General features: G+C 43.5%; 2 protein-coding genes and 1 long non-coding RNA gene across 5 annotated transcripts; 2 read left to right on the plus strand and 1 right to left on the minus strand.

Moving 5' to 3' along the window:
* Positions 1–61,764: 61,764 nt before the first annotated feature.
* Positions 61,765–101,539, plus strand: SESN3 (sestrin 3). Of its 3 annotated transcripts, none has more exons than XM_083854390.1 (10): positions 61,765–61,839; positions 85,031–85,096; positions 87,420–87,617; positions 88,161–88,343; positions 88,731–88,967; positions 90,510–90,657; positions 92,914–93,029; positions 95,351–95,541; positions 96,690–96,834; positions 97,770–101,539. In XM_083854390.1, exons 3-10 carry the CDS (start codon positions 87,423–87,425, stop codon positions 97,854–97,856), a joined length of 1,302 nt encoding a protein of 433 aa, XP_083710516.1. In that variant the 5' UTR covers positions 61,765–61,839; positions 85,031–85,096; positions 87,420–87,422; the 3' UTR covers positions 97,857–101,539. The 3 variants fall into 3 exon arrangements, with proteins under 3 accessions (XP_083710516.1, XP_083710517.1, XP_083710518.1); XM_083854391.1 differs by lacking the exon at positions 61,765–61,839 and adding an exon at positions 68,954–68,995; XM_083854392.1 differs by lacking the exons at positions 61,765–61,839; positions 88,161–88,343 and adding an exon at positions 68,954–68,995.
* Positions 101,540–101,576: 37 nt separating this feature from the next.
* On the plus strand, positions 101,577–106,396 carry LOC310905729. The gene is made up of 2 exons (XR_014589265.1): positions 101,577–105,241; positions 105,303–106,396. It is a non-coding gene; the product is annotated as an uncharacterized lncRNA (long non-coding RNA).
* A 4,710-nt stretch (positions 106,397–111,106) lies between these two features.
* ENDOD1 (endonuclease domain containing 1) lies at positions 111,107–121,471 on the minus strand. Its single transcript, XM_083855830.1, has 2 exons — positions 120,842–121,471; positions 111,107–115,162 (listed from the first exon to the last, which is right to left on the minus strand). Exons 1-2 carry the CDS (start codon positions 121,133–121,135, stop codon positions 113,996–113,998), a joined length of 1,461 nt encoding a protein of 486 aa, XP_083711956.1. The 5' UTR covers positions 121,136–121,471; the 3' UTR covers positions 111,107–113,995.
* Positions 121,472–124,712: the final 3,241 nt, after the last annotated feature.

Consider the following 124,712-nt stretch of genomic DNA (forward strand, 5'->3'; position numbering starts at 1 on the left):
GCTGCAGGTCACTCAAGAGGATTGCCTGGGTGCAGGATGCTGCCCCAGGACTGAGGCATGACTGGTAGTGGGAGGGAATAATCCTGCAAGCTTCTGGTGAGATGTGAGAGCAAAATTGAAGGGGAATCTTCCTCAAAGAGCTGAAATGCCCAGCACACAGGCTTCCCCACATCCTCAGGAGATATTTTTGCTTCTCTTTTGTTTGCACATGTCTATACTTGTCCATCCCCTATAAGTGTCAAATATTGTCCGTGGTACCTCACCAAGGCCAGCCATGTAATGTTGTACAAGCAATGACAGCAACAGATTAGGCTTTGAAATCCACACTTGGGGGATCACTGCATACTACACAGTTCTGCCACAAACACCCTACAGCTGTGTTTATAGAGGGGCTCTTAGATCATTCACAGAATCAGAGCTGCAAACAAACCTAGAAAAAGCCATGAGACTGGAGCACCTCCCTCTCTTCAGGGTATGCATGAGGTAGACAGGTCTGGAAGCTCTTACATTTGGTGGTAAAAACAATCCCATCATCTTTACGAAACACAGCATAACTGAAATGTGCAGACATTGGCCGTATCTGTCCAGTTCAAAGGTTCATCCCCGGCAACTAATCCTGACCACCGACCAGCTGGTGCATCTGGTTTGCATCTCTGCTCCCTGGACCACACTCTCCCATTCACAGACAAAGAGCTAGTTCAGTGTCCATGCAGCTTGGATGGGACCAGCAGCCAGGAAGGACTTTTATAATATGATCCACTGGAATGCCAATTCAAAGCCACCAAATCAGTCATAAGGCAATAGAAACCTTGGCCACTACAGGCCTGGGTAATATGAGTACTATTTATTACACTAAATTTAAGCCATCTAAAAACTAAGGCTAGACTAGTAATTCTGGATTCTTCTCTAGACAATTTGTAGTTACCTTCAGAGAGAAGTTTAAGTAGGCTCTGTGACATGTAGGCTGAAATGTCCTTTCAAAATGCCTTTCTCCTTTCCCCAGAATCAGACCCTAAAAGTCTTAGAAATTTTATGCCAAACTTCTAATTTCAAATAGTCAGAGGTAGACAAAATGAGTTCCAGTGACTTCCAGTGGAACCTAATAAAATGTAAAACATTCAACCATCCATTTATTGACAACATCATCATGCTGTCTGTCTGAGACAACCTCTTTGCAACTGACTTTCTCATTGAAATTGTCTCCCAATATCTTGAAAGTCTACTTCTGGGAGCTTTTTTATACTTTATTGTTGATTTTTAATTAATTATAAAGGAAAAAAAGAGATGGCTAGAAGCACCAAAATTGAAAAGGAGGGACATTACGATTGTTCCACCAAATTTACATGAAGCCATGACAGATTTTACTGAAGTGTCTTCTTGTACTTCTGTGCTGCTGAAAGGATTCATTGAGTGTTCTCTGACAAGTAATGACCTTCTCTCACCCACTCTGAGTTAGAGTCCTGGAGCCAGTTATAGGTTGTATTAGGGAGCTGTAGCACAAAGAGTAGCTGCTCTTTCAGCTACTAGAGGCAAAAAAAATGGATCTTATGACTTCCTGCTAATAGAAAGAAACATGTGTTTTCTATCTGCTGATAAAGAACACAGTGATACCAAGCCTTGCTGGAGGAACGTTTGTGGTTTTTAATGCACATTTAAAACCTTCTCTTCATGACCCAAGATTATTTCACATATTATATGTAATTCCACCAATCTGCAGAGAATTCTTCTATGGCCCACTAAATATTTGGTATGTATTTTTCAATTCCAAAAGACAGATCAAGAAATGAAAAATTTCTGCTCCCCAATCCACTCTTCAACTACCCATGAGTAGTTAGAGGAGCAGTGGATATGGAGGAGGAAAGAGGTGAGCTTCTGATCATCATGGAGACATGGAGCAGCAAATGGAGAATCCTCACAAAGATGAGCTGAAAAAGCATAAGTAAAAGGGAATGAAAGATTGGGGCCCTACCTGGGTTGAGAGAGAAGAAAATCTCCATCCTTAGTGATGGGGTAACTTGTCAAGTAGAGAAAAAGAACTGAGACCCCATCCTGTTCTTACACACATCCAGAACTATCCTGGTAAAGATAATTGGACATGGTTCCTGGAGAAGAGGACACTACATTTTGAAGTTCAATAAGTGTTTGGTCAACAGTCTCAAACATGTGGTGTAACTCTTGGGGTCATTCTCTGCAGGGCCAGAATTTGAAACTGGTGATCCTTATTGGGCCCCTTCCTATTCAGGATATTCTATGATTCCACAATATCTAGAAAAGAGTGGCTCAAAGGGATGTGAGTAGATATGTATGCTTGGCAGTAACTCAGGTTGGAGCCATGACTGGGGTAGAGTTTCTGGGATAAGAAATGTAAACTGATATGAGAAATCCTTTCTCCAAATGGGAGTGACTGACCAGAAGTAGTGATATGATGAGGAGATGACTAATAATATGAGATGGGCCCAAACCACAAGTATTAGGCCTGAATTCAGATCTGGATCTAAGTGCAGTGGCAAGAAGATCCAGCTCATACTAGGGCAGGACTGAACTGTGAAGGCTGGATATAAATGAAGTCTGCTACAGTTTCAACCCAGAGACTTGGGATTGGCTTCTCCTTCTCTTTACTAAAAGTGACATTTATTAAAATAAATGGTGGCTGAATCTCCAAAAGTTTGAGGCTGAAATCTGTTCCCACTACTGGTATGTTTACCTTCAACAAAACTGAATACCTGAACTTGAAGCACAGCTCAAGAATCCCACAGGAAAAGAAAACTTTTAGTAAGAAGCAGAAATATGCAGGAAGCACAGCTTCTTTGACAGAAACAGGCTCTTTCATGATGAATCCTATCCAAAACCCCAATATACAAAGGCGAGTGGGTAAGGGCAGAGACTCATTTAAAGTTCACCTCAGGGTCAGCACATAAAATGGTGAAAGGGTAGAAGAAGAGACACCCCATTTTAGCTAAAAATGTTATTCTTTAATATCTGCCTTATATTATATATTCTCAGTGTCAGATACAGGAAAAAACATCGCCTATGGCTGCTTCCATATATTGAGTTACAGCTCATTATGTGGAGGAGAGGAGCTGCTAACCTACAGCAGTTTCCAACTATCAATACTGCAGTGGTGAATGAATTAAGTGGTCTCTTTCTGTGACTCTTTAACCCTGAGAGGCATGTTGTCATGAAAGAACAGGAGACATTCCAGTTGACACAGTTTTAATTAAAGAGAGGTCCATACAGAGGAATCTCAATCAAGATCTGAGCCTTCTGGAAGCTCAAAGAAATTGGATAATCTGACTTTGAATTGGAATTGGACTTTGAAAGCAATTTCCGATATTTCATTGAGTATCTATAGGAAACATCTGCCTTCTGCATAACCAGGCAGATATTCGTTTCATCGTGCATTATTTTTATTGCCAACTTCATGGCTTTTGATTGCACAACGTAAAAGTGATAACAACACTGCAGGGCAGCAGGATGACTCATTAGGCATTACTGCTCGCTGTTAGCAAAGCCTTCTCTATTTACCTAGGTGCTTATGTGGCCTTCATCTCCATGGTGTTTGAGTGCTTCCCAAACAAATAAAACTCTGTCTCTGCCCCTGCTCCCTCTGCAGACCCAGCTGCAATTTTTGGCTGCCTCACAGCAGTGTGCAGAGATGTGGGGTGATCTGGGACCCATTGCTGTGTCCTAGGGTGCTGAGAATTGTACAGCATAATGCTTGTCCTGTCCCTACTAGACGATTGCCAGCTGTGAGATGGAGACTGGGAGTACAGTTGCCCAGCAGAGAAGTAAATAGAGAATTCACATGATGCCTGTTGGTGGCACTCACAAACATAAATAGCCTGTCTCCTTACATTTTTTTTAGGCTAATAAACCTGATGTGCTCAGAAAAATCTTCCCTTGGCACAGATTTTACGAAGGGGAAGAGCCAAACTTAGCTCCTGACTCACTGGACATTTAGTATGCCTCGCGCCTCACCCCAGGGCACCAGCAGAGAAAGCAGTGCATTTTGAGCTTTGTTCTGCATGGGGATGTTCCTGGAACGTAGGTCAGCAAGGAAAAATGAGAGTGGTAGCAAATGGGATTACCCCCACCTTGTCCCTTGGGAGCTGGCAGGAAACAGCTGCCTGCTGACTGCCAAAAATAGGGAGAAGTTCTCTGGGGACAACCTCTCACAAATGTGCATGTTTGCCACCACCCCCTTGGGATGCTGGAGGCCACCAACCTGCAGTCAAAGGAGAGGACAGTTCCTCTCCAAGCCAGGCCCACCTGAACCCTGGCAGCCCAAATGAAGATCAGGTCTTGATGCTTATCCTTTGGCCCTTAGCCTATAAAATCAACACTAAGCCTAAGCTGTAGTTTTCAGGCAGTTTGGAGCAGTGGCTTTAAATCCCCACGGGAGTCATGTCCAAGCACAGGCTGTTGCAGCTGGGCCTGAACCAGAAAATGCTGGCACAGAGGCCAATCTGTCTCGGTGTAGTTAAGGCAGGCCAGTGTTTAGGACTGACCCAGCCCTGAGCTGTCCTACAACCCCGTGCATTTGATGCAGGGCTGAGCTCAGGCACTTCAGGGACAATCTTAAATCTGCAATATATTCTTCCCAAAAGGCCAGATCATCCAGGTAACACCCACCTCTGATGAAATGACGGCCCAAAGCCCCTGATGAGACTGACATGGGCCCCTACGGCTGATTTGGACAGCATAGGACCTGCTTTGTCTCCTCAGTCTCCTTCAGATCTGTACACAGGAACTGTCACAGTGCCAGGATGTGGCCCATAGTGGTCCTTTGCCCTTTTCAATTTAAAGCCATTACCCCTTGTCCTATCACTACATGCCCTTGTCAAAAGTTGCCAAGATGTTCATAGCTATGAGGCAAGGATTAATAGCTTGATTAGTTTCTAACCAAATTTCATACCTCCCAAGTATCTGCCCTTGAATTGCACAGGGCAATTGTGTCTGGCCATGTCATATCTGGCTCTGCAATGGACTGGAGTCATCTCATGAGGCTGGTCTTAGCATAGGGTTCCATTTGAGTCCTTGCAGTGGGGAGTGGTCAGGGAGAGTCAGTAATGTCAGCTCTGCAGGACCCGATGGACCCAAACAAGGACTGATGTCACCCAATCCTGCTGCTGAGCCACAGATTAATTCCTTTCTACTGTAGACACCAAAGGAAAATACAGCTTCTTAATTTGCAGAAGGAAGAAGATACCGAGATATCCATGTCCTCTGCAGTGAGGCAGAAGTCTACACTAACTTACAAAGTTCAGGAAAGAACTGTTTTGGTTTGCTTATATGAGAAAATCAAGTTTGAGGTTATGGGAATTCCATAAGGGACAATATCTCACAGTAGTAAAAGATTATAAAAGAGAATTGCAGTTCAAACCAGTAAGTGTTACATTATGCACGGAGACACGTAGACTGTAAGGCTTAACAATACACCAAAGCCGCCAACACCAGAGCAAGGCAAAGGGCCTCCTTTTAAAATTCAGTTTAACAGTGCCTGACACAGAATGAGTAATAATGTTAAGCAATGCAGAATGGACCATAAAACACTGCTATATGCAATAGCTATTATCCTGTGCTAATCTTCATATCGCATTATTTCCTCAAATAATCATAATATTGTGCCAACAGTCCCCTTATTCTTGCTCATTATTTCTCAGGCCGGCTTCCTTCACAAGGAGTAGGGCTTGCACTAACAATGCCCTCGGGGTTCACAAGCGAAGCCGCACTCGGCATACCCAGAACAGAGGAAGTCTTTTCTTGGTCCATTTCTTCATGCAATTACAATGTAGTAGGAGAGATTTTCATGGAATAGAATAAAGAAATCCCTTATCATTGCAAGTCTTTCAGGCACTGACCATTCTTCTGGTTTGTCCCCATCACATGTTTATTCCCCCGTTCTCACTTCTCGTCAGTCGGGTTCTTATGTTTGCATCTCTCTTGTTGCAGTCTCTGCTCTAACATTGTACAGCATGTTCCTGCTGAGAACTATCAGCTTTGACTTTCTACAAATAAAAACCTCTCTTGTCATTATTTTGTCACACTTTCAGCTTCTTCTAAGTAACTAATTCACAACAATAAACCTCCTGGTTGCCATTACAGGCTGGCTGCCAAGCAGTTTAGATGCAATCTTGTGTTATGTTGTTTTTATAAAAGTTTCCCAAAATCCAATGTGAATAGACTTGGGGTCTGTGACTTAAAGTAAAATATTTGCTTAATTTTATATTCAAAATGTTACTATCCAGACCTGGAAATGTGAATGTAATGATTTGAGGATCCTAGGCCAGCACAAACAAACTTCTCATGGAGCTCATACACAAACTCAAATATCTTTTGTCTACATGAAGTAAGTTAAAATAAATAAGATCATCTAGTTCTCAGCATCTCTCCATTTACCCATGCATGTTCCTTACTCTCTGGCCTTACATTTCAGTTCCTGGCACAGGATATGGGGTGGGGGGGTTTGGGGTGATTTTTACAGCACCTAGGACCACAGGAGGGGAAAGTAAACGAGTGAAGTGGCCATATGAGAGCATGATGGGCATGTGCATCTTCCCTGTGGCCCGTGTCAGGGCAAATGCATAATTTCTGCCATGCAGAAAACAAAGCCCTGGATGTGGATCAGATGTGAGGGCCAGGCATAACACTGATAAAGCAGAGGGAGGAGAGCCCAGGGTGGGAGCTGAGAAGCCTCTGGCTGGGTTGAAGGAACTAAAATGGTTTTGAGCAATGCCAGCAGCAGAATGCAAGCTGTGCTTTGGAAAGCACTTGCTTGAAGTGGCCTCTGAAAGTAAAAAAAAACCTTACGTTTTCCTACACCCCTGTTTATGGCTTCCACCACAACACGGTCCCATCCATGAAGAAAGAATGTTTCTAGCAAGATTTTTCTTCCACTTGTGTACTAACCAATTTATTGTTCCATCTATCTAATGACAACTCCACAGGTCTTTGTGGATTCCATGCAATAAATGTGTCAGCCATTAACTTTCTCTCCTGTTGGGCTCTTGAGAAGATAGAAATTCCCACTTTCTGCAGTAAATTTCTGCTATAAATCCACAGATGTAATTGCACACAATCTAATTTCTGGCTCCTGGGCCTACATTCATCCTTGTCCAACTATTCCTCTTGACTGAGTTGATTAGATTACAGACAAGGGCAGGCAAGCTAAATGCAAGGTCATGTAGCTTAAATTAAACCTAAAGGAGCTGCAGTAACACACATATATTATAGAACTTCGACATCTTTACTATTAAAGAGATGGGGACAAGGAGTTCAGCTGGCTCCACTCTGGTACCATCTGGCCTTGAGAAGGGTAAGGTGTCTTGGTCCTCCTTTGGAAATCCTTAGAGATCTGGTTCATACTGTGGTTGCTCCCACAAGTCAGGTTTCTGGAGCCACTTGATGTTACCATAGGCACTGTGTAACCCATGGGTGACATGCTGTCCCCACCACTGCCACTGAACAGCCAAGTAGAAGGAAAGGGAGTGACTGAGAAACAGGCAATAGTGCTGCTCTCTGTAAGTCACACTGCTACTCATGGGACACCATGTCTGGGCTGCCAGGTACAGTATTATGTAGGGTATCACACTGGATGCAGAACAGGTAAACTTGGACCAAAATCCAGTGGTTTCCTTCATACACTGAGGTGCTTGTCTATGTAGAACGGGTTTAAACCTGTTATATTTTAAAAGGCTTGTTAGCCTGGTGTACCATGCAGTTATCTTATGCTACAGACAAAGCAGCTTGCAATTTTCTGGCTATTGTCTTTTTTTTTTTCCCTTAGAACAAATGGATGACGGAGTTACACAATATGTGACAAATGCTGCTTATTTATCAGGAACAAAAAAGGCTTCTATTTCCCAACACACAAAAGAAACTGAACAAGCTTCTGTTTCCAGCCTTGGTCTGGCCAGCCATCAGCCCAAAAGGGCTTTCTCACAAGTGCTTCTCTAGCTCCTCTTCACTGCCTTGCTTGTCCTCCTCACTGGTGTTTCTGCTTCTTCTCACACCTCTGCATCCAGCTTTATCCAACCAATGATTTTCACTTGAATCCAAAGAATATGGTCCCTGTTAACAAAAACTAGAAGCGGAAAACTGAGATTCATGGGAATTAGAATGAGAATGAAGTGATTTGGCAGAACTAGAACAGGGCTTCAGCTGAAAAGCCAACCTGACAAAGCCAGGGGAACAGGGCATGAATGGTATGGAAAGGGTAGCTAAGCTGCATTTTTCTAATCTGATCTAGACAAAGAGCCAGGAGAAACAGCTCCTCAAGCAGAACGAATTCTGAATGCTCAGGCATTTCTTCAATGTCCTGTCATCAGCTTACAGCTCAAAACCAGAACAGTTCTGAGTATTTAACTAGAAGCAACTAGAATTCTAGAGCTGGGTGTGAAATTCTGCTTCCAGGTAAGAACTCAGGCAGAATTCGAGCTGGCCTGCTCCACGAGGAGTAGAATAAGAGCTGTAACAGCTTTCTTGCTAAAATAAACTGAATTAATGCTGGAGCCCCGCAGCCTTGCCAGACACCCTGGCTCAGCCCTCACCCCAAAGCAGCCTGTTTTGGACAGCTATTGCCAACATTCAACTGCACAGAGTGACTTCACCACCAGGGTGGGGTGATTCAGCAAATGACCAAAAGCTACCTGACACTTAAGTCCTGGGAAGAAGCCAGGACCTTCTCTTTCTGAATCATGCTCTTCCTCCAAGAGAACAAGTGCGGAGAAAGCTGCATGACCTTTTACAGACTGGGAAAGTGGCGAGCAGTAGCAGACAGGCTGGAGTTAAAAACTGAGGCTCCTCTCTCAAGAATTTGATCTGAAGCAGAAAACATTGAAAGGTTTTCTGCTGTATCCCTGTATACCATGGGATACAGGATGATGCACAGGGCCCTATGGAGTTAGGGGCACCGGTCTCCCTTGGCAGAAGGATCAGGATCTTACTAGAGCTATTTGTGGGGAGGCAGAACAATACCAGGCACCAAGGCAGTGTCCTGGTGTTTCACCAGACACCTGGGCCTGTACAACTCCAGCAGGTACAAATGCACTGGTGCTGGAGTGATGCTCTTCAAAGCAGAAAGGAGGAGGATAAACAGGGAATATGAGGTCCGGAGGAAAATATCAAAGACAAGGGAAAGAAAAATTAAAAGGGAAAAAACTGAGGAAGAGTGAAGGGCTGACACACACAGAAACAAAGGAAACATGATATGAAAACTAACAAAAGAGACAGAAAAAACGTGCCTTACAAGTGCCTTTTCTTCCCTTTCACCTACATGTGTCTTTTGACTATCATTGTTTGTCAAGATCAAGATTATAAAGTCATAAAATTTGCAGAGGAACGTGTCTGGGTTTTTGTTCAAAGTCCACTCAGTCAGAGCAACAAAAATCCTAATCAATAGCCACAATTTCATTTGATCCAGGTGTAAAGGTCAGCCTGAATCAGAGCCCAGATCAATCAAAGCACACAGCACAACACACTGCCAAAAGGAACATAGTCATCCCAGGTGACTCATGCACAAGGTGGCTTTTGATTATGACTGTTATTATAATTATCGTTATCATTATCATTACTATTATTGTTATTATTATTATTACTTTTCATACCCTCTATGGGATAAGATACACATTCTGTCTTGGGAACAGCTGGTGGCTGCTGATTGCTTAATGTCATGTCCCCACTATATCATCATGCTAGCTTCAACCCAGTCAGCTCATCTCCCACCCTATGGATGCAGCTTCACCCAGGATCAAAGTTCTTTCCTCAGACACAGTCTTTATGCCTGTGGAGATAGGCCCTGAATGGTTCTATTCATTTTTCAGAATGCTGGATGTTCATCCAAAATATGCAGTTTATCACACACCAAACCCATCCGTGTGACTGCCGGGAGCATTTGTTTGCAGGAGTTTGACTGCTGGCATCCATGTGAACAGAGTATGGCAGAGATGCCTCTGCTTAGGACACTGCGCTGTGGAGAACCTTTATGCCCACATGACTCTCTGATGATGGCTCTGTTCATGGAGCAAACTCTCACAGGGATTGCAGGGTGAAAAGGGTGACTGTAAGGATCAGCAGAAGTCCATAGAGCTGGGCTGGACAAGGTCCTGGAGAACTCATGTGAAAGCCCAGCTGAGTCCCAGAAGCCAGGGGCCAAGGGAGAGATTGTGGCCCCCAGGAGAGGCACAGGGACTGGTTTTGCCAGAGCAGATATTGCTGGGGTCAGGATTTGGTGGCCACAGGAGGTGACTGTCAGCCTCCAGGAAGAGGTGATGGTTTGGATCTGAAGAAGAAGAGCAGAGATTGTATTCTGCAGAAAACAAACAAAAAAACCTAGATGTGAAGAGAGTCAATACAGCTGTAAATGCTCTGCCATGCAACAGATGCACGTGGAAAGTCTAAACTAGCTGGTGGGAAGGGGCTGGAGTCCCAGTCCTACACAGGGGGTACAGTTAGGGACTGTGCTCCTGAACCCTTGCTCACAGGATGGGAAAAGAAAGTTTGGCACCACCAGAGGAGAGGTAACCAGTAACAGCTTGGAACAAAACCTCTGTGCTTGAAGTACAGGGAGTAACTGGAAGTTTGACCACTTAAACTGAGGCAAAAAAGGCAGACCCAATGGAGGCCCATGGGGGGTCTGTTACCACTTGTTTTTTCCCCACAAAGAGCTCAGACATGCTTGCCACCCTCTACACACCTGAGAGCCAAGCACCAAAGGACAGAGCCCCTGCTGCTCTCTGCACACCACACAGGCTGTGTGTGCTCATGGGGCTCTGGGCCATCCCCAGCCACACCCAAACAGCCCCTGCCAGAGTCTGGCACAGGCAGCGAGAGTATGCAGCTCCTACAAGTTGCTAAAACACAGTTCTTCTCTAGACCCTTCCCTGCTGGGATTGTCCTGGTGAAAACAGCCTTGGAAGCATTTCTGTTTGCAGCTTGAAATCCTTGATCAACTGCAAAACAAGTTGAATTTGCTCTCTTGTGCAAAACCGTACCCCTCATGTGGCAGGTCCTCCTCCTTCTGTCGCCCCTCTGGCACTCACTCATCTTAATTCAGGTTAAGGCTGGTGGGAAATGACAAATCCTTTCCACATAAGTCTTAGCACTGGCTGGAGTTTGTTGAGAAACGGTGGTGATTTATGGGGGATTAGCAGATCAGAGTTGAGGAATGTAAAGAGGTTTAGGCTAACTAAGTGGAACACTTAGAGCTGGGTCAGGGAGAATTTGATGCAGGCTTAGGCCTCTTAAATGGTGTGCAATAAAAAGTAGAAGAGGGAAGCATGCATTTCCAATTCTCCTTATAGCATGGGATGTTGTTTTCCTGTGTTACAATCTGGAGAAAAAGTTTGGCAGCCTTCTGTGTATTGCAATATTGCAGGTTCCTGGTTCCTAAAGGCTAGCATAAACAAAACACTAAAGCTAAAGCTGGTTCTTTTTTTTAAATCTTTTTTTTTTGTTTGTTTGGTTGGTTTTTTGTTTGTGTATTTTATTGCTTGCAATCACTCTTCCAGCAAATGGGGGCCTAGTATGGTAGAAAAGGCAGTAAAATCAGAAGGCAGTCAGTCTCTGTGAGATTTTAAAGGCAATGTAGTCAAAAAAGGGTTAATAGGTCTTTTCTGTGGGATAAGAAATTGTGGGGGAAGAAAAGAACAAATAGGAAAAGTATCCTTTTCTTGAGTTAAGGTTGGGTAAAGCAAGCAACAACCACCTTGTGCCCTTGTGCCTTGCTTTGATTTTTTTTCTCTTTTGCTTTGTGGTTCTTGTAATTTTTACAGAGCACTGCATTGTAAGTAAGCACATGACACTTCCCGAAGCTTAGAGCTTAATTTCAAATCCCCAGACTCACAAACCAGCAGCTCCTTGCTGAGCTATCAACAGCTGCCTTTGGGCTTTTGGCTCAGCCCAAAACTTCCAGGCACATCACCGGCCCTGTCCATGGCCTGCACATCTCATCCTGCACAGAAGCAAAGTCCTGGCCTATCCCTGCACAGGACAGGAGAGAACAAGTGGTGAATATCAGACCTGCAATCAAATGCTGAGGTTCAGCAGGCCAGGTGAATAATTACAAATAGACCAGCTCGAGTAAAATTATTTGGAATGACGCAAGTTGGTGCAAAATAATATTCTTGCTAGAAGCCCTGACAAAGCCAGTGGTCTCGCTGCAATTACTCATGGGAATTACATTACACAAAACAAGACCCTACTTATTGCAAAACATTTATATATTTTGCTTCCCTGTATTAAAATAATCTATTTATCCAACTAGAGATGAATATTTCTTATGTGTTATGCAATAAAACTTCAGAGCACTCCCAGACGGTTCTCTTCCTGAATTACCCTCTTTATTTTTCCGTAAAGCCAAAATTTCCTTTAATTTCACCAACTGCAAGACAAGAAGAAGAGCAATTAAGTTTAACCGTATAAGCTTTTTCATGTGGTTTTAGGGGATTCTTTAATGTTCATATGTTAGCAGATAAGCCATGCATCCACCCATCCACTTAATTACAGGCCTAGTACCTCCAGTCACTGTGTTTTTTAATTTAATTTGCTGCCCAGTTAGAATCTGAGGAAACCTTTGCCATAACATGCCTATCACCTGCAACTTCTGCCATCTTCACTATAAAGTTCCAAAACGAGCAATCCTTTACTGCTGTGAAACATTTTGAGAAGGTTTATTTTACAGAACATCATCCTTTATCCTAACCTAGAGGGCAAGAAATAGCATTCCTGTATTCTGAACTCCAAGCAAAGATAGATACAGAGAGTTAAACAATTACCTTTCACCTCCACTAAATGCAGTCAGTTCTTTCAAAAGTGACCAGCCACTCTCATTTGACTTTGCTTCCAGGTGCACAACTCAATACAATTTGAGAGGACCTATTTCCTGAGAATGGGGTGGGAACAGGGAGCTCTGAACTTCTCCACCTGGACACCTTGCTGATTCACACTCATCTGAAAAAAAAAAAAAAATGTGAACCCAAGATAGACACAGAAGAGCCAAGCAATGAAACCCATCTTCCCAAAGGAAGCCCTTCCTGCCTAACCAGGCAGGACAGTACTTCTCATTCCAGCCCTTTGGATCATTAATTGCAAATAATTCAGTCAAACTTTACTGGCTACAATATTTCAAGCCATCCTTCAGTGACAGAGCACTGTGTCCTTGCATAATAATCTTTAAATTACTATGAACTTTGACTGAGCAAAGCTTTTAGAAACAGCCTGAGCTCGGTGTAATGGGGTGAGACATTCACCAGGTAGATGTGAAGGTGAGTGGCTGTAGCATAGCCAGAATACTAAAGAAGAAACAGATCTAATTAACTTGTGGCTCTTGTGCTCACTTATTGGGTCTCTGCTGGAAACGTCAGAGATCACTTATCTGGCTCCAAAGAGGGCAAACACAACTTGCTAAAATGTGTTTCACTTTGGGAAAAAAAAATATATTACCCCAACTCATTAAAAGCCGATGGGGCTCTAATGCAGTGCCTGAAAGAAGCTGATGAACACTCATCTGTGATACAGAAAACTGGGTGTCCACCACACAACAGGAATTTCTGCCATTTGACACCAGTGTCAGTAGAACCATGGCAAAGATGAGAAAATGGCCTCTGGCTCCTTGGCTGCTGAAGACCAGTCCCACACTGAAGCAGCTACTGAAAGCTTTTTTTTTCCCCCTCTGCATCATCAACTCCCAGGGCACAAATGCAAAACTGACTTAACACAAAATCCATCTGGGGAAATCCGTATGGCTTAGTGCTTCAGACCCAGAGTCTGCACTGCCAGTGACACCTGTATAAACCTCAAAGCAGGCGTCACTGAAGCTTTTGCTTGGCCTGTTGGGACAAAGCACCGTGCAGGAAGGATTAAGCACAGAACTGGATCAGGCAAGCAGTAATGTAAACCTCAGTTTGGCCATAGTGGATGGGGTGGGAAGTGCTGCACGTGGTATGATGCCTTTGTAACAAAACCGCAGCTGGTGTCACTGCTGGAACATGCAGAAGGGCTTGGAGGGTGGACACTCCTACCCTTGAGGTGCTATGCTCCAACCAGAAACCACCTTGCTCCTGGGATCTGGACTGGGGGAGAAGAAAGGCCTTCATAATATTCGGGCATGGCCCTCAGGGCACAGCAGCCCAGACTTAGTAAAAGAGGTGCTTTGCATTAGGAAAGGTGAATGATAATGATACAGTGAACAGAGGGAGAGCAGTCCCAGCCCTGGACCTGCTGCTAACACTGGAAATGATACCACCTGACAGGATGTGTTCCCTCCAAAAAGCCCATTTGGACATGTGGAATGAGGACAGAGCTGGCAGGAGACAAAGCCTGGTACCCTGTCACATGGGCTAAGTTTCCATGTGCTAGAAACACTTTTGCTTTTAGGCTTTCCCTACACTGTGCGTGTCAGGTAGTGGTATTTTCTCTTCTCATCCAGGCTGTGAAAGGTACAGTGTTAATACATTCCTACAGAGATAATTTTGAGTCACATCTAAGCCATGCTTCACGGGCATTCTGAAGCCCAACACATCTATGGACAACTTACACAAGGTCTCACAGGGAATATGTGGTGAGACACAGGTGGGGACTTTGACCAGTACCAGCCAAGCCCTAGCTTTGTAGTGATCAGCCAATTTACTGCCCTACATGCTGACTCTCGACTAACAGATACAACTGTTGCAAGTCTTAATTAATCAATATGTGTTAAGACTCTCGGGTGGAAGTTCCTCCAGATGTAGATAGTCTCAAATCAGTCCCATACTTACTGATCAGGGCAAGGACTATGTTAAGATGAATATGTTTGCACTGCACTTAATGACTAGAGCCTCAGCTTCGACTTGGGATCATGGTCCTATGGCAGTATGAACACAGAAGAGTAATGATTACCAGGAGAGGGGTTCTTGAAAGGCTCCATCTCTCACAGCACAGGTTTTTGACAGTCAGTGACTCAATGTTCTGTCTTTCATAACCATAATGACTCACAGCCCCAGGATGGAGAATGAGTGCAATACAGTGAGTGCTATTGTTCCACAGCCCATCAAAATAAGCAAGGTCATTTTCACCATTTAAAAGAAAATGACAAGCTGCTGGATTATTGTGTGGTGGGGAAAAATGCACAGAAAAAAATAAGAAGAGGGATGAGTAAATTTTCAGATATCAAAGTTCACAAGGATTTGCAAGCACAAATCTTATAACCACAAGCAAGACAGAAGCTTGACATTGATACCATTTGCTCTGCTATAAATCAAGATTACCCCACTTGGATTTATAATGGGGTAAGTCTGGCATACAACAAGAGAAGAATCAGGCTTTGAGTGCCAAGTGCATCTGGGTACCTTCTGCATTGCCTAACACTGTGAGAATGAGAGAGACTGTGCTGCTTTACAGCTTAGAGACACATCTTAGGATACGTAAATTATCTCTGAACATGTAGGAAGGATGACTTGGACACAGGAGATAGCTAGAAGCTGTAACAATCCCTGGGTTATGTCCCAAATTGTCTGCAGCCCCTCAAATCAGATGTCAGGGTTAGCAGTTGAGATGGCTGATGCAATGAAGTCTTGAATTAGTAAGGTGGAGCTTACACAGCTGAAGCACCATGCTGGTTTCTGAACAAAGGGGACTGTGAAGTTTTTGTGTGTTCCAAAAACAGAAACCCACTTGGCTAAGGGGTCTCGTTTCTCAGAATAGTTGAGTGTCTGCCAGGAGGTCACTGGGTACTCAGTACACCTGAAAATCAGACCATTCAAATGATACCATCAGGCAGAAGAGCCTCTTTAGTGGGACTGTTTGTGTAGTCTTACCTGGGGCACAAGATTTCTGAAGATAGCTCCCACAAGAATGAGTTTTATGCATGGATGTTACACACAAGTGAGTCTCATCCCTCTCTTTCACAGAGCTCCTGTACACCATTTGGCTTCTGTCTTTCACATGGTAAGTCACAGCAGAAGGGACAATCAATCTATCTCATCTGATTGACAACTGGACAACATTTCTATCCTTCCTAAGAGGACACATGATACTACTTCCCATCAGAAAAGCATTTTGCCCAGTAGCATGCCCAGATCAATTTCCTAGATCAGAGGAAAGCTGTTCCCTTATTTTGGTGTCATATGGCCTGATCCTGGCATCCCCTGCTCAGGCAAAATGCCACTGGTGGATGCTCCACAGTGCTGGGGCTCCTCATGGGAAAGGGTCTGCTTTGGAGTGTGGTGACAAGTGCTGAGGAGTGAATGCTGGCTAAAGCTTTCCAGCCTGCCTGGAAGAGCAGGCATAGCCAGCATGCCACAGAGGAATCTGTGATTTGGTGAGTGGCAGGTCCCATCCAGACCCCAGGCACTGGAGAAGGCTTGTTTGACCTCCAGCTTGCAGAGGAGGCACTTTGATATCTCAGAGAGAAGACCACAAAAAGTTATGAAATGCTGCCTGCACAGCCATTGATATGTGATGCCTTTTAGTGTCCCCTGGTGCCACTTGTAGAACCACAAGCCTTTTGAATCGCCCTTGGGAAGAGGAAATAGCACCTACAAACTTTAAGCCTGAAGAAGAATAAGGGACAATTTTGACATTTGACTCTTAGTGATAGGCACTACCTAGGTAAATATTTGTGAAAGATAGCTCTGGCTCTTTGAACAAGGAAGAGAAATGGAGGGGCAGGGACTTGCCCAAGGTCAGCCAAGCAATTTGCAGCAGATCCAGAGACCTTTGGGTCCCAACCCAACCCCCTCACTCCAGACCGGGCCACTTTTCACCAAGAACCAACAGCTTCACACCTCACTTTGCCTGTCTTATGTTTTCTTCCTCTTCTGTGCTTGGAAGAAGCTTGCTTTGAAATCCTGGATGTTATCCCGGTTTCTCTGATCATGTTTCTGTTGTCGTGAGCAGCACTTCTGGGTGCAGTTGCTTGGACCACTGATTCCAAAGAATCTGAGAGATGGGAATAACGTCATCCTTCAAAACATTTAATCAGCAAGTCATTCCCCTCACTATAAAAAACGCCACAAATCTTATACAGCTCTTTGTGACTAATTCACAGGCCACCAAGAACTGGCATACAAATAAGTATTTAATGGAAACCAGAAGTTACTTCTCCATAATATATGGAGTAGGTCACTGGGATTTCCAAGACATAATGTTCTACCTGGAATAAAAGGAGGGGCACACATTAATACCTGGTATATTGTGGACTGAATTTTCCCATACACCAGAAGAGAGAATGAAGCTAACTAAAGTCTAAATGGAGAAGAAAGTAAGCCATACTTTTCCCATGGATGGGTTCTGGTCATAGGTCTAATATGACTTAACACAGTGCTTGCCAACAGCCAATGATAATTGCCATTGTCTTCTCTGGTCTTAGGGCAGGCAAACAGTCTGGAAAGACTAAAATTGCCCCAGCCTGATACAGAAGCTTCAAGACCCCAAGGAGATTTTACTTCTGGTTTTCAATGTTTTCTTAGTGGGGAACCAGGTGTTAGAGTAACAGTAAAGAAAGCTCATAAAATCCCACATCAAGCCTTGCTTATCTAAATATGAAAACCACTCTTGCTATGTGATATTTTCTGATCTACATTTTACCTGAAGCCTGCAGATAATTTGCAATGATGTGCTCAGTCTGCACACCAGCCACCTACGCTCACCAGCCCACTCCCTTACACACAGGAGCAAATGATCAGCAGAGGGAGAGAGGAAGGAGAACTCCATTCTGCTGGGAGAAGCTCCCAGAAACCAGTCTTTTACTACTAAAATAATTGCTGCTAAGCACAAGCCTCCTTGTCCCTGCAAGAGTCCTCTTTTTTCCCAGATCTGAGGTGAAGAACATCAGCCCTGTTGAATCTGCTGATGCACCCACATCGCTTTTATAGAGCTTCACAACATCCTTGGGGTTTTACTGTATCCCTGGTGTGTTCACTTTGTCTCCTGTTTGGCCTGGGAGGCTCCTTGAGGCACAGAGTGTATCTGGCTGCTTGCTGGGCTCCTTCCTTTCCTACCAGCAAGGGAGGGCTGGGAGAAGTCCTCTGCATGCCATGTTTCTGTGGTCCAGAGCCTGGCCAAGAAGCCAGCCACAGCTCCTGCACCTGTGCTGATGCTGCCTGGGGCTGCCAGGGTGTTTCCCACAGGCCCTGGGCATGACCCATTCTGACAAACACAACAGTGAAAACAGCAGGGAAGAGTGAGTTTCTTCTCAAAATTTAGGTCAGATTTTGCCTCTCCATATTTGGAGCTTTAATCTGTGGACATCTGTGCCTTTTCTGACTGTATTTCACTCAAAAAAACAATCAACAATTCAATAAAAACAATCAACACACTTTATGCTTCCAGGGTGAAAAGTCAGCACTGGGAAGGGGTTTGGTTCTTTGAAGCAAGAAGGTTCAGTGTTGGGATGGAAAAGCTTTGGGGAACTAGAAAGTTTTGCACACCCCTTCTCAAAGGGCGTAAACCTCTGAATCAATGTGAAGAGGTTCATTAGTGAGATGGCTCTGCTGGTAACCTCAATGGCTTTATCCAGGTTTGCCAACAGCCAACAGATGCCACCAGGAAAGCAGGATGGATGTTCAGCTAGTGACCCAGTAGGGCCATCAGCTGTCTGGAATGAACCAGAAAGGCACTGCTGATATGGCATGTGGGTGGTCCAATAGAACCAGAATAGTAAATAATGAGAAAGCAATTAGGATCCATTCAAACAAAATATGCTTTACTAAGGCCTGATATGTATCTGCCAGTGTACCAAGAAAAGCTCAGATGATTCAGAGCATTTAGGGCCAGAAAAGAGAAGCATCTCTTCAAAGCATCTAGCAAGAGGGGTTAAATGACCTTTGGGTATCTAAACAAGAGAATGGTGATTACAACAAGGAAGGTGATTTTACCTCTTCATGTGGATTTGATAAGTGCCATAGAACTGCATTCGAGTTAGATGTCAGCATTTTTAAAGGGCTTTTGAAAAAAATTGTAGAGGTGGCAAAAAATACTAACATAAACAATGTGAGGGTAAGGAGAAATCCTTGCAAGAAGAATTATGTGAGTCTTGTGCTGTACAATTTATTAAGAAGAAAATTGAGAGGTAGCTCTGACTGGAATGGTTAGAGACTTTTGCCAAGAAAAATGGGGGGTCTCAGCTGGCTATTGTGCTCAGCAGGACATCAAAAGACATAAAAAACTGGAAACCTCTGCTTGGAAGAATTAAAAGGGAGTCAAAATGTGCGAGGTGTGCTTTATCCAGATGTCAGTAACTGGCCTCAACACAGAGGTACGGGGTGATTGCTCAGTGACCTGGCACTATTTGAAAAAACGCTAGACAAGGTTTAAGCTCAATTGCTTAAATGATGACCTGCACTCCAGAACCTGACATCAGGGATTGCTCCATGCTGACAGGTGCTGCCACAGTCTGCAGAAAAGGAGGAGAAAGGTGTGGAGCAGGGTCAGGTGGGCCCTCAAAAGAAGAGCTTCACATCTGAGACACACAGCATCAGTCCTCCCAGTCTTGCAAATGCAAATAGCAACACCTGGGAAGCAATTAGCAATGCTTTTTATTTTTGGTTTAATCCTTGAAAAAATAATAAATATATTTTATATTAAGTAGCTAAAGACGTTACTTACTCGGCAAGAGGATCCATAACTCACGCTCTGGTAGAGAGGGAAACTCAGTAGCAAGGGCAGAAGGGGAATTTGTCTTCTGCCAGCAATGGGAAGTAGAGGCATCTGTGGCTTCTCCAGTATACTCTGTACTTGTCTTCTGGACTACTTCTAGCATAGCCTCACAGTAGAAAACCTCTGAAGTAACTGCTAGATAGAAATCAGATCATGAATGTCAATGGAGTTGTTGGTGTGACCTGAGTAGTACAATAAGATTTTGGGGATCCTTCAGTGGAGAAAAACTTAGATACCTAAGCTGATTCTGAACCAGCACCCTACATCTCAGAATACTAGGAATTATAACCCAAGGGCAAAAGCAACACTGACAATAGCTTGGGGAGTTTTTCCACCAATTAAGCAAAAATTTTGCTGTATACTCTAGTGAACAATTTCATACACCCAATGTGGGAGATGCTCAAGCTGTTGAACAAGATTTTTTTGCTGTGTTTACTATGAAAAAAATCTCAGTGGTGAAAAATCCAGTGTAGGCCAGTAAAATATCTGAAACAGCTAAACTGAGGCATATTCTTCCTGCCTGCAAGGAAACTCCCTTTTGCCTGAACCTGATGGCAACAGGTGGGAGTTTAGGAGGACAACAGTTCAAAAAGTATCTAAGGGCTGATAGAACTCAGAGTTCACAAACTTGAAGCAGCACAAACAAAACCCTTTCTGCTTCTTCCAAGCAGTTGGTGAGGACAGCAACTACCTCCTCCCTCACACACAGCAGTTTTGAGGCTTCAGGTCCAGACTGCTGGCACACAAGTTAGGAACCAGGTCGTCTTGCTCCAGCTGAGTATGTCTCCTTCCATGTCCTGTTCCACCTCAGTGCCTCAGGAGCTAGGCAGAGCTCATAACTGATCCTCCAGCGCAGCTGGCTGAATTTTATCTTTAAAAGTGAGATGTTTAGGGTTCCTGCCTAGCCCTCACTGATTACAGCAGGCCATAAAGTCTGAATCCATGCAGGAGCGAGACAAATATTTGAAGGATAAGTTAGTCCTGTTTCTACAAGAAAACAATGGTTTCCTTCAAAGTTCATCACATATGCCTGCAGGTTTGCTCAAGAAGCAGTAACACTCATCAACTCTAATGTGACTATCTTGGATAGACATGGCCATCCTGCACCTTACCAAAATGCCTTTATGCTCTGTGCAGGAGAGTCTCTCAGTTTACACCTCTACCACCCTGTGATTGGGTCTACTCTAAGCAAACTGCCTGGTAAAATCAAACATTGGCTTCACACTACTTAAAAAAATCTGCCTCCATCACATGCCAATCCCCAGTGTGGCTGCTACTCCTTTCTCAGGCATTAAATGACCTTATTTACTTTGGTTCCCCTTTTCTCAGATGTTGGTTTTTGATTCCTTATGTCTGCTCCAAAATAGAATCACTCCCTCTTCACTGTGAACCCAGGTGGTATTCAGCTGGAAACATGATTTTTCCTGTGGTAGCTCTCAGGAAACTGAGTTCAGAGCAGGTCCCAGTCAATCACAGGCACAGGCAATATTGCAGTCTAGGATTGCTTGCATTATCCTCACAAGTGCCATCTGCAGATGGAGATTGGCTTCTTGCTCTCTAAGCCCTGAAATGCTGAATGACTGCAGAATAGGACTGCAGACTGATTTTTTTTCCTTCAGTCTAGAGGTACTTTAATCCAAATTTAGCTGGGGTCATCTGCACTGAAACCTTGTCTAAACCAGATGACATTGGCACTGGTGGTTTTTATTTGGTCCATTCCTTGAGATCTTTTCACAACTGCCATGGACATAAAGAAGTGACAGATTCAGTGAGTGGGCTTAGGAAGCTTCACCTTTCTTGACAGACCACATCAGTGATATGGTCCTATTCATATCTTCACTGTTTGCCTCAAGTTCCCCTACACTGTCAGCTAGACTTAAGCCACTTCTGTGGCTGATTTTTTCCCTCTTCACCACAAATCAATTAATGCAAAACCAGCACAAGATGGGAGCTGCTGTGAGCTACCAGGGAAACAGGAGATGGAAAACCATGGAGCAGTTTTGTGCCTTTCCCCAGACAAAGCTCCACTCTGCAGACTCTTCCTTGCCAAGTGACTCAGTGTGAGGAAGTTCCTGTTGCTCCAGGAGTTTGGAAACTCACCTCTTTCCTTCTTGCTAGGGCTGTCTCCACAGACTCACCTGTGCAGTTTACTCATGTTTAGGTCTCAGAGAATCAAGACCATTTCACCCTTCACCCTGTGTCTTCAACAAACCCAAACCAGGGATGAAACGAACTACAGGTAGGTACTAAAAAATGGCACATGTAGCCACAGCATGGTTATCTGCTAAAATATAAGTGCCTGGCTCTTTCATATTTCACATTCACCACTAAGCACCAGTATCCCCCAGAGCAGAACTGGTTAAGTGAATGTCCTTCCTGCATTGTCCTTGACCCATCTGCCACTCTATTATCCACTATTTATGACAAACAAACATCTGCCATTCTGTCTGAAGCAGATATAAAGACCACTCTGTGAGGAAAGAAGTAAGAGCAGGAGCCCACCTGCATGATGCCTTCTTTACTAGAAGGATTTGGGGCTTTGGAGGAGCACAAGGTGAAGTGCCTCTTGTTCAGGACAGTACACCAGCATAAGGCAACGAGCCAGTCTGTGTAATCCATATGTTTCCATGTCTGAATGGCTCCTGCCCTTGACCCACGGATACAGGCTCAATCCTTCATCTTAGTTTGTAGCTGTACCACAGAGCCTGGACTAGACACCCCAAAGCAGATGGACAAGATGGTAACACTCTTCAGGTGCCAACATGTCTCCATCACGTTAATTCATTAACCCTCTAGGCTTGGCATATCCCTTTGGCCAATCAGACAGTGGGTATAAACAAACTATTGTTTTAGAAAGTTTAGAAATAAACTTTTCTTACAGTCAATTTGTCGTAACAGGATTTCTTACACTTTCTTCTGAAGCAGTTTAAGTTGGTGTTTCACTGTTGTTCCCTCATCTGTGCCAAAACCCCAAAGAGAGAGAGACTAAGTATTCGTACAAATGGCAAGTGGAACCACCCAAAATGGGTGATGTTAATGACTTGCAGCCCCTTCTCACCTTTAAACTGCCTTGTCAGTGACTGCTGCCTCTTGACTGCTGTCACCTCACTGCTGTTCTGAGGTTTAGCAGAAGACCTAATGGAGGACCCAAGAGTATCATAATCACCTGAGTCAGTAGAATGAGGCACCCATCCAGACACTCTCAGATCAAAGAGGATCCAGGAAAGATCTCACAAGATCTTTCTTGTGTTTCCCCCCAAGGCTGCTGGACCACTGTGTTCATCCTGCAGGGTGGACGAGTGTGCCAACCTCAAATCTTATTCCAAACATTTCACCACTTAAATAGTCTTAAAAGCAAATAACAACAGCTAAGTACCAAGCACCAGATCCTCTGAGATGATTTAGTTGAAGGAATACTGGACATGTAACAGGATCTCTAACTGCAATCTGCAAAAACATTGGCACACTATGCTCAGATCCTCAGTTCCTGTTCTCAGATTGCCACAATATAATGCACCCTATTTTTTTCAGTAGTGGAGAGATAAACCCTGTTTCTAAGAGTTGTTATTCCCACTCAGCTTTGCACAATGGTGATGAAGCCAAGTGGGAGTGCACAGGGCTGCACTGCTGTCTTAATTTCTTGAGCCAAACTTGAACTCCCTAAAATCAAACTTGGACTGGCAGTGTTTATATAGGACAGCTTGTGGTCCTTCTGCTCTGGTGTGTGAGGTAAGCATCAATACTTCTCAGCTCTATAGAGAGGAAATAGGAAGCACTTTAATTGTATGCATCTTTACTTTCATTTCCTTTACTTTTTGGATTATTATCTGTGTCAAACCCACTACAAGCCAGAGAGTTTTACATTTGGTACAGCCTGCTACTTCTAGCAGAGATCTAGGCTTTCTACGTTCTCCAAAATTTTCTTGGAATATTTTGGTTTTTTAATGGGTTTCTCTTCCTGCAGGTGAAATTTAAGCACATACCTTCGACGGCTTCACAGGGGCTCAGTACTGCCTCTTGCTCTCTAGGTCTCATTCCACACTGCAGCTCTAAGGCTAGAGCAAGTACCCCAAGGTCAACACAGTTAATCACCTTTGGTGGAACAGGGATCAATATCTGTCCTTCATATGCACTTTCCACTTTCTGTTGAAAAGTTCTTTATGGACTGCCAGGTTCTCTTCGCTGGTGGGCTGGCTTTAAAATGTTTCTCTTCTGGGTAGTAAACTGCCTTTTCCACTGTTTCCTCTGGTAATATCTAGATTTTGTAGGCTACCTTCATAGGTGGTCTAATTTAGGCCAGATGTGCACAGTTGTTAACAAATCTGTGATGATGTATAAAAGCACTACATTTAGAAACACCTAATAGGGTATTTGAATAGTAAAAATCAAAAAGAAAAAAAAAAAAAAAGAAAAGTAAATGAAGCTCTGTTCTGTAAGTCTATGCAATGCCAGTAAAATAACTCAGGAAAAGGTGGCTTTTGCTGACTGCTGAAACCAGCATCAGGATTTAGGTACAACAAACAAGTGGGAAGTAATCCTGATAGTAAATCATCCCAAGCACAGATGCCCAGTTGAATGCTATACAAGCTCAGAGGTGCTTTGAGATCCTGGCTCAACAAATCACTCCAGATTCAGTTGTCATATTCATTGAGATAACACCTTAGAAAACCTAGGTGAACAGAGCAAGGCATTTTTTCAATCCCATTTGAAGCATTCCAGCTGTAATCCTAAAACTCATTTTCAGACAAGCATTTGCTGACCTCCAGAAAATACTTTCTGCAATTGCTGAAAATGCTCAATAGTCTTCCTGAGTCTGCATCCCCTGGGATGATGGACTAAATCTGGCCTCAACCTTAATAAGGAAAGAGTTTGTGAATGCTGACTAGCATGTTCACCTTTACATACCTGTTGAGGCTAGCTGTCTTAAGAGACTGTTCCTCATGGTGGCACAGGAGATGAAGGGCACAGCTGCCCAAGAAATGCACAAAATTAGTTAAGTAGCAAATACCTGAGCCCCCAACACACACACTTGCAAAGTGAAGGCTGACATTCTATGATACCAGAAATGAGACATTTCCCTAAATTGTCTTAGAATCTAGGAAAATTTGAGTTACCCTCCATAACATGAATGTACTTGAAAGAAGTCAGAAGAAGGGCAAAACTTGGGGTCACAGCCCACTTTAATATTTTAGAGTTTTTTCCTTAAATGACATAGAGATAATCCTTACGTAGGTAAGGCTATCCCAGGGTTTGCAATATTTGAAATTCCTGAAAACTTTGCCAATTAATTCTTTCCTTCCAAAGTCAGGAAATAAATCACCAGCCTTAGAATCACCCTTTCTTACATTACCCTACTTCAAATGGAGTAATTAAACTTTTATCTGGAAAAAGCACATAGGTGTTTCACAGGTAGGCTTCTTTTTCTTGCCACTGCTCCATCAGCACATGTAGAGAACTAGAAACAACCAGAATACAACCATGAACGTACTTCAGGTTTCTGAGCTAAACAAAGCAAAAGGATGAAAATACCACCTGGCTGGCTACTCAGCAGGGACTCTGAGATAACCTCTATGAGCTCTCAGCATATGCTTTTTCCTTAAACTGGTCTTGAACTGCCATAGATTGGAGCAGCACTATCTTAATTTACCCCAGATGGACATCTTCATTTCCACCCCTCTTCCTTTCTCTTTTCTCTGCACCACAAATTTTAACCAAGTCCAGACTCTGAGAGCCTCTGGCACCATTCCTGTAAGCCTGCAAAATTTACAATATTCAGAAGCTGCAGTAAACAGAAGCTGAAGATAGTGATGTTCACTGCTGATCCAGCGAGGATTCACAAAATAGCAGGAGCCTTATGACAAAAGCATGTGAGGACAAGCAGATGACTGTAACAGCACTGCATTCTGATACTATCTATGATTTGTTAAATACCCAGTTGGCCAGATGGCTCACAGAACCAAAAATACATTTTCAGGATTTTAAACCTAACTATGAATTTTATGCATGGCATGATCAATTACACTAATAATTTTTCAACTTTTGATTTTTCCCTTCCTCCTTACAGGTCCTAGTAATTTACTGTACATATGGTACACTACTGTTATTTTAACCAATGCTCTTTGTCAAATTAAGCTTGAAATCATTCCCTCAACTTAAGTGATTTTGCTGTCTGTGAGCTGAAATGGTGCAGGGAGGTAGTATAATAATGTGATATTTTGTAAGCTTTCAATCCCACACCTTCCATAATCCTGCAATTATTCAAACTGCATGACCAAAGTGCTACTATACCTCATGCCTCATGTCCTAGAGGCTGAACATACACCTGAAGTCCAGCAGCTCGTGATGGTTTTTTTCACACCTTTTAGCACAGAGCTGTAAATTTAAGCAGAGCTGTGGGCTAACACTGATTTAATGGTGATAACACTTCATGCCTTTACAATGCTCTGCATTTCCAAAGGTCTGCTTCAGCAGTAATTAACTCAGTGCAGCCTCAGAGTACAGCAGGTGGGTCGGTGTTTGCTGTGATTACCTGACAGAATGGGAAAGCACAGCACTGGGGCTGGCAGAGCTGTAGCAGTGCCCCTGGTCCAGCTCCCTTGGGCAGGGATGGCTCCACTGAGCTGCTGAGCTCAGCCGTGTTTCAGCAGCATTCCTTGGGAAGTAAGAAGAACAAGCATCTCCAGAAAAGCCCTGTGAGGATGAAGCTCTCCACTGCCACCCAACTCAACTTGCACATGACAAGGTGTTGGGCCACGGCTGTCTTCTGTGTGTCCTTCCTCCAGAAGACAAGGAGCGAGACTGCCCTTATTGAAGAGGAAAAGCCACTGGATAGAGAAGAGATTCCTGCTCTCAGGATACTGTTACATAAAATATTGTGACAAGATACAACTTGCTAACTTTTATTGATGGAATCACAGGTTGAGTTCATAGAGGCTGTAATGATCATCCAAGGGATTCCCAGAAAGCATCAGAATGGCCTTATACGTGGCACTTTGATTCACAGGCTCAAGAAATGGGAAAAATAGAAGAGCACATGTTTGGACAAGGGTTAAATGACAGCAATGACAAATTTCAGATCCAAGGATAACCAGGGAAACATCCTCAGACCAGATCCCATGAGGCTTTACTTGACTGTTATTTAACTTTTTTGACTATGACATGGAAAAAGAGTTATTTAATAAAGTTGGTAGCATAAATATATGCACAATAGCAACTAATGAGGACAATACATCACTGACAGAGTAAATATCTAACCACAAAGACTATTGATTTTATATAAAAGCAGGGAATGCTAAGGAAAACAATTATTAAGGCCACTTGTGGGTAAATAAAAACTTGCAGCCAAAAGCAAACGAAGCCAAAGTGGTTGAACAAACATAAAAATGCTGAGTGCCTCATTCAGGTATTGAAACAACAAAGTGTTGGCTACTCTCATGGGCAAACCTACAACATGACCCAATGGTCTTTGGCACACCTCGATGAGAAAGATTTAATAGTGAAAGGGTTAATCAACAGATTAGGTCACTAATTGCTCTGGAGTATTCTTTGTCAAAGGAAAGTTTAAACTCAGGGCTCATGCTTTTCCACAGGAGTCATGCCTTAGTTCTGGTTGATTCTTGGAAGTCACCGATTTAAATGTTCTGGCTTCAGTGAGTGACCAGAACTTGTAATACACCCTGTGTTATGCAAGAGATCAGGCACTAGATATAATCTCTAAACCTTGTACACTCTTAATTCAGAAAACCAGCAGATGAGTGTTCTCCACTTATGTGAGCACTGAGTTTGTAACCGTATCCTGAATTGCAGCTAACTCCCAAGGTAAGACCTAGCTGTTAACATTAATGGCTCTCTTGCTTCTCAAAGCCCTTAAAGGCATAAGAAGTTAGAAATTTGAGGGATTCTGTGAACTTATATGAGATCTTTAGGGTAAAGATCCATTTTAAAAGTGGAATAAGTTTCTTATTTTTCCATCTAAAAGTTAGAAGTGACAGATTTGCAGATTGAGACAGCTTTATGAGGATGTCTGCCACAGAAGGTGCACATGTGAGCTGTGTGTCAAAATTCCTCCATACCCATTGAGATCTAGATGTCTAGATCTTGATTCACATGATGAATTTGTTATGTCCCAGGGTATCCTGCCAGTTTTCCATCTTCTTCTCCAGAAGGTCTCGGGTCAAGCTCCAATCTACTCACCCTATTATGGGTATCTTGATACCCAAATCATCTCATATAGCACTATGTGTCACAAGTAGACAACAAGTCTTACCCCAGCCAATGGAGACTAGAGATTAGTTCATGACTCCTGTAAGTAGCTATCTGAATCTCTCTCTAGGCTCCATTGATTACAGGGATTAGGTCTTCCCTGATTACAGTAAGAGTTTAGACACCCAACTCATGTAGTCAATATCTAAAAGCAGGTGTCTGAATCAGCAGCTGCACCCCACCCTCAAGGCTGAGTTTCACTGCCCACCATAAATGTCTTGTCCGTGTGATGTGCCCCTGACTTTCCTGCCTGCCTTCCAGCCATCACTCATTGGGACACTCATATCCACCACCCTCATGCAGGTGTCTCACATGCCCTCAAGGGTCTCAAATGGCACCAAATACTGGTTTCAGGTAACCTAATGATGATTTAGTACTCAGTGTAAGGTCATTGGTCTTCTGGGCCACTGATGACAAACAAGAAAATCAGAATGTGATAAATCCCATCTGCTTTAGACATCTTTTTTGGCATTACTTGTCTTACAGTACACCATCCTCGCAATATGCCATCATTTTAATCTGATCTTGAACATTACATGCAAAACCTTTGTATTAATTCCTTTTTCCTCAATTCCTATCCATGTCTTCTTGTCCGAGAACCTGCCTCACATTGTCAGAACTATTCTGTATAGTCCAAAAATCAGCCAAATCAGTCAAATAGGAGTTGACATTTGAAACATTCTTCCTTTTCCTTTTCAGCTGGTGGGAGTTATTTGCTGACCACGTAGAAATGGATCCAAGCATCTTATAAAGGAGGTATGAAAAAGGGAAACTATTCAACAAAAGGCAAACATTTGGAGAAAGATCAACTTCTGTGGTTAAGCCAAAGTCCTCTCTTAAAAGCAACAAGATACAAGAAATAATCATTCATCAAAACAAAATGGAAAAGGAACCCTCTAGTAGATTCTTTCATCTCATGATAGGTCTTCATGCAGAGACTTCCCAGTGCTCCAGATGCCTCTGAGCCATGCCCAGTGTGACATGGGCAGAGGGAAGGGGGCAGCCCTGGCAATGCCATACTGGGCAAGGGGCCATCCATTAGCACAGCCAGTCATCATCCTGATCATCCAGACCCCCATTCAAGGCTGGGCTGGGCATGCTGAGCAGGCACACAGTTGAAGCCCTCACTAGCTAATTTTGGAGCACAGACATGCCCTATGCGTTCAGTCCTGGCCCTAGCACACAGAAATAATGCTGACAACACTTCCGTGGCCCTCAGCCAAGAGTTACATCATTCTATTCTTTTTAATAGGAAATATATGTCTTTCTTCATTTGCTTGCTGGCATCCAAGATTTTAGAGCTCCTCACTTTGATTGTAAGCTTCATCTTCAACTTTAAAAATCACACGTTCTCTTAAAAGGCAGTGGTTGATATTAATGCAAGATCACTTGTCTCCTGAACAAAAAGCTTTAATGCTTTAAAGCAGCAGATACTCAAGAATGACCAGCAGATTGAGCTCTGTCTGTTGAGCACCGACTGGTGTCAATGTAGAGGAAGGATGAAGAGAATTTGGTCCACAGTCCTAAACCCAGGCATGGGCTCCATGTAAACAGCATGTCCATCTGTAAACAGCAATTCTCCTGTCCTGTATTACCTCTGGAGCTAATGATAAGTTTAACCTATTTTGGCTTTAAACATTTCTAAAGATCTTACACAATAGCAGCTTCATGTTGGAAATGACAACATTTGTACTAGTTATTTTCTAAGCTACTGTGTGGTGTCTAAATACTTGAAACACATACACATATTAATGGAAAAGGAAAAATAAAATTTCCCTCCTGCCCTGTTGCTTGAGACTAGTTTTTCATGATTAGTAAAACAAGGTGTTGATGAACTACAAAATGCAACGATTTGGACTCTGATAATCTGTATGCTGAAAGTTGCACACAAAGCTATAAATACATAATGGGGAAAACCAGTGATCTCAGCAAGGCAACTGCCAGTAGGTGAGCTAATGAAGCAGACACAATATTAACATCACTTCTGCAGTCCAGTCTGAGTGCTGGCTGAAATAGGAAAGGCCATTATCACATTGACATCATCTCAGTCCTTGCAAGCACATTTCTGGAGAAAAATAAGCCAGAATGGTCTGCCAAGCTTAATAGATCTTTGTTCAGGAGTCTTTTTGGTCTTTAGATGGATTGCTTTCTAAATTATGGGAGTTAAAAGTGGGTAATTCTGCGAATACAACCCTGAGGAGCCTTTCAAACCTGTGCTCAGACACTCCTTGAAATCCACTCCACCTGCAGCATAAGGCACAGCATAAGGATTTTACTGCACAAATGCTTGATGCCATGTATCATACATGGCAGAGCAATGCTTGGATCCAAAGTCTCTAAAAATCTGTGTAAACACTTGGTAATACAATAACCAAGACCACTCCTATGAGAAGCAGCTGAGGGAGCTTAAGGTGTTTAACTTGGAGAAAAGAAGGCTCAGGGGGGACCTTATTGCTTTCTACAACTGCCTGAAAGGAGGTGTGAGTCAGTCTCTTCTCCCAGATAACAAGTGACAGGACAAGAGGAAATGGCCTCAAGTTGTGCCAGGGGAGGCTTAGATTAGATATTAGGAAAACTTCTTCAGTGAAAAGATGGTCAGACATTGAAATAGACTGCCCAGATAAGTGGTGGAACTGCCATGCCTGGAAGTATTCAAAAGGTGTGTGGATCTGGCATTTGGGGACATGGTTTAATAGTGAACATGGTGGTGCTGGATTAATGGTTGGACTTGATGAACTTAGTAGTATTTTCCAACATTAATGATTCTATGATAAACTAATTGTGGAAGGAAACCTAAAAGGGGCCAAATCACTTTATGTCACTCAACTCTTTACATGCATTTTGTGCATCTCCCTTCAAAAAGAAAATCCCTAGAGCAGTTGAAGAAGATAATATTAACAAAAGATCAAAAGATATTCCTTACAGGCCCTTTTTTCTTAAGTTAAATCTTTCTTTCTGTAAGTCCAACTGCCCAAGACTAAAACAGAGGAAGACATCCAGTTAATGAATTTTCAACCTCTCTAGCAATCATGTAAATTACATTTACTGGAACTAAAAACATCATGACTTTAAGGTCTGCTGTGTATCAATTTGACAGTCAAAGATGATGTCAGTGGTCCTTGAAGAAGGCTGAGAATTTACCTCTTCCTGTAATACAAAACTCCCTTTCTTTTGTTCTGCATGGTCAAACAAAAATTGGACCTCAACCTCACTTTTGGTCCAGAATTCATAAAATTGTCTAGTCTGTTTTTCTATGTGTAATTGTATGGGGTGGGTGGGAGAGGAATTTCTCAGTGTGGGGTAAAGAGTGAAGTAGTTTTGTGTCAGGTTAATCTTACTTCAATGACTGTCTCCTGCTGACAGCCTCATGGGAGGTTTAGGAGTGAGAGAAGCACTCTTAGGAGATGAAATTGTGTGGCTGAGCAGAGCAACGGTGATCAAAGGTACACAATGAATTTGTAAGGATCACTGCCTCTGATTTTGCATGTGTGTAGGTGTATTATTTATATCCATGCACAGTGTAATACATGAACATTGATGGTTAAAAGGATCATTGCCATGTAGCCAAATATTTTATAGTTTTTTATGGTCTGCTCAGCCTTGGATCGGCAGATACATCGAAACACACCAGTAAGTGCTGTCTAATAGATTGCAGACCTCTGTGAAAAACCACTATCAGTGTTTCAGCAGCGCATGGTACATGTGTCAGAGAAGTGCACTGTCAGCAGGACAGCGTCTGGGCATCTATCCACATTTTCCTTGGTTTTAAAAGAGCCAGAAACCTTTTAGAGGCCTTGATCAAAATAGGATGAATAAAAACTAGGTTAGGCATTGTAGTTCTCAGTGCAGCTTCTTTCATTGTGCATAAAATGGACTGTATGTCTATTTGTGGGCACAGAGACCAAGTCTGAGCACTTCTTGGGCACTTAGTGGGAATTCATCCCCACAGTCTCCTACCCTGCTGCCAAGAGCAAACTGTACCTCCAGTGACAAGCTTCAAGGAAAGGATCTGCAAAGCTGCAAAACAAACAAGTAAAAAAATAAAATACACCTCCAAAGCACAGTACTCTTCCCACATATCCAGATTGCTTTTCACTTCTGTTTCCTGTTCTCTTCACTCTCCTGCAGCCTTGTTGTGTAAAGGTATGGGCGGAATCTGCCTGCTGCTACATTTTGGGTGTGTTTAGAGCCAACATGCTTCCACAAGATATAAAAACCACTGGGTGCAGGAGAAGAGGCAGGAAGTTGAACAAGAAGGAGGCTGAGGAGATGCAAACTAAGGTTAGATGTACCCTAGTCACTTGGCATTGTGTGCTTCTTCCCAAACTGGGAATATGATTGGTTAACAGCTGCCAAAACCATGTTATCAGCATTACTGAGGCACATGATATGTTGGGGGCAGGGGGAGGGAGGACAGAAAATGGACTGTGAAACAATCCTTTTAGGTCTGAAGTTCTTCAGAACCAATGGAAATTCTGCCACTGGTTTCTCTGACCTTTGGATTGGGATTTCCATCCACTGAGGAGCACCAGCAGTGTCAAGGTTGAAACAAAGGCTGCAAGATTTCTCATTAAGCTCAGCTGGACAGGTTGCTGTACCAGAGTGGACCTCCCAGCTCCACTAGGACTAGCTTAGCTTCTCAAATTGGGTCACGTATTTGCCCAAGTTTTGCTCAAGTGGTAATGACTCAGAGATCACCAGGGACCAGAAAGGCTGATCAGAATTAAAAATCCTGCATCTTATCTGGGCGCAGAAACTGGTTCCAGCTACCCTTGGTGAGTGAGGAGCTATCAGAACTTAAACCTCTTGCTTCTTGGTCTCATACCTTGCATCTGGGATCTGTCTTGTGTTTGTTCTCACAGGGTCAGCAGCTCTCCCTCTATTCCAGCTTGGGAAGGTGGCTCAACCACCCCATCCTGCTACAGTAACTCTGTCTCTGACCTGCTGCTGTCAAATGTCTAGATAGTGACCCACCCTCCAGTGAAAATCCAAACAGGCCTAACTGCATCCTGCATTGTGCTCCCTTGAGGCTTCTGTGTGGCTTCTGTCCTGCCCTGGGACACGTGCCAGGCATGGACTGGATGTGGGACCCCTCTTGTGCCAGGGACAAGCAGGGAACATGTTCTCTTCCAGGGCATCGTGCTCGGAGGGATCCTCCACATCCTGGCATTGTGGCCTCCCCTCAGCGCCTGGTCTGGAGCAGCAATCCACACAGGGACCAGTGACAGGCTCCATGCAACACCAGACAGAACCATTCATATCCCCTTCAGTGGCTTTCTGAGGTGCACAGACTCCTTGGTGGTTGCAGGGAGGAACAGAAGCAGAGGGAAAGATCTGCAAATGGCTCAAAGTGATGTATTGCAGCCAAAACGGAAGAGATTTCTAGACTTTTTTAGGAGGCAGACCATGCTCAAAGAGCACATGGCATAAGGGGTTCTTTCCTTTGGAGAGGCTCATAGTATTGTTGAAATACAGGTGATAAAGGCAGTTTTCAGAGCTTTCTAATGAAGTTGGAAGCATGGGAACAGGCAGGGACCTTAGCACATTGCAGGGTTTAAATTATATTTTCACCAGTAAATACCAAGATTCCTCAGGATAATAACCCCCATTCACAGATAGGGAAATTGAGGCAGGGACAGGGACAGCTCACAGCCACTCTGCAGGGTGGTGAGCACAAGGAGGGGACACAGGGGACTGCCACACTCAAGCTTTCTGCTAGGATTTATGGTAGCAAAAACTGGCAATCCTAACTGTCCCATCCTAAAAGGGAAAGCACCCACTTGGATTTAAACACTAAGATTAAACAGTTCCTTCCTGCTTGCTGTATCCCAGCACAGAAAAGCAATAATCCTTTCCTAAAATCATTAGGTCCAGAGGCTGCATCAATAAAATGATAAAATGCCAGAGCTGCTGGCAGGTACCACACGAGCTGTCCTGGCTCCCTGAGGCATCAGGATTACCTGCAGTCCCCAAGGAAAAGCTCAAGGTGCTACTGAAATGAAATCACCTGACAGGGTATGATGACACACATGGCTGTAAGGAAGGGAAATTGAGAAACCATGGCTTAGGCTGCAGGTATTGTACCACCCAGCTTGTTTGGTGCCCTTTAAAGCACTCTCTCTAAGGATATGGCAAGAAGAAAATAAAGACTGAAAGGTCAGAGGTTCTTTCAGAGCAGAAGAGGATGAATTACAGGTAAGTAATGAGTGGTGCAGAGCACATTTTCCCGAGTGCTCTTTCCTGTGAATTGTCAGAGCCAATGATTCCTGTGCCCTGGCAGGCCAGGCAGCACTCCAAAATGGGTTATGTACTCCCAGAGGTATCAGCACTCCCTGCTGGGCTCCGCTGGGCTGGTTAGCTAATGGACCATCCTTGCAACTCCAGGAGCAAAGGAAGTTGGTTGAACTAAAGAAGATGGATGTTTTTCAAAGGAATTGATTTTTTACAATGGCTAAGCAGCCTGAAGAATTTAGAGAAACCATTCTGTCAATAAGCATAGCAGAATTAAAAATCACATAGCCACTGTATTGATAAGTGCTCCATCTGCAATTAGCAAAACTACTGCAATTACTAGCAGGCACAAACAGCCTTCACTCCAGGATACTGCAGCCAAGTTAAGGTAGACCTGGAAAGAACAGCATTTCTTTTGCTGCAGAAATGAATAAAATATTGTAAAACTATTTTGTTTTCAAAGATCAAAATCTCAAATATATTACATCTGAACAACTCATCCAGACTACCTCAATGGGAAAACTTGTGTCAAGGCACCTGGGAAAGTTATTTCTTTAATATTGATCATGATTATATTTATGTGCTGAAGATACCAGCATAAATACAGCTTCCCTCCAAATGCTGGGGAGATTTTTTAGGACTGTACTAAATAGTATGGAAGATATTCCATGGACTGGACTCAGCCAAAGAAAAAAAATTACTCCAGTATATACCTTGGCAAATCAACTTGGAAAAGGAGGTCCACACTCCCTGGTAAGACATCACTCACCACTGATGTCCATTAGTGCTCTGAGCTGTTGACCACTGTCCTGTAGATGCAACCATCCAACCAATTCCTCCACTGAACAGTCCACCAATCAAATCCCTCTCTCTCCAATTTAGAGGGAGGAAATTGTGGGGGACTGTGTCAAAGGCTATGCAGAAGCCCAGCTAGACAACACCTTTAACTCTTCCTTTGTCCACTGTTGTAATCACTCTATCATAGAAGGCCACTTGGTTGGTCAGGCAGGTCCTGATCTTGATGAAGCCATGAAGAAGATCTTGAAAGTCGAACAAAGTATTTCAAATTACATTTGGAATGTAAAATCCAACTTTCTGCTTCCAAACGTATCTCAATAACTATTTAAAAATATCTCATCACATCCTCATCAGGGGCTGCCATCACACAGCCTCTGGTGCTGTCTCACCTCTTCATTCTTCTATCCTTCTCTCAGTGTCTCTTGAATTCTCAGTCTCTGGGGTCACACAAGTGTCCCCATCCAGATTTAGCCATTACTTTGTCATACTCTCCCCATTCTGTCCCTCTTGGGTGTTACCCCTCCTGCTACCCAGCTCACTTCTTGGATCCAGCTAGCATTAGCTTCTCCCAGTGATGGGGTTCTGGGCACATTGGGAGTGCCCTCTGACTAACTGTGTCAGTGTGTACCTCTCCTGGGCACTGGGCCCTGCTACCCATCCCTTGCCAGGGATACCAATATGATACTTGAGAGCAAAACAGGACATTATAATGTGAAAACCACAAAGAAGAAATCAGGAGGTATTTTTGCCAATGCCTTCTTCAGGGTAGGGCTAGGCCTATCACATTTGAGTTGTTTAAACTCTATTTTCTTGGAATGCTGCTTTTCAGGCAATTCTATATTCTGGCTGTAAACCTATGGCAACAGACCTGGAAAGATGACTGGGGTACGTGCTCCTGCAGAGCTCAGCGATGCCAGGAATCCCTCCACCTTGCAGAGTTTATTTCAGTTTCTCTCTGACAGGCAGAGTGCCATTTGCTCTTTTTCAGTGAAAGAGGCTTAGAGGTAAGCTATCCTTTCCTGACAGCATGCTCTCCTTCCTCCTCCACACTCCCCCTTACCCCTGCCAAACTGGATGAACTGGATACCTTCTCAAGATACACCCCAACTTTTAAAGCACTGCACTGCTGACATGGTCTAATTCAGCTCCTCCGTGTGCAGTGACACAAACGCTCATTGACTCCCAGGAGGGTGGGCATCCTGGTTGGCCTGAGGTTTTGCACAGCCCAGAAGGCAGGCTGTGTCCCACCAGGAGCAGCTGGGCAGAGCCATGTAGATGTTTCTCTCTGGGGGATGAGCCAGCAGCAGAGCTGGAGGCAGCACTGCCCTGTCTGGAGGCTTGTGCATTCTCCATGGGAAGTTCATTCAGGCTATCAATCATGTTCCTCTTCTATATTTACAGCTTCCACCAGCATCATGAGAGGTTTATGACATATTGTCAGAGGAAGCTGGGGGCTGGAAATCACTGTAGCAGCAAGAGTGGCCCATATCCTTTCAGGATGGATTTGGTGCCCCTGACTGGGAGAAGATGGTTGTTTTACACGGGTGTGGGAGAAAATTGATTAAAACATAAATAGGGAAATCATGGGGACCAAAGACAAGCTGCTCCACAGCACCTGCCCCTCCTCCCATTGGGGTCTGCTGAGAGCCCTGCTTTGCTCTCATCCTTGGAAACCCTCATCCCCTGCACCCAAACCTCTCCAAGGACAGGACTACAGCACCTGGGGTTTTGAGGCCCTGCACAGGCTTTGGTGTCTGGACCAAAAGTACTAAAGCCATTTTTGTCACACAACCTCAGTATTAACTTACTCAACTGATGTGGAAAGAAGTTGGGCCGTATTTTGAGAATGTGTGTGCAAAAAACAGCTCTTAAAATCTCATTCTTTTAGCTTTTAACCTATTTGATCTGTGATATGCCAGTATCCAGTCTGAATTTTAAAACAAATGAGTAGGTGTACTTTTTCATCCAATACATAATTAAATTGTGGGACTTGGTGGCATGAATGTTGGAGGCCAGTAGTTCAGACAAGTTCATAAAGGACAGATCTACCAAGAGCTGCTGAAGGCAATGTTCTGGGTACAGCCTTCAGGCCAAGAAGATCCTGGCTTTGCCTTTATCTCTTTGATTTTATCTCTTTGCTTGAACTCCTGTTATGGACCAGACCATGTGTGGACTGAGCTATGTGGACTTTTGCTCTGGCTGCAAAAGATGGTTCTTCCTTGCACACACAGCATCTCTGCCATGAACAAAAAGGTCGTTTTTCTCCAGTGCACCTTACTCTGTAGAGCCACAATTTAAGTCAGACATTAGCTTGTTCTGGAGGGGTATTGTTTGCTTGGGTTTTGGTTGGTTTTGTTTTGAAGAGCGATGAGGTTAAATAAAAAGAAGTGCAGGCTGGACTCTTCCATTATTCATCAGAGTTAAGCAATCCCAAACAAAAGCCCGGTTGGCATTAGTGGGAGTTTCATGTGTTACTCGTTGCTCAAGGAGATCTGCTCCAACAGAGCTAATCTGTAGCCTCAACACCAGGAGCCCATCTCTCTGACTTTCCCAGGGTATGATGACATGGAAGTCACCCGTGGCTGCTTCAGCCACCATGCAGCATGCACTCACCTCTCCCATGGGCTCAAGATGAGGGATGCAGGAATACTAAGACAGCTAACCAGGCACAGCAAAAGAGGTCTGTCAGGCTACAAGAAAATGGAGAGGAAGGTCAGATGGAAGAGTGAAATCAGAATAGGAAATGGGTACATTAGGCTGGATTTTCTCTTCACGAAGAGTGGTACACAGCAAAATGTGCAGGGACACAGGGATGATGATAGCCCAGCAGAAAGCCCAATGAGCCAGTGGAGATGTGCTCAGCTGTGCCAGTGACATGCTGATGTGTGATGCACCCTGCAGCTGACTCATCCTCATGCTACTTTGGTGGATCGCCTTTGTTTTCAGGGGAGCAGCATCAGCACAAAACAAGGAATCACACGGCAGTGATTTTGGGAGCTGGGGAGCAGTGTTTCCACTAGAATTGACCTGTTTGCTATGGTCTTTGCTGTGAAGAATAAATAAGACTGTGGCATGAATTGAACTTTTAAACCCAGACTGTTCACGTGGGTTTGAAATTAGGGCTGTCTTGATTAAAAATGAAAGGCTATTTACAGCATTAAGCTACTCTTTGACACAGTTAAAAGTTACAAGAAGGGAGACAAACCAGAACCTGAGCTTAAGTTTGGAGGTGTAATTGTTTCACCTCAGTGGAACACAAGTTGCTTAAAAAATTGATGTGTACACTAGGAACAAAACACTCTCAGATAAAGGCAGAAAACCCTGTATACCTATGGAGAGAACCAGTAACAGGATGCTTGAGTTAAAATCCCTCATTCTGCAGGGCATACCAAAATGAGTTATTTTGTACTGCTTTCTGTTGATTTAAAACGAGATGACACAGAGACAGATTAGCTCAAACCACAGACATTATAAATTGCAATTTGGCCTCAAAAGCTGATGTGCTTTGATCTGTGATTTGGTTGGGGCCAAACTGAAGAGCATTTAAAGAGGGGGAAATGCATACAAGGGAAAAAGAGCTTGGACATAAACAACTTTTTCTCAAATTACAGGAGCTGACCTGAATAAGTCTTTGCCATTATTTTCATCGGATTTTAATCATGTCCACCAGGGAAATTGTATAGCAGCATCACCACAGGGAGATTCTAAGACAAAACATTTTCTAGTATGTTCATTAACTACAAGTCTAAAAAGAATTCCATCTTTGCTGCCCAGTTGGAATCTCATATTTGGTCTGGTCTTTCTGTAAGAAGTGTGGCAAGAGAGTGTGGCATTTTTTTTTTTTTTTAAATAGAGCAACAAGATCTAGGATTTGGCAGCTTGGAAAGGCCTTAAGAGTTAAGAATATGCTTAAAGTTAAGTAGGTGAGTTGATGAGTGCTGAAGCAAGAGAGAAACCCTCCTGATCTCTGAAGAAAGATTATCCATTTCTCCTTCACTCCTTTTGGAAAAGTTTCTGCTCCAGACAGCCATCCCCAGTCCATGCAGCAGACTGTGGGGTAAAAATCTGGCTCATTTTCTTAGTTATGTGAGCTCCTCTCACTGCTCTTCATGCAATCTTCTGATCTTATTAAGTCTTTTGCAACATCTATCTTCTAAAATAATGTTTTGTTTTCACCTTGTGAGCAGACCACTTTCATGCTCCCAATTGCCTCGACACGTTTCACAATTCCTACTTTTGCCAATGTGACGGGGCAAGTCACAGCAGGGGCAGTTTTCTAGTAAGGGACTGAGCCTGACCACACACATAGCCTGGGTTGAAGCAGGGAAGTGGCCCCTGAACAGCTGGGAGTCTCTTCAGGCAGCAGCCCAGGCACTGGGGCAGGAGCTATGCTGGAGGATGATCCACATCTTTCCCAAACATTTGTGCAAGCTGCCTCTAGGCCTCACTTCATCTCAACATCAGAGTACAGCCAGTGAAACCTCTCTGGAGCAGAGCAAAGATGTCAGATTTGTTCTGTTTGCCACAGGTGGCTTAAAGCCAGAGAGTTTTTCTACTTCCCCATGTGTAAACAAAGTGCACCAAAGCCCTTGTCCTGCTGGCCTCACTTCTGCCTAACAAGCATTAGCACAGCCATGAGAAGAACTTTCCAGATCCATCAGTGCTACTTTTTTCTTTATTGGAGGCAAGGTGATACCTGTATTTGTACTGCTTTTCAGAGGCTTACCAACACAGTGTTGCGTTGCCTTTCATCACAAGAGTGTCTTTTCAGATGAGAAAGGAGCCCTGGACTGGCTGGGATTACCCCAGGCTGGAGGCAGGAGGCTTTTGGCTGCAGTTTCTGGTGGTGGCATTTTGTGATACAACGGCCTAGTCCTGTGTCTGTCATGGAGCTGAGTCGACACACATCACAATTCACTTGGTTGCTTTGTTTCAGCTTCCCTTTGGCAGAAAACCAGCACTCATATATCCCAGGATAATTGCACTGTTTAATGAGACATGGCCCTTGTCTTCCTCCTCTTTCTTTAATTGCTCCTATTGAGGACAAACTCCCCTTAGAGTAGGATGAGCAGGATTTAATGCAGTATCTGCACGGACCTGTGGTATGAAATGCTGCTAGCAAAGTGTTTGGGTGGGAGAGTAAAGATGATCTACTTTGAAAAAGGCTCAGTTTGGAGAGATTGATAATTTAAATTTAGATGCCAATTCAACATATTGCTGAACTAAACACCATTCTTTTCTGTGCAATTCCACTCTTACCACTCATGTGCTTAAAATTAAGCATATGCTTAAATGCTTTGCCAGAGGAGGTCTTCAGAGCTCCATTAGCACTGTATGTTTTTGCTCTAAATTCACTGTAATTGTTCCTCATTGAATAGATGCTCACTGAGTAAGATATAAAAAGAGCATGGGAACAAAGGGGCCCTCAATCTGAGACTTTGATCCGCATATTATTCAAATACATAATGACTGCTTTGATTTATGGATTTATAATTCTATTGAGGCATTCTGGAGATTACCCAAAACATTCCAGCTCCAGTCTATGCTGGAGGGTGATACCAGAGCCCCTGCCTGGAATTAGATGGATAAAATTTAGTTGCTTGTTTGCTGCTGAGATTACATCACAGATTGCAGGATAAGAGCAAGCTGCATGGCCGAGCACTAACTTATAATTCCAAAGGTTTTTTCCCCTGTCACCCAAGAAAAGCATCTGAAAGTAGAGACTATTCTCCCCACAGTATATAGAGTTTTGGCAGTATAACAAGACAGCAGACTACATAGTGGGTGTTTTGAAAGAAGGAGCAGATGGTGGATTGCTAGCACAAAGATTTAGCAATGCATTTAGAAAACAGATTATTTTGGAAGATGAAAAATTATGAGCATGATTAGCCCCTTCCCTCCCCTTTACTCCCACTCCCCTCCCCAAACATATCCCCACAAGATGTTAGTTTGGCCATGCACTGTAGGAGTGACTCAGCTCTGACACTGAGTAAGACTTTTGCAAGAATTCAAATAGGTGACAGCTGTTAAAATAAAAAATAATAATCCCTGCTTTTCTTTTTGCATCAATACCAGTTTGGATTTTTGAATTTATTTCACCTTATGCAGCAGGCCCACCTTGGTGGTAACAGAGAGGATTACTAGTAAAAGGAAATGGACTGCAAGAGGGTCTCTTCCCAGACAGTGGGGAAGTACTACACAGCTCAGAATTTTGTCTTGCTGTTTGCTCCCAGTCTACCATCACTCTAGTGGGTAGACGAGTTTCTCAGTCAGTGGGAACTCAGATCTAGGATGAGGATTTACCTTCATACTCCCTGGTATAAAATTTCCTTTCTTCCAGTCATTACATATTGGTTATATTGAGAGATTCAGGTGTGGGATGGAGTGTGATGGTTCTGCTGTGTGAGCAAGAGGAAAGAATAAGACTTCATTAAGTGCTGAATACCTAATGCAATCGGTATAGTTTGGCTTCTGTGGGAGAAAGAATAGCATCAGAAAGGGGGGCAACTGGTACTCATATACTCTAGGGAGCCTCCTAGTTGCATAAGGAGTCCTCTCTTTCTTTAAATAAATAGGTTTTTTCATGGGGAGAGGAGAGATGAAGGGCTTGTACTGCAAATGGGTGAAACCCCTGGCAGTGTGAGACAAACCAGTTGTGACAACTTCCTCCCCATTCCTGGGAGTCTGGCAGCAGGACATAGGGGTTTGCCAAAGACCAGCCTAAGGAGTGACTGCATTCACATTTACTCTGTTTGGCCACAGTGACAAAAAGGGATTTAAGAAGGCCATAAGAGAGGCAGTTGTATAATGCCTGAACAGCCCTTCAGGGTGAGACGAGGAGCAGGAGCTGGGGAGAAAATGTGAGTTCTTTTCTGGTAGGGTGGTACAAGGTCACTGGTGCAATTACAGGGACTCAACATGAACAACAGCCATGGAGCCTTGTGTCCTCAGTCCCAGTCTCAGTACCTTGAAACAAGGTAAGGGAAACCACAGAGACAATGCATCCTGCACAAAGTTTAATTTTGGTTCTTTACAGTTTATCCTCTCAGATTCTTAAATCCTTGCAATACAAGGGTGGAATTCACCTGGAGACTTAGCAATCACTTTGGATTGTTTTAATCTTAAATAAGAATTTTAAAATAAAACAAGTAAATTGCATTCTGAAGGTGTCTGTTTCTTCCAACAGCCGTGAAAAGATTCCCAGAGAAGTCACCTCAGATATAGACTATTAGTGGAGACTTCGAGATGGAGTGAGATAAATGCAACCCAAAAATCCTTGTTAACTACAAGAAATGTTCTCTTGGTGGAAAAATCAGCAACCTGCAATCCAAAAAATAAAAGCAGTGTACTACCTATGCACAAGAATGATATTGAATATGCCTGTCATTCAGCAGTAGACCAGGATTTAAGACCCTTAGGGAGAAGAGGAGGCTGTACTGATCACTGAACGGAGATTGTCTTCAGAGATGAAAATGTCTACTTCACCATGAAATGACACTGGATTTAGTGTGTTGTTTCCCCAGGTGTTCCATCAGCTTAGTTCATGTCACTTCACAACTTAAATGAATTCTTTGGTGCAGTGACACTGGACATGATCACTTGGGGCAGTGTCCACCAGCCTGAAGATGACAGATCTGGGAAGGCAGTTCTTAAAAGGCAGTGTGCCCTTCTTGAAAGGCAGTGTGAATTTTCTGTTCATCAAAGCAGCTATGCATCAGTGATTACCAACACCTGAATGTTTGGATCTCATTTTCAAGTGGAGAGTGGAGTGTACTAAGTTAGATCTTACATTGTGCATCAACCACTACCTCAGCATTTCAGAGGGGAGGCCCATCCCTCCCAGAAACAACCTATTTTCCATTCACACTATGGCTTTGTCCTTTTCAATATCCAGAATTCTGACAGAGGTTTCTTATGGTCTTAGATAGACTGGTAAGTCTGGATGGTCTTGCTCTCACAGCAAAGCCAGGTTCTTATAATGAGGAAGGGAATTGTTGCTTTGTGGACAGCACTGATTTGGTGGTGGAACAAACTCACAAGGTAACACAGTACTCATTTTCTCCTGTAAAGTGTGAACAACAGGTACTCCTTAGGTACTGTAGATGTTGGAAAAAAAAAGAAAATATCTTGCATCTATATCATCTGTGGTAGATGAAAGCTGGTGGAGAACATCAGGACTTTGACTTAGAAATGGTCAGCATTGCTTTTGAGCAAGACAGGCTGATTTTGCTTTGAAGGAGTCAATAAGGTAGTTTTTGCTCAAGAAGTCATTGGTGAGTATTTGTAATCCTGGTCAAACTCAGCTAGAGTTTGGTTTTTTGGGCTTTTTTGGAATCAGATGGTGGAGAAGCAGGTCTCAGAGGACTGGAGTGCCTTTGCCCTCCTTCACCCTCCTCAGTCTCCCTCTGGCCCTGTGTAAAATGCAGAGCTGGCTTAGAAACTTCCTTTTGGAGACTTGTGAACACTAACAACATAGAACCATTGGGCTGATGGCTGGCTGAAAACTTTCCAACTTTTTTTTGTTGTTTTCCTTGGGGGGAGGAGGGGGATTGGTTTGGCTTTTTTTACCCTGAAAATGCTGACCTGACACAAAGAAAACATACTTTGAGAATGGGATGATTTTGACAATACTTTGACAGAAACCAGGCAATTTTCCAATACAATCTCACTTGCCAGGTGGGTTTCCAAACCCTCCCTCTTTCTTGTTAGCTCATGCACAGCACCCCTGGCAGGCTGCCCTGCTGAATCCCAAGCACAAGGATCATGGGTACACCAAGTTCCTGGAGCTTCCCTCTGTTGCATAGAAAGACTCTGGCAAAGGTGATTGATCTCAGGGCTACCATGCTAAGAAAGCCATCCTCCCCAATCCTTCTCTCTGAGAGTCTTGGGAATACTTGTAAATGGTTGACACTCAAAATACTGTCTAAAAGTTTTCTCAAATGATTTTTGGATTTTCACCATTGCACATGTTCATTTATTTTGGAGTAAACTCTTTTTTTGGTCTCATCTGTGGAGCCTAACGTGGAATAAAATCTAGATCCATCTGTTCAAATTACTGGTTACCTCTGACTCTATCAACAGCGAAGTGTTGCTGTACTGCCTGCAAATGCTGCTGGGAGTAGACACAACCTCTTCTCAGCAGCTTCTTTCTTTCTCCCAGGGAGATCTGCACAAACGGTCCCAATCCCTACACATCCTCCCAAAGGGCTCTTGACTGTGGGACATCACAAGGTGTTAATCCTGACAATCTCCCTTGTTCCCTGTGACCAAAAGGAAAGGCTGTTCAGCAGGATGCAACATTCTTTTCTTTTTATCAGTTCTACAAAGTCAAAGTGCTATATCCTCTGGTCTGGAGAACACAATGCAGCTTCTACATAGGACCCACTGGTGCACTGCCAAGAATAACCCAAAAGGAACCCAGTGGAGACAAGGTGAGGGTGATTATGGCAACATGGAGATGTGGTGAAAGCTGTGCCAGCTCTTTTGACTACTCAATTACACATTCTCATAATTCAGAGAAAACATGCAAATCAGAACTGATTTTAGACTCCCTGATTTTTCCTTGGTGGTTTGAATACAGCAGAGACACAGCCAGATTTGTAGTTAGGGTCTGCCCAGCAGGCTGTGAAAAGGGGCTGCCCATCTTTTCCATTCTTTTTTCACCTGTGATCAGGTGACTGCAATGCCCCACAGTGTTTGATGTATGCTGCAGTCAGAGCCCTGCAAGAGGTTGACTCTGCTGCACAGCAGCTTCTCTCTAACCAAGTGCGTGAAACACACTGGTTCCCAAGAAGAATTTGAGGGGAAAAGAGAAAAAAGAAAACACCTCAAAAACAATCAAATAAACAAACACACCCCTGCCCCCCGCCCTCCCCCCTTAAAAAAAATCTTAAGCCAGTCTGAGATTTTTGTATTGAGGGAAGGGGATCTTGGGGATTTCTCATGCTGCAATGCCAAGCCAGGGAGCAGCCAGGAGTCCCTCTAGCAGCTGATTGAAATCACTTAGTTCACTCTTTAAAGAAAAACTTGAAAGGCTCCACCACGGGGAAATAAAAACACAAAAGCAGTGGTATGAGGAGCTGGCTGAAGGGATAGAGACAGGCTGCAAGCTGGGGTTTAGCAGGTGAAGCTTCTTAAATGGGCAAATCAATCAATACCCCTTTTAATGGGATGGAAAGATCAATCTTTTCCTCTGCAAGAGGAATGAAGCTGTTGAAGTTTCTAGAGCACAGCTCTGATGAGGAGTCGCTGAGGGAACTGGGGTTGTTTAACCTGGAGAAAACATGGCTGAGTGGAGTCCTTATTGATCCATAAAAGGAGGGTGTAGTGAGGTAGGTGTCAGTCTCTTTTCTCAAGGAACAAGCAATAGGACTAGAGGAAATAGCCTCAAGATGCACCAGGGGAGGTTTAGTTTGGACACTAGGAAGGATTTCTTGACCAAAAAGGTTGCCAAGCACCAGATTGGGTGGTGGAGTCACCACCCCTGGGGGTATTTAAATGATGTGTAGATGTGGCACTAAGGACATATATTGTAACAGACTTGGCAGTGCAAAGCATTCTATGTTTCCACGATTCTGTGGCTTACTCCTACCCCTGCTCCCTTCTATTCGCTTCTTAGAACCAGGTAAGTCCAGAAGAGCCTCTATGGGAGGCAGAAAACTTGCACTGGAGCAGTGTCCTTCAGCGCTGTGCTGGCTGTGGTAGGGGTGCCCACTCCATCCCAGGGTATGTACCAGCCCCTGGCATAGAGCCTGTTAGACAAACAGGGTTATGTACAGCATCTGGTTTTCATCAAAATCAAGTGAAAGTGAGACATCCCTATGATTTATACCTGAATTTGAGGAGGCCACTCTCCTGGTTCCCACAAGAGTCAAGAACTTCTTTCAGTAAGCAGATGTGGTGTCTCCTAATTGGAGATGAGCTCCAGCCCTGCCATGTTGCTTCAGAAATGTTACTAATGGTGTTTTGTAAGGGTCCTTGTCCACAGGCAAGCAGAAAGCCCATAAGCCTGAATAGATTGGCTTTCAACAGTGGCTCATTCTCTACCTACTTAACTCGGAAAGCTCCCAGGCACAGGCCAGTGTGCCTGCCTGCTTGCACAGCCCCCACAGAAACGTGCAGTGCCCTAGACATGATTTTTATTCAGAGTCATGAAAATAGCCCATCCAGTCAGACAGGCACAGCTTTGTATTGTTAAGAGCTGGTTCCAGTGGGGAATTTTTGAATTCAGATTGCCCAACTCTAGCTCGGCAGGGCTGGATGCCAAGGTATTTGGGCACAAAATGGTCAAGTGAGGTTTCATTCTTTTTTTGTAGACAGACAATATTTTTATGCCCCGTCATGGCTGGGCAATCAAAACAGCAATTAGGTTGCATCAGCAGATGTGCTTGCTTTTAGTGACTGTCGGTCTCAGCAGCGCACAAGCTATATTCTGTTTGGTACAAAGATCTTTTCATTTCCAAATAAAACTTGGACCTTTACAGTGCTTTGTCAACCATCTGAAAAGCTGAGCAGGGGTGACATTTGCTTTTAGCACTCTCAGCCTGGAAAAGTGCAGATGTTTATCTTTAGAACTCCTGTAAGGTGAGCAGAAAATGGAGACCTTGAACCTGCTCGGCAAAGGCAGAGCACAGCGTGTGCCCTTGCTCACAGCCCTGGATAAGAACAATAGAACAGATTCTGTTTTCACATTAGCAGAAAACCAGCCCAGCTTCCCAGGCCTGTCCAGCACAGCTCTGATTCTTTACTCTCTCCCCTGGTGTGGTCTGGCCCAAATTTAAGCAGCTGTTCTGAGAGTCACCCAATGTCCCTCTGTGACTGGGGACAGTGATGGTGCTGCAGGATGAGTAACCTGCCATGAGCCCTCCAACATGCACAGAGAGAAATGGTGACTCACATGGTCCTGAGCATCTGAAGCAGAAGGGATAAACCATCTACTGCTTCTGCAGGTGACTGGAGAAGCTGGGCCACCAAAATGCATCACTTGGCACAGATTACCAAAATTAGATGCCATGAATCCTATCTTCTGCCTATACAGAGCATCTGCACCCATAATTTCCCAATCATCTCGCATTCCCAAATCCACCAAGCAGCAATGAAACTTGCTGGTACCTGTCACTTTGGAAAGCTAAGTCTCAGCCATGCCTCAGCTTCACAGGAATTTTTGCAGGTTGGAGCAACTAGGGGATTAAGTGCAATAATACACATTAATTTCACTCAAATTAGAGTGAGATGCAGCCATGTAGGAGTCTAGGAGAGATATTTGTCTCCTGCTGGCTGAGGTCATCATGGGTGCAGCCACATGCCCATCCTGGCACCAAGGGAGCACAGGAACATCCACCAAGCGACACAGACACCTTGTTTTACAGCTCACCACCCTGGAAACACAGTGCAAGGAGGCAGTGCAGGAAAAACCTTGGCTTTGGAAGGCACATAGGAAAATGGGGCTCCATTTCCATTTGAGCTTCTTTGGCATTATTTGAACATGAACAGTTTTAACAGCATGGTCATCTTTGGGTTGTCTGTAGGTTGTCTGTGAGGGAAACAGTTTCACCTCTTCATGTTATGTCATTTCTAAAAATGCTTGAAATTAAGATGGAACCATTTTATTTTTCATATTGAATTACTTCTGTTATATTCACTTTATTATTTTGTTCTACCTCTCTCTCCTCCCAGGTCTGTGTACGTGGTTGAGGTGATGGATTTGAGGATGGTCAGCTTGTACAAAGTACATCCTTCATTGGATGCTAATGGGACTGGCTCAAAAATTAATTTCAAATCCAAGGTCTGAACCAAGTCAAGGTAAGTTTACCTGAAAGTTTCTTACAGACTTCAGAAGAATGCTGGGTACTTCTTAAATGTAAGAAACCTTCCATCTTTGAGCCTTGCAGCTTTGGTCTTGGCCCATGAATTAGTCACTGCCTGTTGCAGTGGCCAAAGCACCAGATTTGTGGTGAATGTGGGACAAACTGGAGAAAGGGTTCATTAATTCTGAGGAAGCAGGAACTTCTCCACATGAAGATGAGGGTCCTAAGCTAGGGATAATGGAGTGGCTGTGATGTATGAGCCCAGCACTGAGAGCCAAAAGGGTCCAAGGGAGCCAAGGGGACTCTCACCCATGTGGCCATTCAAGACAGATTTCATCAGATGTAATTTAAAAGATATCAAGCTCTTTCCTAGTATCATTTGTCTTTATAAATAACTACTGCAGTTGACAAAGGGCTGTTCTGGGGCCTCAGAAAGGATAGGAACTAGAACTCAGAGCTGAAAATGGGAGTACAGACTTGGGATAGCAGTCAGGTTGGTTGTCTGGGGCACCGCCTACCTAAGCTTCTGCAGTACCCTGAATCCTCGTCACCTCCTGCAGGGCTGGGGCAGTCAGGCCAGGTGCATGGGGTTGGCTGAAGGTCTTCCATTTATTAAACGGGTGGAAGATTTCAGGTGTTCAGCCTCCTTTGGGTAGAGTGGTGTTTGGAACTCAGTGCCCGAGGCTTTTTTTTTTTTTTTAATCCTTCCTTATTCTTGTGTGATGGACAAATGCAGAGAGTAAGCAGGGGAACTGCAGCAGCACCCTCTAAATACTTTGTGAGTCATTTGTGTCCCTCAACACCCTCTATGTATCAGCAGCTACAGCAGAAGTGACCAGACATAAACCAGAGCAGCTGGTAGCAAAGAGCCACTGCTGCATACATTCAATAAAAGCAGCCATTTGAACACCTTATTCCATTGTGGATTTTTCAGATAAGGTTTACATCCAAGGATCTGCTTTATTTGCAATAACTAGGCAGAAACATGAACAAGAAGAGCTTCTCATAACAGTGGTTGTTATAAAAGTACTGTTGTTCATAGTCTCCATTTCACTTGTTGGATACTATCCCTTTAGATGATGATTTTGCAGTATCACTGGTATATCCTGTGTGATACCCTTAACTAAAAAGTGTCTCTGCTGGCAATTGATTTTTCTGCTGGTGGGCTCACAGTACAACCTAAGTAAGAGTACAGTCAAATCAAGTAGTTTCTAGAGTGCACCACTTTAGAAAGACAGATTCAAAAGTTCAGTTCTCAGCTGTGCCCATGTCCTGTGCAGTGACCTGTGCCAAGTCACTTCATCTTCTCATGCTTCCTTTTCCAGTCCAACCTTTTTGTATTTATCTCTACAGCTTGTGAGCTGGGCAGATGAGTTTCATTGTGTTTGTACAGTGCATACTAAACCAGAGCTGTCAGCCTGATTTGTGCCTCTTGGCACTGCCAGTGTTACCAGTTCTTGGGGATTTACTGAAGGTCTGCATGTTTGGAGGCTGTAATGAAGTCCTCTTTCTTAGGGTGTTGCACTGAATTTATTTTTCATTTAAAAGAAAAGCAGGTTTTCAGGCAATCATAAAAATGCATGCACTAGAAATTAATACTTGAGAATATACGCAGGGGTGAGGTGCTGTTATTTTCAACATTTGGTGTTAGCAGAATGGCAGTAACACAGAGAGGGCACAAGTGACATAGCCACAACAGTAAAAGCAGTAGAGTCAAAATGTTTTGGTGCAAAGGCACTAGACAAGCAAATATCTAATTAACCACATTTTAACAGTATGGAAAACCAGTTAATTTACCAGGAGATACATAATACATCTACATATTCTGCTTACAAAGGAGGATGCTGCCATTTAAAGGCTGTGGGGTCGTCAGTGGGGGTTTCTTACCCTTTTTATCAGGCCAGCCCCACGCTTCTCTGCACTCTGCCTCACATGATGCTGTCGGCCCAGCACTCCTCCCCTCCTCCAAACAGTACTGCTGAGCCAAAATCTGCCTGCTCCCTATGTGCTGCACAGGGCAACCCTCCAGGGAGTAAGAAAAGGGGCTGGCAAGGAGGAAACATAGACTTTCTATTTTATTGTTGTTGATTCCATGGATAGCTTCTTATAGAGTCCAGTGGCCTGCTACCCTGCTTCCAAAATGGGGATAATGAGTCATTATTCTGCCAACAACAATGTGCATCTTTATTTAATTCTCTTCCTAGAACTCTGGTTGCCAGCAGGTGATGCAGATTGCCCAGGGTGGGTGACAAGGAGCAACCTCCAAGCAGCTGGGGTCCATGCTGGGAGCCCTTGGAGGATGTACGTACACCATGCCAGCAAGGTGACAGTATCCAAAAGCCACCTCACACATGGACCTTTTGGAGAGGTTCTGAGGAAGGAATCACCACTCCTGAGGGCTGAGAACAGTGCAATGCACTGGGGAGAGGTAGGAAGCCCAGGGACAGGAGTCCAGTCCACAGCAAGATGCCTTCCATTGTTTTCATTTGCATGAATAAAATACAAAAGCAGGTTTCTGGAATTGCCCCTTCCAAGGTGAGAGGTGAAATTATTTGCCCTAGAGTCACCCCTGGAACATGTGGCAAAGTCCAGCCTGCAGGCAGACTAGTAAAGGGAGAGAGGAGATGAGACCTTCCTCAGATCTCATCCACCTGCATATTACACCTTGACACTGCAGAGAGATTTATTTTTTTTTAACTTACAAATAATTTGATAAATTTAGGTAAGAAATTTGATTAATTCAGTCTTAAGGCAAGTAAGTCAAATGGCTCACTTTGGTACCTTTGTGCTCAGATCCATCCTAGCTTGGTAGTTCCTGAGTTTTCCATTTTATCTGATGCTGAGGGGGTGCCCAGTGCAGCTCCACAGTGCCAGCCACAGCTGTGCTGTGCTCCACAAAGGGCACCTGCTCTGGAGTCCCAGCACTGTTGCAACCTGGCGTCAGCCCTTGCTGGGCTGGTGTGCTGAGGACAAACCATTACACGCAATAACAAGCAAAGCACTACTTGAACCTTAGCACAAAGAAGCAAAAAACCGAAACAATAAATGCATTTTCCACAAGGGCAGAGGCAGCAGCCTTTGAATAGGAATTGCTGGATCGGCTTATGATTCAGGTGGCTGCTCCCAGAGCACTTCAGCACACGCTCAGCTCGGGATGGCAACTGAGGCTCTGTTGGCTTTGCTGGATTCCAAGTGAAATGCTCGCAGGGATGCGTTGTAAAGGTGTGGGACATGGGAGAGGCCTGCAGCACTGGTAGGGCAGGGGGGATGTGTTGCCCACACATCTTCTCCCAAGTGATGTGGTCACCCCAGCACAGTCAGCCCCTCCAGAGGAGGCCGGGTGTGAGGTGGCAGGTGAAGGGTGGCCCGTGCTGCTCCCAGGGCTGGGCATGGCGCGGGGAGACACGCACAGGGCTCGCGGGATGCGTTTCACCACCCGGGTCAAGCCCTGCTCATTGGAGTGGGAGGAGGGAACCAGCCCAGGCGCCAAAATGTCTGTGACTCTGCTTAGATCATAGTTATAATGTTTTTCTGCATACAGATCTACGTAAATAGAAAGAAACCATTCATCTCAGCTGGGAGGACCGGCAGTCTTTGGAGTCACCCTGTCCACTGATATCCAGCCACCTTGTTTTTTGCCCACTCTTTGATTTCTGCCCTCCTCCCCCCACCAGCACTGTTCCCAGGGCATCGTCTTCATGAAACAGCTCTTTGTTCATAGGTGCCTGAAGCCAACGCGCCTCTTTGACTGGCTGCCTCATCTCACACCGACACCCTTAACTGCTGGTTTCATCTTCCTGGTAGCGATTGTCTCAGATGGAGTTTCAGTATCACTGTTTCTCATCTGCGGCTTGAGAGTCCCATTTCCATCAGCCAAAAGCCAAAAGCCTTGCACTTGCCTGACCTCTGCAATTACCAGCAGGACTCTTGCTTCACAGCACTGCAGCCTCGGGCCATGGGGAACCTTTGGAGCAGGGGCCATTTGGATAAGCCACAGGAGACCTAGAAACAGCAAAGTTTGCTTAAAATTTCCGGTTCTTCCTGCAGTTTCTTTCAAATTCACTGCCATGACCTCACTTGCTGCGTGAAGTACAGTTTTGATTGCAGTGTCATTTGAATTCTGCCTGTGATGGCAGAGTGCCGGTCCTGACCTCTGGAGGGTCTTCCTGTTTTCTACTTTTTTGCTTCTTAAAGAGGAAAGTTGCTAATCACCCCAGGCTGCAAATCTACTGTGGGTCTTCATGTACAGAAGTGCAAAAGAGAGCATTAAACACAACTATTTGAGGATTTCTTCCTCCAAATGCATATTTGTGTAAGAACTTTAAGCAAATCTCCTGGTGCTGTTCAGGATAATCTCCTATGTGCACACTACCTTTGGTTTTCATGTATGCCATGAGCATACATCTGACTTCAGCCAGCAGTTTTTAGTGGCTCTTCAGCAAACACTAAACATTTGCTAGTACCTTCAGCTGTGTGAGGAGCCCACAGCATGCACCTCTTCTAAGAAGATGGAGAGCAAGGCATGGTAATAAAAAATTCCAACAGATTGTGTGGGAAAATGGCAAGCTCAGATAACTTCAGACACACTGTGCATGATCTGCTAGGTTCTTCCCCTTAATGCTATTATCAAGAGTTCGGCAGCCACATCAGCTTTGTCTTCAGTTTGAGTATTTTCCTGTTTTACTTTCTCTGCCTCTTATCGAGTATAGACACTGTTATTTGATAACTCCACAAGATAACTGCTCTTTCTGGACTTTTATTTTCACTGTTCATGAAGCATCTCACATGAGTGGATCTCCATACACCTCAGGAAGCTCTGGAAGGGAATATCTGGAACCAGATATTCTGATTCACCAGTACCTCGTGCTGCTCTTCATAATAACATAAAGTTTAAAGACCTGCAAAGCAATTTGAATTGTGGGAAAGGAGAATCCAGTTTTACAGAATTACAATCCTGTCTGCTTTTCATGAAGTTGTATGCTGGTGGGCATAATGTCTCTAGAAAATAATTCCCGCAAAGAAGACACAAGTCATCTGCAGTAGTCCCAGAAGGCATCAGTCAGCTGCCCCAGCCCCATGCTTTGTTTTAACAGTGAGCCTTGCACACAGAGGCAGTGGAGACTTGGCCTCAGGTACCAGGTGCCTTGGGAAGATGACAGATTTTTTAGCATTTAGTATTTTCACCACCGCCATGGTGCCCAGGTGTCCACCCCAGACAGGTGCCTCCAAAGCAGCTGAGCAGCATCCCTTCTTGTTTCTGAATAATCTCATGTCCACCATCCCAGTGGGGAAAAGGAAAACATGCTACAGACAGGACATACCTCAATTATTTTTTTTTACTAGACAATATTTTTTCCAGTCTTTTTCATATTAAATGTCAGCTTCTCTGCTTTGGCACATCTAGATACAGGTATGCAAACCCAAAGATGTGATTTATTCACTTGCGACCCTCTCCCACCCACAGCCAAACAAATTGGTGATGCTTCGACAACAGCTGCACGTGGCAGCTCAGAACACAACCAAGAAAATTACCTGGCACAGTTGCAAGTTGTTCACCGCACCGACAAACAGTTACCAACCACTTTCTTCTGCTCCACAAGCTTAATCATGTTACAGACACTGCTTGGAAACCACATCCTTCTGTTGCAGTATGACTCGTCGCCACTGCTTACAAAACACTTTCTGATTAAAGGCATGAATGCCATTTTTATATGTTTTATTGCAGAGAGAAGTCGCTGTGGATGTTCAGAGGATCCCCAGTCTGCACAGAAGATGCTTTGCCCACCAGCTGCAGAAACTCGCTTCAGGCACCAGGACCCCCTTTGCCTTTAGCCAAGTGTTATCCTTATCCAATAGGGGACTGCTTGGCACTCTTTCTCCAGAGCTTTTGGCTCACACATTACTAGCTTGATAGCACATCACTACTCTTTTACTCAAAGGAAATCTAACAATCCTGCCAGGGATGTAAGGGAAGAAATTTACTTCTCATAAACTGACTAGAAAGAGGCAAATTCTCTGCCTACCAGCAGGAAGGTGCCTATGAATAGCCACTGTGTAAACACAGATTGCATACTGCAGAATGACACCAAGCGTAGTTACTGCCAGCCATCTCTTCCTGAAATTCAAAGGACATTGATATTTATACCCAGCCTTTGAGGTTTAGCATGCTTCAGCACAAATATACATTTATTAATACCACGTAACGCCGGGCTTTATTGAGTCTTATTGAGTCTTACGCCACTCGTAGATATTTTTTCTAGTAGATATATTTTTTTTTCTATATTTTTTCTCGTAGATTTTTTTCCTGGACTGTCATGCTTGAAATAAGTTAAGCCAAGAGTGAATGATCTTTCAACAGAGTAAGTAATATATTTAAGGCCACATTCAGCATTATTTTCCTTGCTTCCCTTCACCAAAGTGATATTTATAGAGTGGGCTGCACTCTGCTCAGCAGTAGATTAATGCTAAGGATATACAACTCTAGTGGTTATAGCAGTGTTGATACATACATTGACAAAACACGGAGTGGGAATTTGGCCCAATATTCTCAGAATAGGACTACTAGGACTGGAGTTATGCCAGGGAAGGATTTGGTCCATACTCTTTCTGAAACAAGGGAGCCAAATAATGCAAAAAAAGGAAGCTGCTCTGAAGTCTGTTTACAAGAAAATCCATGATCTCCAGTGATTTAGAGTCCAGCTAGAGGAAGGTTAGCTTCAAGAGCAATACAACCTGACTAAAATAAGTTATTTCTCCCTGTAAAATGACCTTTTAATAGAAATAAGGACAAATAAAATTCTTAAGATGTGACCTTGCTGTAGAAATATAATCCTTTTATGTTTTCCAACTCAGATCCTGTGCTATACAAAGACATCACTTCACCTATAAAGCAGTCTCTGTTTCTATTTTCCAGCATTCTCACGAATCTTCATCAATATAAATGCTTCAGTGGCCAGACATAGCAAATAGTCCAGTCTGTGTGCCTGAGGTTCAGTTATCCCAGATGGATCTGGAAGTTAGCAGAGCAAGATGCAATGACCCATGTTATTATTCTTTTATTTGCCCAAACAAGAGTTGGGTTCTGCCATTTCCAGCTCAGGAGACCCAGCACTGAAGCAGTGACTGCCAGGATTTCACCAGCAGAGCAAGGTGCATTGCACTTTTTCCTTTCCAGACTGACCCTCCCTTTCCCCTCTCCTGACATTACAAATAGAGCTCATGTCTAGTGCAACACTGGGCTGAAATAGTTCAGGGAGTCTTCAAAGAAAAATCTACATGTGGGAGTCATGAATTTCCATCCAGCGGCAGACAACCAGCAGCCTGGAGGAGGCAGAAGCAGAAAGGAATTGGCTGATGTTGGTCCAGGGAAACTGCTGCTCCTTTTCTCTTGCTCTGCAGTGCCAGATGGCCAGTCCCATCCTGCTTGCTGCATTTTGGTGTATCACAGCAGGCACTGCCTAGCTGTGCAGGAGGGAGGGAGGTGGGAGTGCCAAGGTTAGCAGGTTGTGAGGCTCTGCACAGGCCAATTGTGCTGCTGATCCAGTCAGCCAACTCCCCTGCAGGGGTCTTTCTTCAAGGCTGAATCTCAACACCTCTCCTGTCCAAGAACATCCCCATTATCCAGAGATGAATGAAAGAAGAAAATACGCCATGCAAACAAGCCTTCAGCACTTAGCTGATTTTGCTTGGGAAGATCCCATGTGCTAACTGGCTCCACTCACACGCCTAATTCCTTCTAAGTGTGGTACTTTCTGAGAAAATCCCACTTACACTGACACTCTGGCTTTTCAGGATGTAACCATTGGAAAAGTGATGAAATAGAGTAAAAATATTTTTAAATAAAAATAAGCTAAGTCCGTAACAGACTCATATCTTTCAGCACTTCAGCTCTTCTTTGTCTGAAAACAAGGAATAAAACTCTGCCATAATTTAGCCTGATCTTCCAACATAAATGTATTCCTATCTCATGCATTTCAATGAGAAATGGAGCTAAATTACGTGCCATATCCCAAAAGCTGCTGTTTTGTATTTGGTTTTTTGTATTTGAAAATAATGAAAACTATAACTTTGCCAATGAAAACAGAAAGCTAATTTCACTTATCAGGTCCATCCTCAATGTGGCATCATTCTGTACCAAGTGTTTTGTTTGCAAAATACAAACAGACAAGTTCTGCTGCTTAAGAAACATTACCATTTTTCAGTCAGACAAAGACATTTGTGTGCTTTGCATTGGCCAGGCACAAAACTGAGCCAAAGCAGTAGGAGGAAACAGGCAGCAAAGCCCCAGGTTTCAGTTCTCTTCCCCAGCCAGCTGCCTCCTGCTTGCCCTCTTCTGGCTCCTTGGCTTTTGAACTCTTGGCCTCACGGTATCCTGGCTGCAAAAGGAGGGCTCGAGGTGTTTTACCCAGTCAGATCTACACAGTTGTGGTTAGGCTGTGCTCTCCGGTGATACGTGTTGTAGCTGGGAGCCAAGGCAGGAACTCCCACTTTCCACCCAAAGGCCAGCAGCATTTCCATCTTCTTGAGGAAACCTTGCCACTGGTCCACAGTGCCAGAGGACACTTCCATCTCACAGAGATGTCACAACTGCAGCTTTGATACAGGCACACATGTTTAGGAGAGGGACAAAACCTCAGGCACATCCTTAGCAGGGCTGGAAATGGTGCCTTTCCTTGCGGCTTGCAGCCAGTGCTGAGACCTGGACTTGTTCCTGCTCTGCAGGGATGACCTCAGGCACCCCTGTCTGCCCCGGGAAGTCCACCTCCTGTCCTGGAGGGGAGAGGGTTTTCTGCCCCCACAGGTAGTCCTGCTGCTGTCATTAAATCTGTTTTGTAGGACTACCATCGGTATTAATAGGAATACATTACAAGAGATTGCTTGCAATTCTTTTGCAAGGAGTTAGACCAGGCTGCCTTTGTCCTGATTTTCAGATACTTTTTTTTTTTTTTCATTTAATACACTTCCCCTCTGTATTGCTCCCAAAAATTGTACAGGCTGAAACATTTCCAACTTTAACTTGAATCATAAAGTATTTTTTTTCCAGATGATCCCTATTTATGGGGTTGCACCACTGGCCAGTGTGGTCTCAGAAGGCTGAATCAAAGTAAACAACATGTTGAAATATATTTAGTGAATTATCATGCAAACCACAGAAGAACATGAAGAGAGAGAAAAGAGGTTTCTTGGTTGGGTAGTAATCTAATGTTTTCTGTCAAAGAAATCAGATACTAAAAAGGCCTATTAGGTCACTGAGCTCAGCTTTCCTGGGCCAGGTCATAATTGTTTCTTATGATAAACATAATTTCAAGTGCTTTATCTAGTTAGGGTTTAAACCCTGTAAATGAAAAGGTGTGTACCCCCACCCTCAAGGAAGAATTCCACAAATTATCACATCTCTCTGTCTCACACAATTATCTGAACACTCATTTAGCAGATTAGGATGTGTAATAGTAAGGATGGGAAGTCATTTTATAGTGTTAGAGTGTGTGTAACATCACTCAGGGCACAAACTTTATCTGTTGCTCTTCCTTCCTCTAACAACATAATATAAATGCTGTGCAAATGAAATTAGAACAGTGCAACAAAAATTATGATAATGAAGGCAGGACTGTCACTCATTTGACATCATGTCAATGGTTGGATTTTTGGCCTGAAGAAGGTACATCTATTTGCCTGTGTATATATGTTCAGTATGGCTTTACTGAATGACTCATGGAGTCATGAAATGTAAGGCATATGACATGTGTCAATCAGCTCATTTAATCATAGCACTTAACTGTGGCAGTCAGGGAGCTGGGTAAGGCTCCAGAGCTGGGTGCTCAGCTATGCTCTCTCTTCCTGCTTCTCAGCAAAACTTGAGGATCTTTTAATTTCATATGGGATTTCTAGTCCTGCAGCAATCCAGTCACAGCTATTGCATGGCAGCTGCCCCCTCCCATCCTTTCTCTCCAAGCTGCTGGATGTCTATGAATAACAAACATTTCCACTGCATAACGAGTTCAATTTTACAGTACTTGATCTTGTCAATCTAGCCTTTTCAGGAAGCATTGAGCTGTTCAATAATGTATGAAAAACAAAAGCACTGCACACTTGTAGAGTAGGTGCATAATTTAGGGCAGGATCATGTAGATTTTGTGAGCATCCCATAGCACCTGCACAGCACATTGCTACCAGGCCGACTATTCTGGCACACACAGTATGATCAGTGCAATCAATCTGCAGATCATCTTATTGCTCTTAAAAAATGTTATCACTCTGTGCTCCCTTACAGAATGGTTGTGCAGCGGACAGTTGTTGGGTGTGGTGCTCTCTGGAAGACAGTAGAGATGCATTTTGTCCAAATTCCAGGTGGAAATACAGCAGCCTCGGCAGGGGTTAAAAGCTAGTATCACACTGCTAAAACACAGCATAAGTATATGCTCTGGGGGATGAAGGCAGCTCAGTGTTTGGACGCATCTGTGTCTCTCAGCCAATCTGTTTGAACAATGTTAACTTGAAGGCTGCATAAGGCATTAGGAGAAATTTGACCTTCTAGCAAACACCATCACATCTCAGCCACTCCTATGGCAAGGGCAGCAGCCCACACCTGGCTGCAATGTGTCTGCCAAAAATGCGTCTGATGATTTCAGGAGGCAGAGTAATTGTTACTTCCTTTGGAAGTTTGTTCTTGCCTTGTTGTTTCATCATTCTGTTTGTTTTTTAAACTTTGCAGAAGTTATGATCATTGGTGATAAAAATCTGTTTAAACCAGTAACCACTTGTACAATTCTATCCCAGCAGGTCGGTAATCTCTGTGAAAGGATGTGATGGTCTCAAACCAGTATGCACCATATCATCTAGATTAAAAAAAACCCTCCACCTTACCCTTACACAACAATAGTTCACAGCCTGTCTAGGGGACCTCAGCAGAGACAACTGTTTGGGTTTACAGAACTGACAATCTTTGTAAAATTTCCAGGCAGGTCAAGATGCCGTGCTACTTGTAACTCAAGTACCTCTTAATTTCAGCATTCTGCTTTCCTTTATGACTCAGTAGCTGGGCAAAAACTGAAGGAAATCCACAGCAGTGGACGGCAAACGAGTTACAGTTGAATCATAAAAACTACTAAACAACTGTGAAGGGACCACTGGATATTTTTGCATACTTTGTTTGAGCAATAAGCTTACAAGGAGAACTTTCAAGAATGTGGATATGTTCCCCAAGAAACCAGCTTGTACAAAGACAGGCTTTTATAGTGGAGAACTTATGCATATGTTTAAGTCAAAATTGAATAATCCAAGAGCTCAAAATCAGGCCCACATGCACAAGCTTTTGCAGGCAGCAGGACTCCACAGATGCTGTAAACAGAACACAAAAACAGCATTTTACAGGAGCACTGCCACGCAGAGCCCAGAAGTTCATTTCCAAATACGACATCAAGAAAGAGTTCAGGTGTTTTGAAATTTGTCATATTGTCTCTAGTTTATACACTAATTTTCTAAGACTGATAGTGGGTAAGCACTGGCCCTGTTAAGTACATGTATAATCTCTATTAGCATTAAAACTCCTTACTAAAAAATACTGCAGAGGGGAAAAATGAACTCCAGAAAAGGTACCAAACAGAATTTTTGTTGAGGGCAAAAAAGGGTTTTGGGCAACTTCTGTTTGCTGTATTGTTTCCAAAAACAATGAAACACTTTCAAAGTTTATGTTTCTCTTGACATTTCTCAGATACCAAAGTACTGAAAGGCAGGACTGGGAGCCACAAAGGTACTTAAGTGCTTCTTGTTTAATTAAGGGTTAGTCAACCAAATACTTAAGCATCTAGGCATGCATGTCCTGCTTTCTTTCACAAGACATTTGTGGTGGAACAGAGACTAGATACCAAATTTCTTGGATTTTAAACTGCTTTACAAGTCAGCCTAACTTTTACACCTGGTTAATGGAAAATTTTCCTGGGTTTAATGGACTATGCTGAAGGTCTGAAGTTGTAACTCAAGGCAGAAATAATTTCAGCAGGGGAATAGGACCCAACCAGGTTTCTAAGAATGTTTAGTCATGTGTACTTGCCCCTGTGGATATAAAATAAATGAATGAATGCTTATTACTGAAATCTGAGTATTTGCAAATGTTCCAATCTTAAATATTAGGAGTAACACAGCCAAAATCTCTCTCTTACCTGTTTATTTCAAACTTATCTGCTACCATCCTTGCCAATGGGTTTGAGTTTTGAACCAGATACTTTAACAGCAAATTACTCAAAGTGATCTTACTTGAGCTGAAGAGTAAACTCCCCTTTCCTTGTGGCTTAATAACACTGATCCTCTACCACTTCTTTTAAAAATTCCTATTTTAGATAACACTATCAAGGAGTTCAGCAAGAAATAAAAGGCTGTTTACATCATTCACGTAGTTCGCTTAAATTTTAGCCTTATATTCAGATTACATGATGAAAACTAACCTGTTTGGCTACCCTTTTCCCCTGGTTTAAATAGCACCATGCTGCAGTGTGTGGGACTCAGACATGGCACAGCAAGTATCTGCACTCAGGCAAACAGTTTTCTCATGTTGGGATGCCATTTCTAGTACACTGTTTAGGGGAAAAAAACCTCAAAACAACAAAAAGAAAAAACAAACCCCTTCCATGCATTTCTCTCCAAGCATTTTTATGGCTGCCTGTGACTGTAACATTTGGATGCATTCCCAACAGTGGAGTCCACAGAGTATCCGTCTGTTGAAGGCTGCTCTGCCTGAGGAAAAGCTCTCTTTTCAAATGGATAGAAGGGAAAGGATGGAAGAGAATATTTCTGTGGATCTGGTTTTACTCATGGTGGCAAAGTCTGATCTGTGAAACTTTTCAGTAGTTCTCTAAGACAGATCTGGGTTTAATCAGTCTCCTTTAAGATATGTAAATTACTAATTGCATTGTGCCCTTTTTAGTCAGCCAGTTGACTAAATTATACAACGCTTCATTTTGCAAAAATAGAAAGTATTCCCAGGCAAAGCAAATCACAGTTCCCAAGCAGCTGATTTAAAATTCTTTCTCCAAAAGAAACCTTGAAAACAACGTAACATCCCAAATCTGCTTAGAAATTTCATAGCATAATAGCATTCTGTTCCCATCAAAAAATAAAAAAAAAAAAAATAAAATCCTTCTATACCATCATATTTCAAGACAGGAGTTATATAACGCTCGACACTTAATGAACTTTTATTGACGTCGGTGGAACTACTTCTGCTGAAGCTCCTCTGTGCGCACTTAAAAGCCAGAGCACACAGGCAAGGGAAAATGCAAAAAAGAGAGGTTCATTCCCCAGCTCTCTGAGGCTGCAGATAATAGATTTGCCTCTGTCCTAATTATACACTCCATCTCCGTGCATTAGCATGGAGCCCAGAAAACCTGACTCATCATCCCCAGCAATCCCGGCGACCTGGGGCAAAAAAATACACACACACACACACACACACACACACACACACACACACACTCTCACTCATTCACTCACACACACACTCTCACACACACACTCACTCACACACACTCTCTCTCACTCACACACACACACACACTCTCACACACACACACTCCCAACTTCCCTGGGGGCGTGGCCTCCGCGCCTGCTTTGCATGTCGCCCATCCTATTGGCCAGCGGAAGGCACGCGCCGAGGCGCCGGCCCCGCCCCTCTCTGCCCAAGGCTGCCCAGAGACTCCGCCGGCCACGCCCCCCGCTCCTCCGGCCACGCCTCTCGCCCCGCCCCCTCTCGCAGGCTGCCCGGAGATGGGAGCCGGAGCGGGCGCTGCCCATTGGCGGGCGGCGGGCGGCTCTCGGCGATTGGCCGGCGCTGGCGGCGGCGGGCGTGGCGGGCGGCGCGGATTGGCGGGGCCCGCGGGGGTGTGCGCGGGGGGCGGCGGCGCGGAGCGGGCGCTGGGGCCGCGGCCGGGGATGGGGGCGGCCGGCGGCGCGGGCAGCTGAGCGGCGCGGAGCGTCCTGGGCCTCCCCGTCCCGCCCGGCCATCCCCGCCAGCCCCGCCACCATGAACCGCCTCGGCTCCGGACCCGTGAGCAGCGCCGCGGCCGCCGCCGCCGGGCAGTACCGGGTGTGCGGCAATTGCCGGAAGGTGCCGAAGCAGGTATCGGGGGCCGCCCGCACGGAAGCGGCGGGAGCCGCGGGAGAGGCTCGTGGGGGCCATCGGGGGAGCCAGGGGCAGTGGGGCAGAAACTCGGCGGGGTGGGACACGTCCAGCGGCAGGGGGGCGAGGAGACATGGGCGAGAGGGCAGCGGTGGGGCGGAGGATGGAGGGATGGAGGGTGCGGGCTGCCAGGAGGGGAGGGCCGGGGAGTGTGGAGCGGGGGGCGCAGGGCCAGGGGAACCCCGGGGTGCCGGGGGGTGAGGGGAACCCCGGGGGTGCAGGGCCAGGGGACCCCGGGGGTGCAGGGCCAGGGGAACCCCAGGGGTGCCGGGGGGTGCCAGCCCCGGCCCCCATCGCCCCCGTCGGGCCCTGGGCACGGCTGTCACCTGCCCCAGCCCCAGGCTGCCCCGAGGGTTTGGGGGTTCTCGGCCTCCCCCATGGCCCTGAGGGGGCTCGACTCGGGGCCCGGCTTAGCGCTCCTAAAGTTTAATATCCACATATTCCATGGGCGGTATTTCACCGCGATCTTCCTCAAGTCTTTGTGGGGGGGATGGATCTGAGATGGGAGCTTTATAAATGTAATAAAAGCAGCAAAGACGTGCCGTCCCCCGGGCCCGGCCCGGTCCCCGCGGGTCCTGCAGCCCCTGCCCCTCATCGGCCCCACGGCCAGCGCTGCTGGAGGTGCTTTTTGTTTGTCCAGCGCAAATGAATTAAAATCGCTGAGCTGTTCAATTGCGCCGTCTCCCAGCGCCCGAGATGAGCGCGATGCCGGTTTTGGTTTTATTTTAATTCAATCTCTCCCGACGCGTTTTTGCTCAAGGTTGGTTCTTGCAAATGCTAAGAAAGGCTCTAAGTCAATGAGCTCAAATATTTGCGCTCTTTGTCCAAAAACTGTTTTTCTTCCTCTGTGGGTCAGGCCAAGTGCCAATCAAAGTTGTTTTTCAAGCCTCTCTTCCCTGCAGTAGGACTGCTTTTTTTCTTTCTTCCTTTTTTTTTTTTTTTTTTTTTTTTTTTTTTTTTTTTTTTTTTTAAGGTTTGGTTTTTGGAAAGGAGGTGTGTATTTAGGGGAGGGGGAGGAGAAACGTTAAAAATCGGTCAGAGAGAAAAGCAGATCTTAAAAATCCTGTTTCTCGAATATTTTAATGGAAACAAAATCTTATTAAATGTGCATGCTTGGTATGTGCAGTTATTTTTTCCATAAACTCTTGGATCATATTACAGTTGATACTTGGTGCTCAGCTCTTAGCTCAGCTTGCGAGAAATGTAATGGATCAGAGAAGCACACATCAGCAGAGTCTGATTTTTAACCATTTCCTTGCAGGACCAAATCCCTTCTTGGCTTTAGCTTGCTGCTGTTACCACTTTAAGAAAAACAAGTACTTAAAACAGAGAAGTTCTGCAGGATTAAAGCCTGAAACAGCTTCAGACTTGACATGTCTAAAGACATACAAATTAACCCATGCCAAGTATGTCTGTAAAACAAGCAGGGAGGGAGCTTGCTTTGTTCTGCCAAATAATCAAAATGTTTTGTTGACAAATAAAGCGGTGCTTGGCAGCACTTGTAGATCTAAAATTAAATTAAGTTACTGATTTTTTTTTTAAGCTGTATTCCCATCCTGGTGGATAGGACTTTTTTTGCATACTTCTTTAATATCAGTGGGAGGTAGGAGGTGGGGACAGGGTTAGATGGTACTTTTCTGGTAACAGGAAACTTGCTGGATTTGATTTATTGTCGCATTTTTATTTTATTTTAAAGTAGTTTAGGGATAATGGTGAGACACAGGAACCCATGGGTCTGTTGAGGAAGGCAACTTAGTGCTGCTCTGTTTTGGCTGTGGTCATTTCAACCAGACAAAACTCAAGAAGAATAAAAGAACTGAGTGACAGCCCATGAAACCCTCTTGAAACATAGGTGTTCTGTGCTTTCAGGGGTGGTACTGGGACATGCTTCCATCTCTGTTGTAGGCTGCACAATAAAAATAGAAATGCAAAGCTTCTGACTACATCTGTCATTATTTAAAAGTTGGTGTAATAAAAATCACTGTAAATTTTAACCTTTTGCACTTCACTGGCAAGCATACAAGTAGAAAACAGAAGGAAAAAACCAAAACACTTGATAGAAGGGAGATGCAAATTTGGCCTGAGTCTCAGAACAATAACCTTCAGATAAGTGCTGCCTCATCTGTTCTTTTGATGGTATTGAGGTTCTTTTTTTTAATGTTCATGTGATAATATACTGGAAAAATTATTGGCCTTGAAACATGTTGAATCTCTTCTGCCCTCCTCCGTTTTAAGTCTTTATTTAAAGTCATTTGAATGCTCACAGTGTAGGTAGAGCTGTTGTCAAAATTGTAAGGGGCAAAGCTTTCAACTCAGTGGCATATAATGAAATTTGAAATAGTCTAGCAGGTTTTGGATTCTCATGGATGAAGGTAAGTTTCTCTTTCAGCTGTGAAACAGGAAAAGCTAGATGCTTTATGCTTCGTCCAATTTCAGATTAATCAAAGTTACATTTTATTATGGAAAGTTCTATGAGGGCAGCACTGAGAATCTTTCTAAGGATTAATGGGTTGAATTTGCCTATGAAGAAGGTTTCTTATATTAAAAGGATACAATTTCCAGTCAGGATTATTGTTATGGTACTCTTTAGATAATCAGATCTACTTGCAGAACAATTGTTGCTAATCAAAAGGGCTTAGACAGTCATAGATACAACAACTGCATCATTATTTGGTTCAGGAGAAAACAAAAAAAGAACAAGCAGTAATAGATTATGCTGTCTTGGGTTTGGTGATTGAGCTTATTGAAAAAACAACCAAGGCTAATGTTTTTAATCAGTTTAAAATAAATGGAAGAATGACCAAAACGAGACAAGTAGCTCTGGGTCATGGGGTGGATGGGCAGCCTTTGTAACAAAACTGTGGCATACCAGTAGGGAAAAGTGCCTAACAGGGCATAGGAGTGCTCTTGCCAAGTCTTTGCTAGAGGTGGCTGAGAGTTGCTGTCATTCTGTAACCAGGACAGCTCCAGCTCTCCCCTTTGAAAATGCAACATATACGGGAGTCCCTGGGCAGGAGAGCTCCAGGGTGCTGTCCTGGAGCCTGGTGGAAACCCAAGATTCTCCTGCCTAAACAAAATCAATATCCCAAGCAAGAAAGAAGGGAATGTTACATAGGAAGAGTTTGGTATTTTTTTGGATAAATAACTGCTTAAGGAAGGCTTTTAAGAATAAGCAAAAAATCTTCAGGGGATGGAAAAATCCTGATATGTCAGGAAATGTTGGAACAAGGAGGATTTGCCAACTGTTCAAGTTTGGTTGCAAATTGCAAAGCATGTGTGAAGTAAAAGGTTCTTTTACATGTACATACAAGTTGGTAGGACAGAAGAGAAAAGTAAAAACAGGTTCCAGGATTAAATGTTTGGTTTGTGTTAGATTTTGTGAGAGAGATAGAAGGGCAGTAGCAAGATGGGTGACAGAGGAGTGTGGTTTAAAAGCAAACTTCAGTGTTGGCAAGGTGGAAGTGGACCTGGCTGAGCTGACCCTCCTGGCTTGAGCCAGTGTGTGTGCTGGAGTGCAGCATAAAGGCATTGAAATCCAGGACTTTCCTGGTATTTATAGACCTACCCAATCAGGGTGATCCTGTGAGAGGAGAAATACCCATAAAAATAATGGATATAATTTGCTCCTCATCCTCCCATGCCTGTCTCCTTCCTTAGTACAATTCTCAATACTGTACAAAGTTACTAAAACAAATGTGAAAAAAAATATGTATGACATGATCTCACCAGAAGTAGGTCATGCTAGACTAATGCAGTGGTCTTCCATTGATAAGACAGCTGCTAGAGTGTCCTCTACCATAAGCTTTGAATGGACTAAAACTGCACTGTAGTCATTAAACATCTGAAATAACATTAAAGGTTGAACTTGACACTGTAACTCAATGCAAATTAGGTGTTTGTGTTTACTAACATCAAATGTTTTATATATAAAAGAGTTTAACTGGGTTTGAAAATTATTTGGGCAAATTCATAACAGAAATATTAAAAACACATGTAAATAGGAAATAGCAACACCTCCCAGTATAGTTTCTGTATGTTTTCCTAGCTGTTAGATGTATCCTATTGTCCCCTGGCAGTGACAGGTTACTGTACAGGAGGGACTTTTGATCTGACACAGTTTGTCTATTTTTCCCTTATTGTTGCTTACAGTGATTGGGAGCTGATGAGAATGGGAATGAGGGTGGGGCATGCTGAAAGGAGAGGTCACTGCTGAGAGGACAATCCAAATGATAAATGTTGTTGGTCCAGGGAGAGAGGGACATTTGGTGGAGAGCTGGGAGATCTTGAGCACTGGCATAAAGTGGTGTGAAATCCAGTAGTGTGAAATGTGAGAGTTACAGGCTTGGCTGTTTGCTGCTCATCACTTTTAATAGGAGCAGCTCCTTGGAGGGAGCAGAGAGAAAGATGTCAATCCAGGAGGACCAGCACGTTACTGTCACCCTGCAGGGCTGTGGTGTTGAAGAGGAGGGAAGCTGGGAAGGATAGACCCTAATTAAACAGGCACAGAGGGGAGCTGGCTGGGTACTGGGAGAAAGGACATACTGATTTTACAGAAGGAAACTAAAAAAGTTTGGGTTTTTAATGCAGCAGAAACAAAGGCTGAGAGGGGATATGATCAATGTGTATAAATACATCTCATGGTAAGAGCAAGTGAGGAGAGATTAGCTAAAGAATAGATGGATGTAATATGGTCATAAATACATTTAGGCTGGATAATTGAAGTGTCCACAGGTATGAGGATCCAGAAGTTTGCTCTAGGTCTGATGCTGCCGAAAAAAGCAGCCGCTTTTAAGATAGAAAAATGAGTGAATGTCATTAAATGATGTGGTGCTTACAATAGCACTAGCCTAGGCTCAGGGAGTTGAGGTCATATCCAAAAAAAAAAAAAAAAAGGACACACTTTCATTCACATTATTGTTCTGTGTGGGTGAGCAAGAAAGTAGCCCAAAAGTGAACCAGAAATAGTTTAATGTCAGGTCTCATAAGCCTGTGTAAGCTAAAATATGTGTCACCATGAGTCATGAAGATGCATAGAGATGCTGTTACCTGCACTGTAAAAATCAAGAGGCCTTTCAAGGATATCTCAGCTATTTTGAGGGAAGTCAACCTAGTTCAATCTATTCTGAGCATAGGCAAATCAAAGTTGCTATGCCTTTGCTTGGAAAACACCCTGGCTTTTCCACAAAGCAGCATCTTTGTTGTTGTTGTTGTTGTTGAGTTGCATAGTCTAGTTGGCTTTGGAAATCTCATCAACAAACCTCGACTGTCACAGAGAATCTTAATTTGCAAAACCAAATTATGTCTTCTATATTTTGATGCCTCTTAATAATAATCTCTCTTCACATTGTAGGGGATGTGAGGACCGGCCTAGATGGCTTTAAATCTCCAATGTGTTTCTTCTTAAGGAGTTCTCAAAATTATTTGCAAAGTCTGTCATGAAAAATCAACTCTGTTTGCATTGGTTCTAATTTTAGCAACATTCTGTTGCGTAAAACGTTGTGTCTGCCTTCAGTGTTTGTGTCTTCCAGTCCCCTGGAGCACTGGTGAAACATGGTGAAACCAGCTCAGGTCACTCCTCCTGCATGCACAGCTGGGGGGGCAAGATGGAATTTTTAGGACACAAAAATGCAAAGCTGTGAACCAAGAGCAACAAACCAAACTTTTTAGGGCAGGTAAAGTCGACAGCAACAGGCCCCTCACTCTCACAATTTATTCTTACTTTTTCTTGAAAGATTTGATAAAAACACTCCCAACAAACTAACAACTAAGAACAAGGTTCTTTCCTGTGAAATAAATGCAGTGAAAATCCAGAGCTGACTGGTTTCTCTCCTTCCCCGTCCTCACAAGTGTTTCAATAATTTGGATCTTTTCAGAATCTGATCCATTTAACTGATTATTCTCCTATCCCCAGTGTAGAGTCTTTGTGTCCTGCAATCAAAGGGTGGTATTGCTCTTTGCACATGTATGCTGGTCCTGAGGCTGCCTGGGTTCTCCTACCTTTGCCTTAAAAACTGTTGTAAATAAATTTCCTTGTGTTTTCTAGTTTTACTGGCTGAAAATGAGATGGCAGAACTATTAAATTTTCATTAGACCAGTAATGAGAGTAGCATGAGTGAAATGAACCTCTGGTGAGCGACGCTGTTTTGCAATGAAAAGCTGTAAGAGGTGTCCTTGTAGCAACCATGCTCATTTAGAATAGTCATTGTATTTAAAAAAACAAAAGCAAAAACACAGTCTTCCCTGAATTACAGGGAGGGAAGGGAGGTGAGAAAGGAAAGAAAGTGGGCAGGAGGATTTTCTTCAAAAGAAACTTTGAGGTTTAGTGTTGGGAGTGGGTTAGCCAAGTGTGGAGGTTGTCCTCTGCTAAGATTTACTTCTGCTGGTGGGAGTGGGGCATTGCATTAGCCAAATCACAGGCTGTGGTTTGGAGATGTGGACTCTGTGAACATTTGCTTTAAATTTATTCATGTTACTTAATTAGGGCTTCAAATCTCACATCTCTTTAAATGGCAGTGTTTTGAAATCTGAAAAAAATAATATGGTTCATTAAGCATCTTTGGTTTTTTCTCTCTCCCACATTGATGAGGGAGCTGCTAATACTCATTTAGTTCTTTATTTGAACCATTTTTTTCTGGCTAGGGAGATTTGAGAAAGAGAAGATAGTGGTGTAATTCTCCCCTGGCTGTGCATAGCTGGGGTCTGGAGATTTTATTATCAGATTTCCATTTACAGGGCTGGAGAATAATGAGGGATCTCAAGCATAGTTTGCGTGTCCGGGCTGAATATTGGCTTTTATCTAAGTGGGTCAGGATGGACCGGGGGGAAATGGGGCAGTTTCAGTAGAAAATAAAATTCGAATTGTCAGGAGGGAGACCTCAGTTAATGAGAAATTGCACCTCATCATCTTTGGAAAAACCTGTATGGAAATAATTTATGCTGTTTAATTTCTCTGTTCTATGCAGGTGTTCCTGTTTGTATGCAGAGGTGCTTCCCATTGTTGTCTCTGCAGCCCAGCCTGGTAGTCTTTGTGCTTTGAGTAGAAGCTATAGGGAATGTAATGCAGATGAGTCAAATTGTGAAATGCCATTACAGGGAGGTAGGGATACTCTCCACAAACAATTTTTTTCTGATTGCCTATCAGTCTGTAATGAAATACATTAGAGATAGTTCAAGAAATTTTATGCAGTTCTTGGTATGCCGTCCTGGGCAGACCAGTGTTACTGATAACAGGGGAGGCCATGATCAAGGGCCATGATTAAGGGGTATTAATTTTAAATGCCTCTCTTAATCACAAGTTTCAAAAATTTTTTAATAGGATGCTGCTTGCATATCAGACATTGGATAACTATCACTTGGGGCGAAGTACTGGTACAGATTGTAGTGAATATTATGTGTTTATGAAGCTGAAAAACTATTTGTTCGTGTTACAGACCGTATCAACAAGTGATTTTTCAAATGTCTTCATTCTCACATTTTTCTTAGATGGAGAGGAACGTGTTTTGAAGCATGGGCTTTTTTCTTGTAGGGCATAATCTTTGTGGTAGTCATGGACTTAAGTTAGGGAGAGCTGAACTGGGTGTACATGATGGTGTTTAGGATAAGAGACAGAAGTCAGTGCTCTTAATCTAGTGAGATATCTTAAATCTTTCCTGAATGTCCTTGGTTACCTGAAATAGGGTAAGATAAATAAACATATACAACCTCCTGATTAAACACCTTTTGTTGTTGTTAATGACTCTCATATTACTCTCACGGTAAGCATCTTGTTTTGTTAGATTAGCAATGGATTTCTAATGGATTCTGAGCTCAGCCCCCGACCTATTGAACTTGGTAATAGTGTGAGGCTACCTACAATCCCCTTCCTCAGGGGATCAGGTGGTAAAAAATAATAATGGAGTGGAATATGAAGTATTCCTGGCTTCATGTGTTGGGAGTAGGCTGGAACAGAAGTAATAAGTCTTTATCACAAGGGAGTATGTTGTGGTCAGAGTGTGGACCAACCTTTGGCTTGTGGTTTAAGTCTTCCAAAATACACAAATGTTAGGTTAACATGTATAAAAGCCAGCAGGAATCGCATTCATGAGAATTCTTTGGGGTCACAAATCTCTGTTACCCCTGCAAGTGCAAAAGACATTTGGAAGAAAAATAAAAGGTAACTTGAAAATCAGGTTTTCGTCTATTTGGAATGAGCAATAAAGTCATAAATACAGTAAATACGTCTCAATTGCTGCAGTTTTGAATCAAAATGTGTAATTGTGTATCTGTTTTAAAGCATATTAAGTTTCAAATTAGTTTTGCCATGAAACTGGAGAGAAATGTAAATTTGTGCCACATTTGACACTTTATAGGATGGATTAAAATCATTCCTTAGAAAGAAGGAATGGTTGCAAGAGTGACTCCTCACTTAACATTTTCAAAAGAAAAATTCATGCTTCTGAGCAATTGCACATAACTTCAGTAAAGCAAACTTATGTTCATGACAATGAAGGAATACAAGCTGTCTTGGTGTAAACCATTCTAGAGCAGTACACAGCTGCTTACTCAAAATCATAATTTATTTGTCTCTGGGCAGTTTATTACTGCATTGGATTTGCTCTGGCTGATACCAACAAAACAATTGAAAGCCAGCATATGTTCTCTCCTCCATATGAATTCTGCAGTTAAAAACTGTTGAACAAGACAGTCTTAACAGTGTTGAACCTAATTTAATAGCACGTGCTTGTAAATATGTTTAATATCTCCTGCTGTAGCGTGTGGTAAAGGGAATATAGTTACATTATTGTCTAAATGTATCTGGAGGGCTTTTGGCCATATGGTTCTGAATCTGTTTTAAAGTAATTATGCCTATTACCTAAAAAAATAAAAAATATTCCCCTCTGAGTTGATTGACATTCCTCTCAGTAAAGCACCCTCATTGCTGATTAGAGGTGTGGAAATAGTAATTTGTTCTAGCATTTAGAAATTTGATTAGACCTCTAATGAAATGGAGCGCCTACATGCTGTCTAAATATTCTACCTGACACCAGCTGGATCTCATCCAGTGTGGAAGAACACTTGAAATTTTGCTTTACTACAATATGTTTTGTGTCTTGAAGTCAACGTGCAGCCTGCATGCAAATACCCACTGGCTATTCAGCAGGCAGAGCAAACCTTGGATTTTTCCCTGGAAATCAGCATCAGGATGTGATTATTCCATTGACTGCCCGATCGCAATATCTGGCTTAGAGTTAGAAAATTAAGGCAACTGTTTATAGAGAAGCACCCATACTGCTAACTGTAAGCTGAACTTCAGGTGGTTGTGCACGTTATTCACAACTTGGTGTGTGTATGAGGTAGGAACGTGCTGAAGTTCCCAATTTGTCCCTGTTGTTGTCTAGAAATAAGGTGACAACAACACACAATATAAATAGGAATTTATGAAGCACCACATTTCTCTCCCTGTTATGAGCCGACTCGTTCATTTCCCTCCAAAAGCTGATTGCAACACCCATTATGTGCAGTGGCAGCTGTTTGACCCCTCATGTTTTTTACATCCTCTTTAATTCAGTTGCAGCCATTTTCATTCTAGACCATCATGGCTAGAAAAACCTAAACTGGGACTCTGTTAGTATCCTGTGGTGCAAGCTTCCAGTCCCAAGTGGTAGGAGACATATCAAAATACTTTAGACTTGAGGTGCTTGGTGTTCATTAGTCAACAGCTCATTTTGACTGGTTACTTTCTCCCTATGAAATCCAGAAGACAGGTCTAATGCATCTCACTAGAATCTGACATGGCCTTTTGTGTTCTTTCTTGTGTTTGCTTTTTGGGTTTTTTTTCAGTTCTGTTTCTCCACCATATTTAGTATTTTTTTCATTTTGCAGTTGCCACATTTAAACAAATGCAGTAGATTGGTTGAACCAGAAAAACTCCTGATTAGTTTATGCCATATTAATGCTTTAGAAAATATTTTTCATCTTCTTTTCCCTCCAGAAAAAAACCAAACAAACTGTTCAATTATATTTGTATTTTTAAGTTTTGTGTTACGGGGTAAAGACTGGATGAGGCGGTAACATTGGGGGTCATTCAAGTAGAATCTACTTTGAAATAAGTGACTTTTATTCCAGCAATTTAAAACTTGTCTCACCTCTGTGCTGGTTCTTGACAAGTAGTTAGGAGGAAGGGTGTGTTGGTTGAAAAGGTCAACTTAATGTAATTAAAGGTTGAAGAAGCCTGCAGCTGGCATTGTAGTTCTTGAGGAGAGATGGAGCTTGGTGCCTCTTCCACCAGGGCAGAGTCCAAGTGGAAGGAAAGCAGGCTGCAGCCATGGAGGGTATGCCAGAAACATCTTTCACCCATGGCTTAGAAAAGCAAGAGGGGAGTGGAGGTGGGAAGAGGGTGTCCCTCCATACCCCTGCTCTTTAGGCCACTTATGCAAAAGGTATTAGATAAAGGTGTAGTTACTTGACCTATTTATCCAGCAGAAACTTGCCATACAAGCAGAAGCAGTTTGACTATCCAGTGCTGTTGCTGTTTCGTATGGGACACTCCTTTGAGTTAAGCTGTGCCTCATGAGTACCTAGAGGCAGCATCCAGCCATCCAAAATTATTAATTTGTCTTGTTTGAGAAGGTCTATGGCGTCAGTTCTTGTTTCCCAGAAAAGTTGGACAAAAAATTGCATAGTCTCAGCTCTTACCAGAGGTAAGGCTGGTGCAAGTAAAGGCTGTGAATGTGTCTTTTAGGAGCTGCGCTTACTCTGTTTGCTACTCAGTTTGGGGCAAGTCAACTGGAGAGCAACGGAGAACCTTATTAGGCAGTGTGAGTTAATCACTCTTCCATAGCTACAAAGGTCTTTATTCAAGCAGGGTATAAAATAAGTGAGATTATTATTTCTTCATTACTTGCTGGTGCTTTTTTTTGTAGAGTTGTTAGGTCACCAAACTGTAGCAAAAACTCGCTTAGTAAAAGTGTAGGCAGTACTCTGAGGAAATGGTAGCACCTGCCAGCAGAGGCTGGAGGTAGATCTGAAGTTCTGTCAACCTGCTGGCCTGGGTGCCTGAAGAGAGCAGGAGTAGCTGATCTGTCTCTGGACAAGTTCTGTATTTACATGCAATAAATCTTCTCTAACAGTTAGGAGTCTTCATTTTTGAAAATCAGCATATCTTTCAAGCTCCGTCATGAAAATACATTTATATCTTAGGTCTTTGCTGCCACCAGCTCTGCTACATTAAGTCAGTGTGTTTTGGAGATTGTATCTCCCTAATGACTCACTTTGGTAAGATGGAGCTTAAGATGCAAAATGTTCTTTAAAAAAAAAAAAAAAAAAAAAGAAAAAAGAAGAAGAAGAAAGGGGAAGAAACTGCCTGACTGCAAGAATTCTTATGGTCGTTCCAGCATGTCGGTGGCTTGCGATTGTGCTACTGAGATGAAGCCTTTCCCCTGTCTGTCTCTTACCCAGACTTTCCCAGACTAATCAAATGTAAAACAGTGTGTCAGCTCCCTGCTCATTGTAAAACAGTCTCCTGCCTTTGCAAACAAGACTCCTTGGAGAAATAATTTGTTCTAATTGGTGACCATTTTAGGATTTCCTATCAGGTAAAAAATCAAAAGGGCTCACCCATGGTTTTCCATCTGTGGCCGTAGCACCTTTAAGATTTTTCTGGACTTCCTTCAGGGAGACTGTGTAAGAAGACTTACTGCAGTAAACTCAGAGGCATGGTGTGGATGCCACCTCCTTCTGAAAAATGCTTACAAGTCAACTAATCAAAAGAGGCTTAAACTCCTGGCTTAGACAGCAAGGCGCTTGCTCTTGGAAATTGTACCTTTAGGCTAGAGGTAAAGCATGTTAGTCAGGGAGATTTTATTTTCATCTGGCACACTCTCTCTGTTTGAGTCATCAGCCAAAGAAAGGATGGCAAAAAGGGTGCTTTTCTTAAAGCAGGAGGATATTGCTCCTTTTGGATGTCCAGGAAGGGCTATCCTTTCCCAGGTGGAGTGAGGAGAACAGCTTCAGTGTGCCTTACATTATTTGAACTGTTGCAAAGATGGTCAGTGATCATCTGTTGAACATAAGCATTTGTCCAAGAAATTTGTGCCAAGGGGACTTCTCATTTTCTTTTAAAAGCTTTTCAGTGGATTAACTTGAAATTTTAAGGAACATGGGCCACAAATTTTGCTATGAATTAGAAACCTTATAACAGGCTCATGTTTTAATATTTTGATTTTGTCTTGAATGTTAACGCAAACGGCTTAATTAAAGTTCTTCATGGTGAGGTAACACATAGCCAATATGTGTGTATATTCTTTCAGTACCATCTATCTAAGCAAACAGCATCTGCCCATTTGGTGAGTAATGAGAGTTCGTAAGTATATTGTCTTTATGGTTTAAGGCTTAGGCTTTTTTTTTCTTCACCTTTTCAAATCTAAACTGAGGAAACTTCTGATGAGGTGCATTTAGAAAAGGGGAGTAATAACACTGGCTTCCTAAAACCATGTTAGTAAAGAACTGAAGTGTAATGTACTTCAGATTCTGCAGTAAATTATATGATAGAACCTGTGTTGAACAGGCAGTGTAGGAATGTGCTCACCCAGGCACTAAGGAGCTCCATAACATGGCCTGCAACATCTACTCTGGATTAGCACAGTGCTTGTTTCTGTAATGGTCCAGTTTAGCTAAAATGCCTCCTTATTTGCAGGATGCCAATTCTTATCTCAATGAGAAAATAGGTCCCATTTTTTTTAATAGACTTAAAGAATAAGTAGTATTTTTGAACCAGTCTGCTGCAGATATATGACAGCATTAGGGCAAATACAGAGGGTCAGATTGAAACTCAGACTCTGGTCTCTGACAGTGGCCAAGGGAAGATACTGAAGAAAGAAGACACAAAATGGAGCAGTTTGTTATGCACACCCCACAGCACTATCTCCCAGAGTCCAAGTATTTGCCATTTGAAAACTTCCTGAGCTGGAGGTGAATTTTCCATATTTAATAACCATTCTTATATTTATCTTCCATGAACTTGAACACTTCACTTTTAAATGCACACTGACTTTTTGTCCATAGCATCTTACAGCAAGGATTTCCACAGCTTAGCTGCACATTATGGAAAAGGCTAAGTACCTCTGCTTGAGCTGGTTGCCTGCTGGCTGGTTCATAATCTTTTTATTGGAGGTGGCAGATGCACACTATGCATGGACTGTGACAGCAAGGAGGCAGTCAATTAAAATTATTTGACATGCTTGTGACAGCAGCATCAGCAGTTCAGAGTTGCTGTTTCCACGACTCAAGCTACTGTGTTTCACAATCCTGTAGGAAAAAGAGAGCATAAAACTAGCTGAAGGAGCTCCAATACTGAGCAGAGCACATTTCCCTCTTTAATCTGTGTGAGAGGATTTTGTTTTCTGAATTTTGGCAAGTTACTTGCATGATGCTTAAGATAGTTCCTGCACAGAGATTCAAAATAACTGCTATGATCATTTGGTAAATTAAAGGTATGGGAAAAGCAGTTTGAAAGCCCATGCTTGTGCCATTTGCTTGACTTTCTTATGTCTCTGAATAGAATTTGGTTTTATGTAGTATTTGGTTATTGAAAGGTGCTTGGGAATGTATGTCTGCAGCAGCATTTATTACTGAGCAAAGGGATGGTATCCTAGAAATTTTTATTGAGCTGAAAACTCTACAAGGACACAGACTTACCAAAAGGGAGTGTTGGCAGGGACACATGCTAAGTTTATTTCTGGAATATGGGGCTTCTGCTCATGTACCTAGTCCCTGAAATGCAATGAAGAAGTGCCTGTGATACGCTCCAGGTAGCAAAATGTGTCTCTGCAGTGGGCTTGCTGCTCTTCTGATAAAATTCAGACTTCCCATTTATGTGTCCTGGTTCAGTGGCCAATCAGGGGAGCAGGCAGAGTGCACCTCCTACTGAATTTTAAAAGAACAACTACAAGAAGAGTAAGCTGTACAGTGCTATTGCGGGGTGAAAAGTAGTAGAAATGCCTGGGAAGCTGGATTGTGTGATCTAAAATTTCATAGTTACAGGTCAAACAGGTTTCCACATTGAAATGGTCCTCAACCTTTGCCTTCTTGAGTTAAATTGTGTGGTGGATTTCCACCACATGTGGCCTGTGAAGAGTTTTCAGTGTTTTGTAGTCTGTAAACATGAAGTGTTTGACATTAGTCGCAAACATTGCTGAGTAACACCTTAGACAGCAAAATACTTTGTGTGGCCAGGAGACCAGTGCAGGAGACCTTGCTGCTTTTGATAGTCTGTCATGCAGGTATGTTGAAGCTGAGAAGAAAACAATTTTAGTGAGTTGGTGAAGAGGTCAGAGCCCAGCTTCCTTCCCTGCAGCTGTAGGGGACGGAGATGCTAATCAAAGGAGGATATTGTTGTTATTTTTTCCATTAAAGTGCAAAGCTAGGACTCCATACTTGCTGTGAGCAGATCTCTTTATGTTCACTCCAAGCTGTCAACTTTGTCCTTTCAAATGGAAACTCAGCAGTGTCTGACTTAACATTTGTCTGGTTTCTCAAGCCTGTTGTGCAGCAGAGCTTCATGTGCCTGCATGATTTAGGAGCTGTTAACCAAAGACTTCTTCAAGAAGACCAGGGAAGCCAGGAATTTCTTTAAAGCTGACTTGTAGAAGAGCAGCAGTTGTGCTAGCGACTGCAGTGTAGGCATAACCTCAAGAGTCTCACCTTGGTAAAAATCCAAATCCTAGTGCTTTAGGGCACACTATGCCTAAAATCTCTCTCTCTGTGCTCTTTGTCATAATGAGTGCAACGCCAGTAACAAAGAGGAGAGATAAGAGAATGCAGCCTTGTTGACGGTCCCTAGTTAAAAATTCACCCAGTTTGTTTTTATAGTAACATGTTGTTAAATATGTCATCTTTTCTATAAACCTTTGGTGATGATGGTCTCTGCTGAAACACTGTAGCACTTGAGGATTTTCTAGCACGAATTGCAGTGGAATCCTTTCAAGACTCTCTTTTAAAAATTACCCGAGTGTTGTGTAGTGTACTGCCCTTACACTAATTTAGTGTTTCAATCATTTATCATCTTTGAAATACTTGGAAAAACCAAAACCAAACAACGAAAAACCACCACACCCTGGGCCACTTTCTTAACAGCAGGAGGATGCCATTATGCATTTACAGTATGGATGAATACCATTCTATTTTGCTTGCTTACAAGGCATGTCTTTTTGGACAATAATGCTATTAAAAATTCGGTAGAGCATTCTTGGGAGACAGTTCTGCCAGAGATATATGATGGATTTGCATAACCCCAGGGGTCTTTCTCTCTTTTTGTTTTTTAATCTGCAGTTGGCAGTATGCCCAATAAATCAAATGTGTGTGTGTTTATGAATTGAAGTATTTAACCATTCAATTACTGTATTGTAAAGAGGCTGTGCTCTCAATCATTCATTTAGGTATTAATTCAGGCCTGTCAAAGCAGCTGCTGTTCTATCTGTACTTCCTAGCAAACGTTTGTTGTACCTGTTGGCAATGTTCTGCTGGATGGATCCAATGGGAAAGTCAATCCCATTTCTCTGTAAGAGTATGGAGGGAGGCCACACTTGTGACCACACTCACTACCCTTGCCCACGCTGAGCCTGCAGTCTCCTGAGCACAAGGGACCCTTCTGGCAGAGCAAAACCAGGCTTGGCTAGATGGGCTGTGCTCGGGCAGGACAAGGCAGCCGCAGCCCTCTGCATGGAGGCAGGGGATTAAAGGATATGCTGTGGTGCTTTGGAGAGCCTGCCCTGGCTGATGAGGAGGCAGATTAACTCAGTGCAGTTTTGCCAACTTAATGGCTAAAGGCTATGCTCTCCAAACTAGATAATACTGGTCTGTCTCAGTATGTCAGTTGTGGACTAAACCTGAAGGTGGAAGGGAGCCAAGGTACAGATGAAACAAGTCTCAGCTAAAACCACTGAAGTTTTCTAACTTTTGCTCTTAATATCTGGTGCTGTTGAAACATAGAAAATGCTCTTCTGCTGTGCTTGTAGTGTATTGAGTCATCTAGGCACTCACTCACAAGATCTTCTGTCCTGAGGGCAGTTCTTGAGGAGCACACAAACCCCAGTGTTACTGCTGGGTGTGAGGGGAGGGAAGGAGGTTAAGTTCTCCATGGATGGATAAGAGAAGCATTGTTTTTCCCCATTTCTATTCTCCCCATAATTTTGGTTTTGGTTTTTTGAGCAGTTTTTTGTAGGCTTGGTTTGTTTTTTTGAAGGCTGAAGTAGACCAGAAGACTGTTGTCTGCTGGTGATATGTGTTTTGCTGGTCTTCAGACCAATACCTGGTTAGCCATGAAGTCCTGTTAGTCTATGGTGGAAATTCAGGCTTTTGCACGACACAGTTGTTCTCATTCTGAGTTAGACATCACCTTCCTTTTTTCATTTTAACCAGCAGGCAGCTGGCTCACCCTGATTTGGGTGCCTGTGTTTGGTCAGTTGAGTTTCATCCTTGGTATCTGAGAATGATTAGGGCATGAATAAGAAATCAGACTTTGAGGTTTGGCTTATATTAAATGGAAGTGATTCTCAAGCAACAGGGAAGTACAAAAAGTAGCTGTTTGTCTCTCATCCTTTTCAGGTGTTAATAATCAATGTTTAGGTTTGGCTTGGCACCATTAGTTGAGCAAATTTTCTTGTGAAGGTCTTTCCAATTTTCTATGTAGGAGCCTCAAACTTACTTACAAAGCTAGATGTAGTCTGAACTTCACTCAATATTAAGTTACAGTTTTGTCTTTAACTTGATACATTTACATCTATTCTGATCTTTAAAAAAATTGTGAAATATAGTTCAGGTTTCTTAATTTTTTTTTTTTTCAGCCTACTTTTTACTCCAATGCTTGACGGGCAGTTTTTATCTGTCTGTTCCCAGTTGCAGTTGGAGGTTGGTTTTGGTTCATAGGAATGATGTCCAGGACAAGGAGGAAGATACAGCAGTAGGAGTAGTAAGGGTGCAGATGTAGGTTTGCTTTATGGAAAAGGTGATAGGCTTTTCTGCCAGTAACTTTGTGTTCACTGCTGAGTTTTTCTCCCGTGGGCCGAGTGTTCCAGATATCTTTCAAAGAACAAGGAACCATTGTGGGACTTCTCCTGCCTGACCATCCATCTTGGGTAGGGTAGAAATTGCTGACCTTTGGTTTCTAATTAGTGTGGATTGTGTTCTTAATAGCTGGTAGAGGGATGGGAACTTGGGATAGGCTTCCTTTTATTGTGTGAATCCAAAAGGGCTGTAACCTGTTACCAGAGCAAAAGCTCTCCATCAATTGTACTACGTTGGCTCCGTTCCCAGCTCTTTGCACCACTTCATCAGCTGTGAGGCACAAAGATGCCAAATTCTTAATGTTAAAAGTTACTGGTTTAAGTATTTTGAAATGCTGTTCCATTTAAAAAAGATTTCCTGCTGTTTGACTTCCTCTGCTAATTTTCATCTTTATGGCTTAGTTTGCATTTTTGGAGTTGGACAGTCTGTTAAGAGGAAGAAACTGTTGCAAAATCACTTGAAATACCCCTAACAAATGACTGTAGGCTGGGACTTTTGCTTTGTGAACTCTCAACTTTTTGACATTGTTTGTTCTGAACATTTCTTTTATTGCTTCTGGAGTTATATCCTGGGTTTAATTATAGGAATGGGTCAGCTGTAAGGAGGAGTTCTACACTGTCAGCAAATAAAGTGTTATGCATCATTCAAATCATTGCTCTTCACATTTTTGTCTTTTGGCTTTTCCTTTTCTACAGAAATTATTTTGAATAACAGGACACCAAGGTTTACCCTTCAAATATGTATCTAAATTTTTGAAGTTGCAATGCAAACTTCGTGGTAGATGAATTGTAGATATGTTCTGAAGCTATAAATCTCCCAATTTTATTACATTAGATGCCATAAACAGATTTTTTTTCTTTAAAGGATGGTGCATCAATAAATTGTTTTCGATGAATGTCCAAATTTCACAGCTTTGCTGAATATACTTCCCAGTTCTTGTAAATCAGAGTCTCCCAGGAGAACTGATGTGTGAAGGCAGGTAAACTGTTACTATTGAGTTTTCATTTTAGTCAACAAGACTGTGTAGTTTTAATTATTACATTAATCCTTTGCAAATTTACAATAAACAATAAAATTACTGCCTAAAATGAATTGGATGCATCCTGAACTTCTGCCACATTTCTAAACTGCTCTTCGTCTGCCAGAGTTGGGTGGCTAAATTAAAATGCAACTTGGCATGCACAGAAATAAACAAAATCCCTCCTGCATCCTAAGGAAGAGTTTGAATAAAAGTAGATGCTAAGACACAACCAGTGTTCAGATAGCTTTTTTTAAAAAAATCTTTCTTCTGTTTTCAATGAGAATAGAATAAGCAGATGGTCCAGTATGACTGTATGACTAAAATTGTGTTACCATTTACTGAAAATCAGAGCATTTGACTGTAATTAGAGCCAGTCGAGGTAGAGCCTGTTTCAGGATCCAAGAACCAAAGTGAAAATGTGTTCAGTAACAACAGTGGGAGTAGGAGAAACCAGTTTGTAGGTAAGGTTTTAACCAGCTGCAGCAGCAAATAATGCTGCTTGCAATGTGAACTAAAGTTCAAGGCATTTATGTCTGTCAGCTGAAAACCAAATGTGGGCTCCATAACATTAGGTCTGTGAGATTGAACTGGTGTATTTTGAGTTTGAAGAACTGTAAGATAAAGCTGAGACTGGGAAAAAAATTATTCCTTTGGGAAGGTTCAGCCCCAGATAGGGAATCCTAAATCTGGTTCTCCACTCCCACCCAGTGACAGACTTGATTCAGATTATTGCTGCAGATGTTAATTAGTATTTTAAAGAGACAGACCACTGCATTTAAATAATAAAGATCCTTACAAATGCTAGATGGTATCAAAATTGTTTGTAGATTATAATATAAGAAAAAGTGTAATAAATTAAGTTACTCATTACCTTCCCCCCAAAAAACACATTTCTGCTTGTTTAGGAAAAATAGTTTGTTCCTCAGGAGTAAGTAATTTTGGGATGCCCTTAAGATTTATATTTGGTGTTGTTTATTATCCTGATGTCTTGACAGTGGTGCCAAGTGTTGTGAGAGTGGAGGCTCTGAGCCCCTTCCTGAGTGTTTCCTGGACACCTGCACTGAACTGGGAGTTTGCAGGGACACAAGTGGCAGCATTGCCATGGCTCACAAAATTCTCTCTTGAATGTTTCTTCCCTGTGATTCCCCTCCCCCCATCCTGTTGAAGCATGAACACCTTGATATCAAGTGCAGGATGAATTAGATTTTATGTGCCATGTGTATAAGAAGCCCCCACGCAACCATAGGAGTGCAACCACTTACTTCTTTCCAATGTTTTCTGAATATGTAGATATTCAGAAGTACTTCCTAAAGCAGCTGTTTGATCAGCCCCACCAGCTAGCACTTCCATTCTCAAACAAAACAGCCTCCTTTTACAGCTTGCTAAAAATAGCCATTTCTTTAAAGCCTGAGGACACGGTGATTCATGTGGTGGTGGAGAGGAAGAAAGGTTATTTCTTTTGCTTTAAGCTTTGGGAGGCAAGCTGCTGTGCTATCCCAGTGCCAGCTGGGCTCATGCTTGTTCCCCCTTAGCCTTCATGGCCACATCACCAACCCCAGTGTTTCTGGCATTCCTTGCTCTGCCGCCACAGCCTGGCAGCTATTTGAGATGCAGGTGCCACATCCCAGTGCCCATCTTGGCTCTGGAGGGAAGAGTGTGCAATCACTGCCACAACTGAAAATAAACCCGTGAGATGGCAAGGTGCAGATTTGTGTCTGTGGGTTTGTGCAGAGCTCACCCAAGGACAAAGGTATTTCTTACTGTTTATAGCTGGGCAAAGGGGAAATGCTCCTACTTTGTCACCATTCTGATTCCTGATGAAGCTCCTGACATCTTTGCAAGTGCAGTTTAAGGACAGGAAGAAGTCACAGGTAGCGCTGACGTAGGATTTTTCATGGATTCCTGCATCAGCTCTCCCGTGCTCCGCAGAGGCCTCGGTCCGCTGGCGGACACCGCAGTGTGACAGTGACACTGCTGCTAAACCTGCTCCGAGGCTCTGGCTTGCAGCAGCCCCTCTCTCAGGAGCATGCTCAGGCACACATTTTTCTCCTTTTATCTCATTCCTTCTGAGGAAACAGCCCTCAAAAAGGTACAAGTCTTAATGTAAATGGAAATTGTCCTTTCTCCAGCAGTGTGTTTCTGGAGGATCATGAAGCAGAAAATGACTGGCAGATGTACGTGCAGCATTTTAGTTGCTGAGCAACCTGTTTCTTGCTTCAGCCTCTTAGCAAAAGAATCCAATTTCAAATAAGATATTTGGGACCCTAGCTGACTTAGTGATAGTTAGTGTAACCTGCAAGGACTACTTGGACAGGAAAACAAAATAGCTTTCTTGGAAAACAAGAAAAACAAGTTTTGCAAGAATTTTCACCATAAAGGACCATATATCTGCACTGTTCCTTTCTAATTCCTATATATCATTTTTTATGTTTGGGTTCTTGGGTAGACCTTAAATCATTGTTTTAGATAAAGCATGCCCAGAAGCAGTGGTTCTTATCTACAGCTCAACAAAGCCAACATTATCTTTCTCAATGCTTGTAAACTTCACATGTTTTTATTAATAACATCCGGAGAACTTGTGCAACCAGATGATGTTTGCTCCTTTTCTCCTCACAAGCTTGTTTTAACCTTTTAATAAAATAAAAGCTTTTGCAAGACAGCAAAATAATCTTTCTTGTTGATGGAAGGGAGGATTATACACTTCTAATATCAAAAAAGCCCAGCTCCCTGTAAGTGTCTAGTGATAAGACTCATCACCTTGAATGATCATGTTCTGGCTTTTGTTCTTGTTTTGGGTGTTTGTTTTTTGGTGTTTTTTTTGTTTTTTTTTTCCCTCAGGCTTGTTTTTTAGAATTGCCACCACTCAAAAGGAGTTGGATTTTGTTCTTTTTGTAGTAGATTAACATTTTTCATGTCTGACTATCTGCCAGACTTTCTGTCATCATTCACAGGAATTAACTGTTGATATTTGCCTATATTCATCCACCCAAGTACTGTTTCCTCCTTTCCTCAGCAGTAGCTTATCTGCAGGCTCAAAGGAGTAATAGCAGTCACACTGAATGGGAAAACAGGGGAATGGAGCCCAGATCCTGCTAGAAGAAACAAAGGGATTTTTTTAGCCATGGTCTGTCCTCAAGGACCAGCTTTGCAGAGCCTGAAGAAGGTACAGATCAGACAGCAGGACAGAGAAGGTTCAGCTCTGGTTAGACCTGTGCTCCAGCAAAAGCTGACAGTGTACAAGTATCCAAGTTGTGTCACTCACACAACTTCCTCCAGATTATTTAGTGTGAAATAAAGGTTTTAAACTTTAATTTCCAGATAACCTTTGTAAAACAAGTAAAATACAAGTTTGGATCCAATCTTGGAAAGCATTTTTTTTTTAATGTTGGCAGAAATGACTGGCTACTGGCAAGACTGTGTATTTGAGGGCAGAAGATGTCTTCCTGTGCCTTGTGTAACTGTGTGAGGAAGGGGTTGCATGTGCAGATACCAGGACTCTCTTCACCCTTTCATCATACTTTAGATTTAGTACTTTTTATAAATGAGAGGTATTTTACAGGATTTTTGGAGCTGTGACAGTAGGCAGCAGATGCAGGAAGTTGTCTCCTGGCTTCTGGGCTTCATGTGGTTGAGCCAGCTTATTTCTGCATCTTTTAGCAGCTAATTGTTCCAAAGTCACAAATTCAATTGTCCTGCAAGAGTTTGCTTTGGAACATCTTTCCTGAATAATCATTGCTGATTTTTGCATGTTATTTCTTAATCTAATTTAGAAAGGACAGGATGTTTTTAAGGATCAGGACAATAGTTACGCAGCTCCATTGGCTTAATTTTCCTGTGTGAAAATCAGTGACACATTCATTATGGAACTGGCACTGCTGTTTGTGCACATAGCAGTTAAGCTTAAAGCCCCCCTGGTAGAGGTATTTAAGAGTCATTTGTTATGGAAAACTTCAGACTTTTATGTTAGGGGCACGAAATACTTAGTATGCAAATCCAATACTGCTGTTTATGGATAATGTATTAAGAGTCACCAACACTGTGGTTGCAATTAGAGACTTGAGACAAGTGTGCAGCCAGCCAGATAGATGGAAAATAACCATAAAGAGGAAAAGAAGAAAAGAAAAGAAGCAACTGCTTTAAATTATTGCAAGGGAAATTCAGATTAGACATTAGGAAAACTTTAACAATCTGAGGAGTTAGTCACTGAAATAAATTACCCATGGAGAGGAAGGAACCTCCAGGAGAGTTGGACCAGCATTGGTCAGGAATCATGTGGACAGTGTTGGTCCTGCCCTTGATGAGTCGGAGGAGCAGGCAGCCTCCCCAGGTCTCTTTCACTCCTCTGGCTGGCAGCACAGTTTATCTTAGTCCAGTTTCTTATCCCCAATAAATCAAAAAAGTCCTCTGGCTCTTGTTACGCTATCAGCTTGTTCTGTACTAAATATATTCTCCTGCCTTGTAGCTGGGGTTTGCACACCAAGGCTCGTGCTGCGTGCACTGTGCTCCAGGCTCAGCGTGAGCAAAGTGGCCTTTTCATCAGGGTTCTAGAAAATGCATATAACTGGGTCTTGCTGGTTTGCTTTTCATGCCAATATTTGGCACATAAAGTTCTTATGCTCTTCACAACACTAAGGATCTCATCAGATGCTGATATTGAAAAGAACCAGCATCTTGCTTATAATTTCCTGAGTGCATTTTCTTTCCCCCCTCTGTTTTCAAACTTCCATTCAATCCAGTAAAATGGCTAATTTTAGCATCATGCCAGATGTTTTGTTGGTATTGTCAGTATATCTTCAAACTGGTCTGTATACCAACTGGGATTAGATTTTTGGGGTTTGTTTCTGCCTTACCCCTGCCCAAAATTGGTGCTGTTCCTTGCCAAAATGAATGCCATTCCTTCATGCAAAGTACAGAGGATGCAAAGCTGATCTAATGTGGTGTGGTGTCATACACCCTCGGTGAACACCTAGAGAGCTTTGAGAAGAGAATTGAATCCAGACCTTGAAGATTTCATCTTGTGAGGTGAATATTAATTCCTGACAGTGACTGAACTGTGTGACTGTTTTGCAGGAAAAGAGAGTACAAGTCTCCCCGCCATTGACAAGAGGACCAAGTGCCTTTATACCAGAGAATGAAGTAAGTTTGCAGTTAGCTGGGCTTGGCGATAGTTTTGAAAATAACGACACTGAAGGATGGTTCTATGACTGTGCTTGTTCCATGGTACCTAGATGAGCTCCCTTGAAAGCAAAAGCAATGGTTTCTCTGGGGGAAGTTCCAGTGGGTAAGACCCACCCCATCCTTTCACACAAGTGGTAAGACCCACCCCATCCTTTCACACAAGTGGTTTGACATCTTTTCTGTCACCAGCATTCCCAGAGACAGCCATGAGTGACAGCTCTGCTCTTCTTGGGTGGGTGTGAACACATTATTTATAATGCCAGACCCGAAGGGAGGCCTGTGCAGTATTGCAGCAATGTGATTATGCAGCTCTCAGAGCAGTGCCTGACCCTCAGTTTGAGAGAACCTGCAAATGTGACTTCACTCCTTAGACTGTAGCTGTGGCTCCTGAGAGAATTTATGGTTGAAAGGTAGGAGTGGATTTCAGGTTCAAGATTTCTACCATGACAAATGCCGACTGTGGTTTGCTAAACAAATAACTACCTTTCTCTCTAATTCCTTGTCATGAAATAGTACAGTGAATAGAGAGGGTTTAGTGTCAGAATAGTAACACACTGAAGTGACAATAACACTACTGGTGTCAAAGGCTGCTTTATTGTTGCAATGGAAAGAATATGGGCAGAGAAATAATTACTTAATTGTAAAGGTTCCTATTAACATCCCACAAGGCTTTGGAAGCAGAATTTTTTTAAAAAAGTGTCTGTGGATGGAAATAAATGAGGAGGAAGTACATGTACAGTATGAAGAGGATAGTAATAGAGATGGAGATAAAGCTTAGAAATAATCATATGGCATATTGCTATGCATAACATAGCAACAGCACAGTCCTACAGGATTATATTTTGATTCTGTCAGCAGAATTTCTTTCTATAACTTGCAGTGTTACAAGAAAAATTCCTGACAAGCTGGAGAAGATTAGAAACCTTACCAGAGATACAAAAAATATGATTTCCCCAAGAAACCTCTAAATAAGACAAGAATCTCTTAAATACATGGGAGATAGACTTGTTGAAGAATAAGGGGGACTCCTAGGAGTGGAGCAAGGTATATATAGGGAGATAAAATGGTCTCTAATGCATGAATAAAATTCTGATGATAAAAACATTATTAAGGACAACTGAGAAGGTTTGGGTATAAAACACAGAAAAGCTGCCATAGTGAAGGTGCACATGTAAAAATGAGCTGTGTAACTGTGTAGCTGCTTCTCCCCTTTCTTTCCATGCCCACAAATTAAACCAGGAAACGAAAATGTGGTATATGTTGTTTGTGTTTCTTTGGATGTAACTTCTATATAAGATCTGATAGAAAAGTATTTGAGACATGGTCCACTCATCAGCCCATGATAAAGAAGAAAACATATTTTAAATAGAATATTTCAGCAAAAGCATTGTGCTTCTTTGTTTTAGGCACTTTCTAGCTTCATGTGCAGTAAAACAGCTAAAATATGTGGTGTTTACAATAAGCTGGCTGGTTTATTACTGCACAGTGTCAGAATAAATACTGGGTATTCTAGTCTTGTGCTTGTAACTTCAGTGGTGAACATGTTGAGAATGGCTGTTCCTGGTGATAAACACTGAGTAATAGCGCTCATTCTGTGTTAGGGCTTGCAAGGCAAGAGCTACTTACTGTTCTGCTGTTTCATTTCATCTTGTGCCCAAGGTTTGGATTGGTTGGAATAATTAAAGAACAGCTTTTGTTTAAAGAAAGCATTAAATTCCTATCCTAAATAATACCTGAATGTTGCAGACAAATTAGCACTTGATCTCCTCTTCAATTATGCAAGCACAGAAGAGATAGATTGCCAGGCTGTTTCTATAATTTGGTTACATAATCCAGTTCCTCTCCATTAATTTTGAAATTGATTTTAGGGCTGAGCACTCAGGTGGTGTGTGTCTATACAGGTTGTCTTCCATAAAGAATTTACTTTCCATTTAGCTCTTACTTACTTCCAACTCTCTGTACAGCTTTGATTTCAGCATCTGTGACTTCTTCTGTTTCAAGAAGATGTATAGAAAAATGGTTTGGGCTTTTTTAGAAACATATAAAAAATAACAGAGGTTCAGTGTAAAGTGCTCTTCAGTTCTCAGTATACAAGTAGGATCTCTGTGTGTGTATTTGCATTCATGCAGGCATGTATGTTTGTAAATACACATCCAGAACTCCATCATTGTGTTTAAGTCTGGGCACAGATAAACCTTTCATACCACAGCGTGCTTCACTCCAGGGCTAAAGCAAGAGAAAATCTCTCCTTCTGTTAATATTTCTCCATGTTATTTTCAAGGTTATGCAAGCAAATGGTTTGGATGAACGTACTAATCTTCTTGTGGAAGAATATTCTACATCTGGTCGCCTGGACAACATCACACAGGTCATGAGTATCCACACTCAATACCTGGAGTCTTTCCTCCGCAGCCAGTTCTATATGCTGCGCATGGATGGGCCCCTTCCTTTGCCCTACAGGCACTACATTGCCATCATGGTACGTACCAACAGGCTGTGAACCTTCTCCTGCAACTCTGACTTCTGTATTTAAAAAAAGAAGCAAGAAAGAACAAATTTAGAAAGGAGAAATTAAGATGGTATTTTGACAGAGGCTGTATTTTTGTTGTAGATTTTTATCACAATAAAACATGCTTAGCCAGAAGGTTTTCAGTGAGAAGGGAGAATTGGCAACCTACATCATTCCCCGTTTCCCACAGTGATGCACCTCTCACATGCCCTCATCACTGTGCAGCAGTAGGATGGCTCTGAGCAACAAGTTCTAAGTCAGCCCTGTGAGTGGAGGGTTCCCTTCTAGTGATCACTTCCAACCTAAATTACATTTTGCAATCCAGCGTAAACGAATGTATTTTTTTTGGAGAATCTTCCACACTGTATAGAAATGCATTGCTATGCATTTGCATAAGGCCTTTTGGAATGACACTGTACTTTTGTTTTGTGTTATTAACCTGTCTCCCACCCGCCCAAAACCAGATTACACACTAATGTGCTGCACTGTTCACCCTGTGTTTAATTATTCCAGGCTGCTGCCAGACATCAGTGCTCCTACCTAATAAATATGCACGTTGATGAGTTTCTGAAGACTGGTGGGATTGCAGAGTGGTTGAATGGTTTAGAATACATTCCCCAAAGACTGAAAAATCTGAACGAAATAAACAAACTTCTTGCACACCGGCCCTGGCTGATCACAAAAGAGCACATCCAGGTACCTCTTCAGTCATGCTCTGTAAATACCGTTTACTCTGTAAATGTCTGGTAAAAAGAAATGCCAAGAACTGTGCAAGTGCCTGGTTAGGCTTCATTACCCTGACTTAAAAAGTTCAGGGAAATACTAGTGTACCAAACAAGCTGATTCTTCTGTGTGACAAGGCAAATAAGATTTTCTTTTTAGGAATAGCATTGGCTAAAATAGCCCCAAAGAAAAGAAGTAATATATTAGGTGTCTCTTTTTTTATCCAGCGAGAGTTTGCAAGGGGAATATGGTATTATTGGAAGAAAGAATTGATCCCTATTTGAAATGTGTAGTGTTTTATAGAAAAGTTGGGGGCCAAAAGAAATTTTATATTTACACTTTTTTTTATTCTCATTTCAGAAACTTGTCAAGACTGGGGAAAATAATTGGTCTCTTCCTGAACTGGTGCATGCTGTTGTCCTGTTGGCACATTATCATGCCTTGGCAAGTTTTGTATTTGGTAGTGGCATTAATCCAGAGAGAGATCCGGATACATCTAATGGAGTCAGACTTATAGCAGTCAACAACTTCTGTGTCTGTGATCTTGCCAATGACAACAACATAGAAAATGCATCCCTCACAAGTAGCAACTTTGGGGTTAGTGTTGCAAGAAAATTCTTTTGCTTGCCTCTGTTTTGCATTAGAAAACTTTCTTCCATTCTTTCCTGTTTAAATTTTAGTTTGAAATTTTTTTTGTCTACTTTACAGGAATGCTTGACTCTGGTAATTCTTACACACCATCTGGCAATTTCCAGTGTAATCTGTTGAAAACCACACTGTAACAGTGGATGGTGGTCAGAGCAATGTGATTTTGATAGTTAATCTCACCACGCATCAGGCAAGATTCGCTTTCAGCAGAAAGCTTAAAGTCCCGGTTTCTTTAGACAGTGTGGCATTGACTGGAGCATTGTTCCACCCATGTTCCTAACATAGGGAGTGAAAAGAAAAATGAGAAAAATATAGAAGTAGTAGTAGTAGTAATAATAGTAATAATAATAATTTTTACTTCAAGGCCTACAGTCACAAAACAGTTTTGACACCCTTCCATGTAGATGGGAGGAAATTTCTGAAATAAAATTACTTAATTCTTCATGCTGGTGTTCCAGTCTTGAATCAACAGAGAATTTTGATTACTTGTTAATTAACTTGATTAATTTGATTAGTAGTTAATTAACTGGACATTTTTTCCTGAAAGTTGCTCTAGAATGCTTTTGAAGACGTGCCCTTGAATTAATGCAGACAGATGAATTAGCCTCATTGCCTTTGATGGAAGATCAGGATTATGAGCAGAGTTGCTAGATACAATTTTTACAATTAGCAATACAATGTAAGCATGTCATCACTCAGTTCAATCACTGTGTCTTAAATTTCTGGGCTGTAAGACATGCCAACTCTTGCCATGGAGGTGCCTTACTCCCCATTTTTAGTGGGCAGAGCATTGCTGCTGACTGTGCTTATTGCTAAGCAGTGAGAACTCTGCTAGAAACAATTGTAACTATGGGCAAAAGAACAGACTCAAAAAGATGGAAAAGAAAAACCAAATATCTTATGAAAAATCTCAATGATAGGTACAGAGCTCCCAAAACTTTGACATATTTTTAGTAAAAAGAGGTCTTTTTCCCTCACAAAAGTAAGAGAAAGGGTCAACATAGTGGCTGTTTTGGTCACACATAATGGAAGAAAAGTACTGATTTGCCATCTCAGGTTGTGTTTCTGTAAGGCAGTGTTGTGGTGCATCTCTTCAGAAACGTATTTTGCATTACCAATGGACTGAACATAGTTACCTTAGTATGAAAAGTTGTTTTATGAGAGACATAGGGCACGCAGATGGATCTTCCTGAGCTCTCTACACAGTGGAATATGAGTGACTGTAGTTTCCACATTCAAATACCGCCTCTTCGCTGTTAATCCCACTGCAGTGAATTACTGCAACAGGCTACATTAACACTTCCCAGCTCCTGTCTTCCTGCTGTCTGAAAGCTGTTTGTCTGTGCTGGATGTGGCAAAATGCATTCTGGCTTGAGTTTCTGTTTGCTGCTACTGTCTGGTTTTGAGAACGTTGGTTGTCTAGCATGAAATCTGAAGATGACACAAGTTGTCTATCTTCTAATTTTGCAGAATGTCATGGTGTTTTTGCAGATTGCAGATTCTTTAAGTGAGCTGGAGGCCCTGATGGAAAGGATGAAGAGACTTCAAGAAGATAAAGAGGATGAAGAAGCCTCTCAGGAAGAAATGGCAACTCGCTTTGAGAAGGAGAAGAAGGAGAGTCTGCTAGTAATTAGTGGAGGTATTTGTGCTTTTCCAGTGCAGTTTTGTTCGTGCTTTTTAAGAAATAAATGCTTGAGACTAGTTCAATGACTGGAACTTTTCCTGTCCATTTCTTTATTCTGGCTCTTCATGCAGGAGAAGTCTAGTAAAGGGGGTCTTACCTTTTGGTTCATCACCTTAGGATTTCTTGATTGACAAATAACATCATCCTTTCTACTACTTGAAATTTAGCTTTTGTATCTTTTTTTTAAAAAGGCCTCTAGGCTTCCTTAAAAAGTAGGGTGTACATTTTTTTAATATGTTCTGTATCATAAAAATAATGATTTATTAATTATAATTAATTAATTAGTAATAAATATTCAGTAATATTTCACAAGTGTAGCTTCTGTGGTGCTTAGAACTTCAGTGACACTCATAAGTAGCTTTCAGATATGACATTTAGTTTAGCAATTAGATGATGAGACTCAACTACTTTACCATTTACTGCCCACTTGGAAAGGACATTTCCAACTTGCTGCTCTGAGGGATCATACTGCTGTGCTGTTCCACTGCCTATCTTGTGATAGACATTGATAGCATTTTTTATTCTTAAATGATTTTCCAAATTTTGAGCTGAAACTTTCTTTTCCCATATGCTTCATATGCTCTGGAGGCCCTCATCTCTAACAAACTACAGGATGAAGTCTGCTTCATACAGACAGGAAGGTGGTTTTTTCCCAAAGAAAGTGTTAGAAGAAAGAATATTAAGACAATAAGCATCTCTAGCTATTTCCTTATAGTAGAAGCTACTTGAAGATGATTGCTTGTGTCTTTTTAAAAAGTGAGCACTAAAATGCTTCACATCTTACTGCACTGTTCTTAGTGTATTTTGGTCTCTGCAGCTTCAGACCAGATGTGTTTGAAAGAATCAATGGGTTTGTGCAAAGAACCCAAAAGAGGGAGGAAGAATTTACTGAGGAGCAGCAGAGAGATTGTTTTGTAGCTCTTCAGAAACATGGAAAAATCTCTGAAAGAAGATATCCAGCAACATTAAGCTGGATTTTTTGAAATGGACATTGTGAATCCTTGCTGTATTTTCCTTTGGTCAGGCAGTATCAGCAGTGTAGATAAATGGATGCTCATTGCAGTTTCATTATCAAATCAGGACTTCCATGAGTCTGTGTAACTTCAAGTGTTTAAGGAAAAGGGGTCATTCAAGACAGGAGGTTTTTTTGGATGGAGTTGCTGGCAATTTTGTTGACTTTCTTCCCTCTTTACCATTTCCTGATTTCAGTTGAGGAATCTGTGTGTGTTGGGCCTTTAGCCTTTCATGAGATCCAGTCCTCGTCAGGGCAGAGGAGTGTATGTGTACAGGTTTTTTATTCTTTGCTGAGAATTAACTATAGCAGATGTTGTCCAAGCTTCTTCCTACACAGTTATGTTTTGATTGTTTAATGAGGCAAAGAGGAGATAAAGCACTTCTGCAATTCTTAGATTAACTGACTTTCCAAGGTGCTAACAGTGGACATATGGCAACTGTTCTGTCAATGCATGTGGAAGCAAGCCGTGATTTTAACGTCAGGGTCAAATGCAGTCAGCTATGCAATAGTCAACTTCTGCAGAGGTAGTTACAACAATCAAGCCACCTGTTTATTCGGGAGGGAAAGAGTGATTCCTGATAGAGAACCTGCATGTGCTCAGTGATATGTTTTGGAGCTCTTTGAAGATGCTTGGTCACTACAGCTTCTGGCACAATTTCACCCTGATGTACTGTAGAGCTCTTTGCTTTCATATACTCTTCAGCTGATATTTACCAGTGGAGTGTTGTGTTGCTTTCTGGTGCTCATACTCCAGCTTACAAAACAGAGCTGGTGTGATTCCTGACACAAAGGCTGCTCAGTACAGCAATCCTGCTGTCAAGGATCCTTTTTTTTGTTTCTTATGCTAACACAGTGCCTTTGCTAATGATGTTCATATTCCTGACTTAAGATAACTAACCTCCCTCAGAAGTCAACAGAGAGAAAAGGAAGCCTCCAGACAGAAGTGTAGCCCATCTCTTTTTTTATAGAAGTACATTAGATATCTAGTATAGAAAATGCCTCTTTAATGAGGTCAATGAAGGCAACGTATCCAGTACAAGCAGATGAGAATTGAAATGTTTGTTTCCTTTGTACCACTCTTTTCCTTTGCATAACCTCTAAAATTGTCCTCTAGTCCTGTAGTAGAGTGGTAGTTGGAAGTCAGCATTAACTCATGTTCTTGCCTAAGGCAAAGTATTTTGCTGTTTCATTCCCAGCATTCGATGATGAAATAGTGTCTACAGATGTCTCACGGTATGTTGAAGATCCTGGGTTTGGATACAAAGACTTTGCAAGGCGAGGAGAAGACCATCTGCCAACATTCAGAGCTCAGGTACCATCTCTTTAAAGGACATTCACTCAAAGAATGTTTATATATCTCACTACAGAGCATAAAGTGGTTATAGTGGGGCATGCTTGTTGCATGCTCCTTTTCTTGTCCTGGTTCATTAAATAACTCACAACCTTCCATTAATCTCCCAGAGATGGAGTTTTCACTATTTGTCAATCTCTGGCAAGGCAATACTTGCCTTTCCATCTTACTTCAGTTATTACCAGTATTAATGTTTGAAAACTGTAAAGCATATCTGAAATAAAAGGGAAGGGAAAGGTATAAAAGCAAGTATTTCTTTCCGATCCTTCCAGATGTTTTAGAAAATCAATATAGCCACTGGACAATACCTGGATATATATATAGGTCTGTGAAAGTGATTTGGGGAGTATTGTTCTCGTATGTGCACCAAATCTCGGACTTGGAATGCTGTGAAAGAAAAGGAATTCCTATATACGATTCCTGAAGTTTATGCTGTATTTTAATGCATTTTTCTCAGTGCTGTTGGAAGAACAGAATACACATTTTACCTGTACATCATCTTATATATTGACATCCTTTGCCATGACCAGAATCATGAACTTTGTATTATGTATAACAGGAGGGACATTCTAGGTGGTTCTGTTCTATCTTACAGAGCACATTCATAAGCAGTCTAGAAGTAAATGGAAAGCAATGGAAGAAATCTTCAAATCAGAGAACTTCAATTAAAATGACAGTGGGTGCAAGAAAGCTCCATGGTCAGAAGATGTATCTAAGATTGTAAAATAAAGAATCCATGATCACTCTCAGGAAATGTAGCTTTAGAGCAGTCTCTGCTGAACTGGATAATTTATTCTGTGGTCTTTATATGAGCCTGAAGTAGGTTATTACTGCCAAAACGAATAAGGCATAGTCAGTGCCTATAAATCAAACAATCTGCCTAACTACTTTAGGAGCAGCAGGCTCCCTTGGAAAAAAGCTCCAAAGAAGTTGAAATTGGAACTGAAACATCTCTGCTCTTAAATAAACAGGACAGCTTCTGGCTTCCATTCAAAGGAGTCACCTTGATAATTTAATTTTATTATGTCCTACTCTTAACAGTTGGATGTATATACCCACAGCCTCCCAAATTCTCTGCTATTAATGATACTTAAATTGCAGTAACATCCCAAACACCTGCAATAAGTCTAATCCTTAGTCCTTAGATAAAACAAAACTGTCTTTCTCTATGGTTTTTAAGTTATTAATAGAAAAGAAGTATTCTATACACAGAAGAATGTCTTTAAGTTTTTTGGGGAGAGGTTTCACTGATAATAGGGATCAATTGCTGTTAGTCAACAGCGCTTTCCCCTCTTTGAGTGTTGTGGCTCTCAGAGGCTTTTGTGATGTCCTGGACACCTTTCCAGGGCTGTAGGAGTATGGCATATTTCCTCACATATTTCTCACAAGCCTTACAGTCTTTTGTACTGGCAGCCAGAGGCCAAATACGATGTTGTGACACATTTTAGATGTTGTTAATGCCTCTGTGAGACAATGGAGCACTGTTTTTCTCTTCCCTGCTCTCCTACTCAGGGAGACAGGACAGTAGACATGCTTCAAGATGCCCAGGTAAGGACCCTGGCCCAGCAGTAGCTTTGGAAAACAGCCAGAAACAGGAAGGACATGGAGATGATGCCCTCAATTGTAAAGATGCCATCAGTGATGGGATGATAGAGCACTTGACAAGGATATGGGCACACTCTCACCTTCCATGTGACAGCAGTGCAGAGCGCCCTTGCTCCCTGCTCTGGAGCAGGATGGTTCTTCCTGCTGTGCAACCATTCTGCAAAGATTTCCCATTCCTCATATGAGCAGGCAGGCTTTTATCTTGCAATGCAGGTGCTTGTCTAAGACCAAAGCAGGCTGGATTTTATCAGCTTTTTCAGGGATGGTTCAGCACTTTATCCAAGGATTGTGCGACCTGGCTGGAAGTAAAGACTCCATCTCTGCTTGGAGCTAAGCACCAAAGCCTCCAAGAGGAACAAGTTTTTAAACGTAAAGGCTAGTCCCACATGGTCAGAGTGGCAAAGCAGAAGAAGATTCCTTAAGCACTTGAGGAGAAACTTGGGTTTTTTCTCCTGTAGGCTAATGATATCCAGGTTTGGAATGTCACAACATGATATTCGTTGCCAAGAATTCTGGGGGAATGGCGCAGCTGATGTGGATGAAGGTTTCAAAATGCAAACTTTTGGAAGGGCATAAAGTCATAACTATCAGTCAACAAAAAGTGTTGAGTTGTAGAGAAGATGACATCAGGAATTCACTTCATTTGTGCTTTTATGTATTTTCTTCTCTTCCTGCAGGACTATACTTGGGAAAATCATGGCTTTTCCCTTGTAAACAGGCTTTATTCTGATATTGGGCATCTCCTGGATGAGAAGTTTCGGATGGTGTATAACCTCACATATAACACTATGGCAACACATGAAGATGTTGATACAACTACGCTAAGAAGAGCTTTATTTAACTATGTCCACTGTATGTATGGAATCAGGTATGGACAAAAATTCCCTGGCTTAAGAGTACATTTTTCCAGTGCAGAAAATTAGGATGGAAATTGTTACAGAAATTTCTTCTCTGAAGCCAGCCTGTATCCTTCATTCAGGAAGGACAACATCCCTAAGCAAGTTCAAAGACAACAGCAAGTTGGGCAGGAGTGTTGATTTGCTGGAAAGAGGTAGGAAGACCCTACAGAGGGCTCTGGATAGGCTGGATCAGTGGGCTGAAGCCAATTATATGACGTTCAGTGATGCCAAGAGCCAAGTCCTGCGTCTGGGCCACAACACACCCAGGCAGCACTACAGGCTGCGGGCAATGGCTGGGAAGCTACTCAGTGAAAAAGTCCCTGGAGGTGCTGGACAACAGCAGCTGAACATGATCCAGGGTGTGCCCAGGTGGCCAAGAAGGCCGATGGCATCCTGGCCTGGATCAGCCATGGTGTGGCCACCAGGACCAGGGCAGTGACTGTCCCCCTGTCCTGGGCACTGCTGAGGCCACACCTCAAATCCTGTGGTCAGTTCTGGGCCCCTCCCTGCAGGAAAGACATTGAGGGGCTGGAGCGTGTCCAGAGAAGGGCAGCGGAGCTGGGGAAGGGTCTGGAGCACAAGTGCTGTGAGGAGCAGCTGAGGGAGCTGGGAGTGTTTAGTCTGGAGGCTCAGGGGGGCACCCTATCACTGTCTACAACAACCTGAGAGGAGACTGTAGCCAGGTTGGGATCAGGCTCTTCTCCCACATAACAAGTGACAGGATGAGAACAAATGGCTTCAAGTAGCACCAGAAGAGGTTTAGTATGGATATTAGGGAAAATTTATTTGCAGAAGGATTTGTAAAGCATTGGAACAGCCCACAGAAGTGGGAGAGCAACCATCCCTGGAAGTGTTCATAAAATGGTGGATAAGGCATATGGTTTAATGGTGAAACTGATGGTGGTTTAGGGTTAACCACTGGATTTGATGATCTTAAAAGTCTTTTCCAACCTTAACAATTCTATGATCCTACTAAGCCTTTCAGATCCTCTCTTAACACGTGGGTTTTGGTCATGTATGATAAATGTTCCTGTTCCCTGGTTTAAGAACATAATTCTGCAAAAGAGAATGCTTATAGAAACTTATATCAAACAGAATGATGGCTTGTGTTCTGTAGGTATGATGACTATGATTATGGAGAAGTTAATCAGCTACTTGAACGCAGCCTGAAGGTTTACATAAAGACAGTGACCTGCTACCCAGAGAGAACTACCAAGCGCATGTACGATAGTTACTGGCGTCAGTTCAAGCACTCGGAGAAGGTAATGTGTTCCAAAGCCAAAGTGGCTTCACAGACACCCCTGTGCTGTTGGAAAATTAAAATATGGGGACACCTAAAATGGCAGCATCTGTCAAATGAACTGTTTTAAATCAGAGAAAAACAAATGGGAATCATTCCTTGAGTGTTACAAACCAATTTGACAAAAATACTTCTTAGTGTGCTGGAAATACTAGCAACAGCAGCAGCAGCAGCAGCAGTAGTAGTAGTAGTAGTAGTAGTAGTGCTGGTGGTAATAGTAGTAGTAATAGCAGAAGTAGTAGTATTTTGAGTCACTTCTCTGTAAAATTGAATGGATAACTGTGAAAGAAAAATGGATAAACTTGACAATGCAGAAGTGGTTCAACTATGCCAATACTTGGGACTTAGATATTAAAAAAATACCTAAACTCATATATATATTTATATATACACACACACTTTATGGTGTTTTTCAGCAATAAAAATGTCAACATGCCTTCAGATATCACATTAAATGCTTTCTGACTTCCTGAGAAGGGTTCAGTGCATGTGTGCCTAGCCTATCTGGCATGGAAACTGTTCCTTAATCTGTGCTCCTGTATAAAGGTCACAGGTAGTAGTAAAGAAAACCAAATATAATTTAGAAAGAACTAACGCTATTAGAACACACACACACAAAAAAAAGGTTTAAAGGTGGCTTCTCAGATGGAAGATTGCTTAAAGCAGCAGCTGAGGCTAGTTCCTTGCAGTCCTGAGATGTTGTCTGTATCGGCTACATATTGTCCATATTACTACACAGCTGTCTCTAGAGGAACACTAGTCCTGCAGCAGGGTACAGGGAGAAGAGAGAAAGTTTTCTTGCAGACATACTTTACTAAAGGTTAGAAATTTGAGCCTGAATGAATAAACCATGTTGCATTCAGAGGTGTGCTAAATGGCTGATGTCATTTTTTACAGGTTCACGTCAATCTACTTCTGATGGAAGCTCGGATGCAAGCCGAACTTCTGTATGCCCTTCGTGCCATAACTCGTCACTTAACCTGAAGCACTCACTGGCCAGGAGTACAGAGGCTTTTGCTGAGTATGTAAAGACCTTTCGAAATAGATACACACCAGAAGCTGTTTGTGATGTAGCATCAGGTTATTCAATTCTCTAGTGTCAAAGTTTAGCCGTGCTTCTCAGCGGCTGTAATGTGCAATGACGTGTTTTATTTTCTTGATGCTTAACATTACTAATGATAACAAAAGTAACACTGAGGAGCGCTACTCTGCATTGTTTCCGGCTGGATTTCTGCACAGTGGTCAGGATCCTGAAACTGGTTTTATTGTATCCAATCCTAGCGCTTTGCTCTTTAAGCACTGGAGTGAAGTGCTTAGAGACTTCTTTTTCCAAGCAATCATTTTTCAGATGAGTGGAGTCCAGCAGAAGATCAGTTCTGCCTGTCCTGAGAATGTCCCACCACGTCGTGACTCGCGACAGAGACGCACGGGCTGCGCTGCATCGAATTGCCCACTGGATTCTCCTGTGTGTCCTGGAGACTGCTGCCAGTCACTGTCTTACTACAGCAATTGGAGGTGATGCGAGATGTGGATGCAAACATCGAGCACACTTTAATGTGAAATTAATCTTGGTAAATCCTACAGCATGCTACTGAAGTGCGAAATTCATCCGCTTTGTCCTGCCCCTTCACAAAGAGAAGAGGCCTCACGACTTGCCATTTCAGCCACACTTACTGTGTTTCAATCATGCATAGTCTTGTTTTACTGACAGTCACCCTCAGTTGTCCTGACAATATCCATGCTCATCACGTGTTGCAATTTGTTTAGTTGGCACCTATAAAATGAATACACAGGCTGACCAAAAATAGGGTTGTGGGGTTTTTTGCACTCTCTTCTTTATCGATGTTTTAACTAAGGAAAGTAAAGGAAGGCTAGTATATCTATTTCATATTGGATGTGTAGAAATTATTTCCCATAACTTTTTCATAGCATGAAATTGTAATATTCAAAGTTTTAAAAGTTTCTATGCATTAGTGTGAGTGAACAAAAGAAAAGTGCAATATTTAAAAAGAAAGCAAGCTTTTTTCCCTGACATGCCACTGCTAAAGTGTCCTTCTTATATAGCCATAAAGAAATTTTAAAACCAAATTTCTTTATTGTCTAAGGCCTAGCAGTTTTGTTTTAGCTTTTATGGCTTAAGACAACCTGATACCGAGATGCCAAAGCATCCCCAAAACAAAGCATTTTTTGGACAACCAGTAATATTGGGGAAGGGAAGAAATAAGCTGCCAAAAATGTCACACTTTTGTGCTGTTTTCTGTTGCTTTTGACTAATTTTTGAGAGCACAAAATGTTGATATTTATAGCTTTATTTTGTATTGCATTTAATGAACCAGTGAAGTGCCTAAAGAGATGCTTAAACTTACCCCGTAGAACACAAGTTAACTGCTTCAACTTTTGTCTGTTGGTTTGGAGTTTTCATGTTGCTTTTGAGGAGGGTGACCTTCATTTCTGTGGTAAACACTCAAAACTAACTGGACAGGTTTATTTTTAATGTTCTGTTGGATTGTAGAAGCTGATGCGAGACTTTGTTTTCATTGGTGATTGCAGAATAGTTAGGAAAAAATATTACCAGTCGTATTTTGACACTTTTCATTTACAAAACCATGGACCAGTACTCTACTAAAGTTAGTTTTCTCTTTTCTTCCCTCTTCCTGATCCTTGCTTTGACTTTGCATGTTGGTTTTTCTGCTTTATCTGTCCGTTCCAGATTGGAAAGCCCAATGATTGTACACTTTTCTGCACTTTCAGACTGCAGACTCTGCATGTGAAAACCTTTTGCAGAAGAAATCAGTGATTTTTTTAAATTTTTTTTTAAGTGTCATGTTGGCTTTTTAGAAAACTACCCAAGAGACAGCATTGGGCTGTCTTCTAGAGAGCATTGGGTAGAACATCAGATTTATTTATCTAATATAGCTAACTGCAGAGATTTCTCAGAAATATTGAGAAGCTCATATGTGTGAACTTAGATTTGCTTTCTAAATTTTTATGATCCTTTTCCCCCCCTCTTGTGATTGTAGTGGCCATACTTAATGGCATCTGCTGAGAGAAGTTTTCATGCAATACTTTAGTTTTTTTCAAGTGATGGAAACTGTTCAGTACTACTTTAAATTTCTTTGCATTGAAAAGTCAAGTAGTTCTCAAGAAGCACAGTTGAGCTCTGGAAAGGAGGTGAAACTAGATTTGGGTAATTAATATAATGGCTTTGTTTCCCCTCAGAAATGCAAAGACTTCTGGAGTAGGTTGAGTTTTACATTTGGAAACATGAGTGCCTTTACTTCTTTCCTTATGAAATACACTTGCCAGCTCAAATGCCTTCATGAGCAAAGTACACGAGCAGATTTGAAATACAGAAACCATAAATGGATTTCTTCATAAAACTTGTAGTAAACCAGTGTTTTGTTTTGTGTTTTTTTAAGTGCCATATCAAGTCCTGGATGGCCTGCAAGACATTCCATCGTAGGAAATGTCATTGTACAACTAGCTTTGCTATTTCTCTCTTTTTTTTCTTTAATGTTAACTGCAAACTTGAAACATCTGGAAATGTTTTCCACGTGGCATTTTTTTTTTCAAAGTATTGCATTTAAAGTGCAACAATTTATAGCCTAGTTTTTATATACGAATTTGGTATTTTTAATAGATGTTTGTTGAGAGTAGGTGTTTATAGTCAGACAACGCTACTATACACTTTATGCACACTTTAGGTTCACACTGTGCCAACTTTTAATGTGCAAGTGTTCTTGGATTTTTTTGCATTTTTAAAGCACGCATGAATGTGAATCTTCACACTTTGTTCATGATTTTTTTTCCTAAGAGTACCATAATCATTGGAAGTGTAGATCCTCTCCCTCGTGTTCCTTCATTGGAATTGGTAATTACCAGTATTCATGTTAGTCTACAAAATCCCAGCCGTGACCAACATAGAAACAAAGTGTACAGTCTCCTGTCTACTGAAGAGAAAGCTTGATAGGTACAAATTAACCAGCTAGCACAGGGAACACTGTGAGTAGGGAACAGAGCTTTTGAGCATGAACAGCTTCTTATCATTGCAGTCACTTAAAATGTGTGTTACTGTAGAGTATGTCCTTGCTGAGATTGCCCTATTTTCTTTTTTTGGTAATGAAGAGAAGTGAAAAAGGTGTCAACTGGAGAAAGCATTTGCATTTCCCAGAACACTCTACCCACAGCTGAACTTCATAAGAGTATCATGAAGAGTATCATACAAGAACAGAGATAATTGTTAAAACAGAAATAATAATTTTAAATTTGAGTGCAGTTTGTGCAGATAGCTACTACAGCTAGTTCTGTGGTGTTCTATGAGAATTTTGATGAGCTGTAGATGGATTTATTTTCATCAAGGCTGAATCGAAACATATTTTCTTTGTCCTAAAGCCTTCATTAAAATGAAAATCACAGAATCATAGAATTTGCTGAGTTGGAACAGGCCCACAAGAATCATGGAGTCCAACTCACGATCCTGCACAGGACAGGCCCAAGAGTCACACCAGGTACATTGTCCAAATGCTTCTTGAACCTTGTCAGGCTTCCCTGGGGAGTCTGTTCCAGTGCCCGACCACCCTCTGGGGGAAGAAACTTTTCCTGATATCTGACTCAGCTTCAGGCCATTCCCTTGGATCCTGTCACTGAGAAGAGATCAGTGCCTGCCCCTCCTCTTCTACAGCCTCACCAGGTCTACAGCCTCACCAGGAAGCTGTAACTGCAGTGAGGTCTCCACTCAGTCTCCTCCAGGCTCAGACCAAGGGACCTGAGCCACTCCTCTTGTGGCTTCCCCTCAAGGCCCTTCACCATCCCTGTGGCCCTCCTTTGGGCACTCTCTATATTAGTTTCATATCTTTCTTATATTATGGTGCCCAAAGCAGCACACAGCACTTGAGGTGAGGCTGCCCCAGTGCAGAGCAGAGCAGAGCAGAGCAGGAATCCCCTCCCTTGCCCAACACCTTGGTCCTTGAAAAGGATGTACTTCAGCTGTAAGAGTTGAAGAATTGCCACTATCAGCTCTTCCTATGTATTAAAAAAAAAAGGCTTTAAGGACAGGAAAATCTGTGCTTGTAAACAATTACAAATGTAAGCATAAATTTAAAACATATCAGAAGGGAACAAAAAGGAAAACATTTTGTTGCTCTATTACTTGAGTGCAGAAAGTAAAAGCATCAGATTCTTCAAGTGTATTTTTGTTTGTAGTGATACTGTTATTTTCATGGGATTTGGAAAAAGCAGCTAGCTGCCTAAATTTCAATGGGGATTTAAGCACCCAGGCACTCGGCAAAATCCTAGAAGATGCCACTTGAATGTTTGAGTCAGGTTTTTAAAGGAACTGAGTCACCTAAATAAAATAGAATAAAATTAATTTCCGTAGAGACTAAAGGAATAGTATGTACCAGATCCATGTGATTTGCAGTGATTGTTAATGAAATGAGTTGTTTTGGGGACTTAATGTAGACTTAGAGAAATCTCTCCTAAAGCAGTTAAACTGTAAGCCACTGCTCTTGCAGAACAGGTTCTCAGTGTTTCTCATGCACGTGTGTTTTCCATGAACATAGGCATGCATTTCAGGCTCATGATCCAGAATTTGGACTTCCTTTCAGAAGAGCTGGGTTATTTAGCCTCTACTTGCAGAAAACATTGATTGGTGGTAGTAAGGGGATAGCATGTGCCTGAACTAAAACTTTTTGGATCAAAAGAAATACTCCAAATCTTCTTGATCACAAGTGATGTTCTTTCAGTTACTTTCTGTAGATGTTTGGATCCTTTTCCCATAAATAAGGGGTGATGTTGCACAAAACAAAGGAGGAGGGGAGTGGATTCATTGTAAATTAACTTTCCCAGAGCGGATCTGACTATAAAGCTGTAAGAATTACTTGCTGTTAGCAATCATTCCAAGAGCTGGAGAAAATGTCAATTTTCATTACCTGAACTTCAGGTTTACTGTTTCTCATGCCCCCAGCACTGTGTTTGTCTGAAGAGATGCATCCACCAGCTTTCCTATATTTGGGAATTGTAAGTGAAACATTTTATCTCCAAATGAAAATTAATATAGTAGTTCATAGCTATTGCATAGATTACAGGTGTGAGAAATGGAGAGAGCACAGTAGTATGAGGAAACTTCAGGAGCATCTTGATCAGTGTTAATTTATTCCTTAGAGCACATTTCCTGGCAGGTGGCCGTGCTGCTGCTCCCCCAATATGCAATCAGGTCTCTCTCACAGAAATTTAATCCTTTGCTGCTCATCAGGGGAAAACTGTCATTTTCCAACCTGCCACCACCCCTTTCCTGCATCAAGTGCTTCCTGTCTTCCCAATTCCCAACCCTGAGCAGCCTCCCAGCAGCAGGGACAACCTCCCAGCCTTAACCTTGAAAACAAGGTTCCTCTGTCACTGCTTGTTGTTAAATGCAGAGGCTCTTTCTCACATTTAGAAACACTTAATTGCCGTAGTAGATTATTTTTGGACAGGAAAATGCTAAATGTGGTTCAAAAGGATGAAACTCAGTGTTTGCTTAGTAGTGTGTCAAAGCCTATCTGTGGAGTTACAGCAAAAATCCAGTGGATCCACTAAGGAAATCCTTTCTTTGGTGAAATGCCCCATACTTGAACTCTTCAGCTATGCAGGTTTCTCAGAGGGACATCTAGCAGGGAATTTGAGGTCCCCTTCTGCCAGGCAGGCTTACAAGGCCATCAAGATTGGCAGCCCCTCAGGTGCCTTGCAGCCAGGCAGACTGCATCCAGCCTCTAGAACAAGTGGATTTGGGTTTTTCATTTATCTATGGGAAAAAATCCAAATGCACGGTGTGGAGTAGCTGCTGGAGACAGAGTTGGATGTTCCTAGGGTACTGAGTATCATCAGGGCTTGTGAAAAACAGAGACCTTGTTCCTGACCAGTAGTTAGAGGTACTGGAGACGCCAACTGTTATAGTTTTGGGGATCAAGTCATGCTGTGGGCATCAGGAGATGCAGAGCACAGGCGCTCCCAAGGGGACACAGCCAGCACAGGAGGAGTTGAGGTACTGGTCAGCTGAAGAAAATTCACTGATTTGTCTGAGAGGTTCTTTTGTGTGCCTGTGCATAGGGGAGGTGGTGGAGGATGCCTCCTTCCAAGGTGTCCAGAGGGCTTCTTTGGGAATAGAGCTGGGACCCTTTCCTTACTCCCGAGATGGAGCAGGGGCAGGAAACTGTTCTGCCCAACAAAATGTTGCTGCTGTTCAATTGCATTTTCTTGTCCCCATCAGCCCTTTGAAGGGAGTTTTGAGGAAAAATGGATGAATCACTAAGCACTGTGTCTCCAGCTGAGGAGTCTGGGTGGGCAGCAACAGCAGCAGCTCCAAACACCAACAGTCCAAAACTGTGTCTCATTCCTCACTTCATGCTCATGTCGTGCCACCAGACCCAAACCTCTTCCCTCCAGCCCAGCTGCCGCATGCCCAGGTGGCTGCAGCAGCAGCCTGCTCATGGTGGTGAGTGATGTGGCCACTTTTAGGGGGAAAATAATAATATTTAGGCTACAGCCCTTGAACTCTGTGAGGCAGTGCAGTCAGAGGTCTTTTCACGACTGTGATCAGAACTGGATATGAACTGTAGCTTAAAAAAATAGGAATTTTGTAAACTTGAAATCTCTTGGTTTTACCCTTTTCTCCTTTTGCTGGAAAGCCACACAATGAATGTAAATGCTTTATCTTTCTATCTGACATAACTGAAAATCAGACTGCCAACTCCTTGTTTTGTATTAGCCTTTAAAAAAAAAAAAAGTTTGTGAGCAATATATGTAGCATGCTGTGAATGTCTGTTTTGATCTTTATAGTTACTCTTTAATCCATCAGTATTAACACCAGTTCTTTTTTGTGTTCCCCTTGGTACTTCGTATGCAGTGTAAGCAGAAGCTGTGATCGGCTTTGCAGTCCTGTGCCATGTTACTGTAATTCCTTGATTTTTTAGGAAGCACCTGACTGTGGGCCACCCTGGGGCAGGTAGCGTGCCCGTACACGACTGCCACTTTTAGGTCTCTTGTACTATGTATAGTTCTAAGTAGAATAAGCTTTTTAACAGAATATTGATGCGGTTTATGAGTCACGCAGGCTGCAAGTGTCTGGTGTGTGAGAGTCTTTGTATTTATAGTTGTTGGGGTTTGGTTTTTTGTTTTGTTGTTTTGTTTTGTTTTTTTAATTCATAAAGTAGCAAACTTGATAAACATAGCCACTTTAAACTGCTCTTGCTAAACAGACCCTGCTGTAGATAAAATACCACTGTAGATACAGGGAGAAGCACCAGCTGACCTCTCTCAGCTGTGGGTGACCTGAGCCCCTCTCTGCACAGAGCACAGTCAGAGCCACATGGCCACCCTGTGTGTGACCACAGGTAGACCCTCTCTGCACAGAGCACAGTCAGAGCCACATGGCCACCCTGTGTGTGACCACAGGTAGACCCAAACGTGGCCAAGGCTGGGGCCTGGCATCTATTTCAGCCCCCTGTGCCCCTAAGCCTGCTGCTGCTGCCTCCCACACTCTGCTCACCAATGCACAGGGCAAGCGGGAGCTTGAGAGGCAAGGACAGACCAGCTGCCAGACCACAAACATGGTCATGGCACTTCTGCAGCCAAAAAGCTTCCAAGCCTCTCTCGAGTGCAAAAGTTAGCCCTGGATTTGCTGACTGCAGAGCCTGGCACATCAGGGTAAGAGCAGCATTGGCTCCCTGTTGGCAGCCGTGGGTCTGAGCCCCCTTGGCTGGGGCAGCAGTGGGGCAGCGCTGTGCTCAGAGAGGGGCATTTCATTGCATCTCCCACCTCTGACCCTCTGGACAGGGGGTAAATTGTACCCAGCCCAGCAGCTGTCAGCTTCTGACCTGCTTGTGCTGCGGCCCTGCAGGTGTTTTGGGATGGAGGGTTAAGGACAAAACTCTGCAGTTCCCTCCCACCACCAGGAAGTGAGGAAGTGTGGTAGCTCTGTGGGTCCCACAGTCCCTACAGCATCCTGTGGGCAGATGGCACTTCTCCTGTCCTGCGTCCCGGATCACCACCTGTCCTGAGCTCAGGAGACAGGCCATGGGCTCCATGCTTTCACAGGAGGTTTGCCTGCAAGGTGAGGCAGCTGCTAGGAGCTCACTGTGGGTTCCCACAGCAGCTTTTATCATTTCTTTCCTATTGTTGCTGGTTGGGTTTGTTGTTTTTTGTTTTTTTATTTGAAAGGACAGACTGACCTAGTGGGATGGAATTTTTTGTTGTGTGACTTTTGTTAGTTTTTAAGTTACCCGACTTGAATTTATCTGAACAGATGCAGAAGGAACTTTCTTTTTTTGTGAGTTAAGAGACAAAAACGCATTTTTAAACAAAGGAATCATGTATTAACATTTTAACAGCAATTCATAAATCTGCACTTTTTATGAGGTTTTGAAAAATCTATTTATAGGTACGGAACAATGGGGTTTGTTTAAAACTGTATCGCATTTATACTTGCTGAAATTACTTTCATTGTTATCAGTAGGAATTTCATTGGTTAAATAAAATGGATAAAACCTGACTTCTGTTTGAGCCATCATTTGCGCATGCTGGGGAACAGCAGAACATCCCGTGTTTTGGGACAAATCCAGTCCTCAGTGTCCTTCCTCTCCATGCCTTTATAGTGGATTTTAATTTATGTATCATTCAATACAGAGATTATTTAATCCCTCTTCCAGGGAGACCTGGGCAAACCCCAGAGCAGAAGTGGGTGAGAGCCATAAAAACAGGAAGGACATGCGAATGCGAGAGGAATTGTGTGCTGAGGGTGCTGGCTCAGGGCAGTGCCAAGCTTACCTAGGAGTCAAATTCCCCAGAGAAGAGTGACTTAGTGCTGAGGGATCACCAGGGAAGTTTGTCCTGAGGAAAGGACAAACTCAGAAAGTCTAAAGTAGTTAAAACAAGCTGCAGACCTGGGATGTTTCAGGTGTAACTTTACCTCCAGCTGCAGGATGCACAGATCACAATAAAATAAATGCATTATATATTTAAATACATGCACATACATAAAGTACTTATTTATTTGCTTTCAATGGGAGCTCCAAAACACTGAATCTGTCATCTTAGGTCCAGGCCCTTGGTACAGGCGGTGTGGATGTCACCTTCAGTCACCAGAGCAGCTCGGGACTGAGAGGGTGACCATGTCACCAGCACCATCATGATAAATAGAAAGATCTTGCAGTATTCCTCAAAGCCAAGGGCTGCTGTGGAATTCCTGCTATAGCCCCTGGAAGTCTCAGAGCATGGGTGATTGGCAGGACAGGGCCACTCTCAATAAGCCCTGCCCTGATATTAGTCCCTGCTCACACCCAGTGTGTGGTGTGAGTACCCACCACAGGCTGAGGACAGCCCTGTTTCCCCACACCCCATCCTCACCTCTCCAGCTGGTTTCCCACAGGAAATTCAGAGCCAAAAACATGTGTGTGTTGGTGATTCCCCAACACCTCCTTGACCATCCTTCCGGGCCACCACTCTGCTGCCATCTATCCCCTGCCCCCTGGCCCACACTGGAGACCAAAGGGTGGTGGCAGACTAGGGACCACGTCACAGGGATGTCCCCACACCAAGTGGCTGTGGGATAATCTCCCTGCAGCCCATAGGTGACCACTGTGGGATGTCCCTGACCTGGCAAAGGGCCATGGCTGAGATAAAGGTAGGCAGCCCTGCATGGCTTGGGAATGGGGACACGATCTGAAGCATTACAGGATCTGGGGATGGACAAAATTATCTTTCATCACTGGAGCCAGAGAGCCTATTCACTTGTGCTTGATCACACCTGAAAATTGATTGTAGCCAGGTGTGGGTCGGTCTCTTCTCCCGGGTATCAAGTGACAGGACAAGAGGAAGTGGCCCCAGGTTGCACCAGGGGAGGTTTAGTTTGGAGATTAAGAAAAATTTGTTTACTGAAAGAATGGTCAGGCATTGGAGCCAACTGTTTAGGGAACTGGTGAATCACCACCGTGGAAGAGTGCTCAAGGAACATAGGGATATGGCACTTGGGGACACAGTTTAGTGATGCATTTGGTAGTGCTGTGTCAATGGTAGCACTCAATGATCTTAGAGGTCTCTTCCAACCTTAATGCTTCTATCTGAGTAGTCCTCCCTTAACTGCTGTGGTGATGAGCCTCAGATTTGCAGCCCTCTGACACCAGGACAGCCACTGTTACCATTCAAGCCTCTTCTGCAGCCATGGGCTCTGTGCCCTCACAGATCCTTGAGAAGGCAGCCCCTTGCCCTACATCAGACACTCACCTCATTTTTGCAGAGTGTAGGGGTGTTTTCAAGTGCAGGCTGTCATCTCCAGTGCAAAGGTGTACAGTTACCTCCTGCAGATGCCTGAGGGTGAGGGATGAACTCATCCACCCCACAAATGTGCATGTTTTCCATGAACTCAAAAAATGTGGGCCAAGTTCTTTGGGAGTTGGATTCAACCTATACAGGTTAGGCCAGGCCATGCGGTTGAGATGCACACAGTGGTTAATCCCATCTGTTTCAAGGGGGCCACACACAACCCCCACCCAGCAGCACTCAGGGGGCATCAGACCCTGGCATTAGTCCTATCTGCAGGGAAGGGTTTAGTGACCCCAGAGCCTTCCAAGGGGCTGTGGGAAGGACCATCCCACCTGTAACATCATCTGGGTGAGCCACATCAATGGACACCTCAAGGGTCTTCAAGGGTGGGACAAGCCCCATCAGCCACCAACCCCAGCTAAGCTCCATTGGTCCCAGCTTTAGGCATCCAGCTGAGGTGCCCAGGTGAAAGCCAGGTGACATATTTATATTGAGCACAGGCACCCTGTGCCTGCAGAGAAGAAGTTTAAATGCCTACATTTAGATGGCATAAATCCAGAGAGTGATGTCTCCATGAGTCTATTGTATCGTCCCTCTGGAGCGGCTTCACTCACATCAGCAGCCTGTTGGTGTCAGGATCAAACAGAGACCATTTCTCAGTCCTTACTGTTCACTGTTTAGCTACTGGCCACTTGGTTTCACAGAATCATAGAGTGCTTGGCTTGGAAGGGACCTTTAAAGGCCACACAGCTCAACCTGAGATATCTTCAACAAGATCAGGTTGCTCAGAGTCCCATCCAGCCTAACCTTGAATGCTCCAGGGCCAGGGCACCTACTACCTCTCTGGACAGCCTGTATCAGAGTTTTACTTATTGTAATTTACCTTCATTTTAAAAGAAATTTCTTCCTTTTGTTTAGTCTGATGTTCTCCCAGATTTCCTCCCCTGCCCACCAGCACAGTCCTTCCCACATGCTGCAGCTCCTGGCATTGGTCCATAACCATCTTCTACCAGCAGGTACTGAGAATTTGGAAAAGTCACACAGTGATATCTGCTCCAGATGTCCATTCTTCACCATGTTAAATTAGATTAAAACATCAACTTATTAATAAAGATGATACTGCAGAAGAATTTGAGACCTCTGTTTCAGTTTTGCAGGCAACTTTGCTGCTGGCTCAGTAGAAAATGGCTTCTACCTCCCAGGAATACTGTCACAATTTCAGTATTTTTGGAAAGGAGAAAGGATTTTTTCACCCTTATAGATGGAGGACAATTACCTATATGGTAAGATGGGCCATGGCTGAAGGATGTGCCTCTGAGACAGAAAAGGCCATGTTCACATGCCAAACCTGCTGTTAGGCAGGAGTGGGTGCTGAATGTCCACATACAGACCGCTAATCCAGACCCTGGGCTGCTCTTGGATGTTTCCTGTCCTTCTTCTAACCTGGACTTGAAAAATATTTTCCACTAAAAATGGTAAATGGCCATGAAAAGAAGCCTGTATGATAAATCACCCCATTCTGACAGAATATAGTTCCTTGGAGACTTTCCAACCAGCTGTAACACTAACACCACTGGAAAGTCTTTAGGCATTTTGCTTGGCTGGAAACACCAGTTCTGTGGAAATCACTAGCAGATGTTACCCAGTGTGAGATCCATGGAAGTAAGTCCAACAGCCCAGGAGTCTGTGCAGCAAAGAGAAATCATCCCATGCCAAACCCACAGGATTGCAATCTCACTAATACACACACACCCTGGACACACCTCACACTCCTTGCTCCTAGACAATCCCTCCTGGCCAAACGAGTTACACTGGTATTTATTTTTCAATACCTTTTCCATTTTCTGGCACTCACTACAGCTGAAGAGATAACCTGTGAGCAAGCATGGCTTAATTCCCTGCTGAACAGGAGCAGCTCCCTGACCAGAGGGAGGGAGGGAGGGAGCTGCTGATGGAGTTCCATGCAAGGTGAGCAGCTTCAAAATGTGCAGTAGTAGAAGAGGTGTGACCCAGAGGTCCTGAAATTGAGGAGTTGTCCTGCAGAGCTACTGAGTCCCTCTGGCATTAGGGGTGCCCAGGCCCAGGGTGGATGCAGCAGAGACAAGGGTCACCTCGAGGTGCAGAGAGCCCTGTGTCAAAGCTTGCAGTGATCTGGTTAAGGCAGGGACATCTTCCACTAGACCACACTGATCAAAGCCCCATCCAACCTGCCAACTTGGCCTTCACCATTTCCAGTGGTGAGGCATCCACAGCTTCTCCAGACAACCCGTACCAGTGCCAGACTTGAGACAGATGCAGACTCAGCTGCAGGGGTTCATCTCTCCAAAGAGAGGTACCTGCAAAACAGAGGTGTCAACATCTGGTTTACTCATCACAGGACCTCTATATTTTCAGTGGAGTATTATTACCCCTGTTAGGGAAGGTAAGGAAGTTGTGACCATGCCAGTCTAGAGACCAGCACTGCACAAGAGGGAGTTTCTCCCTGTGAGCTGTGAAGAACTGTGCTGCTGTGCTGCAATTTCTGTATGAAAACTGACTATCATGCTACACTCTGGGTGCATCTCACTGCATCTCACAAGAATAAAACAGTCCCCTCTCCTGGCACACACAGAGTCATATTCACTGCCTGCAACACCTCAGCTTTTACCAACTTATTCTGCAGCTTAATTAATTGAGTCTTAGAATGCTCTGAAAAATAAAGGTAGCACAAAAGAACCATTAACATCAGATGTCAAGCTGTTACAAGGAAAAACCATGCTGCCAGTGTTTTCCTGATTAGTCAGGACACCCTAGGTTGTATTATATCATTTTCAACTATGACAGAAAGTGATACCAGGCCCTCTTAGGAAAAGTCATTTTATTTTGTTGAAGCCATATGTTTCCAAGGTAGAGTAAAGCTCAGGAGTCATAAATCATGCCTCAATAAGAAGAATCTCAAACAGTTGTTTTTTGCCGGATGTTGCTTGTTCTGTGATAATTGTTCAATGTTCAAGGCAGATTTCCCACTGCCTGCTCAGACATGCAGCACAGAAGAGAAATGCCCCATGCCAGTTACTGTTCTTAGCATTTGAAATCTGAGCATGTTAAGACAATTTTAATAATACTGTTGCACAGCTGCCCAAATCCTATAGAGGTGCAGCACCTTAGATTTCAAGGGCTGTCCACTTGCTGTCAGAAGTTGTGGCTGCAGAGAGATGTGCTGGCCTGAGCTAGGTGGGGTAGCAACAGGGGTGGCAAACTGACAATGCAGACCTCCTGAGGTGCCTCAGCTTTGTTGCTTATCAGCACATGTCACTGTGTGACATGTCACTGTGCCTGCAGAGCTGCACTGGAGATGCTGCTGGACCTGGGATGCAGGAGCTGCTGGGTTCAGGTGTAGAGAAGCTGCTCTGGGCACAGAGCCCTCAGGAAGTGCATGGGTGGCTGCTGTGCAGTGCCATACAGCTAAAAAGGGTCAGAGATAAGGCCACACAGAAGGTGTAAGACAGCTGTGGGGGGCAGTTACCACTCCTCCCCAGTGCTTGGGCTGCACTTGAGAGCTGCTGCCATCACATGTGTCTTCAGAGGCTGCTGGGGAGCCTGGGGCCCCCAGGCTGGGGGCCCCTGTCACCCCACCCTAGCATCCCATGGGGCTTGAGCTGGCTTCTCTCCTGCCTTGACAGCTGCCATGTAGCCCTAGAGGAGTACCAGGATTAAGCCAGGGTCTCATGAAGGAGTGGGAAAACCAGCTCCACATGTGTCTTGACAGGCATGTTTGAGTGGGTAGACATGCAAAGTTCAGTTTGGAGAGCATCCACTGGCTGCTTTCTGCCTGTTAGGAGCAGTGACCTTGCCCCTTGCACCCAACATTCCTTTAGCAAAACACCACTGACTTTACCCAACCACAACCCATACTGGCACACAAAAGCTGCCTTTCCTTTTTAACAAGGTCTGTTTTGCTTGCAGACAGCTTCTCTTTCTACATAAACTAGCATTGGCCTATGAAGGGTGAGACAAGGACTCATTGTCTCTTTCCACTCATGCCACTCCTTCCCCACTTTGTCACCATTGTTGGCACCCCCAACTTTGCCATTTGCATCACTGCTGAACAGGGTGTCACCTGGCCAGGATGTGCTGGGCTGGGATGTGCACACACATCTGGTTGCATTGAACACAGCCCCTGAGCTAAAGAAACAACTCTGCCCCATCATGAACCAGCCAAATCTCCTTTTCCCTCTGAATCCATCCACGCCAGCTCAGCCTTGCTGCAGGCTACATGGTGTAGAGAGGCAGAGCTGCCATGCTAGTAAATGAGTTTTCTTCAACCCAGGACAGGCTACCACCAACATAGCACCACTGAGATGACAGCACCAGCTTGCTCATTCCTGGAACTCATTATGGGATGAGACCAGGGGTCCACACCAAGCTGATGCTGGAGGGAGACACAAAAATGGGTGTGAAAAGAAGGAACCACATACTCCCAAATGGACTCTTGGAGTCCAGCCAAAGCTTCCTGCTGCCGAGACAAGAAGCCTCCCTCCTGCAGACAACTGCACCAAGAGATCCAAAGCCCCTTGCTGAGCCAAGCTCGAGGGAAGAGCAGCACTCCTGTACCCTTCTCCAGCAGTGGCAGATGTCTCTGTGCCCCTCATCTGGCTGCAAACAAATGCTGGTCCCCTGCAAAGCCCTGATGTGTGCCCCAGCTCCACGGTTGCAGACGTTGGGCTCATGCTGGTAGAGGGAAGAAAGGGTGAGGAGTGAGTAGAGAGGATGAGCAGTGCAGAAGAGGAATTGGTTCTGCCTCTGACATTAAGGTATCTCTTTGTGCGTGGACTCATCTGCTCACCAGCTTACACAGCAAAACAAGCACTGCAGCCTGGGATCCCTCCTGCCTCTCCTCCCACCTGACAGCCCATAGTCCCCTGTGTACTTCAGGAGTAGTCAGCTCTCAAGGGAGACAAGGCATGTGGCAACAGATTTGAATCCAAAGAGCAGCTCATAGATCAGCTGGGCATTGGAGCTGACACGAGGGCTCCAGGGCTAAGACATTCATGGGCTTAGAGCCTCAGAGAACACTGCACCTTGAAGATTCAAGGCTCAGACTTTGAGTGGTCATCAGACAGGAAGGAAGGGTTGCAGGAGGATGACCTTGGTATGGCTAAGGAAAAATGTTTTCCCATCATGCAAAAAAAAAATGGACAGTGAGTCTTTCCTTGCACTAAGATCCATGCAATTTCAGATGTCTGGAAAGGCCTGAAGAGTATGAGATATACCCAGCTGCATCCCCTCCACCAGTGGGACATCAGAGAAATGAGAAATGCAGCCAACAGCAGGACTTTGTCCCCATTCCACCCTTTTCCCTGCTGTTTCCCAGCCCCAAGTCCTTGCACTCTTGCCTTCTTCATCCTTTCATCAAGTCCCAGCAACCCTCTGTAACTCCTGTCCTCCCCTAACCACCACCATCTGCTCCTTGGAAGGGATGAGCTTCTACAGAGATCACTGCCACTGCGTAAGTCTCAGTGTCATCATAGCCAGAAAGAAGTTACCTCGTACCACATTTAGTGTGCATTTCCCAGAGGAAGTATCTTGACACCTGCAAATCACAGCAACTTTGTGGCCTGCACCGATAAAACCCAAACATTTTACAACAGACAGAACTTGAGTTACAGTGGTGGCGACCCCGAACGACACTGCCTTGGCCCTCCTTGTTATTCCGCAGTCAGTTCATTTTTATTAATGTCACTACAATAAATACCAGAATGAAATTGACAGCATTTGGCCACGTATCTTAAAGCATCACCCCACTCCTCCTTCATTCCATGGATTTGCAGCCTTGGTTTCTGTCCCTGTCAGTCGTCAGAGAAGTTTTTAGGGACAAACCGTTTGATGATGTGACAAGCCAGGTAATAAAAGCCATGCAGAACCGCGGCTGTGGCATCGATGACCAGCAAGAAGGTGCCCCCAATCCCAGTGGCCACGTCTTTTAGGACAGAGGGAATGGCACAGACGGTGTGGTAAGGGAAAGCAGCAAGGTGAAGGACAAACCCCATAGGGATGCTCAGGATCCTGTAGATGAGGGACATCACATCTTGAACAATTTGCAGGAAGCCCAGGAAGATGTTGATGATGACCCTCCCAACATCATAGGGGATTCTGATGAGCACCATGCTGATAGCTTTAAGGTAGGACACCATCCCATTCCACAGGCTGTAGACTCCATCCAGAATTGTACCAACAACTCGCTTTACAACAAGCCACAGAAAATAAAACACAAATTTCACCAGCTCCACAAAGATATAGATGAGGAGTTCCACAAGTTTGACGAAAGGGGTAGCAATGATGCCAGCCACTCTTCTCACCCAGCCATTGGTCTCCTGGTTGTTATGTTTTTCTACTGGTTGGTCTTTGGTCTCTGGGTTGTTACTTTTTCCTACTTGCTCTCCGGAGCGGATCTGACTGACAGCTTGCAATATTGCTTCTCTTTTCTCCTGGCTTTGTTCGTCTTCCCCACAGCTGCCCTTGAACAAGTGAACTCCTGGTAGAAGCTGCTTCTCCAGCTCTCCCACTGTGAGGTCTGCCAAGCTGTTTTCATCATCAATTTTTTTCACTAGTCCCAGGGACCAGCCCTCTGGAGCATCACAGCAGGCTGCCAGCCAGAGGCTCTCTGGCACTGACACCTTGCCTTTAACTTGGACACTGGAAGGAATTGCACCTGCAAGGAGATATAGATGATCCGTCTGGGAACAGTGAGGGATCAGAACTTGCTCCACTACTTTCCCAATGTCTCTGTGCCAGCTTTTGCTCAGAGCTGGGCTCAGAGGGACAGCGTTTGTGAGTGTGTAAGTGGCCACCTGGAAATCCTCCGTATTAAGCAAACTGGGATTAAGAAGGCCTCTCTCATAGCCAGAGCCCACGTAGTCTGAGGTCAGGGCTTGGTTTGCACCAAGGTTGGCCACAGTGTCACCAATATCAGCTTCATGCACCATTTCATGCAAGTCATTTTCTGGATCATCTATCTGAAAAAGTAGAGAGAAGTGTTACTGCATGCAATTCACTTTCCTAGAAAACAGTGTGTAAAACAGGTCTTGACATATACTTTTCATTAGGACATGCCATGCCTTGGTTTATATTTTGCACCCTCTCCTCACTTTCCTTGAAGTGCTTCAGAGCAGTGTATTCTCTACTCAGCTTCTTTGTCAAACACATTGGTTTAGGATCCACAGGACAACAGAGGCTTCAAAATCTCATCAGGCACCATATACCAAGCCTCTAACTTGTAATTTGTCCTAGAAGAGATTTTTAAGACCAACAGATGGCTAAATTTAGGGTCATGTTCTCACCTCCTACTATGGTGGTACCTACAGTTCATTTAAGAACTTAACCATGGCACCTTAAGCTCCTCTGAACTATCAAATCCAAGCCATAGGAAAAGAAAAAAAATCCAAACAAGCCATGATGTACAAGATGTCCAGAGAAGGCATTACCTCTCATCACTTATTGTGTAAGAAGCAAGAATGAAGCCAGACATCAAGTCAGGTGACCTGAACTACCCCACCTTGAAAAGGAGACATGGCAGTGAACTCTTAGGGTTGTCACAGGGCTGCTCATCAGCAACCTGACCCTCATCATGTCTTTAATACTCCCAACCTCATCCTTAACAACCACACAGCTCCTGGCATAACATGGGTGAGGGTGCCATCACCAAAGGTCCTCCATAGAATCTGTGCTACCTGCCTGTGTCTGTGGTTCCCATGCAGTGGAGCCAGAGGTAGCAATTACTGCAGCAGGAATTTGCCCTGGAGCCACACACGAGGGAAGGGGGCAGGAAGAGGCAGTAAAGAGCAGTGGGAGCAAAAGCACTAAATGTCAGGGTGTGTTCGGGTCTTTCTCAGATGGCCACAGGTCTGTCTTGATTCTACTGACACTGCCTGCAGCCACTCCAGAGGGCTGTGTCAAACTGTCAATCTGTTCCTCAAATTAGAGGGTAACATGTTGGTAGAAGTTCAGGGGTGGCAGACAATCTCTGGCAGTCACTGCTCACTGCGTAGTCCTGTAGTCTCTGTTTCAGAGGGTGTGGCCCTCAGGTCTCACCACTGTGCTGGCCCAATTAAACCTTCTGTCTTTGCCCTTGGACTATAAATTGTTTACTGCACTATCTAATATGCACTTTGGGGACATCTGTGGCAGACAGTTCATAGTCTACCTTGAATCAGGTCATCCATTCTTGTCTCTTGATCACCCTGCAGTGCACTTGGACAGATATCCAACTATGTCCTTGCAACCTTACAGAGTTTGCATCCTCTTAGTGCCACATTACCTCCTCACAGTTCTGCACCAGCCTGTGCTGAAAGTTAGGGTAAAAGGGCCAGTGTCAGCAGCTGTTCATCACCCTCATGCAGGAACTGAGCTCTGGCTGGCCCCCTGCATCAGCCAAACCCCCGCAGTCAGGGCACAGGACTCCCTCTGCACCAAGCTTGGTCACAGTGCCAACTTGGCCATTGCAGAGGGCTGCATTACCCCACCTCCTGCCAAGGTGGTTTCGTGCTCTTTTTTTTTGAAGCATCTGGTGCTTAATGCTTCAGGACTGGGAGGATCATAGTCAGTCCCATGTGCTGATGCACAAGCCACAGCTTTTTCTAAATGCACTGTTTAAAAAAGACTTATTCTGCACTTTTACTGCCTTATTCTGCTCATCTGGCTCAGTCACCCCAAACAACAGGCTGCAGCTGGCTGATGAGGCCAGACATTTTGCATTCTACAAAATCACTCTCTTCCTGCCCCGCCTTCCCTTGCCATTCTCTCCTGCTGATGAGATGATGGTGTGCCATGGGACAAGGGATGCACTCAGTGTGTTTAATCACATGGAAGAGGTGAGGGGGATTGGGCACAGGTGTGAGGCTGTGCCCAGGCACTGTCCTCAGTGCTATGGCCCTTTGGAGTTTTACACCTCCTCAGAGACTCATCCCATCTCACTCCCAAGGCGAGTGCTGTCATACTACAAGGACCCATAGACCTAAGATGGATCAGCTCTGCCTCCTGGCAGAAATTGCCAACCTACACAAAGCAGAATAAACTTTATTTCTCTCTCTCTATGAGCTGCTGCATACTAACCTTGAGGAGTCTCTGGTTACCTGTCCAGTTGCAGGCCTTTGCACATACCATCAAGATTGTTTGGATGCAATTAAAAAAGAATATGATAAAAACACAATTGTGTGCTGTTCATGTGTAAGACTCTGACATCACCTAATTATGCTTATAATAACTCCTATTATGGTTTGTAATAACTAATGTGTACCTGAGGTTTTCATGCCTCCTCCAGCTCAGTCCCAAAGGCAGGCTGTCTCAGCACTGCATCTAATCTGCATTGCAAGATACTTTTCCTCCCTGCTTCAAAAAGCTTCTGGCTTGTGTCACTCCAAAACACATCTGCATTCATGAAGTCAGCCATGAAGCCACCTGTCCAAACAGCTCAGGGCAAAATCCAAGCAGACAGGTAAACTCCTTACCATAGAATGGAGATTTAAAAATAACTCATGTGCCTGAAGCCTGTATGGATGTTAGCACACAACAATACTGATGTGTGTCATTAAGTGGAGGGTGCAGTTTCAGAGGAACAGAGGCAGGGGGGATTAAAAGTATGGCAACACATAGTTATTAGGGCAGGCAGCTTCCATAGAGTTCAGTCATTTAACAAGCCAGGACACTGCAACCCCCCAACTTCCCCACCCTGCTATGTAGCATCCCTGAACTTCAGCTTCCCTCTCCAGCTGCTACTTCCTCAGGCACCCTTACACCTTTGACTGAAGTGGAAATGTTTGATCCAACCTTAGTGGGGGATTCACACCTCAGGGAAGAGGCACACTGTGTCTTACGCTGAGGTTTCTGCAGTAGGACATTCATGAGTGGCTCTAGAAGTGCCTGTTCTCTTGACTCCCTACCAAGAGAGATTGCAAGGGCAGCTCAGAGGTAGCTGCACTACAGCTGGGCAAGAATCCCACCTTGGTTGTCTGCCTGGTGGTAGCCATTAACCCAATGAAAACACAAGGTAATTCATCCAGCCCCTCACAAATTCGGATGGAAAAAGTAACTCCAGAGTTTTCCTTCTCTCCCTAAGCTACAGAAAAAATCAAACAGAGATTTTCAGACAATCAAACTGGAATGAAGTAAAAGACACCTAAGTGACTTGCTCTCAACCCCCAGGAAATCTGTGGCACAGCAGGTTTTCAGACTCGAGCCTGGGGGAGTCCCATCAGTACCCTGCTCATCAGCCTATCCTTCCTGCTCTCTAATTTTTCACTAATTGCTGAATTAATTCATTGTTTCCAGCTGCCAATCTGCGGTGAGTGGCACTGACATTCCTCACACTTCTCACCCAATTACTGCCTCTGTGCCACATTTGGCATTTGTTTCTCAGGCAGACATTCCTGAGGAGGGAGTGAGATGGTGCCCTCACCACTTACATCATTATCCCCCCAAAAAAGCCTATGACAACCTTGAGGCACTCACTGGAGTGCTGAGTGTTTTTACAGTGATTCCTTTCCGTTTGCTGTGTGTCTGCTTCTCCATGTGTAAGCACATGCCACGGTGCAGCTGAGCCAGCTCACATCAGCTATCCCTGTCTTGGCAAGGAAATAACCCAGAAAATCAGTGATAGGAGCTCACTGGGCCATGCTGCAGAGCAGGTGTTGCTAAGGGTTTCCTTCAGAAGCCATCTGACCTGGCCTTGGTAGAACAATATATAATGGGTATGAAAGCTCTTCCCTGCTCTCTCCTCCAAGTGGCAGTGTCTGAGAGGACTGTATGCACTTATTTATTGAGTTATAGGAATTTTTCATATTTTTGATTTCCCTATTCTTCTGCTGGTTGTTGTTGGTGGTGGTGGTTTTTTGTTTGTTTGTTTGTTTTTTGGTTTGGTTTGGTTTGGTTTTGTCCTAGTACTTTTCTGTCTCAGTCAGAGGTTCCTCCAGGGAACTGCAGAGTTGCTAACTCCTGCCTCTGAGATATCTGCATTTCACTAGTGGATGAAGGAGACCCATTTGTGACAACTAAGAACTACTATCATCTTGGGAGACTTCTGTGGAGAAGCCAGAGCAAATAAATGTAGCACCTGATCTATTATTTCTGAGGCTGCAGAAGGTTTTGGTGGCTGGACACACAAGGTTTGGGACTCTGGAGTGCTGGCAGGAACCAAGGCAAGACGAGGGGTCAACAGGGATGGAGCAGGAAGAGCAGAGAAGCAGGTAAAGGGAACTGAAGTTACTAGGTGGAGGGTGGGGGGGAGGCTGCCACTGTTCCATGGCAGGAACAGCTTCTGAGCCTACCTAGGTAGGTTGGGGGAGCTGGACCACAAGAAGCAGGAGGAGATATGGGGGCCAGGGGTGATGAAAGGTGTCACTGGCCAAGGCAAACAGGAAAGGATCTCATCTCTGCCACTTTACTTTGCTGCCTCCATGGCACTGACCAAAGATTCTTGCCAGCAGTTTAAATGCTTTTCCCTTTGCAGTTTAAATATTTGCCACCCTTCCACAACTCAGTAATGACAGAGCCTGCAAAATGTTTCCTCTGTTTTAAAAGGGTAAGCTCCCACAGCTTGCCTGTGAAGTGGAAGGAGCTCAGATCAAAAACCCGTAGAAACTCCTGCAACTCAAAACCCAGCCTAGAGAGTCAGAAGACAGTCCAGGCTGAAGATAAACGTGTAATATTTCCTGCCTTCAATGTCTGTGGCCTTGTGGCCTTAGTATCTCATCACCACATGTGAGAAAAATAAGCACAGCATTCTCCTGGCAGAGGGGTGAGCTTTGATTGTGGCAACATCCAGCAGCTGAGGGCCAACTCCTAACACATTGCTGTGACACTGCAGCCATTCCTGCCTTAACAAAGCACCCTTGCACACTGACAATCTTTCCTGAGCTCAACAGATGGGGTAGCCTGATGTTGCTACAATATTCCTCATTATCACTGCTGAAAAATCTAAAACATGAGGGATGGGGGCAGAGGGGGGGACAGAAAGGAGAGCTAAAGTTCTCTTAGGGCACCACCAGTTTTTAAACGATTTCCTTTAAATTGAACAGCCTGAAGGCCTTGCTTAAACATGCCAAGTGTCAGGGGAGGCAAAAACCACTGAGGCTCTGGGAAAATTCATTTTATACTGCATACTTCTGACCTGACTGAAGCCTGCACGCCCCAGGACACAACAACTCATTTTCCTACCTCAGTCCGCAACACTGGGACACACTGAAAAGCTGCAGCATCAACTTGGTGAACCACAAACGGATGCTTTATCTCTGCTCAGTGAAGCTAAGAACCCCTATAAACACTGTTGTGATCATACTGGCAACAGAACAAACTTGAACTTGACACTGCAATGTTGAACTCACCAGCAGAGCTCCCTGCCCACAAGAGCTGGCTGGGCAGGACAAACACATCCCTGGTGTCAGAGAGGGCTTTCCTCTCCCCTGGCACTGCACATTCATGCAGCAGCCTCTCAGTTTTCATTATAAGCTCCCTGGGAAAAGAAACTATTTGTTTGCTCAGTTCCAGGCACAAAAATAAGTTCTGGTCATGCTAAGTTCATACCAACAGAAGTTCAACAAGCAGAGTTCCTGCCTCCTTTGCAAAATTCCAGTCCCAGCTTCACCCCAGAGGAAATGTTCTCCAGGAACAGTTGCTTTACAGCAAAGGAAAAGCTGCCTTACCTGCGGTTCAACCAGCCAGTTCTCCTCCTCGCTTTGAGCTGGCTTTGTAAACTTAAAAGCTGAATAAAGAGGGATTTTGTCCTTAGTACTGTAGAGGGTTGCAAAGCGTGGCTCTTTGTTGTACTGCTGACAGATTTTCACATGGAACGGCTGCGTAAATCCTTCTGGTGGGACTTGTCCAGGGAAGAACACGTTACATTCTGCAAAACCAGTTTCATCCTCTCTAACAACTCTGCCCTGGGAAAAGCCTGGGAAAAGCGAGATGCAAAGCAAGAATACAATTGACGTCTTCATGGTCCACTCCCTGGAGCCGAGGGAAGTCCCGTCTGCCTCCGCTGGCTACGGCAAAGGGCCGACGCTCACAGTCCATGCAGCAGCGGAGCCAGAACGCGTCTGGAATTCGGGTGTAGCGTGCGAGGGAAATGAAATGTGAAACCACAGCCGATCCCTTCGGGGAGGCAGCGCGTTCTGCGTTGTGAAACCGAACGTGCGCCGGGGCTGCTGTGACACAAGCTGCGGACGCCAAGTGCCCGCGGGAGGTGATGCCAGGCAACCTGAAATCATCAGGGCTCCTTGGGAAGGGGAGGAGGGACAGCGGCAGGGCTGGAGCCGAGCAGCACCGGCTGGCCAGGCTCGGGCTCAGCGCCGGCGGGGGTGTGGTGTGCTGCATTGCAGCAGTCCCCGGCAGGAATTTTGGCTGACACAGCCAGAAATGTTCCTGAGGCTGTCAGAGGGGATGCTGCAAAGTCAGATTCACCATCCCAAAGAAGGTATTAGCTGTCCTCTCCAGCTGTGAGCCTGGCCAAAGGAGAGGGAGAGAAAGAACATTGGAGCTGCATTGGAGCTGCATGGGGCCCTCTTTGTCCCTTTTTGGGGTGTCTGTCATCACTAGTGCTGCCAGCCACAAGCTGTTAAGATGCTTGGGAAAGGCATTCACCTCCCATCTCCCGTGGCACTGTATGGGGAATTCAAAACCCTCCAGTATCCTCTCATCTTGGGAGACCCTCTCTCAGAAGAGATTAACAACAGGCAGAAGGATGAAGACCCTCAGATCACACACCCCTAAGCAGCATCCACCACAGAACATTTTGGCCAAACCTATGGAACTGGCAAAAAAAGGAAATGAAGCTGCTTCTCTGAGTTTATGTTCAGCAGAGTAACCATCCACCCAATAAAAAGCTGCCTATGATACCTTGGCTACTGCTGGGTAAAAGCAGTATTCCTTCAGTGACTGGGAAAATTAATGTTTTCAAAATAGTGGAGATGGAAAGGAGATTCCAGAGCAGTACCTTGGAGTCAAGAAAAGGTAGGATTTTCCCACTCAAGAAGTGAGATGAGATCAGCTGTGTTGCCAACAACTTAAAAAAATCCTAGATACCAGTAGGGCACAAGTCCCTTTCATAATACAATTTCCAAGCAAAAAACCTCCCAAGTGCTACCATCCCACGAGTGCTTTCCAGACAAGGTAGGATTATGTCCATATTAAAAATTATGAAGTGGGACAATGAGTGGTAAAGTGCCTGTCCAAGGTCAGAGAAGTCTGTGAAAGGTTAAAAATAGACTGCACTGTATGACCATCATTCCTCTACTCAGGGATGACTTCTGGAAGTATCAAGACAAGGAAATACGTCAACACCTCTTCGTGTGGTGATATCAGCTAGGGGAGACAGAGGCAGGCTGGACAGGCTGGGGAACAACAGGAAATTTAGTAAGTGGGCTTGGGTTTGGTCCAGGCAGATGACTGGTCACCCAGCCCTGCCAGAAAGAGTTAGTCATGTTCAGGAAAGGTGATGGAAAGGAAAGCACAGACATAAAATTTCATTTTCCTGAATGTAAAAAAGCTCCTGGAAAATCAAGAACTGAAACTGAACCTTTGCTGTTAGGTGCTTTTCTGATCCCAGACTTGCAATTACCTGGCCAGCAGAAGAAAATATTTTCATAAGCATGGTAAGCCCTGCTACTTAGGCAAAGCTAGGTCAGATAGTCAATTTAAACACCCCACTTCAAGGCTGACGTGCATTACCTCAGGATGGGCAGGGTCCCAATCCAATGAAAAGGCAGCATGAGGTGTCTCAAGATGTGGATGACAGCAGGCACTAGCAGGCTGACAGATCAATGATTTCCACCAGGAAACATCCTGCCTCTGTCCTGGACCTACGAACCAACCTCTTGCCTCAAAGCAGCACCTCTATCTCATCAGTTGTACAACCCCAGCTTGTCTTTTGAGCCTCAAGGGCTTTCATGGGCTTTTGGGAAACTCTGTGGAATCTTTCCTTTCAGAGTGTGAGGCTGGGGTCTGTCTGCCAATTTAGCTCTGCATTTACCAGCAAACATAAGCCTGACTCATCCTGAAGAGCAGGAGCTTCAGGTTCTCACCTCCCATGAGGAGTGTCAGTTGAAAGCCAGCATGGAGTTCCACTCTTCTGCTCCCAGTTTGATTTTCTGTCCAAGTGAGGTCCCTTTCCAGTTTCTATAAAATTTAGGATAGCTGTTGTGACCTTGAACACAGAGCTGTGTATTTTTTTCTCTTGCTAACATCACTATTACTAAAGGGACTAGTGCCATCATCATGCTGTGGCACTTATGCTGCAAGGATAAAGACAAAAGGACTGCTCTGCCCTGGGAAGGTTACATTCTCAGCCAAGAGACCACAGACAGAGGACTCAAACACAGTGAGATGGCGTTGGCCAGAGGTTTTGAGGTGCTGCAGCAGCTTATCTGCTATCAGACACTTTTACAGGCATGTCAGGGAGCGATGCCTGTAGGGGCTGATGCCAAAAGGAGAATTAAGATTAGGTTCAAGCCAGCCCTAAGGCTGCTGATATGAGCAGAAGGGCTCTGGGAAAATACACATTGGGTTGGCAATGGGCAGCGTGAACTGGTGGTGTCAGCATGAACTGTGGCAGTAGTGTGGCCTCACAGGACCTGGGGCTGCCTTTTCCAGACCCATCAAGGGGTGACCATGCAATAAGCTGAGCAGTGTCAACAGTGTGAGCAAGAACCTCATGTTTCATGTGATGGACAGAGGGAACCCAGGGAGGATGTGGCCAAAGAGTGGCGTGGCAGAGTGATGTGGCCAAAGGGACACATGAAAAAAGTGATTATAGAATTGTAGAATATCCCAAGTTGGAAGTGACACACAAGGACACACATCAAGTCCAACTCCTGGCCCTGCATAGGACACCCCAAGAGTCACAGCACTGAGAGTCTTGTCCAAATGCTTCTTGAACTCTGTCAGGCTGGTGCTGTGACCACTGCCCTGGGGAGCCTGTTCAGTGCCCAAACACCCTCTGGGTGAAGAACATTTTCCTGATACCCAACCTAAACCTCCCCTGACTCACCTTCAGGCCATTCTCTTGGGTTCTGTCACTGGTCACCAAAGAGATCAGTGCCTGCCCCTCCACTTCCCACCATGAGGAAGCTGATGATTCAGTGGCAGGCAAAGGTGTGTGGGAGACAAGAGAGGCTGTAGACAACAAAGTGTATAGACACAGAGTTTGAAAGGCATGACAGAGGTAAATGAAGTGCGTTGGGGAAAATTAAGAGAGGTTAGAGAGAAGGAAGGGAAAAGAAGTAAGGATCCAGAATATGGTATTGACCAGTAGGAAAAGGAAGATATTGGGCAAAAATTAGAGTTGAGGAGGATCTGCATTCATGAAAAATCTGGGGTGCTAAGAAAAGCTGAAGAAGGAAAACAAATGGAAATAGGTGTGAGGAAACCCAGGAGGTGGGTTGTAACATGTCGAGTGAGATGGTGAGAGAAATCTGAGGAAAGTCTCTTGTGATAAGAAAATGAGGAGAAAACATGAGGAGGAATAGGGGGAAATGAGAATGAAAGGTTTACATCCATCTTCATTGACCTGACAGATGA

This window comes from Zosterops lateralis (genome assembly GCF_965231275.1).
Source record: "Zosterops lateralis genome assembly, chromosome: 2".
Classification (NCBI taxonomy): domain Eukaryota; kingdom Metazoa; phylum Chordata; class Aves; order Passeriformes; family Zosteropidae; genus Zosterops; species Zosterops lateralis.

Bases quoted from the DNA above. Each gene is read 5' to 3' on its own strand.
- ENDOD1 (XM_083855830.1), bottom strand. From the start codon at position 121,135: ATGAAGACGTCAATTGTATTCTTGCTTTGCATCTCGCTTTTCCCAGGC. The intron at 115,163-120,841 runs GTAAGGCAGCTT...CTACTTTTTCAG, and splicing joins ACTGGCTGGTTGAACCGCAG to ATAGATGATCCAGAAAATGA.
- SESN3 (XM_083854391.1), top strand. From the start codon at position 68,957: ATGCAGATGAGTCAAATTGTGAAATGCCATTACAGGGAG. The intron at 90,658-92,913 runs GTATTTGTGCTT...TTTCATTCCCAG, and splicing joins TCTGCTAGTAATTAGTGGAG to CATTCGATGATGAAATAGTG. The intron at 96,835-97,769 runs GTAATGTGTTCC...CATTTTTTACAG, and splicing joins AGTTCAAGCACTCGGAGAAG to GTTCACGTCAATCTACTTCT.